Source organism: Gymnogyps californianus, chromosome 1, assembly GCF_018139145.2.
Source record: "Gymnogyps californianus isolate 813 chromosome 1, ASM1813914v2, whole genome shotgun sequence".
In the NCBI taxonomy this organism is placed as follows: Eukaryota; Metazoa; Chordata; class Aves; order Accipitriformes; family Cathartidae; genus Gymnogyps; species Gymnogyps californianus.
Genome location: NC_059471.1, coordinates 215236269 through 215380447, shown reverse-complemented (window position 1 = coordinate 215380447; position 144179 = coordinate 215236269). Strand labels below are relative to the sequence as shown.

General features: G+C 43.4%; 2 protein-coding genes across 5 annotated transcripts; one reads left to right on the top strand and one right to left on the bottom strand.

The window, feature by feature from the left end:
• The first annotated feature begins 7053 nt into the window (after positions 1-7053).
• Positions 7054-21534, top strand: PODXL (podocalyxin like). Of its 4 annotated transcripts, none has more exons than XM_050915015.1 (8): positions 7054-7917; positions 10239-10393; positions 11285-11350; positions 16899-17055; positions 17954-18012; positions 18116-18283; positions 19994-20050; positions 21319-21534. In XM_050915015.1, exons 1-8 carry the CDS (start codon positions 7116-7118, stop codon positions 21508-21510), a joined length of 1656 nt encoding a protein of 551 aa, XP_050770972.1. In that variant the 5' UTR covers positions 7054-7115; the 3' UTR covers positions 21511-21534. The 4 variants fall into 4 exon arrangements, with proteins under 4 accessions (XP_050770972.1, XP_050770971.1, XP_050770974.1 ...); XM_050915014.1 differs by having other exon boundaries at positions 21316-21534; XM_050915017.1 differs by lacking the exon at positions 19994-20050.
• Positions 21535-35370: 13836 nt separating this feature from the next.
• Positions 35371-132714, bottom strand: MKLN1 (muskelin 1). Its single transcript, XM_050893086.1, has 18 exons — positions 132623-132714; positions 117985-118054; positions 110566-110708; positions 109054-109142; positions 102782-102891; positions 98641-98833; positions 90991-91068; positions 89675-89740; positions 81298-81410; positions 65513-65725; positions 63492-63713; positions 61325-61454; positions 52675-52822; positions 51469-51583; positions 48107-48246; positions 45396-45498; positions 37430-37484; positions 35371-35685 (listed from the first exon to the last, which is right to left on the bottom strand). The coding sequence occupies exons 1-18, from the start codon at positions 132712-132714 to the stop codon at positions 35564-35566; spliced, it is 2202 nt and encodes a 733-aa protein (XP_050749043.1). The 3' UTR covers positions 35371-35563.
• Positions 132715-144179: the final 11465 nt, after the last annotated feature.

Genomic DNA, 144179 nt, shown 5'->3' with positions numbered 1-144179 from the left:
TTTGGCCTGGGTGAAACCATTTCATAATGTTGCTGGTGAGACTGGCAGCAAAGGGGTTGAGTGATGCCAGTTTGGAAGTGTATCTTCTGAGGTGGAGAGTGCCTCTTTGCAAGGGCAAAGGGTGGCGTGTGCGCTAACAGCATCCTTGTACCACATCCCTCACCGAAATCTCGGCAGGTAGCTAGGGAGGATGGTGCTGTTTGGATCCCATCTTTCCCTAAGCAGATGGACAGGGGAGAGCCTCTGCACAGGCAAAATCTAAAAACCCTGTGAGGTAACCATTTGCTCTGGTGGCCCAGCTTAATTCCCGGATAAATAATGCCGTTCTGTGATACTCTGCCAATTTGATCGCTCTCACAGTTTTAAAAGGAGGTGACAAATTTCCTGTCCTCTGCAGCGACTAGTCTCTGCTCCAGCTCAGACACGGCTGCATTGCAGCGGGTGGATAAAACCCTCCTTTTCTCCAGGAGCCTCTTGCGATGCAAAGAAAAGACCAGGAGCCTCCTCACTCACTTTGGCACACACTTTCCCCTAGCAAAGACCACCCCTGGAGCCTCAGCCCCCACTTTCCCTTTGACAAACTCAACCCGTTGCCCCTATTTAATCAGGAAAGGCTGCAAAAAAGGGGAGGAAAATAGGAACTTCCTCAGGCCTGGGTCACATCCCTTCCCCTTCCCTGGGTTGCTCGGGCTCCTTAGCTTTCTCATCCCGCCTTGGGAGGAGCAGGAGCCGGCTGGTGTAATGCTCAGAGCTGGGCTCAGCCTGCCAGCATGGGGTGTGTCACCCACCATTTCCTAAGTTATTCTTTTGGGTTTCCTTTTCTCACTATTAATAGATTTTCGGCCAATATCTGAGCTGTTTCAACAAGGTGGATGGGGAGGGGAGGTGTTACCAAAATAGGAAGCGGGAAGCTGTTGGACAGGGAATTAATCAGAGGAGCTGCGTGGAGAGGTGGTGGCTTCTGGTGGGCTGATGGGAGGAGGGACAGGACATGTCCTTTCGCTTTGCGTTTTGCACCGGTTTGCTTCTCTTTTTGTGCTCCAAGCCATGACCTTTCCAAACCAGCTGCTCCCCCCCAAGCATCTTCCCCAGCCTGCAAAATACCACACATCTACTGCAACGAGGTTACAACCACTTCATGGCCTGGTTAGTGGTGGTGCACAGCAGCTGAAAATTGTGGCCCTCAACTGATATTGCAAGGAGCTGCATTGGCATAAACCAACATGCTCTTCCTTTTACATTTCGGGTGGCTTTTCGCATCCCAGCAGCTCCTGACCAGAGCACTCCTACACCAGCCCTGTCCAGGAGCACCCACAGCAGTGGGGACCGACAGTGGCACTTCCAGCGTCCCAAATATTGCTCCCTGGGGGCTGAACAAGCCCATCTTGATAGCTAGCAATAAGGGAAAGTTCTCTCCCCTCCGGGGTTGTCCCCATCACGGGGACACTGTATCACAGGCACGGTCATGGGATACACATATCTGGAAATGAAATCATGTTTTTGCAGCAGACTCATTTCCTCCGGGCTGTTTGGCCACCGTGCACATGGATGCGTGCGTGGAGGGCTTGCATTCTCCTCCTGCGGGTCTACCCCGCACCCAGCACAGAAGTGCAAGGGTTTGGGGTTTTCTGAGTGATAGGTGCGAGAGGAAAGGTGCAGACCAAAGCATTAGACTCACTGCAACCAGTGCTGCCAGAATACACCAGTAGCTGCTATATTACTTTTATTTTCCTTAAAATGAGGAATTTATGACGGTCCAAAAAGTGAAATCAAATAAGTGGCCTTGCCCTGCCAAAATGCAGCCAGGAAGGTGAGGGGCAGGTAGTTTTTTCTGCCTTCTGGAAAATAGGGTGAGGGACTCCGGCTGAAATTCAAGTGAACTTTCTTTTGGAAAGGATCTCTTCCTGGTAAGGGGAGTGATAGCTTAGAAGACCTCTCCTCCATCCTCCTCCTCTCTCATAGCATGCATTAAATCCTTTTATCTCCGGGGCTCACGGCGTGAAAGGGTCATTTGTTTCCTGCAAAAAGATGTACTGTATCTTTTGTGAGTAATTTTCATGCTAAAGGGGCACCGAACGTAATCCTGTCCTGTCCGGGTGTTATTATCGCCAGTCTGTGGTTGCAGGGGTTTTCTCCTCCTTCAACCAGATCCTTTTCGTTTCTTCTGTTGAGGACAGTCATCAGGCAATATTGGCTACCAGCCCAGGCAAACAGGGGCTCCTTACCAGTTATTACCCCCGGGTCCGCTGCAGAGATTTGGCACGGGTGGCCAGGCAGGGAGGAAGAGATAAAAAATAGTTCTCCGGCGGTTGAAAGAGATATAGCACGTGTGGAAGGAAAATGGTGACTCCTGGGGTTGCGGTGCTCTCGCTTCTTGTTCTGTATTTGCTTCTGCTTTGGAATTAAGTATTTGCTAGGCTGCTGAAAATGAGAGCAATGAGTTTGCATAAGCCAGGCCTTCTGCGGGTGGTGAAGCTCCAAGACACCAAAAATGAAGTTTGTTTTTCCCCAGTCTGAATAAAATACATTTTTTCCCAATGCTGCAGTGAGACAGTCCCTGGACAAACAACTAATATTAAGCCCAGAGCAATAAAACTGCAGAAAGGTGTGCGGCCCCACGACTGCAGCAGCATCTGGCTACTCGTGCAACAGCGGTGAGAAAACAGTTTAATTTAATGCAACTGGAGAGAGAAGGTAAATTTCGCTGACAGATGGGTGCCCAAAAATCTGTGGGACAGGTGTGGGGATGGATAAGGGCGCTGATCCTCTGTGGAAGGAGGATCTCACCCAGCCGTAGCCGCGGCTGCTCTCCTCTGGCATGTTGTGGGTCTGGCCCACAGTGGTGCACGTTGCCTTGAAGAGTGTCAGGTTTGCAGCCTGCCTGGATTTCCTCTTCTCACGGCCATGTCTGTGGCTGCTGTTCACCACAGCCATTGCATTTCAGCCAGCAACAATAATTCTTCAAAATATTCTGCTTTGAGACAAGCCGGCCGCAGAAAAAGAAAGGGGGAAAGCAAAAATTTCACAGCAGCCCAGCTGAGCTGGGGTGGAGGTTAGTAAAGAAACGTCACCTTCAGATCAAGTTTGGGATGGGAGATCTTTCGCAAAGGGCTTCCCAGTGGTCCCATCCAGCCTGATACAGCAGGAGTGGGTTTGTAGGGAGGGAAGGGTGTGGTGAAGTGTTTTCTGGCTCATATATCATTTGTGTTGCCACTTGCCAAAGGGATGCAGGTCATTACCCACCAAAGGAGAGTGATTTCTATCTCTGTGGCACTTAGCATTGCCTGACCTCAGCCAGGCCCATGTAGTAGGATGGATAGCGTCCTACCTGTCCACGTAGTCAGCACCCGTTGAATGCATGCATGCATGCATCCATCCATCCACCTGTCCGTCCACGTGCATGGTGGCTCACCACTTCCAAGTAGGAGTGTGCTGCCTCCTCAAGTTGCTTTGAGCCCACTTGAATCACTGGGCCTGGCTTAACAATGAAGAATAAATTGATCTTTTAACACCTCTTGACCTTAGCAGGAGAGGAGCACTAGGAGTGGATGCGGAGATATGGAAAGATAAAATGCTAGTAAGCTTTGTGGGCATCAATTTGAGTCTTGGTTCTTCTCCCAGTTGTTTTTTTGAGTTGTGCCATCCTGTGTCTCTTGAAAGACGCCCTACTACCACCCCAGCCAGGGCAAGTCTGGAGGATCACACCAGCTTTCTCCATCAGCAGAGTAATGCCTTGCTTTGTGCTTTTTCCCCCAATTTTTGCTGAAAGTGGTAAAAATGTATCTGCAGCTCCCCACGGTGGGACGGGGAAGCACTGGGGCTGGGACACCGGTTTCCTGGCTTTAGGGTCCTACCTGGCCACCGAGGCTGGCCCAGAGCCAAAGCACGGACCTGCCGCTTTCTCTTTTGGATCAAGTTGAATTGAATTGTCTTTTCTACCTCTCCTTTGGTGCCTGTTTGCTTCCTGCCTCTCTGGGATGGAGCCGGGGCATGAAAAGGAAGTGAGAGCAGTGGGGGATTTCCTTCACCTTCCTTCCGACTCTTTCTTTATTTACATCTCTTTTGTATTGTTTCTAGCTTTAGAGGATTTTTTTTTTTTTTTTTTTTACCTCCCTTGTTGTCGAAACCCCTGTCAAACTTTTACAGCCCTATTTATGGGATAGACCCATTTTGTGGCTAACTGGATGCCTGGTCTCTCGCTTGGTGCAACCATCACTGAGGATTCAAGCCAGGCAAGTTGGTAACACAGCTAAGGAGGTGGCTAGATGAAAACTCCCTCCTATCTTTTGCAGCTGAGTTTCATTTGCTAGGTCCCGTGCCTGCGTTTTGCTTTCTTACCTCCTCTTCTCCTGCAGACAGTGGTCGGTCTATAGGAAATATCACTTACGTCCACAAAAGCTCTTTTCCTGCAGATGCAGTGGAGATGTTTTCTCGCAAGCCCTAAAATAATTCATGCTGCTGGTTTCAGTTAAACTCACATCTTCCTGGTGTTTTCAGAAATGGCTGCTCCCGGCAGCTGGTGAGGAAACAGGAATAGGAACCATGTTTCAGGAGGGGGTCTGCACTTCTTTTCTCCTGGCTCTGCATTTCCCCTGAAGTGGTCAGGCAGTTGGACTAGGTGATCGTTGTAGGTCCCTTCCGACTGAAAACTATTTTATTCTTCTTCTATTCTATTCTATTCCATTCCATTCTATTCCATTCCATTCCATTCCATTCCATTCCATTCCATTCCCTGTTTGGATGCCTATGCAGAGCCCAGCCATAGCCCCTCTGCCTCCTCGAAACTCACCCTGTCCCCAGGCAGCTCCCGTGGGACCCCAAACCTGTTGCAGCCTCCTCATCCCAAATCCCGCTCCCCAGGTCCTGTCTCAAACATATCTCCACCATGCCAGGTCCTGACGTGGTGCGGTTAGAATTCCCCAGCAGTATAAATCTCAGAAACTCGAGCTTTCTTCAGATCCTTGAAGCACAACCAGTGCTGATAAACAGGCTCTGTAAGAGAAAATACTTTGCCGGTATGCCAGCACTGAGGAACGAAGCCGATCTCTGGAGAGTAGCATTAGGATATGGCTAAAATCAAACCTTGGAAGTGTGACTCCTGTTTTGGAAGGTTGTAAATAATATACAAGTGCTTCATGGGGCAAAAAAATAGCCCTCTTCTGCACAGTCATCAAATGGAAGAACTCCCCCCCCCCCCAAGATCAGGTTGTTGTCTTGACTCCAGACAGATCCATGGATGAAGCGGCTCAGTGCAGCCCACGGTTCCTGAAAGGTGAAAAATTGGTCAAACCTTTCCTGGGACGAATTTGAGCAAGAGCCCAGAGCTGGTGGTTACCATGTGCAATGGGGGGAAATTATCTCCGTGGCAACTGATGGAGCTCCTGCAGTGATTACAAACAGAAAAATGGACCCAAGTTTTTATACCAGTCTAGTAGTGAATATACCACGTTTTAGCATTGCGGGATGTTGCAGAGCTCTCTGCTGTCGGAGAGCTCTCTTTTGTCAGGCAAGCTGTCCTTCAGCTGCATCCCTCACTGAGAAACAGCTTCATAACTTGAAAATTTAAAGTATTCTTCAGAAACCAGCTGCAGATCTCCTGATGTGTGATAATGTGAGATAACTGAGCAATGGACAACCCTCTTTGCTTTGAGACCGGGCTTTTTTCCCACTTAGGTAATGTCAGCTCTCACTGAAATCCTTCATGGATTTCCTCAAAAACAAATAAGCCATGATAAAAGCAGCATTTCTAGGTGATGTACAAATGCAGGGTAAAGACCACGGAAAAACACATGGGAATTTCATGGTTCGGGTGGTGGCGTTAGGGATTTGCATGGTACGTGTAGATGGAGCTCTTCGTTTTCCTGACTTGCTTCTTTTCCTAAATGCATCCTTTGATTTTTTTTTTAAGATTTTCTTTTGAAAGTGAACAGTGACTTTAAACTTTTTTATGTGACTTTCTCAGGCTTTTCAGAATAGTAAAATAATCAGCTAAACAAGTATGTGATTGTAGATTGGTGATAATGTTTGCAATGGGCAGCTGAACTGAACATCCTTAAAATTAAAATAATGCAGCTCTAAGTAAATGCTTTTGGTATTTACTTGCAATCTCTGTCCAGCGTTGACCTATTCTTTCAGAGCAAGTAGAATAAATATTGTTTCCACAGTTCACCCAAGTGGGAATTTCAGTGTGTACAAATTTTCATAGAATCATAGAATGAGAGAATGGTTTGGGTTGGAAGGGACCTTTGAAGATCATCTAGTTCAACCCCCCTGCCATGGGGAGGAACATCTTTCACTAGACCAGGCTGCTCAAAGCCCCAGTGCTTCCAATGATGGGGCATCCACAACTTCTCTGGGCAACCTGCTCCAGTGTCTCACCACCCTCAATGGTTTGACTCTGTGGATTCAAGTGCAAATGCCTATTTTATGATGTTTTTGTAGTAATTATCTGAGTTTGGGAGGGAAAAAAAAACCTAAGTTGAAATGTGAGCACTCACAGAAACAAAGCTTGAGCTTGCAAAAAGAATATAACTTTCAGAATGGTCAAAAGTGTCACCTTATTTATCTGAGGCTCCTCACCACTTCAGGGATGTGAGAGACCCTCATAACGGGGTTGGACAAACAGCACTTGGCACATCCCTTGGCTGCTCCCTTACAAGGGCTGGACGTACTTTATTTTGGGAATGACTTGCAGCATTCTGCACGGGAGCTGGTGCACCTCCCGTCCGAGGGAGACATGCCTTCTGGGAACCAGCAGGTCTTGCCCTCCTGCTCACCCTCCAACCCCTTTGAAGTCCTGTCAGTTTGACTTCTCCTCCTCTCCTCCTCCTCCTCTGCTCTGCTTTCTGCTTGACACAGTGATACCAGAACACGGCATTTGGTATGAGTTTAGAGAGCATGAGACAAGCCCTGAGTGAATGACTCATGGCTTCTGGTCAGCATTTATTTCTACAAATACCTGTTCTGGGTGGAAACCAAGGGTAGTTTCCTTAGTTCAAAGTTTATCTTGGCTTTTTTACTTTTCCCTAGGTGTCAGCTCTCAGAATGTTACAAAGACATCTCCTGCAAGCCCAGGAAAAAATGGGCAGAACATCACGACTACAGGCACTAGCAAGATGCAAGGGATCACCCATACAAGCAATCCAGGAAACCCATCATCCACCTCTGCGATGTCACCTGCCACAGTTCAAGAGACCACCCCCACAAACAACCCGGCAAGCCCACCGTCCACCCCTGTGATATCACCCACCACTGTTCAAGGGACCACCCGTACAAGTAACCCAGGAAACCCACAATCCACCCCTGCGACGTCACCTGCCACAGTTCAAGGGATCACCCTCACAAACAACCTGGGAAACCCACCACCCGCCCCCACGACATCACCCCACTCGTCTCAGCAGGTCAGCTCTTCAATCAGCTCCGGAACCTCAACAGCCGCCCCTGCTGCAACCTCCAGCGCCGCCCAGCAGACGACTAGCCCTCCAGCCAGCTTGGGAAGCTCAGCAGCCACCACTGCTGCCAATCCCATCCCCACTCATGTGAGCAGCCCTCCAGCCACCCCAGGAGGTTTAGGGACTGCTGTCACGTCCCCTCCCACCGTGGAAGCTCAGAGAAGCCAGCCTTCGCATCAGTTGACCAGCACCGCTGCAAGCACCGGAGTCCCAAGGAGCGATCTTCCCACTGGGCTCAAGGACTATGGTGTCTCTTCTCCCACATCTGTCACCAAGCAGCCTCACTCTTCTTCCAGTTCTCCAGTCCAGGGATTGGCCTCTTCCACCAGACCTGGAAGCATCGACACTTCTGTTACCTCTGTTAATGGATCCGTGTCCCCCACCACTAGTAAAGCGTCTCTGTCTTTACCACCCGGCAGCATCGACAAGGTCTCAGAGGCAGCCACCACGACGACTCCTGGAGCAGGTACCAGAAGATGACAACCTTGATTTCTCATGCTGGGAGGCCCTTTTGTGGTCTTTTCCTTTGGCTACCCTAAACACCTCCTGTCATTATGGGGTGTCATCACCTTGTCTCATTTTAGGACTTTCCAGCACAGTTGTCTCCATGACAACTGGGCGTTTAGGTCCCTGTTGTCATCAGTGGAGATCGAGTCAATGCAGTTAGTGAAATTCAAGGCACGAATCAACTGGCAAAGCGTAGACTTTGGCTTTTGGATGGACCAAACTGTGCTCGAAGCACCATCGACTGCAATGACTCAGTCTTCAGTGACTGCAAAAGGGAGCCAGCAGTGATGAGTTCGGAGGTGGAGACTGACATTGTAGAGCTGGTGAAACAGATTGACAGCACCCCGAATGCTGGCTGTAGAAGATCCCTAGTATGGCTGACAGCTTAGTGAAGGCTGTCTGGGCATGCACAGAAAATAAGCTTTAGATGACTAAGGAGATTTTGTGGCTAAACGCTGAGTCTACAACCTCTAAAGAGTCTAAGCAGTTAGGTAGGATATTCATCCTTGCTGCAGGGGTTTGGCTGCTGACTTCTGTCCAAGCAGCATTATAAGTGTCCACATGGTGTTTAGGATCTTGCTGAACACCATTAATATGTTTTCTCTAGACCTCTGGAGCTTTACGGAGTCATGTTAGTTCTTAAGTGTCCTGGTGAGGCACAGTTTAGGCTCCCCGTTGGCATTTTGTCTGGTAGCGTTTACGGGGAAGTAATCACACTGTGGGACTGTGAGGGCTCCATGGAGCCGTCCAGACTTGGGTGGGATTGTGGGTTCAGCTCACATCTGACCTTGCTCCCTGCTCTTCATGACTAGTTTATTGATTCCACTGAATAAAGTGGAATATTGATTCCACTGAATAAAAATCCACTGATTCCAATCTGAATAAAAGCTGTGATGACACTGAAGCCCTTCATTATCTTCCTCTGGAGAATGTTGTTCTCGATCCAATTTCCAGTTACCTGCAATACAGAAGCCACTCAAAGAAACATCTCCATCCCCCTCAGCCTTCCAGCTGTCAGCATCACTAAATGGGCCAAGGTCTCAATGCAAGACCGTCTTTGCTGGCTTCACCCAAGTCATGTTTTGAGCGTGTTAGCATGCATGAGGAGGTGAAATGGGTATCTTCATGTACGATTTTTCTTTCCCTTCCTGCTCCACAGGACTGTTCTCCATTAAAGGATGATATATGAAATTATGTTAATTCAAATTGGACCTCAAGCACTGAGCATGAAGAGGTCTAAAAAACCTTTACATTTAATAAATAGGTGAGAGAATGCAAGAGAAACAGATGGCTTTGAAATTAATGCTCTCCTGGAGCCTTCAGAATGTGTCTGGGAGAGAAACATCCCTCATCTTTTCTGTGGAAGAGGCAGGAGTCCCAAAAGCAAACAGGCTGTGAACAGGATGTGGCGTTTTAATTCCCTTTGTCACCATTTAAGGATCAGTTAGGAACCCAGGGATGGAGATCCATTTCTTCAAAAGGATTGGGGGAGGCAGGAAGCTGCTATGCTCCTTGCACTACTCCCATTGCACAAGAAACTGTAAGATGCTACAGACCCTAACAAAGGCATCTGAGATGATCTCAGGTATATCTGAGACACCTGCATGGGGCTGGTAGACATGGGGCATATGCCTTTCTGGAGTAGCAGGCAGGCAGGACACCCCAGGCTGCCTCCCATAGTACCAAGCACTACTTCTAAGCATGTCTTCTTAGGACATGTCTCCCTGGACTTCTTCCATAGCTGATGGAGACGCAGTCAACAGAGGTTATGGCATTTCATCCCCTCCTAACGGAGGCGGCTGCAGTTGTCAGCGGGATTGCACGATGACCTCCATTCACTGGGAGATCCTAGGTAGCCAGCTCAGATAGTCTACCTCTGTTGTAGAAACCTCCATGGAAGGCACCCCAGATAAAGTGAAATGAGGGCCATCCCATTTGCCCAGCAATACTCCTTTTTTAAGTGATTACCCAGCTACCAACGCACAGCCATCATAGCTTTTGGGTTCATCTCTCCAGAACAGTCTGATGCGTTTCGGCAGCAGAAAATAAAATCAGCAATAATATTTTTTCCGTATCAAAGTTAATTTAAAAAAAAAGAAAAAAATAAAAAAGGGGAAGCAAAAAAAGAAGCCTCTCGAAGATATGACACAGTGAGCTTCAAGGCAGGGCTAGAGCTGAAAACTTATTTTCAGCCGCTCACAAACGGAGCGGTGTCAGCTGTATCCTCTGTACTGTATCAGTGTCTGTCTGCTTGTTTTTTGGTGTATATTGGGGACCCAGACCAGAGCAGCCATGACGCCAGATCTGTGTCAACCAAACCTGCAAGTGCTGACCAGAGCCCTGCCAGTGCCCAGCCATCGGCCCCAGCCCCGGGGGACCAGACGGCGAGCAGCAGTCCTGGCCACCAGCACCCTAACGCTTCTTTCCAAAATGAGGTAATGATGCCTACGGGAAGGTGGGCACTTCGTAGTGGTGTCTATTAATATTTAGCTGGCATCCCGTGTACATGTAAATTCTGCAGCCCTTCTCGCCGGGCACGTTTGTGTCAGAGAGATCTGCCTTAGGAAAACACAAGGCAGCAAAATAATTCTAGATCAGAGAATCATAGAATCATAGAATCATAGAATCACAGAATCACAGAATCATAGAATCAGAATGGTTTGGGTTGGAAGGGACCTTTAAATGTCATCTAGTCGAACCCCTTTCTCCTGTAGCTTTCCAGTGAAGAGACACAGAGGATGCAGGTGAAGGAGATTATGGTCTGGGTGCTGAACACAGAAGAACTGAAGTTTGGGAAGAGGGAGGGAAGCATTATGGAGAGCAGAAGCTGCCTTGGGGTGGACTTGGACTTGATGAGAGGGCAAAGACACAATTCAGCGTAAAACATGCATGGATGATATTAGCAGAAAATGGTTTGGGAGCGTAGGGGGTCTCAAAACACAAGCCATGATAACTAAAGATCCCAGTGCTAGGAAGGAGGGCAGGGGATTCGTTTCTAGATGCTCGTCGTTTGTAGAGCAGGACTGCATCGTGGCCCACTGGCATGGACCTGCCTACTGCCCGAGCCAATTCCTGCTTTACCCCGTACGGCAAATCCTAAGCCTGGTTTGGGAAGTGCATTGGCAACCATGTCAGTTATCTATGAAAACCCTGTCCACACATAAAGGGTTGAGTGAAGGGCTCCCAGGCCTGTCTCATTTCCCTAAAATGGATCAGAGTTATGGTTGGGATGTCTCCTGGTTTGGGGCAGTTTGTTGTATCGGTGACTAACTGTCCTTCCAACCTATATCACCGACTTGAGAGTTGCTTTTCTTCTGTCTTTCCAGGTCATCTGTAAAGACCAGGTGCAAAATGATTGGCCCATCATGTATCTGAAAGAAGCTAAAACCTGTGTAAGTACCACCCTTGTGGACTTCTACGTAGGATTAGCTGTTGGAGGTTAGCGTTGCTGTTGGAGATCGGCTTTTAACCTGTCGTACTCTGAGCCTGGGAGCCTACAGAGATGAGAGTAATTTCATCAAAATAAGATGCAACCACTTTTGGGGTGTACAATGGTAAATGCAAACTCACATTCAGCAGTATCATCCGGTGGGGATACGGCAGGAGGAGAAGAGGCCCGTGTGGTCTTCTTCAAGTAGAAGGACCAGCTGAGCCTGCCCAGGTCTCAGAAAAAGAGCAATGGGAAATTTTAGAGGGTGAAATTTTCCCTCTGCAAAGGCTAACAGGAAAGCTTTTTGCCTTTGCAGAGGGGCCAGAAGTTCATCCCAAAACCCAAGGAAAAATGTGGAGTTCCTCCACAGTTGTTGCGTACTTGGTGAGATCTTGCAGCCTCACCGCTGGGGTAGGGTGGCATGTGACTGCAGAGCAACTGGGAAGCACAGCAGCCTGGAGTTTGGGACTCACTATGCTCCTCGATGCTATATCAGCTCTCATAGAACCCTAAAGTGAGAGCAAAAAACTCCATTTCATTTGTTTCACACCCTCTACAAGACCAGGGAGTAGTAAAATGTAGTGCCAAGGTTGGCGAAAGGCAAGCCCAGCCCAAGAATATACACCAAGACCCTTTCTTCTGGTGGGTGGGTACTGTCTGCTGGCTTTTCTGAGGGATACCCACCTTCAAAATGATTCTTGTGGAAACTATGAGTTTCCTGTCATAGGGAAGATGCAATATATTGATAACTTTTAAATAGACTGAAGTTTTAAGTTTATGACAAAGAGGAAGAGACAACACCACATGGCTGGTGAGATCTTGAGAGAGCAATTGTATCTATCTGAGCTGTGGGTAGGGCTCAGGGGTGGTTTTTGCCATCACAATGCTCCGGTTTCTGGATCTCAGCACTGCCAAGGCAGCGCAAGCATTGGGAAATTGGCACTTCGGGGACCTTTCACAGCTTATGCTGCACAGCATCAGGAATAGCTGCGCAGGTTTGTGAACCTCTGCTGTCCCGTTTGTAAAACAGGCTGACTCTTGACTTCACTGTACGGTGGTGAGACGCAAAATGAAGCCATGCTGTGTTCATAAAACCCCTTGAGATACATGCTGAGATGAGCACGATCATTCCTACTGACCACAGCGGCTCTTGAAATTCCCTGTGGCTTGGTGGTGGCCCTGCCTGGCAGCCCTGGAGAGGGCTTGGACCTCCCGATAGCACTCACCGTGCTCCTGGAGGAGGGGAAGCGCCTATCTGCTGCCATCTCATGGTCATCACCTTCCTACTTTGGCTGCTGCTGGGTGTAAATGCTCCTTGCCTGCACACCTGCAGAAATGCTGATGTTCTTAGCCGTGCTGCCCTTAACGCTGAGGAGGACTCCAAGGAGGGACTTTATTACCATGATGCCAGTGGCCCAGACGCCGCAGCAGGACGGCCTCTCCCGAGAGCATCCCCTGCTTTGTGCAATGTCTGAACCTGCAGCCGTGTCCACGCTGGGAAAGCTTCTCATCAAATTTTATACTGAATATATAAAAATATTTCATCAGATTGACAAAATCTAATTTTGGAGCCTAAGTGCCCGGGCGACTTCTGACTGTGCTGGTGTTTAATGCTTCCCTCCTCCTTCTGGGTGCAGTCATGCTCTGCACGGAGCCGCTGTCCTCCCCGTGGCTTCGCTGGAGCTGTGCCGGGAGGCTTTTTGGAAACGGGGATGGTAAGGCTGGGAATGCCGGTGCGCAGTGATGTGCCGGCGAGCTAAGGGGTGGGCGGACATCATGGCTCGGCATCATCCACCGCTCCTCTCTGCCCACTCCGCTGGGAGATGGCGCACTGGAGCTGGTGAGCCAGCGAGTCTGCCGCCCTATTTCCCTTAGATTCCTCTGGGCATAATAACGAGGCGAAGCATTGTTAGTACAAAATGCCAATTACGCTTCAAAACAGCTGCAGAAAGACTGCAAGGGTGCATCCTCCCATAGCATCGCTCTCCTTGGCTGCCAAAACACCTCCCACCCGCTTGCTCGTTAACTTTCCACTCGGCATATTCCTGAAAATTGCGACAAATATTATGCCTCCCAAGCCGAGCAGATAACAGAGAAATGGCACTATCTGGTTTCCCTGCTTTGTAGGCCCGGTAAACAAGTCTCTAGCCAAATCTTGACAGCAAAGTGAAAAAATCCTTTGCGTTTCACAACCCGTGGGAAAACAGGAAAGTGCGTGCTATAAGGAGAAGTGTTCCAGAAACGGCTCCAATCCTGGTCCGCAAGAACGAGCCAGAGTCGGGGCAGCATTGAGCTAAAAGCTCAGCTCCAGAAAGAAGCCGGGGAAGCATCGAGGGCAATGCGGGGACCCGGTGGTGGGGGACGTGTCCAGATCAGACATGGCAGGGAGAGGGCAATGCAGACCAGCTCACCCCGTGCATAGCTGGGCTCATGGGGCAGCACTGGCGATGCAGGGACCCCAGCAAAACGGTTGGGAATGAACCCAGGAAATTGCGGGCATTGCACCCTGCTGCACCTCAGTTTCTCCAGCTGCTCAAACTGTAAATCCTAAAAAAAGCCAAATATATGGTCGGTACCACTTTGTGGACCGAAGGTATTTTATGGGCTGGTTGGTTCCCAACATCCTTCCTCTTCAGGTGATTCTTTTAACCAGCGCTGAACAGTTTGGAGCATGTTCCCCTACCCTCCCTTTTGCCCTTTCTCCTTCCTTTGATTACAGCAGGATCTTAATGAGTTTCTTAAGGAGGCTTATTAGCTTGATGCCCTGCGTTCCATAGGATGACTTTCACAAGGTCCGGCTCACAAGTGTATCTTCAGTTGGGTTTTCATTGGCTGCTTGGGGTGCTCCAGCCTTGGGATGGATTGGTGGATGGATGGATGGATGGATGGGTGGGTGGATGGATGGATGGATGGATGGATGGATGGATGGATGGCTGCTGTGTTCCTCATCCCAACCCCAAAATGCGTTAGGCCAAGCGAGAGGTGACACTATCAGAGGTGGCTGGTGTCCCCCGAGCTGCGGTTGAGCCACACAACCCTGTGGCCACCTCCCAGGGGGGCCAGCGTTCCTCCTCCATTGTGTCCCCAGCTGGGACGCAGATGTGCCCAGCGAGCTGAGTCAGAGGACGCTGGGGAGCATCAGAGCCTGCTCCAGCCAGGGGATGCAAGCAAAAGCAACAGTAGGACCACCCAGACCGGCACCCAGGTGCCCGAGGGAATCTGCTGTGTGACACCCACCGGCCTGGGGACAGCAGGACGGTCCCTGGAGCAGGCGGAGGGACCCTGACACCGAGCAGGGTCGTGGTCCCCCTCGCCCCGTCCAGCTGGCGGGGGTGGTTTGTTGACTCAAGTGCTGTTACCTCATTCGAGGATGTTAGTTTTAGGTCCCTGCCAGTGTGGGAACCGGATTCGAGCTGCTCGGCAGCGCCTGTCAACTCCGGCCAAGGAATGCAAGCGGCTCCGGCGGCAGGAGGGGAGAGCTGCCGGGGCCGTGGCACCGCCGCCGGGGCATCCCTGCCGGCTGCAGCGGGCCTTACCGTGCCCCTCTCCAACCCTGGAAAGGGTAGATCCCACCAGTTCAGCCTCTAGAGGGGTTTAGGCACTGCTCACCGTCCAGCAGCAAAGCAGTTCGGTGCCCAGCTGGGTTTTAGCCTCGCAACTGATTTCCCTTCCCACCGAAAAAAAAAGCATTTTAAAGGTCTTTTTTTTTCCCCCCATGGGGTGGTAGGAGGAGAAGTGGGTTATTAAGAGCTGGGGGAAGGCAGAGCTGCGGCGAAACCTGGGGAAGGAGGATGCAGGGAGGCAGCAGAGAGGCTTTTCATGCCTCTGCGGAGCAGAAAATGCTGCACGGGCAGGGATTGATAAACTGCAGGACATTTAAAGCAGAGGAGCACAACCCAGCGTCCAAAGATGATAAAAACACCGCCCCGACCAAGACGTAACCTTCTCCTCCCTGTCCTGCTGGGGATGAGCTTTCTGGGGGATGCTGCCATGCCGAGCTCTCCTCTTGCTGCCGGTGGGTGGGCTGCCCTGGCACAGGGCTGTGGGCAGGTTTCCCATCCAGCTCTTTTCCCAGGGATGCAGCCGGGATGGTGCGGACTCAACAGAGGGGCCTGGGGGAAGTTTCTCCCTGTGCAAAGCGAAAGGACAGGCGAGGGCCAGCGGCGGTTCCCAGGGACGGCCGGGGCCTCATGAAGCTGAGCTAACCCTCACACTGTGCCTGGGACCGGTCTTCCGCCCCGGCAAGTGCATCCTGTCTCCACCGCCGCTTCCCCAAATATTTAGATAAGATGGGGTGAGATTAGGTGCCTTCCTCGGCCGAGCGGCTCCTGCCCTTGCGGTGGAGCAAGCGGGATGCTGCCGGCCATCGGTGCGAGCGGAACCTGGCGCGGATGGTGTTGCAGAGGGAGGGGAAGGTTTGGGGTGTTGGAGCAGGCAGGAGCAGAGCCTTTCCCAGCCAGGGCACGTGCTGCCTGGCTCCTCGTTTCAGCGTGCATGGAGGACTTTTGCACACAGGTCCCGTGCAGGCAAGACCTCGTGCACGTAGCATCTGTGCGCGGAGGACTTGTGCACACAGGGCTTGTGCATGCGTGACCTGTGCGTGCACAACCTGTGCACGTAGGAGCTGTATATACAGCATCTTTGCATATAGGACCTGTGCAGGCAGGACCTGTGCAGGCAGAAGCTGGGCCGGCAAGGTCTGTGCATGCAGGACCTGTGCAGGCAGGACCTGTGCGTGCAGGAGCTGTGCGTGTAGTGCCTGTGCCTGCAGCATCTCTGCATGTAGGACCTGTGCATGCAGGACCTGTGCACGCAGGATCTGTGCACACAGGATCTGTGCATACAGGATCTGTGCATGCAGGAGGGCGATCGTCTCAACCTTAGTGAGCTCCCAGCTGCTACGAAGCATCGAGCAGACGCAAAAAGCCTCAGGAACATCTCAGAGGGGACGTGGGCTCCATCCACCCCTCTGCCATCGCTCTGACGTTGTCCAGGCTAACCCCTCGAGGGATGCTCCAGTTTATCCAAAAGCAAAACACCTTCTCTTGCCTCTGCAGAGCCATGGGGAAGCTCTAGGGAGGACAGGGACTCATGCTGGTGGGGACGGAGGGTAGAAATGCGGGTGGTGGGAGGGCCACAGATGCCTGTGGGGGCACAGGGGGGCTGCACAGCCCTGTCCCACTCCGGTTGCGGCCCCTCGGCCTCCCCCGCCCCCCCCCCCCCCGCTTCCCTCGGGGACCTGCTATTCCTGTAACGTCAAAAGCTGCGGCTCTCAGATAAGGCCTGCACAGGGCCCTGGTGAGGAACGGCAGCCAAAAGCTCAGCTTCTTGTAAAGAAACTACTTTTAAACATTTCCTGTTCCCTGGGAGGGCTGGCGGCGGCCGGGCGGTGCAAAGGGATGGGGGAGGATGGGGATGGAGATGGCCACAGCATCCCTGGCGATGGGGCGGGATGCTCCTCGGAAATCCCCGGGTGGGGGGACAGTGCTGAGCCCTTGCTGTCACTGCAGGCTGAATGGAGGACTGCCAGCGTCAACATCTCCTTCTTCGAGAGCTTCTGCTCGACGGGCCAGCACGCTTTCAACGCCAGCAGGGAAACGTGCACGGTGATGCTGACCTCCAGCGAGCCCCGCTCCCAGCGCTGGGCCGTGCAGGCGGTCGTGCACCGTGAGTACAATCCCACCATCCTGCCCGGAGGGGGACAGGATGGGACCAGCATCGCGGACCCGGCACGGGGAATGCAGCCTGAGGCTTGGCAGAGCCCTCAGGTCTGCTAGAGCTTGGCCGAGGGGCTCCCTTCCTTGGGCTGCCCCATCTCAATGGCTCAGGAGAGGCACAGTGACCCCAGAAATGAGCTTTGCTTCCCAATGAATGCACCAGATCCCTCTCCCATCCATGATGAGTCAAGGCAGGGACCAGTCTCCAGGAGGAAAAATTCCTCCCAAGTGGTTAAAATCCAGTGCCCAGTTCAAATCCTTCCCCAAGGGACCACAGAGGGGAGTTTCTTGCCCACGTCGGAGCCCTTTGGGGAAACCCAGCTCAGCCTGGGGGTGCCCAAATGTTGCTTTAGCACCAGGGTGCTGGGAGGATGGAGACATCATGCTGCCCTAGCACGAGGGGGAGGAAGGACTGAGCTCCCTCCTCCTCCTCATCATCAGGGCAGGGGCTGGGTGAGGGGTCCAGCCTCCAGCACCCGACCATGGGCAGGGCAGCCAGGCCCTGGGGATTAATCCTGCACCGCTCCGGCATGGCCTGGAGCAGCCGGTTACAGCCCCTCACTGGTCTCACTTATAAATCGCCCACTGAAGTGGAGACCTTCACCAGGGCATGCACAGCCCGGGGCTGGGGGACAGTGGGGACTGGGGTCTCTGGGGCTGTCCCCCTTCCAGGAGAAGAGGTCCCGGCTCCTTGTCTGGCTGTGGAGGCACCTGCAAGGGTTGGTTTCATGCCCGCACATCTCCGTCCACCTCCTCCAGAAAGGGGGTCATCCCATTGACGGGGAGGTGGTGACACAACCTGCCCCCTCCACCAGCTTGTGCTCATTGCAACCTCTTTCTTCCCCCAGTCCCTTTGGACCCTGAAAAAGTCCTCCAGGAGCTGAAGGAGAAGGACAAGTTAGAGGAGGTAAGTGGGTCCCCGGTCACAGTGCAGCTTCCCAGCAGATGTCCCCCAAGGTGGGTGGCACAGAAAGCCCTCCTCGGGGCCTGACCCGTCCCTTCTGTGGCAGCTCGGCATCGTGAACATCACCTATGACAAAATGGAGAGGGAGATGATAATCAACGATGAGTTCAGCACGCCCCTGATCATCACCATCGTCACCCTGGCCGGCTCCCTGCTGCTGATCGCGGCCATCTACGGCTGCTGCCACCAGCGCTTCTCCCAAAAGAAGGACCAGGTAAGGCGGGAAGGGGGTGGGACAGGCACCCTGAGACCTTTTTGTCCCAGAGGCATCTTCAGGAGATGAAGATCATCAATGTTGCCACCTCTGCTGCTGGAGACATCCTGGCTTGCCCAGCGGGCACCACCCTTGCGTGTTGCTCAAGGGGTGCCCAAGTGCTGTGGGTGCTCCGGAGGGGCAGGAGCTGCTCTCTGGGAGTGTCGGGGTGGGGGGCAGCCAGGATGAAAACCAGGGAAATGAGGGGCTGGTGGTGGTGGGGTACGGCGACGAGCAGCACCCATCCCCACTGCCACCCAGGGCACAAGGCAGCTGAGCAGCACCCTTGGGTCATAATTTTGACAAGAAAGGCTTTCTCAACCCAAAACCCCCCTCTAAACCCATCTATACCCCCACACCCCCCCAAAAAAAAAATTTCTCAAAATACTTCTATGGGTAGGGGAGCAGGGTTGGGTGCCCAGCATCACCCCGATGCCTTCCCAGGGGTGCCAGGGGCTGCGGGGACACCACGGCTGGCTGCAGGGTGGGAGGACAGCAGGAAGACAGCCGCAGGAGGGCACGGATGCTGTACGCCGCACGGCTCGGCCTTTAGGAGAGCTGGGCCAGGGCCAAATTTCAGAGGAGCAGCAGCAGCAGGATTTAAGGAAGAACGGACATGGAAAAAAAAAAAAAATTAGTGTAATTTTTATCTCAGGAAGCAATTCTGGGTGATTTTAGCGTAGCATCCACCCATCCACTGGCTGTTCGCATGCCCTGCGGCACCGGCACGAAGAGCTCTGCCACGTACCCGAGGTTTGCATTGGCCCCTGCTGCTCTTGCTGAGGATTTAGCTCCAAAGAAGAGACAGCAACAGAAAGGGGAAAAAAAACCCAATGAGGCCAAATGATGCAATTAGGGTAAACCACCCTCCCGATGGAGAAGCAAACCCCTGCATCTTACTTCAAGTCGTTTTCCCCCAAACCAGCTCATCCTTCCCAGGGGGTCCCAACCTCTGCCCTCCGTGCCAGGAGCTGCACGAAGGCGAGGGATAAGGCAGCCTTTGCTTTAAATGCGTGCAGTCTAACGGAGATGAACACAGGAGGCAGGGAAGAGCAAACCAATGCCGGCGTCAGACTTGTTTTTACAAGGCTTGGTATTTCGGGAGGGAATGGGGGAGGATGCAAGACCTGGACAGATATTTGACCTCTGCTGTGGTCCCCTCGGAGCTTACGGGGTTTCGCAGCCAGGCCATCCCTCAGCTGAAATCTCCCTGGTCGAGGTGAAAAACATCCCAGCAGGGACAGGGAGCAGCATAACATTCTTGCCCGTATTGCTCAGAAAACAGGTAGAAATAGGGTATTTTTAGTGATGGGGATGCATGTCCCTCAAGCAATACGGTGCAGAGGAACAGGTACCAGCCCTGGCTGGGTGCTCTGGAGGTAAATACCCACCAGGGTAAGGTAGCGAAAGCAAAGCAAGGGGTGCACAGTTCCTCAGTATGGCTCTTGCTCAGAGCACGGGAAAAGTTCTTTTTCCAAAGAGTTACAATTGGTTTTTAGAAAATCAAACACATTTCTCCTTTCTGGATTTGTTTTTGGGTGGTTTCTTTTGTTCTCCTCCTGCTTCTTTTCCAAAAATGACTTGAAAGTTTTTTTTTTATTTTTATTTTTCTCCAACCCTCCCTCCCCCTCCTTTTAAACCCTGCTGTTGTTTTACGTTGGAAATAACCAGCACATCCACCCTGATCTCCCCGGGTTTGATGATGGACATGTGGCCCTGATCTTTAATGTGAGTTCCAACACAGGGATTGGAGGGGCGGGCACCGCATCCGTAACACCCCCAGCTCTCACCCCCAGTGCTTGGTAGGGTTCGGTAGCTTTTAACAGGACTAAAGCCTACTAAAGCCCAGCTTTAAAGACCCCTTCCCCTTGCTGCACGGCGGGGGGGGTGCCTTGCCATGGCGGGAGAAAGCGTTGCCCAAGCATCCGTCCATCTGGGGGCTGTACTAGCAACCCCACGGGGCGAAACAGCCCCTGCGAGAGCCCAGGTGCCTCCTCTGCTTTCCAGCATCCCGACATCCCTGCCCACATCCCCCCCCCCCGCCACGTGCGACCCAGGGGACCCCCAGCAGCGCCTTCGCAGCCCCCCCTGCTAGCGCCAAGCCCTGCGGTTTTGCTTCTCCATCCCTTTCCTTCTCCACGGATTCCCTCCCACGCCTGTCTCCTGACGTTTATTAGGAGCACTGAAATAGATCGAGCTGTAAATCCAGGCGGATTTAACGGGGGTGCCCACTGAGAGCCCTGCGCTCCCCAAAAAGGGCTGACCAAGGACCGCGGTTCCCCGATGAATCCCTCCGGGACAGGACAGGGACGAAAGAGCCGCCGTGGTAAATGCAAAATTAGGATGGGCTGGGGGTCTGCCAGGGGGTGAAGGACGAGGTCGGGGCCTGGAGCACAGCATACCAAAGGACCAGGGTGATACAGTGCTTGATTCATCTTTCCCTGCCTGGTTTCCACCGAGAGCTCCAGAATGAGGAGGGATGATGCCTATGGAGGGGCAGATAGGCCGGCAGCATCTGCAAGGTGGGAGCTGCCCCCGGGTCGAGGGGGAGAATAATAATAAAGCAGCTAAAAAGGGACAGGGGGGGCAGAAAGGGGAGGGGAAGAACAGGGTTGAGTGAGGGAGGCAGGAGTTGGGATGCAGGGGTGATGAGCGATGCTCAGCCTCGTCCCAAGGTCCCAGGGGGACCAAGCTGTGGCGGGGCTGAAGCTGGCAGCTGCTCCTGGAGGTTTTCCACGCGTCTCCGGCTGCTCTTTCCTCCTTCCCACCATTAGCAGAGTCTCTCTCTTGCCAGCTCCATGCTATCCCCTCGCTGCGCCGGCGCTGACTGCAGCCCCCAGCCTCAACCTCACAGTGAAAGTCTCTATATGTAGTTACATACATCTATACGGGGCAGTGGCCACAGCTGGCTGGGATATGACAGCCCCGAGGTGGCATGCACAGCATGGCCAAGCTGTTTTTCACCAGGGTTTCTGGGTTTTCTTTCTTCACAGCAGCGCCTGACCGAGGAGCTGCAGACGATGGAGAACGGCTACCACGATAACCCCACGCTGGAGGTGATGGAGACCTCCTCCGAAATGCAGGAGAAGAAGGTGAACCTCAACGGCGAGCTGGGGGACAGCTGGATCGTTCCTCTCGACACCCTCATGAAGGAGGACCTGGAGGAAGAGGAAGACACACATTTATAGGATACAGAACTCGATCAAGCAAAAAACGACCACCACCCCTGCAAAAAAAAAAAAACCCATAATCCCTACACACACACACGCACAACTCCAAAACAAGGCAAAATTCCCAACAAACCCCAGAAAATCCCTTAATGAACTAATCGTGGTCCCTCATGCCACCACATGGGGTGCAGGATGGAAGAGGAAGGGACACAAGAAGACACCTCCGGACTGCATCATCAACACAAGCTACCGTGGCGGCCGCATCCGGACAAGCATCCTCCATCACCCGCGGGTGCTCAGCAGGACCCATCACACCAGATTTGTCCAGCCGTGGGCGAACGGGGTGGCTTTGCTCCCAAAGAGCTGCTGGTGTCTCCTCCGAGCGTGTCCCCTCCCGCCCCACGTCTGACCACGCCAACCGCATCCTCCAGCTACCGAGCGAATCAAAAATAAAAAGAAAAAAATGTAAATAGGATGGGAGAGGGAGCACAACTCCCGACAGCAAACCAGCACCTGGCAATTAGAGCTAGAAAAATCCTCTGGCCCACGCAGTTTAGTCATCGCTCTGCCCTCCCTGACGTGAAACGCCCAGGTATCGAGCGGAAAAAAGCTGGAACAGCCTGTTCCTTTTTAATCCAGTTTCCAGCCTCTCCCCATAAACTGCCGGCTAAAACGCACAAGAGCCCCGCGTTGTGCCATAGGCAAACGAACGCATCCAGACCCGGCTGGACGGGAGGGATGCAGCAGTGCCAAGTGATGCTCAGTCCCGCGCCACCGGCAGCTGCACCGCAAAGGGCTGCGGGACTGATCCTGCACCCGGCTGGAGACCAGGAGAGGCGCAGCAGCTTCTTGTATTGATGCAAAGGGGAGAGAGAAGAAAAGGAGTAATTCCTTCCGTTCATTCCTCCTAGGAAGGGTATAATGAGACCAAGAGCGATGCGTGGTCACTAGCCCAGGCACAAAGTTTGGGGGGTTGCGTGGTGCGGGAGCCCAGCTCCAGCACAGACCGGCTCTGCCGCTGCATTTCCCTACGGAAGTGTTGATTGCCTTCCAGTAATTACGCAGCAGCATCTCACAGCCCACATCCATCCTCCCCCGAGACCGTGGGTTACGTGCACCGTGATGGTTTGTGATTTTTGTGGTCGTGTTTTCCTGCGTGAGCAGCAGAAGCGATAAAAGAGCAACAGAAGCATGAGCCAGGTAGCTTGGTGGTATTCAGGGTTTTCCATCGGTACAGCCCTTGGTGTTTCCTCCCCACAAGGTTTATAAGCTCAGTCCACACTCTCAAGCTCTTCTTCAAAAGCCAGTAAAATAACAGAGACCTGCAAAGAAACTTCCAGCTCAGCAGCGAAGCTGGGACTGAGCTTTGTCCTGCAGCCTTTGGCCTCTTGTCCAGGTCTCCCTTTGCCCTAAGTCTTTAGAGGGGAAAATAAAAACACACAGGAGCAGAAAGTGGCTGGACTGAGGCCATTTCTGGTTTTCTACTCCGCATCACAGCTCCTACACGGCTGTAAAAGGATGGGGAGAGTTTCACACCTTTGCTCTGGCTTCGGTGAAGCAGCTCAGCCCCGGCAGAGGCAGGGATCAGAGCGGGGCTCCATCCTCCAGCACATGGGGAGGAGAGGAGAGGACCAGAAGGTCACTTGGGCGAGTGCATCTCCCGACACATGAGGATGGCGGTGGTCCCAAGCCCTCTGCAAGCCAGAGGAGCTGCAGATTAAGAGCAATGCCCAAGCACGGCCCTTCCTCTCCCCTGCTTGCCATAAACCGTGCATTCATCAACGCACGGCGGGGTGATTTCCTTCAGGCTCTGCCAAGTCAAGTCAGCATGATGGGGATCCGGCTCCCATGGCTGCCCTGAACGAGGGGAAAAGCGGAGCCAAGCAATGGAAAGCTTGGAGAAACCCAGGTCGCGTCGGTCCTCAGCAGCACTCACGAAGGAGAGGGTCAGGGTGGTTTGCTCGGCCCCAGGACAGAAGCTGGCAGAAGATATGTCTTCTCAAGGGGACTGGCTCTTCTCCTTTCTCTCCTGCACCGAAGGCCAGAGTTTGAAGTGTTCAAACCTATATATTTTTGTATGTAAATATTCCTGCTATTCATTAGCAATGTATTCAGCACACTTCACTTACCTGTGCACGGCACTATGGGGAAGTAAGGGGGGGGATTTTAAAAAAAAAAAAAAAAAAAAAGAAAGAAAAAGCTAAAGGCCAGTCTGGTAGGGGATCAAAATTTGACACGAAGCAGGAAAACACCTCCCACTCAGATAACCCCGCACCACGGCTTTGTCCCCGCTCCGGCAGCATCAAGTTCAGCTCTTTAACGTTGCAGCAAGGCTCGAAGAACCGGTCTCGGCGTTTGCGGTTGCTTTCGTGAGCGCGTTTGCTTCCCAGTTGCCCCGAGAGATGAGCGGCTGGTCGGTGACCTCGCGTTTCTGTCCTTCGCGGAAAATAAATGCGGCGAAAACACGGAGGGCGGCAGCGAGGCTTTGGCCGCAGGGGCTGGCGTTGCCGTAAGGATGCCCCCGGCAGAGCATCTCCAGGCAGTCGGGTTTTGGCATGTGCCTAAAGATCCCCCTTCCCAGCGAAGAGATGCCAAAGTGCTTTAATGAATCAGGTCCAAAGACTTTCCAAGAGAACCCTACAAAAGATCAAGCAACCTTAAATCTTTCCGAGCAGAGACCAGTGAAGATATTAACTGCTCAGCAAGTGCTTATAGTGATTTATATTTGAATAGGAATTGTACATTTATTTATTTTTCCAGACACCGTATTTTTAAACCACTAATATTTTATAGTAGATTTTCCTTCCCCTATTTAAAGAACTATTTCCACGGAAAAAACAGTACGTTTTTTATGTTGAGAACATTCTTTTTGGAAAAAAAAAAAAATCAGGTAGGAAATGCAGTGATGAGCATCTTTGGCCTTAATCCTTCCCTTCGTAGACCGTAGCCATAATTGTTAGACCAAAAATAATTACAAAAAAAAAAATCTACCCAGGCATTTCCTCCCTCCCTGCCCCTCCTCCCTTCCCCACGCTCCTCTTCTCTCCCCCAAAACAGCTTTAACATCTGACACGTTGTACAAAGAGATTATTGCTCTTACCTTTTGGTGAGAGTTTTACAAGCAAGAGTCCTTGCAAGAGACTTTTCTATTTTCAGATTCGCAAGGAACATGTAAATATTTTCAGGACCATTTCTCTCCCGCTCCCAGTGCCATGACCCAACTGATGAGGTCGATACTGTGACTGTTGCCTACAGAAGACATACAGCAGAAGACGTAATCCATAAGGGACTGCAGAAGGAGAACCTATTTCCCAAGGCGGCTACCCACTGAATCTTGCACATATACTAGAGCTCTTACGTACTGTATAGCAGCATCTCTCATGGGGACAGGAGTCTGATTTACACTGGAATTTACTGAGGAACTGGATTGTAGAGATTATTCTTGCATTTTCCTACAAATATATTTTGAAAGCATCATGTATTTCTGTCAATAAACGTTCTTATGTAAAAGACTCGTTTCTTGGCTGAGTGACAAGGGGCGGGGGGAGCAGAGCTTGTGCTCAAGAGCCACAACTGGCCGTTACGTAGATGCTACAACTGGTGATGGTTTGAGCTTATTCGGAAACCCAGCCCGGGCTTTGCATGATCCTGCTAGCAAGAACACGTGAAAACACTGGACGAGCAGGAGCAAAACCAACCCAGACCCTCAGAGGTAGCCAGCCATGGAAGACTTTGTATTTTTCCCCGTGCAGGAGGAAGTACAATAGCGGTGGAAAACTTCTCTTAATTAAAAAAACAGAAAACTCGGAGGGGTGGGATGCCGAGTTGATGGGGGTGAGGGCAGCCCCACCGCGGCCAGAGCACCTCTTCGAACTATTGGTGCCTTTAGGCTCACGGAGGGAAGGGAGAGGGAGCTTGCCCTTATTTCTGCATTTCATCCTAACTTGCTCCTGGCCTGCAACCCCTCCTCACACTCGGGTCAGGCTGCGGAGGAGGGAATCAAACCTCACACCCCTAAGCCAAAACACCCCGACGAAGGAGGGCTGTCACACAAGGGCAACAGCAGGGTCAGCAGCAGCGTGGGCAGTTCAGCATCTCCATTTGCCTTTAAGTGCCCAAAATAAAACGTTTTGTTCCAGGTTAAGTTTCCACTTATGCAAAGGAAGGGGAGGGGGGACCAAAAAAAAAAAAAAAAAAAAAAGGAATCTGGTTCAATTCAGATATTAAAAATCAGTGGTTTGCATCAGCCTGTGTTCTAACTCTGTGTTCCTCCCCAATAAAAGTTCTTGCAACTACTAAGCACATGCTGGATTTATGGGATACCGACCCAGCCCATCGCTGATTGCAGGGAACAGGATATTTTCTCAGCTGTTCTGCAGTGCAGAGGGAGACGGCAGGCTCCTCCAGCAGGAACAGTGCCTGCCGCCCAGACAGAACGCACCGCCGGTTTCACAATTTCTGCACCACAACGAGACCTTCACAGCCGTTTTTCCATTCTCAGAAGCAAGCGATGTCAGAACGAACAGATCTTAAATAAACACCCTTGCTAGCATATACATTTTTATTAAGAAAAAAAATGAACAAAATACATTCTCTCCTTATGTACATTACATACAGCATAACTACATTTGTAGATATTCCTCGTATCACTCATTCCTTTATGTACAGCATGGGGCTTAGATATCAACCCAGAAATTACCAAAGATGATTTATGCCAAGGAAGAAGATTAACACTCCAGGCTGAACAAAGACCATTCGTTTATCTGTAAAGAAAAGGGCAGGATGGGGAATCCACCAGAGTCCAGGAACGACGCCTGTCACCACCACGGGCTCAACACAGGATTAGTCAAATATTTAACTTGCCTATTAAAACACGTGTGCAGTTCACAGCGCTCATCACCCCACGGACACTCCTGTCCAGCCCAGGGCTGTCTGCACCTCTCGGTTCAGCTCTCCTGTGGTCAGGTGTCCGAGACAACAACTGCAGGACAGACACCAAAGGGAATTTAGACGGACACCAGAGTCTGCGGGATTGCTGTAGAGATGCAAATGCTTCAAGTCGGATGCCAAAACAGAAAAAAGGGCCAAATTGTGGACAGGGGGTAGACACTCACAACTCCAAGTACTACAGAGGGATAACCAGCTTCTGGGGACCACACGAGGGTGTAGAGGACGAGATAACGAACACTGAAGGTCCAGACAAACAAACCATCACACGGTATAGTGCTACAGTAAGAGTAGAGGCAACAGCTCAAAGGAACAGCTTGAAAAAGCACCCCTAACCTAGTTGATGGTGTCCGCCAGCCAGCTTATCAGTGTTTAATCCCAAGCTACCCAGATCCCGTCTACGCTATCAACTCATCTATAAGAGAGGTTATTTCAGCAGTTTCAAAGTACAATGTTCAAAGGGAAAAGGTTTACCACGGCTCAATACTTCTAAAACGAGGCACGATGCATCTCAGCAGCTAAACATACAAGATGCACATCACCACCAGCCCACAAGGATGGGAACTGTCATCTCCCATTAACTGAGAAAGAGCCAAAGGGCTTTACCTTTCTGCCCCTAGGCAAAGTGGACTGCAAGGTTCGGGGCCTCCAAGACTCAAGACTCCCATAAACACATTTGTTTGTGTAATTAAACTCTTTTCTCTGGCTTACGATCTCCCCAGCATCCCCTCATTTCCTGCTGTGGAGGAGGGTATGCTGGAAGATGGAGCAGAAAATACAGCTTTAGTAAATAGTAACAGCTACCAATAACTAGGGGTTTGTTTTCTTTTCCACTACCTAGCACAGCAGCTTCTGAAGTGAAAAGTGTTTTGCACATCAAAACATCAATGGGAGGGAGAGAGGGGAGGAAGGATAGGAATGATGAGGGAGAGATGAAGGAAATACTCAGCCTCCACTGCTCGTTTGCCTTCTGAACTACTATGGCAGACGAGAGGGGAAAACAAGTCAGCGGCACAACAGTTATCTCCTCCATGGTTAGATAAAAGTCGTCTCCAGTACGGGAGTTCTCCGCACTGCTTGGGGAAGGAAATCAGGCTGTCACCTTTTGAATAGCACGTATTACTGCCGGGTAAGCAGAGGCAGAAGGATCAGCCGCTGGTCAGACTGGACTATTTGCAGTGAAGTCATTGACTTGCAACTAAGAAAGCACAGGTTGGTAAGAGCCATTTTCCCCTTTTAAGAGCCAAGTTTTTTGTCAAAAACCTCAGAAAAAAAAAAAAAATCACTTTTCAGCCTCGAAGTGGCTTCTTCAACGAACAGACCCTGTTCACACGCTGCAGCACTCTTCTATTTAGTGAAACACGAAGTAATTGATTGAATCCCTTGGGCAGCTAGTTACAGAGTCAGGATATTTAAAGTGTATTTTCTCATCATTGGGGAGAAAACCTGTCCCTTGCTAATTTGGGACGTGGAAAAGACTGCAACCACTGGAGCCACTGTTGTAGTCCAGCCTCCCCACCATCATATTAATTAAAAAGCAGCTCATCTCCCTTAATCTCACTAACAGCTCCCATCAGAAAGCTCAGAACATTTTTAGGTTTTAACAATCTCTTAAGACTGCCAGACCTGCTCTGATAGCCGATTGCGCTGCACAACCTCCGGTATGTTTGAATAGTGTTAAGCCCAGCTGGCTGCCTTGCAATTGCTGCAGAGGGACTAGGGAGAAGAAAAAAAAAAATTGTATTAGTCTCTCTAGTGTCTTTGGGGTGGAGAGGGCCAAAGCTCAAGGTGAAGCTCCAGGACTAGCAGATCCTGGTATTGCATCACTTCCATTTGAAAAAGAGCCAGAGAATCCAGCTCGCATGAAAAAATAAGCTCTTAAACAGCAGACCTACTTGTTAAGAGAGTCTTCAAAGCCCTTCCACAAAAGACAGACCACATCTTAAACACACACTCACGTGAGCCACCACTACATTATCCCCAAGCCTATTTCTCTTCCCATTCCCTCTGCCCTGCTACACCGCAGAAATAAACCAAACACCCCAACTACTAGCTGCTTGCCTCCACTGGTGAAAGATTTGGGATGATGAAAGCAAGTGGCAGAAACCTAGGACAACCTGAGGGTTGGTATCGTCACCTTTTTCTTCTGCCAAACAGCTATCACACTCCTGGGGCCACGCAAAATAAGCCCTGCTGAGACGGGAGGGAAGGCTTATCACAGCGCTGAACATTGGGTCACGGAGGGGCACAAGTAAATAGGTGCATGCTGCAGCGTGAGGCTGACAGCACGCCGTGCTGCTGCTGGGAAATCGGCTCCCACGCTTCCCTGTCCTTAGCCGGAGGAGGAACGGCCCCTGGGGAGAACAACGTAAATCACAAGGATCCTCCCTGACTGTTGCAGAGGCAGCGGTAAGGAGTTTTGCAAAGGAAGCAACTAGAGTGTGATGATGTGACATGGAGAAACTGATGCCTCAATAACCACCACACAGCTCTAACCTTCAGTTCTTCAGCAGCTACTCCATTAAACTTAGGGAAGTCTGAAGGCACAGCGTTTTAATAGCAGTGAACTGTCACAGAGGGAAAGAAAAAGTCCGAATAAATGGGGAAATAGCCAAGGGATCATGCTTTGACCATCGTGCTGGACAGCATATTTGCTAGTGATAGATTTTCCTTTCAAATTAGTAGCAAAACCAAAAGTCTAACCTGGCGGAGCCGGTTTTGAGCTATTTCCCTCACGTCACTTTTCCCAGGAATGAACTGCGATCCACGCTAGAGCCGAACGGAGTCAACTGATTTCTGACAGCACTGAAATGCTTACAGTCTCCAGGTCGTCAGTAAAAGCTGTGCTGACTTACAGCAAACAGCTGGAAGCCAAGGCAACATGTACCTTTGTCTGCACCAAGTATAAATTAAGATTTCAGGGTACTGAAGTGATACGCTGACAGCAGCTTAAGCAAGTCTGTGGCTGTAGATACTCGGAAGTAGAGCACTGAATTTGGGTCACAGCAAGTATCTGGAGTTCATCGCTAACAAATTGAGTTCAAGTATATGAAAACAAAGGAGACAGCAGCAATATGTTACCTTTAGGATCTGCGCTTGGGGAAGATGCTGCCTTGTAGACCTCTACACCTAAGCCATATAGCTGGCGTTATATACAGCCCATGCAACCACTGTCCTCTTCAGAGGTTTACATATATAACCAAAGCATACGTGGATAATCCAAAACTCCATCCAGTTCTTCGACCTCTGCCAGGAACGCCAGAAGTATACCTGCTGGCATCAGCTGTGACGTTTTCTTGGGGGACTCTCAAACGGCAATAAGCAGGTCATTAACTGGCTTCCACTCTAAAACCGCGTTTGGATCCATTGCCTACAGATAAAAGCATCTGGAGTCAATTTATCCAAGCGCTGAGCCATGTACTATTATAATGGTTCCAGTACAGTAAACCTACTTTTTCCACTCCAATTTTTCATTATAATAGAGGCTTTCAGTAAAACAGGGATTTTGGCTGTAAGTCATTACCACAACTTGAATAATTTCCAGCATAACCTTTTCCATGACAGGATATGATCAGGTCTACCATACCCATAGGCATTTAGATACACTAACAAGCTTCTGACAGCACATTTACATTTCAACAATATTTACAGCTTATAGACTACTACCAATCTATATCAAGAACAAGTCATATAGTTGTTCTTAAACTCTCCTTTCACAAAATAAGACCCGTCTCCAAATTATCTTGGGTACTTACTAAAATTGGCCAAGCTCATATATTTCTATGTATGTTTCTATAATCTTCCCCCTAATCAGAACAGCAATAACTTTTATTTTTTTTTAACTGGGCCCACCTCTGTTTCTGTCATAACTACAGCTATAAAATAACACAAGCACTTCCAGAGACACACATGAATTGCTTTTACTGTCAGGACTTCACTTGACAATAGCCAAACATTCCTTAACTCCAAGCCAACCACAACTAACAAGCTAAAATTCAAAGCATACACCGGGACTCAAGGTTTCACAAGACATTTTTTCACTTCTAAAAACAAAGGTACCAAATGGAAATGTATCTAATAATCTTTGCCATTTTCCCCAGAAGTGGTACAGCATTACATCAACAGAATTACCGCATGTACAGAGATGTAGGAGCATTCAAGTTTAAGGTTGCACAGAGCTAATTCACGCGAAAAGTTTCACTCGATAAGCTCTACAAAAGCATTTCCTTCTCAATTCTGAAATACAGGAGGCAGCAAGAGAATTAATAGTATTAGCATCACAGGTACCTGCCACCCTCCTGCATTTGAAACAAGCAGCATTAATGCTCATCTTTCTTACAGTAAGAGCAGCAAACAAGTTTCAAGTGTTTCTCAGAACACTGCTCTGAATTTATCACTCGTCGTCTGCGGCACTCACAAGCGCAGGTTTGCACAGCAAGGCAAGATCAGCGTACAACTTTGCGACAAAGAAAACTCCCTTCTAAAAATTTGCACACATCAGGAAAATGATTCAGAAAACAGCTGTTTCACAAAGCCCTATGGAAAACACTCTTCCAGAGTCATTACTCCGCTTTGGAAGGAGTCTCTTCTGGAAGAAGAAACAGCTGATGGAGACCCTGACACTCCTGGCTGCTGATTAAAGAAATACACAGATGAAGCTATCACAATCTCTTGCCACTAGCCCCATACCTCTGCAAAGAGCCTGCCCTCCTGCAAATAGGCAGGTCCAATTAATTTGCTTACTGACTCCTCAATCATTACATTTTCAGGCTAGGTTACTATTATCAGTGACCAAGAAGTTTCAGCAATTTAATTTAAGCCTGTCACTGCATCCTTACTCTAGTACAATCTTCATAAAGGGAAGCTTTATAGTATGCTCTTCAGGAAAGTTGCCTAATTTCACTCTAGTTGCCACCGCACAAGGCGAACACCTTAGAAAAGCCTTTCCAATTGGGTCTTCACAGACTGATTTTCCAAAATGAGAGTATGATTTTGCTAATTGATGTTCTGGTATCATCCAAGCCTCCAGCCTGGCCCCTGAGCAAGGGTGTACCTGTGTGCACACAGAGCCATCCTGGGCAAACAGAACCAAATCCCAGACATTTATTTACACAACTGAATAGGACTACCTCAACTACACATACAAGATGCTGTCCAGGGAAAGGGCAAACTAAACTTTTCCAAGACAAATTTCTCCTTCCTCATTATATTCAGCAAAAGGAAGAGATGCTTAAGAATAAATACATCACAAATGTTATCTTTAAAAGAGCCAGAAGAGAAAAACTACAACTAATTTCAATAACCGCTTTGCATCACCCTTCAGGTCTCCCCAGGATCAATATTAATTAATGGGATCCTCAAAAAAAAAGGGCAAGGTGGTAGCTATAGTCTCATCATTTTTAACATCATCATCTAAGCAGGTCCTTCCACCACCTGCCACATGAAAACATGTTGGGTCACACTGCGATAGCAGTACTTGCTTGGAGAAGTCATTTTGGGAGAACTCTTAAGGACTTCTGCCTCATGACTACTATGAGGGGTTGTATAAGACAAACATTAAGAAACTCACTTAATTCTGCCTAATCCAAGTGACCAAAAATCAAAACTGAAGGGCTTTATTTCTCTAGGAAAATGTACCACTTGATAGGAACAACTTTGCATAAAGAATAATTTCATGTTTTCCAAAGAGATGATCTACTGAATAATATTGTAAGGGCAACTATACTGAAGGCCAGTGTCAGTGAAGAACCAAACTCATGCATCTCAAAAGGTTTTTTAAAAAAAAGTTAAATCAGGACTGAAGTCTTGATGTCTGTATCAAGTTTATCCCACCCTGACTTCCTACAGCTTTAAAAAACATACCAGAACCTTGTAACTTTGGCTTTAAAGACCCCAGTCATCATAAATGAGTCCCTCTCTGACAAGTAATGATGCTTTCTTTTGCAATACCTTATTTACAAGTTAACACGATTTAGAGATAAACTACTGTCGTGCAAAGATTATGCAGCGTTAAACCCATACACAAAGTCACCTTATAATATAAGGTAACGGCAAATATAGTATGTTTGTCTTGTCTAAGCTAAAAAGCAGTCTCTGCTACAGCCTGCAAGCAATAAGGGTGAGCTTCGAAGACTTCTCACGTACAGCTTGTATATTTATAACATTGCATGCACTGGGCTGGGAAACATTTTCAGGTGGCTGTTTTCAGATCAGGTGGGTTTCTTTTCTGTTTGTACTTCAGTATTACTGTAATGATCACATCTAACGCTTTCCTGGAATATCACCAGGATCTTTAAAGATCTGCATGTAATTAAATTCAAACTCTCCCTGTAACTGCTTGTCAATAACAGGCTTATTTTGAAAGGAAATTTATACTTCACTGCTCAGAATTTTTAATTAGTTTTTAAATCAGGTAGTGTAGCATACACCAATGCAAAGAAATCATTTAATTTTGACTCCTAGCTTTAAGGACACAGAACCAGGAAAGACCCTTGGCAAAGCCACAAGAAACCTTCACTTTGGATTAACCTCTCTGGCCACAGGGTGCCTCTGCTGCTCAACAAATACTCGGAAGCTGAGCAAATAGTTTCTGCTGGTTAATCACCAGCTGTAATCCATAAACTGTACTCCTGCGAGCTGCAATCGATCTGCTCAGGATAAAGGTAGGTCAATATTTGATCATCCTGAAGTGCTCTCATTAGCTGGGATTGTCAGTCCTGCAGAAGCAATGTTCACCTCGTTCAGACAAATCATTCATTCACGCTATGCTACAAAAAGCTGAGCCAGGCTGTCAGGCTCCACATGCACCCCCGACGCAGAGGACAATGAGTTTCGATCGAATTTCTATAACACAAATCAAGCCTGACACGATGCACTGCTCAGCACCAACGCCATTCACAAAGCTTTTGGCATTCCTAAACCTCCGCTGCCTGCTCGCCGGGGCTCCTCAGTCTAGTTGTATCTTTTGGGTTCAGCCTCAACGTAGTCATTGAAGGTGTACATGTAAAAGTTGACGAACAGCTTGGCTGGTTAGAACACTGTCACAAAAAGCAATTAATCATCTGACTGAAGTTGGAGAGTACACAGGCAGCGAGATCAAGTGATAAGGGAGCACGACAGCACTGTAGTTTTAAGGACTAGAGAGCTGCAGCATTTTGGCTGGTTGCATTAAAAGTGCTCAATTCAATCTCAATGGAGACAACGCCTCAATCGGAATATTCCCCCAGTACAGCACCGCCGGTATCTACATTCGTACCATATAAGCTCTACTTTAATTAGTTAACAAAGCGTCAGCAAAGGTAGCACATCGTAAAGCCTAGCAGTGACGTAAAACTTTCCATGTCACTGGAAAAAAAAAAATGCAATGTTTCAAAGAAACAATTTAATCAGATTTCATCTACTGCACTATGTACTGAGTGGATTCCTTCACAGACATCTAATTTGCCATCCACTGAAGCATACAATGTCTAAACAGCCTCAAGTTACAGGTTGCTTAAAAACACTGTATTTGTATAGTCCTCCCTGAAGACAAAGCAAAGCCCAGCCTCTAACATACTGTTCCTTCCTAAGTGATTGAATGCTAGTATGAGTTTTTAAATTTATTTCTAACATACCAGGACTACAAAAGTCACACAAAGAACATGACAAAGAGGCAATACAATGCAATCAAAGCAAGCAGACACTCGAGCTCTGAAAAAGACACTTCACTAACTCTTTATTTCAAGAGTCCAAATCATCTTTGCACACACAAGACTTCCATCAAGTTCAACAGGAGTCATGTAGCCACAGTGGGTGCAGCAATGATACCCTACTGTCATGAACATTTCTGGACATAAAGCTTTGCAGTCTCATATAAATATTTACATCTGCCAGTTTGTACTGAATGCTCACTGACACCGAATGCGAAAAGTTTCTAATGCTGGGTATGCGTATCCTTCATTCCACTTCATAGTGCAGCACCAAGCCCTTACCTTTTTTATAAAGAAAGCTTTCAGCGAGGAAGAATATATTTTCTATACATATGCATGAGCTTGCTTTCAAAGAGATTTATGCTGAAAAGGCCTCCCTCACATTCAGATCTAGGTCTAAAATGCATTTAAAAGTGAATGAGCTGCACTATGTAGGAAGGAGACAGGCTGTTTGGAGCAATCCTCTTTACATTTACACATTGACAAACGCACACAGAAGCATAGGTGCATGTAAACGAAGACAATCTGCTTCAGAAACCCTACACCCAACCCAGAGTCAGGTTGCAGAGGTTGGGTGTGCGTGTGGTGGAAGACCCAGTTCTGCCGGGCTCGTGAGGACCTGCACGGTTTCTCATCAGAAGAGCACAGCAGGGAAAACAGAACAATCCCTGAAAAGGGGTCTGTGCAGGTGACGACTGCACTCCCGTTTTCCAATGGTTTCTCTGAGGTTCCCACTTGCCCATCAGGTTTAAGTGGAAGGCTCCAGAGAACAGAAGATAGTAACGTAGGTATTCAGGTTTAGATCGGGTATCAGATGCAATTAGACACTACTGTCAGCCCGATTCTGGGACAAGGAGACAGATAATTTGTAACACGTGCTCCCCTTCACATGACACTGCGATTACAAGACTCAAGACACATACATTACTATTACCTCAACGCGTGCCAGTGTCCTGCCGCCAAGTTATTCAGCTGCTGAGGATGGAGTTGTACCATAAAGCAATATATCATGACTAGCTACAAATGAGCAAAGAACAACCTCCCCCCCTTTCTCACGAAACCCAAAATAAAACCCCATCATCTTTAATTCCAGACAACCCACAAATCTCGATCTTCCCCTATAGGCAAAAACGATCACTGCGTGATTGGGTTTTATTTTTTTTTTCTTTCCCCCCGCCTTTTCATCTTACATTTGCTAACTCAAAATCCAAAGTCAGAAAAAATATATATATTTAGTCGGAAGTACGTCAGTTACATTTTATTAACCTACTCCAAGGGAAAAGCTTCAGGGATTCACCATACAAGTATAAAACCCCTTTCAAACACCTAGGGGTTACTATATTACTTCATCCAAGCAGTCAATCAATGCAGTAAAAAAATTAAAATACTGAAAATGGATGCTTTTCCCCTCTTCCACGTGTCCAGTGATCGCTCCGTTACAGCGTGATGAGGTCCACCAGGTTGCCTTTAGGAGGGGTCATGTTGTCTGGAAAGAAGTTGACTAGTGTATCAAACAGCTGAGTTCTCTGCGCATAGGTGTGGTCAACATCTGAAAATCCTGAGGGAGGAAGAAAAGGGGAAAGCAAGTCAGCGCTCACTACTTTAAACGCTCAGTTTAGCTGTGGAATATGCCAGTTGTCCATTTTGGACAGATGTTAACTGTTTGCCACTTCTGCCTGAACTAACAAGGCTGCCAGCTCTCCGTCCCACTACTATGAGCATATACACGCAGAGATCACGTCACCGCAAGCCAACGCTGCAATCAAAATGCCATAAAAAGTAGTAAGCAAACGGCTGTCAAGCTCCTTGACAGTCCTGAAGAAATGGGGGAAGCAAGAGTCCTCAGGGGACTGCTCTGATGTCCCAGAAAACAAAATCTGGGTAGCTATTTTTATTTGGTGCCTCATTTCTTCTGTCCTCAGACTTTCCTCATTATCTTCGCTACTGTCTTAACCAGAACTAGTACTTGTATTGCTTGCAGTTTTTCTTGAGACAAGCTCTGCTGATGGTAGGAGTCCCAAGTCAGAGCTGCTATTTAATCCCTGGACTTGCACCGAGGACCCAGGCTGCATCTTGGCACAAGGCTGCTTTGCAAACTAGTTTTGTGAAGTGCTGCCTCCCAACAGGGGAGGGTTTAGTCTGTGGCAGAAGCATTGTTTATCCAAATCCCCATACTTAAACCATCAACAGCAAGAACAATAGAGCGGGCATACAACAATTTCCTCTGCTTTGTATTACTTCAATCACTGGTATCTCAAAGGAATGCTTTTTAATTCAGTGAACTCACCCTTCAGTTAATCAAAGTCAACCAAGTTAATCAAATCAAGGAGGGCTTGGTTTTTTTTTTTATTTTAAAAGCACCACTTGATATATGTATCCTCCTATCTGTTAAAGCCAACCTCTGAATAAAGTATTGTATTGTGTCCAGAACTAATTCATCTTTTAGAACACTTAAAACTAGGGGAAAAAAAAGGCAACTTTCTGAAACTTGGGTTTTCTTCCTTTAAAAAATTCATCTTATAGCATCAACTAGATAACATCTTCCAAACCACACAAGCTCAGCAGAGCTTCCTCATCCAGCAGGGCAGATAGTGCAGTGGGCTTTTTCCTTCCCTCAATTCCTTAGATTAGGAATTGTGCGTTCATCAAAAACTGAAGTCATCCATGCTCCTACAGTAACTTGAGGACAACACATCATTACAAGAATGTAAATTATGCCTATAGCCTTCCTATAGCTTGCCCAGGATTACTCTCTCAACTGTTTAAAAGAGTTAACGGGACAGAATAGTGAAACAAATTATGGCTTTGGCTCAGACCTCCTGTTTCCAGCCCTACACGCCACTGTTTTCTTCGCTCTTGACATTCTGCCCAAAGAACTAGTTTTGCAAAGAACAGAGCGAACCAAACTACTCCAGGAATTGCAGTTATCACAGCAAACAGAGCTGTAGCCATGCTGTGAGATTCCAAAGTGACATGACAGGAGGTGCTTTATTCTGAGCAAAGCTTCTGTTTATTTGGGTAACAGTGAAGCATCAGATGTAATAAAAGACACAAAATGATCCCGGGAGGCATGGGTTTAAAACCACTGGTGACAGATGTTTTAAATATGGGCTCGAGGCATTGGACACTGGTCGTTATAAATAATCTCTCAAATGTTTATGTAGTGGCACTTCGCATATTCAAACCAAAAAGGGCCTACAACATTCGTATGAACTATAACGTTTGATATAAAAACCAGTAGAAACGAACTAATTATCGGAGGGAACATACTTAGTATAATTCTTCTGATACACAATACTCACCAAGAGTGGTGAAATCCGAGCCAGACTTAAATAATGCTGAGGCAAGAAGCTGAAACTGCAGAAGAGGAGGTGGAGGGACAAAGAAAGTAAAAAACAAAAGTGTTATTAACTGCACAGGAAAAAACCCAAAAGATTCATAGAAGTCCAAGTGGCTTTAGAGTTGCTGGGTTTTCTTTGCACAATCCTTAGAACTACTGTGCCATACATACGAATAACAGCAGCAGACACTTTCATATGAGCAATACAATTTGTCGCCTTGGCAGAGCAAGTTGGGTGGTTTTTCCTAGAATTAGAGCAACGTTGATGCAGTGAAAGGTACTTGACTGGGAGCCCTAAAACCTGATTTTTTTATATACATTTTTTGCCTCTCTGGCAGATATCACAGCACAGAAGTAAGGTAGAGACTCTTCCACACAACAACATTCCCAGGGATGAAATTGGTACAGTCTCAGCAAGCTAGGATTAGATGGCACGAAAACAGGGTAACTGCTGCCGTGCAGCATGAACTTCTTGAACACAGAGAAAGCTTTAAATGGCAACAACCTTTCTGAACTGCCAGAGAAGCTCGTATCACAAGTTTAAAGCAATATCCTTTTAACTAAAAAAAAAGTTCTTTGCTTGGGAACATCAGAATCATGAGTAAAAACGTTTTAAGTAACACATTCATGGTTTTATTCTCCCTTAATGTCTTACTGATAGACAGCGAACACAGTATCTTCCTCTGCCCCCGGCTGCTCTTTTCAGTTACCCACGTTGCAGCAAAGCTTAGTGCTTTGTCATGTTTCCTTAAAGAATTAGCCGATCCCTTAAAGGCTTGTAATCTTGTGTCTCCTGTCTGTGTGTCTTTACAGCACACAGCCCGAAGGAAAGAAGGGGGAAAAAAAACAAAACAAAACAGAAGAGAAGCAAATATGTTCTGGGAAGGAGTGGGAAGAACAGCCAGGAATTACATATCCATCAGTTTAATTTCATTTTCAAGAAAAAAGGGGAACACAGACAATCTGCAGGCATCTAGGAGTGGAGGTGACTAGTAGCAGCCAATGTGGATTTGGCAACAACAAGTTGTATCACATCAATCTGATTTCTTCTACAACAAGGCAGCAGGCCCTACGGATCGGACTTGGCAATAGACATTGTCCATTTTGACTTTCATAGGACTTCTGATGCTTTTATATGATACTTAAGGCAAATTATTGAGGCATCACCTAGATTAAGCTAACAGGGAATGGCAAATAGGCCAAATAACTTTACTGTGGGTAGCCATCAATGGTTTGACATCAAAATGGAGCCATGAATCAGAAATGATTCATCTGAGCCCCAGGGTCAGCATCATGCTGGGTTTTCAATGATAACCTGCTTGACAGAACAGGACACGTTCACCGAGTCCACAGACCTTACACCACGCTCAGACAGACTGCCAGCATGGTAGCAGACAGGCTTCAGACTGTTCTTCCATTTCATCCAGCTTATAACGATGGATCAAGGTGCAATTTACTAGGGCCAAGTGCAAATCAACATAAACAGAAAAAATCAGCTATACAAAACAGGTTGGGGTACACAGGCTCTGTAAAAATGCATTTAGGAATTATAATACAGCAGTATCACCCTATCGCAAAAATGATAGATGCTTAGAAAATGCATGAAAAGGAGTAGGATCTTCAAATAAATCAAGTACTCCTGCTGTTATCAAGGCTCGTAAGTCTCATCTACAAGAAGGTAACCACTTTTGGATGCCCTGTATCAATTAGCAACATATGAGGAAAGCACTAGAAAAAAATCAAGTGGTCTGAAAATCAAGCTCTATAAAGGAAGTTCAAAGGAGTCAGGGTTGCAGAGCCTCCACAGAAGAATGTCCAAGGACGAAACTGCAGAGAGTCACAAATGTAGAAGGCCGCTACAAAAAGGTAAATCTACAACTAAGTGCAAGAAGCCACAAAAACACTTCAGCGAGATCAGTTTCAACATGCCATCAAGAAAAAAAACAGTCTAAAATAAGGACTGTATTGCGCCAGAACAAGTTTGCATCGTTTGGGGAGGCTATCATGTGAAGCCAGCACTGGAGGTATTTAAGAACAGGTTAGAAAGATACAGGATTGATAAACTGCAGAACAGGGGGAAGAGGTTGATTAAGTACCCTCTTGAGTGCGAGGTCTGGTTATATGAAATCAAAAAGGATTGCAATGCTACACGTGTATTTCACTGCTAGCGTAACTTGTAAGAGTTGCTTGGCTCCAAATCAGCAACGTACTTCAACAGATGCCCAGCACAAACAGCTCCAAAAGCTCCAATAAAACTGGTGGCTAAATCTGTGCTGCTTCTGATAGCAAATGCCATGTCCTGGCCATCTTTCCCTCCTACACAATTGCCTTACGGGCCTGCTGCCAACTGCCTGGTAGCACATGAAGCCGGCTATGCCGGGACAAAGCGGATGCCACATGCTTCAAGGGGTTCCCTTGCCTCCCTCAGCAACGCCGGCAGCCATCCTGCTGTAAAGAGAAAGCAAGCCATGCTTGAGGCTGGGTCTCAGGATGCCCAGCTAAGAGACCATATAAGCAGGATCCAGCCAGTAACTCGCTGAACTGAGACCAAAAATCCGTTGAAGAGACCCTCTGCCAAGTATTCCAGCCTCATCTGCACTAGGCACGATGGATTTTCACGGCTACGAGTTTCTTTCCAGCTTTGTGGGGAAGGGGTATCTTGTCTCCTTCACTGATGACACTGCACTTCAGTTAACCTTGAGATTTGTTGTTTGTTTGTTTTGAAATTATATTTTATGTATCATCTCACATTTAAAAAGCACTTTCTGACAGAAAAGTCAAGCACGTAAGTTAAGAACATCAGATACGGACAGCACTGAGCCTAAGCTGGTTCACTCTGCATTTGCATTACAATGCCAGCTAACAGTATGACGTTCTCCCAAAGGACCCCTACTTTTTTTCCAGTGCATAGGACGGTTACTGCTTACTCAAGATCAGATCTCCTACACACCGTTCACAGCATATATCCAATACAGTATTTTCTTCATGAAGTGCAAACTCTGCTCTAAAGGAGGAATTAATTCCTTCATCAGTTTTTCTATCATATTAATTATCACAACAGACAGCACTTCAAATTCTGATTAATTTTTGGTCCCCTATTTGAAACTATCAGAACCTGATTTTTCAAAATACATAGTATTATGCAGCAGCTTCTGAATTCACTTGCAGCCAGAAGAGCAAAGCCCTCAAGCAAATCACACCTCAGATCTCTCCCATCAGGCACCAGAATGAAAGACCCAATTAATGACCATCTAGGAAAAACTATTTGCTTAACATTACATAGCAAGTCTGTTAGAGAGGCAGGACCAGAATTCAATTATCCAGCAGAAGGATCCAACTGCTTTAATCACACCACCACCCATTTTCTTCCGACGATCCCTCTGGTTCACTGGCTTCATCCATTCCAAATTAAGCCTCCATTCAAAAGACAACAGTTCCCTTCATTACACAATTAACTTCTCTCTCGGAGATCCAACCCACCTTCTGAACTGAGGCAGGGATTCCTTAGTGATGTACCTGAGTTATGTATCTGGTTAACTACTATAAGGTTATATTAGTTATATATATAACTAATGCACCAGATGTATCTGGCTAACTAATATAAGGTTAACTAATATAATCAACAACATTCAGAGAGGTCAAATTAAGACTACATGGGTAATATTAATTCTGGTGTTTTCCATCTTATAACCTTCATGTTTCCAACATTATTGTTCTTTTATCAGTTGCGTGTACTTCATCTAGGTTTCTACCTACAGCATAAAAGCAATTCTGCCATGTGGCAACCACTGCAAGTTTTAGTATATTTGCCACGCACCTCTGCCTTTTGCACAAATGAAATGGTTAACACTACGGGGGAAATGAGTAACTCCTGTTTGGGATACCCGGCAGGTTGTATGAATCAGACGTAATTCCTCCTCTGTAATGTCTGTACGGCGAGTGCTCAGATCACAGTGTCAAACAGTTTCTCAGCTTTGACCAGTTCTGTTGGGATGGTGCCTCGTAGCGTAGGCTCAAAGAAGCAAAGAGAGGCTCAAATTCTTTGAGGACGGAGCCGTCACTAGCTGAAGTTGGGAAGGCTGAACGCTGTTTTTGTAAAGGCTCCTTGGCTCCAAAGCCTCTGCTCCTGCAGCACTCAGACTCTGAGGCTTTACAAAGAATCACAGCAGGACACGAAGAAGAGAAGCATGCTTTTCTTAGCTCCTTCCTAGAACTATTTTTCCCATTTGGGCTTCAGTTTTCCCAGAAATATCAGTCTAATGCAGACTCAAACAATACTTTTGGGCCCCGCTGGCTTTATCTGGCAAATTTATTAAGACAAGGTCTTAAGAATGGAAAGTATGAAGCAGCCTTGAACAGGGGCATCCAGCCTCAGTCTACAAGCTAGTCAGGCTTCAAACTGGCCTCCACGTTCTTGCTCTTTCTCCTACCATGCTCCAAGAAAAACATACAAAGTGCAAGTAAAACTTGCAGTATCTGTTTTACAGCGATCACGGGATCGAGCTTCACCAGTAGTTGAATCTCAATGTACAAAATCATCTTACTCTCCTTGACTCGGACAGTGCTGGCCATTTTTTGTAGCGTCTTGTTTTCTTCTATAGCCCACTAAGCAGCAGCAAAGTTCTCAGTAGGATTACTCCAGTGTTCAAGGAACAATACCTTTAGCCTTGTACATGATCTATTGATGTTTTTGTGCTTTAATAGCACCTGCTTTTTCCTTGACATAAGTACAAAACTTGGAATTCATTTTGATCTTCTATTTTGACCATCCTTTTATCTTTAAAAGCCTCTAGGTGTAAACTACCACCAAATGCACATTTGTGTATATGAAACAGAAGAACACTCATGCCACCAGGAATTTTTCCACCAACAAATGCCAGTCTCTTAATACAACTTTAATCTCTCCATGAACTAGAATACATGGACAAACTTCCATGTGCTCTGGGGATGTGCCCTCCTTTACATACAGTGTCAGAGCTATTAATCTACAGCCAGTAAAAAAAAAAAAAGGATTCACTGATTGGAAAACACTGAACTAACTGAAGAGGTTTAAGCAATTTCAAGCAGAATCACAGTTAGAGAACTGGATCTGCATTTGTGGGCAACAGCAGAGACAGAGCTGGCATACAGCCTGTGGCTACTAAAACAAGCACCCATGCAATACCTGTTACTTGCAGGCATCTACTTCACTTTAGAATAGTAAAAAAGGAAATAAAACTATAATCCTATTAACACCCTAAAATTCACAACAAAGGAATGAAAATCTGGGGCTATGTTCCTACTATCAATCATTCATGCTACTTTAAACAAAATTGGTTACTAACACCAAAGTGAGTTTCGAGAACAGTCTGTTTATTTTCTTTGGCATCCAACTGAAAACAGCTGAAGAGACTTGCCTAACTAAGTTGGAAGAAATTACTTCTATTCTAAAGCAAGTAAGCCTTACCTCAAAGTGAAATTCTGCTTGTAATGTTATATAACACTACCCATATCTCAATCCATAAAACACGAAACCATATAGACCAGTCTCCAAGAGAACTGTAGCACAAAGTTGGGGATAAACCTATTTAGCTTGGTCCTTCCCAAATTTAACAGTTGCCCTAGAAAGAGGAAAAAGAACAGGCAGAAACCAATTCCCTTAAGATTTGCCACACTAAGAAGCCTTACAACATTCAATGGCTGCAGCCAGCACGGAGCAAGCCGATCAGATATATAGCCTCTGATATTAATTAAGACGATCTCAACTACAAATAAAGACAGAGTAGGTAGGTGTCTGGGCTGAGATACACAAACTGGTGCTTGAAATTTGATACGGAATCCAAAAAGCCTGCGTCAGTCCTTTGGAAAGCATAAGAGCTATTTGAAGATGTAATGCCAGAGCAAAAAGCCAACTCAATGTGATAACCGGAAGGTAAATTGACGTCAACTGGAAATACACCCAGTCAGTACCAGTGCAGTAGCTGGCTCTGTGCCATATACCTGGCAGATCTGTTTCAGTGTAAAAAGCTTTGGAAGTTAAAGCTTTTTGACCAGCACAATTTAAAAACAAACAAACAAACCCAAACAAAACAAAAAAACCCTAAAAAACCCAAACAAAAACCAAACAAAAAAGCCTCCCAGAAATTATCAAATTATTTTAGGAGACCACTGGAACAGAAGCTTTAATTCTGCTGAATGGTCTGTGTTGATCCGACAGACCAGCACAACGGACAGAAGCTACTGAATTTTGTTCGGATCGGGCATCAGGCCTGCAGAGAAAGAATTCACAATATATTCACTCAGCTGGATTGAGCTACCTAAGCTCATACGCTAGATCATTAATGTGCAGAACACTAGTATGCTCTATGAAAAGGAATATTTTTTTTAAAAAAAAACATTTTATTCTATTTCTACCTTGTACGATAAAGCTACTACTTTTCCCCAAAATCTCAGAGGAGCCCATGCAGTCAGGTAAATTCTTCATTCTTACAAGGTGGACAAGTTAAATACTACACACTGAACTGGGAAAATCAAATGTAGACTATTAAAGGATTTCCTGTGCCAGATGTGCACAATGTGCAGCCTTTATGGCAGTTCCTTGTTGTGTGTTACAGGTTATTACAGGTTCAAACAGGAAGAGGAAAGTGCTACCACACCGGGAAGACGGGGCATAATTGGGCTGAGCCCCCTTGACGCATGCTGCGGGGGGGGGGGGGGGGGGGGAAGAATCTCCTTTTCTACCTGAAGAAAAGCACGATTATCTGTTATTTGTCTTTCCTATGCTAGAAATGGCTAGAAAGGATGTGAAACTACTTGATATGGGACAATTTAAATGAGAAACTGTCCAACAGAGAACTTGCAGGCACAGCACTTAAATGTTTTATTGGATCAGATGTTTATAAAGGCTAACCAGAATTTATGACAAATGTGATTGGTTCCAAGATCCTAATATGAGTAAATATTTTTTCCTTAATTCTTCTAACCCTGCAATTCTATACTGTGCATATGCAAGAAGCATATTCTCCCCCAAAAGCTTTTAGTGTCTGTATAATGATCTTTTCTTTATCTAAAGTAACAAGTTAAAACCACCAGATTAAGTGATTTAATCCAGAGACTCCGCATGGAGTAACAGCGCCCATTCTCCTATTGCGATTTTATAAAAGGAGCTGTCGAATCACCTCCAAAGTCATTAACACAAGAAGAGAGTAAGAACCATGGTCTCCTCTTCCTCATCTACCCGTCAGGAGTTGAACGCTTGTACGTGTAGCTGGCTGCCCCAAGTTCCACGTGGAAATTAACGGCAGAGTCAAATCAACCACCTTATCTGACACTTCTCACTATTTCTTTAATCCTTTTTGTAAAGCGACACGTACAGCAGTAATGGAATCAAAACAGGAAATGGGAACAAATTCCTGGAACAAATAAAAGAACATGCCTACTGGATAATATTCAAAAGGCAGAGGAAATAAGGTTTTAAGGTTAGCAGGCAATGTATATACACAATCTACTTCCAGAAATACTTATCATCTAGAGAAAAACCTCTTTCCCTCCTCCAGAGCTATTTAATATGGACAAGCCAAAAGGTAGCGTGAATAAGAGTTTCTATTCACTTTCTACCGCACAACCAACTACAGACTCGTGACATTTCAGAGAGTTTACATTTCAATTAAAGGTCCCAAAATACACACCAGTACGCTGGAATTAAAACAAAGGCCTAGTCTTTACTATTATGAGTACAAAAGCTATTTTATCTAGAACTGCAGTTGTAAAATGACTGTTTCTAAAGCAGTATGACCTTTAGTGCAGAGAAATATACGATATAGCAAAGTGCCATGCACCTGTAGAGCTTTTTCAAGCTGAATAAAAACAAGGTTTAAGAGGCTCAAAACTTTCACATGAGAACACAGTTTCATTTCTTTATAACTAAGACAAAGATCGCTCATCGTTACCTCTTTTGTCTCCTCAGGGTCTGAGTGATCCACAGTTACATACAAATCATTCTGCAGGTACTTCAGTGCACTAAGAGGGTCAGTCTGAGCTTTTTCTTCAAACCTGCAAAGAAGAGACAGAAAACTTGAGCACAGCCATCTCCTTCAGGACTAAGTACTACTATTTCTACAAAGAGCAAAACTCGTCTAACAAAACCTTCAGCCCAACATTTCCAAACACCACAATGTTAGTGGCAGCTCAGGCTCGTATTTGCTGCAGTACATGCTTTCAAGCCAGACTGAAACACGGAGAAGGGTTTTTTGGGAGTATAAGGGAGTTACAAGGGCAAAGTGTTACATTCTTACTAAAAATATTCAAAAGCATATGTACAGCAACTTCTTGATACATAAATATGAAACATTCATTTTCCACAAAGTATGAGTAGCAGCTCACATGAGGAGCACAGTTCAGACACAGGCAAGCCTTGAGCACTTCAGTCCCAGGGATATTTACATTCCTGACTGCGCAGAAGCGTAACTGGAAGTACAGGGATGGAGAACGCTCCCTGCTTCTGCCAGACAACAGAAAAAGGGACAATGGGGGTGAAAACCCCCAGATTCAATGAATACTGCGCCTTAACATTCCACCTTTGGAAAGAGCACATGTACGTAAAAATCCTGTGCACCACCACCATTATTTTCTCACTTTCTTTTAACAAACAGAAACTGTAACTTCTGTGAATTCCCTGAAAAAGTTAATATAGCCCTCAGAAAATGATTCTGAGCTCAGCATCCTCAGCGAGCAGAGCTACTTCCCTGCAGCACTGTTAGGTGCATAAGCCTAGAAAGGATGAGGTTTAAAATTATTTATCTTTTTCTCCTATGACTTATCCACTGAGTGCAGTATTGCACTCTGTTCACCTTCTGAATCACCAATACACAGTATTAAGCCTTCCCAGGAAAACAGCTCAGACAATTCTGGATTCCAGAGATGAGGACCCTAAAAAACCATGTTCTCAGTTACTTAACTGCCTTGTATCAACGGCCTTACAGGAACGCAAGATATTTTATTCAAAATACATTTCAGTTACCTTTAACAGGGTACAGCTTGTCAAACTGAAAGAAGTCACACTGAATAGATTTAATCATATTGTTATTTTTTTTATTTGGCTATTTATACCATAGTAGACATCTGTAGCCCAAATTTTGAAATTGTCGAAAGATGCAAGTCATTTAGCCAGTGCATGGAGCACAAAGACTATGTCTGTTACCTGATGTACACGACATTTTGGTAATTAAGCATGATTTCTTCCAAACATTCACATAGATGTTCTTAGATGATATTGCCATGGTCCAGAGAGCTGAAGTACCTTAAATAAGTGGAACCATTGACACCTTGCTCTTCTATGCCTGGCCAGCTTGGCTCCACTATGGCTGACTGGTACTAAACAAGTTAATAGGCCAAACAGGACTCCAGCTGATGCAGTGGATTTGCTGTGTACGCAAGCCAAGTACTTGTTCTGGTACCTAGAGCTTGAGGGAGTGCAGATAATGGGCAGCCAAGTGACTCCACAGCAGTTCAGCTCCAGCCCCGAGAGGCACACGAACTCCAGCAAAGCACCCATCATACCAGTCCCTGGCTGCTCACGTTGGCCTCCCTCATATGGACCCCAATAAATGGGAGCGTGGTGCATAAACCCCAAACTTCTGCCAGACAATATGCAGCAACATTTCCTTTGAGTGCAATTTAAGCAAGTAAAAACAAGTAATCCAGAGGTGTCTCTGGAGGCTGTACAGCTGCATTTGCATACAACCACATATGGGTTTAATAAGCCTCCCAGATTACTGGGCAAGACCTTTATTCATGCTTGTAGGTATTCACATCTACTGCGTGGCTCATCTGCAAAAGGCCTCATCCAGCCACAGTGATTGTGAGTTGAGTGTAGCAATTTGCTTGCTGCCTCAGAAGTAAAATACCATCAGTAAAAACTGACCTCCAACTCTTGGCAGAACCTGATAACAAAGTATTCTCACCAAGAACGGAGAAAGAGCTATTTATTGGCTTCAAATAATTTGCTGGGTCTTGAAAGGCTGTCTTGCTGCTGCAATTTCTTGCCTAAGGCAATACCATAAGCTTGATTTTGAAAAGCTGCTGCCCTAAATAGCAAATATAAGGCAGCTCTGAAACATCCAGAGTGCAAGAAGCATCACAGTGTAGCTGAATTCTGCATAAGTGAGATCTTTCAAGTGATTCTGAATGAGAAACTCTGATGACCTCACCACAGTTGAGTCTCAGATGTGCAGAGGCATCCAGCCCCCAGACTTCATTAGCATCCTTGCGAGCTGTTACTATCTCCTAGCACAGTGTTTCAGAAACATACTCTGTTTCCTTGGGAGGTGACAGTACCAAAACACATGTTGATGAGCAGCAGAGTGAAAAGGGAATCTAAAAATTCCCCACAACTCCCCACATAATAGCCAGATTTTTCTAGTTTTAGAATAACATAGTAAAGCCAGAATGAAGTTAATTTTGTAGTTTAGCCCTGCCCCACTGCTTTTTATTATTAAAATAATTTTTAAAAAATTAAAAATAATCAAGAAACCTGCAGACCACCATATAACCAACGAAGTGACGTTTCCCAAACCAGTTTACAAGATATTCAAGTTTTAGCAACTTTAAAAAAAAAAACACTTTGGAAAAGAAAATTGCAAACCACTTTTTGTTTCTATACCTGTGCTTTCTTATGAGGTATTTGCAGTGTCTTAGCAGGTATTCCTTTGAAGGTCGACAGAGCTTCAGAGACCAGAAATCATCTAATCTCATCTTTGGAGAGCAGGACTTTCCAGGATTCCCTCCAAATAAGTAATGAACCTAAGCAAATGAGAGGCAGATCAAAAAGTTGATTGTTTGTGTACACCCTTTAAACAAAGACTATTGACTACGTCAGCATCTTTGGAGAGGTTTATTCTGGAGGAAGAAAACTCTGCCTTTTGGACAAGCTGCTCCATCTTATTATTAGCCTTACTTTGTCCCCTAGGAGATGAAGAAAGTTCTCTTAAACTGCTTACGTTTTAAGATAATAAAAAAAGCTGCACTGTTAGAACCTCCCTCTAGCAGATTCCTGAGATACTATAAACAAACATCCACAAACCATGCAATCTCTTTCTTTAGGAAAAGCCTATGAGTATGATAAATCCTTAAGCACGTAAGATATGAGCAGAAAAGAAGGACCTGCACCAACTCTTTTTGCCCTGTTCAAAATACTTGATGCAAACAATACTCAAACTGATGGATTACCAACCTCTTCTCCAATCTTGTCCTCAAAGACTCCAAATTCTCATTGTCATGAGAAAGGTTAAATTAAGGAACCTGTATTAAGCCTTTCTCTAATTTGGGAATGAGCAGATTACACCCATATAATTGTGAAAAGACTCCAGCAATCACTGTTCTCTTTGAAGAAGAAACATTTACACTTGTGTCCTGGTTTCAGCTGGGATAGAGTTAATTTTCTTCTTAGTAGCTGGTACAGTGTGTTTTGGATTTAGTGTGAGAATACTGTTGATAACACACTGATGTTTTAGTTGTTGCTAAGTAGCGCTTATCCTAAGTTAAGGACTTTTCAGTTTCCCATGCTCTGCCAGCAAGCAGGTGTGCAAGAGCTGGGAGGGAGCACGGCCGGGCAGCTGACCCGAACTAGCCAAAGGGATATTCCATACCATGGAACGTCATGCCCAGTATATAAACTGGGGGGAATTGGCCGGGAGGGGCGGATCGCTGCTCGGGCATTGGTCAGCGGGTGGTGAGCAACTGCATTGTGCATCGCTTGTCTTTTCTTGGGTCTAATTTCTCTCTTTTTGTTATATTCCTTTTCATTACAATTATTATTGTTGTTATTATATTTGTATTATTATTATTACATTTTAGTTATTAAACTCTTATCTCAACCCACAAGTTTTACTTTTTTCACTGATCCTCCTCCCCATCCCACTGGGAGGGGGAGGAGCGAGCAAGCAGCTGCGTGGGCTTAGTTGCTGGCTGGGGTTAAACCACAACAGCTTGTTAGAAAGACTCAGAAAAAAAGGGACTTTGTAGACTAACGCTCTGGCTCCGGTCAGAGCACTGTTGTTGAAGCTGCACTACTAAAGCACCACAGTTCAGACAAGCAGCCTTTCCCTCGAGTCAGCGAAGACCATTATCTTCCCAAAGACAAGGGCCACTGACAAAGTGAGTGGGAAGTCCTAAAGATGCTCAAAGTAAAGTGACAACAAGCCCAGCCCAGCATGATCCTGGGAGACTACCAACAGGCCTGTGTCCCCACATGTCCCATAAGCTCTACAGAGCCTTAATTTGACTTGCAGAGAAAAATACTTCTATGGTCTCTGGAAGGGCAGATTTGTCTCACGTCAATACAGCAGCCTAGCTGCAAAAGACTCAATACACTACCTTGGCAGAAAGGAAAAAGCTAACTGATAGTGTAACACAAAAAGCCAAAACTGTAATGTTCAGGAGAATGAGGAAGAAAACACCAATCTTATCTAGAATCAGAAGTCACAACCATTACTGTGATTGTCTTCAAAAAGGGTTCGAGCAATCCTGATATGCCCATCATGGATATATTAAATATACCTGTACACAAAATTCATTTTTTGTTCACAGTAGCTCAAATGAAGTGGTCTAACAGCCATTCTGATAGTTTCAGGATACAACACCTTTGAAATGCAAGGGTAGACTTACAGAGAGGCAAATCTCAAGAAAAGTGGAAGTGTTAAAAAAGGACTGTTTATTTCTTCACCTTTTTTTTCTTCACATCATTTGGTATTTCAGACTCTGAACTGTTGATATTAAACATGCCACAAAGGGTCTTCAAATACTGAGGTTCAAGAAGTCCAACAGGCTACCTTTCTCCACAGCTTTAAAAATAATCACTCAAAACAATGTATTTTTCATCCCACTGATGTAGGCTCTCCTTATTTATATCAAAGGAGTTTAGAAAGGTCATCTGACAGAGGTTTCTAAAAATAAGACTCTTCAAAACAAGCACATCAAATACCTCTTCAGATAAAGCTGGGCAACTGCCATGATTTAGCAACCTTCGCAATAACTTTTAAAATACTACTCTAATCTCATGGTACTTTACACTTAGAAGTAAACCATTAAAGGCAGACCAGTATTTACAGTCTATCATTAAAGCCCGTGAAGATGACAAACAATACAAGTTCTCCATACAGAAGTTGCACCTATTCCTCTTTAAAATCCCCCTTATCCCCAAACTTTTGGTCTAGTTGGGTTTCCCAAATTTGATTAACATCCCATGGAATGATTAGACTAAAGTATATTTGTCTTTTTCAGTTCAGACTGGTTCAGACTAAAAAGAAATTCTAGAAAAAGTTTATTTTAATTGCAAAATATCCGTGAAAGGCTAAGTTAGAGTGTCACAGTAATTTAAGTTCATAGGTTAATGAAGTTATGGTAACCTAATCCATGGGTTTGTGCTTTATTGTTAATATGCACAAAGCCCTCAGTTTACTGAGCAGTCATGTACACTATAAACAATTTTAAGTCTATTTAAGCATGAACATGTCCACTGAAGTCAGACAGTGCTAAAGAATGACAGTTGCTTCTGACATGCACGGCAAAGGCACCTCTGTTAGAGCAGATCTGTAACAGTGATTCGTTCATTCAAACACACTTTCTCCTAGAAATGTTGGTAACTATCTGTGACCATTTAGTCATTAACAGGTTGTGAGATTAAGTTCCTGAGGACAATGAACAAGCCTCAAGTGTTCTCAAGTACGAGAACAGCTAGGAGCTAGCCGCTTGACAGCTTTGTAGAGTTTTAATATATCCCATTGCCTGCATTTTGATTTCATCTAGGAGCTATCATGTCTCCTTCACACTGACATAAGAGTAGTCTTAACACCTTATTTCAAAAGATGATAATAAGTTAAATCAAAGTTACCCACCACATTAACCCAAACATTAACACTATACAAAAAGCTATATTCATTGTACCACCTTCGAAGACGCAACTACACCTTAAGAGCAATAAGATTAAAAAAAAAAATCACCGTATATGCATCTGGACTCTCATACCTTGTGCAACTCATCGTACACCAGCTGATGGGCAAACCTTGGGCAGGGCTCCTCTTCCTGAAGGCTTTTACCTGGATTCTCTTTTGCTGCTTGGTCATTCTTATAGACACAAGACCTGAAATACAAGGCAGTAAGTAATGATTAGTAGTACCTACAGGAAGTAGAAAAAGTTACTGAAAGGCTATAAGGTACAAATGATGTCAATTTGAACTGCTTGGCATGTAACACCAAAGACTTTCTTACTTCTTTATATATTGTCCTCTATTATCCCATCCCCATTCTTAGCTCTACAAAGAAACTCATCCTACAATCAGAGAAGGTCATCTTGGCTGAATACAGTCCTCAATCACAAGCCAAACAGGAAAAAATTCTGGAAAATTTTATGTCATGAGATTTGGAGGTATCTTTACATGTTGCACTGTTTGCTAGCACAATTGTCAGCATGAAGTATTTTTCATTATGGAGAATACCATCTTGGACGCAGTAGAGCTATAGGCCACAGACTATAGCAAAGCTAGTATTTCAATCACTGATTTCCAAGCAGACTTAAGTTGTAACTGAAAATCCATTTTTAAGAAACAACATTCACATCTTTCACAGTGATTGGCCCCACATTAGAAGAGACCCTGAATATAAAAACGCTGCCAGCTCTGGAAAGGGACAGTGGCAACCAGCTACCTAATACAATACAGCAAATAGACAAGGAGATATTTTCTCAGAATACTGGATCTAGCAGCTACCTGAAGTACCACTGCATGCAGCCTGGAAAGAGCTGATAGATCTAGCATGAAGACTTCTCCATCACCGTTCATACAGCAGACCAGTTTCCTTACTTTCTAATAACTAGTACCATGTACACTGCTATTAACAACTTACATTTGACTGAATTTGCTGCACTGATGAATCCTGGCCTTGAACATTTCCTACAGGAAAAAATTCTTACAATGGCTCACTTCCCTTCATCCCCTCCACCTGCCTCCAATAAAGAAGTTCACATGATTTCTCTCCCTCATTTGGCTTATTGCCATGGTGTCTCTAAAGACAATGGGAAAAAGAGGTGCCTCAAGGGAACTCAGTTGTCTTCAATATTACCATTCCATGGTTGTAAGAGGTTATAGAGTTACCTGGGAGACAGGATCGTGTAGGATTGCTTTCTAAAGAAAGTCAGTGTAGATGTTAGAAATAGCACTCCTTTCATCGACTTACCAGCTATTCCTCACAATGTCATAAATCCAGAAGGAATTCCTTACATTCTCTTCCCGCTTCTCCTTGTCTTTACTGAGCCCTGACAAGACATGGATTTCATTCAGTTCTGGATCAATGGTAGCCCTCTGAGTGAAACCTGTCATTGGAACTGACAATGACCAAAAAAAAAAAGTTACACACTGAAAACAACGGAGGATACAGGAAAGGATCCAAGCATCAGAAAAATGCATTTCCTTCCCCCTGCAATTCAGCAGATTTTCTAATATCCGTGGTACAAGCATGAGATTTCACATAACTACCTCTTCAGTATTCTGGGATAAAGAGCATCTTAAGTATAACTTCACTCCCCAGTTTCCCCATTTTCTTCCTTTTTAATTACTTTCATCTCTTCATCTTTCATATAAAACCAAGCCCAATGGGCTGAGCAATCCCAAGCTGGTATTTTCTATGACCCCTCCGGCACAGCCATCTCGCTATTTAGCACAACTTAAAACTGAAATGGCACATCTCAAAATAGGAGGCACGCAGAAGTCGCCAAGCAAACAATTTGCTTCTTGCACATGCCCTCCAAAGCAGGGCAAGAGGGAGAAGAGGAAGAAACATCGTCCAGAGGCTGACTTCTTCCCTGCTAAAGACAAATCCAATGCAAATTCTCTTCTTCCCTTCCTATTTGTGACTCACGGAAGCACAAAAACCATTCTGAGAGCTGCTGTTTCCTAGGGAAAGGTATGGACAGAGCTATTTGGGAGACTACCAGCTCCGAAATGAGAATTAAACTGCCTTAAGATAGAGCTAGATGACCCTTGCAGATAAGAGTGGAGTGATTTTGTTATTATCTCATCCGTAAAAGGAAGCATTGATTCCAAAAAGCTTAATTGCAAAAGCTGGGAAACTCAAAAAAATTCAAGATGAACTCAAGATTACATAGCTCACAACCTTGCCTTGCTTCCTTTAGGACAAAGATATCAAGGAAGGTTTTTGTATTTTCTAAATACAATTAGAATAATTGTAATAAATTGTGGTGTAATTACCAAGCTATTCTTCTGTTCCACCTTCAGATTTAGAAATATGATGAAATACTGAGGATTCCAGCAGTTTTCATCATAATTCCCCGAAAAAAGGTCAGCAAATTTGTTTGGCAGTCCTTTTTGTTTGTTGTATAATTCCCCATTTCCTGTTTCCCTAGGCAACCATCCTTCCAAAATGTATTTGTGAAGGGCACGTGATCTTTGTTTACAGATCCTGTTTGTCTCATTTCTCTTTCTGGGTCAGTTTACAAAGGCTGGTAAAGGTTCCTGGCCTTCGATCAAGATTTTGGCATGAAAAATTCTCAGAACTCTTGTATTTTGCAAATTCTTCCCTGCAATTAACTGTGAACTGCACACATGGCCTAGTAAACAAGCCCTACACTAATAAACCATTTAATATTGCTGTTTAAGAACACCCAAAACGGTATTTTGCAAGCCCATTCTGTAATAGGTTTCGGTCTCGTACTTCACTCTTCGCATTTGGTAGGCCAGGAAAGTAATAAACATCCATTAAAAAATTCTGAGCAGCATTTGGTTTTCTACAGTTTCAGCCCCTACTGAAATGTTTAGCAAAGCCAAAAACCCCAAATAATTCTTAAAAAAAAAAAAGCTTAATTCTTACATAAACTTAAGTAGAAACTGAAATATATTCAGATAATTCTTTCTCAGAGTCCTGTTGACAAAATCCTTGCTTATGGTTTTACAGAAAAGCAGGAGGCTGAGCCTTTGGAGCCTTCACCAGCGTAAGGCTGCCTATTTTGACCTCCAATTCTGCCATGAAGTTTCAAAGGAAAATTAATCCAGTTTATAAGCAAACATGTGGCAGAGCAGAGAAGAAAAGCAGGGAACAATGCTGGCACAACAACAACTACATACCTTGTTTTAGCTGCAAACCACAAGGAAGTTTTTAAATAAGACTAATGAGTACTGTGAAAGTCACCCAATAAGGAAATTGAGAACAAAAAGACAATTATAGACTAAATACCATTAATTTTTTGAAAACTACCATGTAATGTGTTTGCTTGCATAGTCAGGGACTAAACCATTGACCCAAAAGGATTAAATTCAAGGCATATTTGAGACATTTCTGGCAGGAGAGCCATCTAAATTTGATCAGCAATGCTAATGTACATGGAAAATGTCTTTGCAACCCTATCTGCTGCTTTGAACGTTCGAGACCATGCCGGGTTTTAGAAAAAAAGCATGCAAATCTTCAGAGCATTAATATCTCAGGCTCATTGAAATGAAAATTATTATAATCATGAGGAATACGGTTGCTATATTACCACTGATACAGAAAGCGTATGAAACTTGTCTATGGAAGTCCCATCCCTCCTCCTGAAATGTTGTTAAATAAATGAATTTTGTATCTAGTTTATGCTCGATTTCCTGAAGCTGAAATTATTATTGAAATAATGAAGAAGGGAAAAGCCACCAAAGTTCAGTGCCTCTGCTTTTTTACTCTTGATAATAAGAATAGGATTTATCCACAGCGACTGCAATCAAAACCAAATTCAAGTCAAGTAATTTCAGGCTTCCCTCAGTTGTAAATCAATCTCTTCTTCAGACTGTTTGAAATGCAGAATGTCTAGAAAAATAATGTATCAGAAAATATATATCCCTACATTTAGTAAGGGTCTAAGATGAGGAGCAACTTACATAAACTCTTTGACCTATCTAAGCAACTATGTCGAAACCATATTTAAGTAGTGCCTTAGGCTAGACAAAGTTGACAAAAGGTTCCTCCTTTTGCAGAGGAAGACCGAACTAGAAAGTTAGACGTAATACGATTAACACAAGACAACACAAATTTGGTCAACAAGTCCCTGAAAATAAATAGAAAATAAGGCAAGCTACTACACAGTAAGAGGGAGATGCTGTGATATTTTAAACACAACAGAAATGTCAAAAAGATGTTTACCGAGGGAGTCTGATCCTTGCCAGAGCAAAAGGGCTACATAAAATCCTCAGGACTGACAAACGCTTCCACTAGGGGGTAAGAGAGCTTCATCATTTGCAAGCGCAGCGGACTTGCAGTAAATGCTGGATATAATTCAAACGGTTGCGGTCAGCATATTAGAGGGGGACACGGGCTGTAAACTTGTGAAAAGTACTTGTGATATTTAGCTAACAAGATGTACATTGGGAAGGAAATTTAAATTCTGCATGGGAGATAAAATTGAACCTGTGACAGTAACTGATTGCTTAGGATATTTTTTTTTTTTTTAATTTTAAGACTCAGAGTAAAAAGTCATAAACAACAAGCGGTGAGAATCAGACACCGTAATGCCAGTGCACTGCAAGAACTATTATTTGCAATGTACTAGATCCAAGGGGTGCATAAAGTGGTAAGAATGGTTCCGTGGAAGTTCCCTCGCTCTTCCACTTCTTTGCATAAATGTAGATGTAAATCAGCTTTGGAGCAAATGTCCACCGATTTCACACCATTCAGAGTGCCTCTCAGGCCCGGCGATCGCTCAGGTCAGCTGTGGGCAGACAGCTCGAAGGCCATGAAGCAGCGACTGAGGACTTAGCCCTGGTTGTTTTGAACACGGCACTGGCCTATCCCTATGCGATATTAACTTGGCTGCTATGACAATGCAGTACTGATTGAAAAGGAAAAGCTGTAGAGAGAAATTACTAAACGTAATGCAATCCCAAAAAGTCTAGTAGATGGTGAATGCTTTTCTTGTGCCACTGCACTTTTTTCCCCTGTAATCTCATTAACCAGAAGGGCAGTAACTAATTGAAAATAAGAGCTCTGAATCCTCTCTCCAGAACTTAACATTTTCATTTATTTTTATGTAGCAAAAATGAAAAGCTCATGGCCTCAATATTTGAAAACAATATTCTGCCACACAGGCCTTGAGTTAGCAGCCAGTTACATAAACAAGTAGCAATTCCTGAGAAAGCTTCGATAAGATGCTGTGTAACCCTGTACAATATAATTTCCATTGAAATGTAGCGCATGGGAAAAGCTTTTCTACAGACGTGACACGTAATCATGAAACAGGTATGTTCCCACTACCACAGTCCCTACTTACAGGCATTTATTTGATCATAGTGATCATTTCAGCAAGCCAAATATTTTTTGGCTTGTATGTGCAAACAGCTACAGTTGTTTCAAGCGCAATGTTGGCTGCTGCCAGTATCTAAGCAAGAAAACAGAGCTTTTACACAGAGGCAGAGTTTGCAAAGCAGGAAACTGGAGTTCACAGACGTGGTTCTCATAGTACTAGACAGAAGTTTGGAAACTAAATCTCATTCCTCACATTTGAGGGGATACTATAGCATGTTTTTAAACATGCTTTGAAACACAGCATTGGCAAAACAATGATATAAAACTTGTAGTCTACAGACCACTTCTGAAGGATTTGTGAAGGATAATTAAGGGAAGCAAGTTCATTGACTGCCTTTTAGTGCCACCTAAATTACGAAACCCTCAGAACACGTTACTGCTAATGCCACTACAAGTGACTCGCAAGTATCCTCTCTCCTTGTGATACCTCATGATTAAAAAATCGGAGAAAGCTACATCACATGGATATTGCTGTTCACCAGAACCTGGCACCTCCCTGATAGATTAATTTTAAAAAAGCGGTAGGTCAGCAAATTACTCCATACCACTACTTGTAATCCATATAAAACTGAAGTAGCACCTCCCCTGAACTTTAATGGAGCAAACCTTGATGAGTGATAGAGACAGCGTACAGGCCAGCTGTTGACACAGCAAGATAATGATTATCCCCTTGGATTTTTCATGATGAGACTGTGTTTGGCAGTCAGCCAAGGAGCAGCTAAGGAGATCATTCGAACAGTTTGGTTGTCATGTTGAAAAAGCAACAACCCAATGCCCAACACTCAGTTCTCTCCCAAGCAACATGAGATTTTGGAAAAAGCAGGTCAGTTAGTGAACTTGAACGGATTCACAGTCAGAGGAGATTATTTTGAGATTGGTTCAGAGAAGCATCTCACAAGATGAAGAGCATATAAGGTCCCTCACAAAACAAAGTGCTTCCATGGCAAGAGACACGCTGGCCGCTGGCAAGATAGACCTTAAACTGAACAAAGGCAAAACATGTCAGGTGTCACAAACAGATGATCAAAATGGGATATTCAGACTGTTTGTCTGAGTTGGACCCTGGCCATGTTGAGCTAGCTGTGCTATCTATTTTGATTAATGTTTTTCTGACTTCGTCTTGTTTTAAATCGGGATTTCCTGGCCTGGGCTGTATCGCCTCTGTCCGTGGTACTTATCCATGAAACCTCCCGTCTGTCAGGTGCACAGTTCTGTATCTGGAAGGAGCATCTGCCCCAGCAAGAGACATGGGATCTTCACTGGTAGTGAAAAAAAATACTTGCAGTTTGCCCATAAGAACTACTTCACCATTAAAAGGAGCCACAAGAACGTTTAAGGCTTGTTCGCATTTGACTTTGGAAGTTACTGGATACCAAGGGATATAAGATGATCTTGATCCTCTTGCAGAAGGAAATTCTCCCTCTGACCAACAGCTCTGACACACCATCTGAGTCAGGGCCAAAAAGGATTATCACAGGAACCTTGACCACAAGTGTTCCCATTAGCTCCCTTAGACCTGAAATGACTGCCCGTGATTAGTCATGGATTGTGTGCTAAGTCAGTCAGGCAAGCTGTCAGTATCGCCTTTTGAAGACATCTGATACTGGTGGCATCTCTAGACTACGTGTATGCTTCAGAGATACACTCTGTCATATGCATGTTGGGTTTGGGGTTTTTTTTGTGTGTGTGTGTGTGTGTTGTTGTGGGTTTTTTTAAAAGTAATTACAAGTATACAACTGCTCTAAAAGGGTATGTCCATCAACATACACATTTCTGCCTCTCCTCCAACCACAGGCTCTATTGAACTGTACTACGCTTACTCCAATTTGTACCACTACTGCCTTTCTTCACATCCGACTCATTATCAAAGTTGCATTGTTTTCCTCAGTCCCATTTTGTCCATTCTCTAGCTGAACTACCAAATTTCTTGCTCCTAACAGTTATCATGCAGCAGAAAGATAACCATCCTTAATGGCCTAATTTCACTGTAGTGCCCTTCTTTGACAGCAAAGAGAAAGCACCAGATTTTTTGATGCAATGAGCTGGAGAAAGCACCCATGCTCACTGGCAAATGGCATTTGCCAGACACAGAGAGCTGCAAGGCTTACCTATGGTTCAAAGCAGATTGAGTCCCGAGACATTTTTAGTAGGCAAAGCTGTGTGCACACCCATCTTTTAGAAAGTGCACCTTGATCAAATTTGAACTTTTCCCAGGAATGAAAAAAGCATGTTCGAACTTGCTAAAATTATTGTCTTTTACTCCAAATTAAGAAAATTTAAGTGATACTTATCACCCAATATTCTCAAACACGTCACCTATACAAGGAACTGGTTCCAGGATCAACAAAGGCACAACTAAGAGCAAAGAAACACTAAACAGCATAAATATCTCATCCAGAAGATCAGAGCAGCACAACCAACATAACCTTACCACAGTTTTCTAGCATTGCAACAACTCTGTATTACTGATAGTCCTTAACTATCCGTTTTACTACTTTTTAAAAAATCTTCTCACTATTCTAATGGAAATTTTGAACAAATGCACAATTAAGTTCTTTTAGAAAGGATAAAAATCAAAATAGCTCAACTAAGAATAGAACTGAATGCCACATGCGAGCCAGGAACAAAACGTAATCATGGGACTTTATAGGAACATTTAGGTCAGGCATCCTCAACTTGACTCATCACATCGAGCAGCTTAAAACTTCACAGCGACCAGTCAGGGAATCACTTTGTTCATACAGATCAAAATGGTATATCACTACCTAACAAGAGCACAATAAAAACTTGCTTTTTTGGGTGAAAACAGTGCTGTCAACATTTGCTGTCTGAATGTAACAAGCATTTTGTTCTCTTCCTGTTAAAATGCAAATAATCCTAGCATTTTCTTTCAAAAGCAAGGGAAACGTTCAAATCTGTTTGTTTACTTTCTACACACAGGAGAACAGTAAACTGAAAATCTACTCATGAATTATTTCCAATGAGTCATTTTCTTACAAAGTCTACTATTCACCACTTTGGGGCCTGTGGGAATGGAGAGGAGGGCTAAATATTATAGTCTCATTTGCTTAACCAAACCTTGCAGTTACTGTACTTGCTAAGAAGCAGAGCTCAGCAGCTTCTCCAGCCATAAGACAAGCTCGGTATCTTTAAATCTGAAGCAGACACAGGTGTCAGCTTAAAGCCACATGTTTTAAAGCTTCTGGTTATAAAGAAATGTAGTTTTAAAAAAGCAAAATGGCAGAATGCTAGCAATTTCGGGGGGGGGGGGGGGAATCAATTCTTTAAAAGCTCTCAGGACAACAAACGGTGCGTGGGTGTGTGTAGAGCAGCATCAGGCAACATGCAAGCACCTTAATAAAGGAGATTGTCAACAATACAAGCTGGTTCTTTCTTGGAAGCACTCAAGTAAATAAATGACTCCAGAGAATAAGAGCTTGGGTACTCTTCTCCCTCATTGGCATAACTAGATTAATGAGCAAACAGTAACTCATAACCATCAATAATTCACTTCAAAAGTTCAGCAAATTACTTGCTAAAAATTAAGCCTGATCAAAATAAGGAGGGCAGCCTAAATTCAAGATAAATTAGCTTCCTTGGATTTTGGCAACTGGAAGAGAAAACAAGATTGGGACTAAATATACATAATATGAGAAATATTCATAACTTCTGTGCTAGAGTAGTACGCAGTACAACACATTTCAACTTCTGAGCTGTATGCTGAAAATCAGGATATTTGCAACAGGAAAATGACGTGCTTATACATGCAGAAATCCTTTTTGGAAAAAAGAACATTCTTCTCTATGTCATCCGAGGAGAAAAGGTATAAAATCAGTTCTTTATGGTTATGTTACAATGCCTTTTGGGTGTTTTTAAAGGTTTCTGTTATACAGAACTATGCCTGGTGTATATAGCTCCAGTGGTATGAACCAAACAGGACTGAAGCCTTGCTCCCTCCTCCTACCCTTTTTTGCCCCTCCCTGATAATTTAATACAAGAATAACAGGACAACAGGTCTCATCTTTCTAGTCAGCTCCTGCCAGGCAACATAACCTCTGTCCCTCTACTCCAATTCTCGGTCTCTAAGCATCCTACCTGCCTTTCTGCATCTCAAACCAAGCAGATTATTTCTATTTTATGGCATCTTTCACTTGATGAAAAGTAGAAAAAAAGAAAAAATTGCTTTCTCATTTCCTGGTTTAAAGAAAATTTTTTTTCAGCCTTTTTTTTTGTCTTTGCTGCAGTTTCAAAGGAGATATTTTTAGTTCTTATTTTGCTGAAATTTTTTTCTTTTGAGGTGCTATATGGTTTCATGCATCAATTATTTGTATTGTGCTGAAGATGGTGAGTGTCAAATGACAGGAAGGACAAAAGAGTTGGCATAAGTTTAGCCTATATACTGTGGAGTTTACTTGGGTATGTAGGGCTAGTCAAGGATGTTAACCTGATGCCACAGGACATTGAAGCTGGCCTTTCACCTACTTAACAATATATTTTGCATCTGCACCAACGGGAAGAAATTAATATGTAGTTATATTCTTACCCATCCCTGAATCTTTCTTAGTGCCATCTGATATGATGTCCACATGATCGCTGTCTACATCATAACTGAAGAAGTCATTCAAGTAAGTCTTCGATCTCTGGCCACCAAACACATATAAGCAGCGATTTTTCTAGAATGGAAAAAAAAGTATGTCTTTACAAAGCTCAAGAAAGTACGTTGGCCAACTATGACCACTAACAGATCCATTAACGAATCAAAGAGTAACAGATATGTTTCTCCTAAGTTTAAAATCATGCCTTAACTATCAGGTCTGCCAGTCTTAATTTGGTAAGTATGTTTTACTGTCATCTCCACAAAGATTCACAGGGAACAATTACGCAGAACAGTGTATTATTCTCAAACTCAATAAAAACTTAAGAATTCTTGATTGGATTCTTGATCTTCTTGATTCTTGAGTTTATGATTTCTCAGTTTCAAGAGCTAAACCATTAAGGGCTCACAGCTTCTCCACCCCAAAAAGCCTCTTACAAATGCAATTTTAAAGACTTCTTTTTCATGATCCATATGAGACCACAAACCTGGATCCACCAGAGTTTCAGCTCCACAGTGACTAGGCAGATTTTACATAGTTAACTGTTGTAGCCCTGCCTGATCAAGCTATAACTTCAGAACACTAAAACAGCAATTCATTTTTCAAGTTTAATATTAAAGAATTAACAGTCTCCATGTATAAAACCCATTAGATCATAACTTCACTGTTAAAAAAAAAAAACCAAAAACCAAAAAAAAACCCAAACAAAACCCTGGGACAAAAGACAGACTGTAAGAGAAACCTTCCAGGTACCAGCACATTACTAAACTCAGAACAGGCAAATGGTAAGCCGCAAGCCAAGAGTAACAGGTTTATTACTTCTTTCAAGTTTGCCAAGTGGAAAGTCCGTACGAGGCAGATTATTTTTCTTTCAAATGGTTGAGTAAACAGCAAAGGACCTAAACTTCCATGACCTGTGCTTACAGAAACCTGTATTCTTGCGTTTACCACAGACATATACTTGAAAAATCCTCAGGTACCTGTGCAGAATTTTGTGTGGCAATATGTTTTTCACCAGATTTTAGAGAGCCATTCAAAAAAAAATAAAATTGAAAGCTCTGAAAGCACAGTATTCACTACAAAAATTCTGATCTTTCATTTGAAAGGCAAAGAGAAATATACTCAGTAAATTGTTCAAACTGGTCAGCTTTGAATTGGTGGTATCAGTATACATTTGAATGCCACAATATTAATTTTAATTCTCTTCCTCCCCACCCCCAAGTCAGAGCTTAATATCAGCAGAACTCTACAAACTCCACTTACTACCACTAAGAAGCTGCCATGTAAATTCAGTGCAGAACTGCCACTGCACCACACCTACCTATGCAAGCATCCCTACTTGATGCTAATCCCCTCTGTACTGTGCTATTCCACTGAAAACACCTACGTGGAAAGCTAGTCCAGAACATATGACACTAACCATCCTCCCTTTACCACCCTCACCCTGCAGTTCCCATATTCTACACTTAAGCAAACACGTGGTTGACGAGCACAACTGGAAAGGCAATAGAGGGTGTTTTTTAATACCCAATACTAAATAAAATGCTATACGCACCGTGCCCCCCCATCCCTCTGCTCTTCCATCAGGCTCTGGATGAAGTGCCCATAATCCCAGCTGTGCCCAGCTGTTAACAGCTGCTCAAGACAACAAGCAGTAGCTGGGTGCTCAGCACAAAGGAGTATGAGGCCTGTGCATCGATACACTCCCAGTAAACCCCTGCACTAGTCAAGTTTACCATTCCAGCAACTACACAGGGTATCCACTAGGCCAGAAGCTTCTAAGTTGCTCTACCAACTTTAAAAGAAAAACTCTTTAGATCAAATTGAACCATAGCCTTTGGGTATATTTACCATTATTCAATTAAAATCAACTATTTAAAATTCATCTTGCTTTTTACTTGAAATTTATTCAGTTAAAGTCATGAAAGCTCCAAGACTTGAATTAATACCACCTGCACTTACCAAAGAAGCATCAAAATGTCCGCGAACATAAAATCAAGTGAGACAACACACCACTCGGGAGATTAAAGAGCTTCAAACTTGCAAGAAAAATCAAAACCAGATGTTCTCCTTAATGTCAGGCATCATAAATCAAAGTATGGTGTGGATACTTACAGAATGGAACAACATACAGTGTCCTATTCGGGATTGGATATCCTCAGGTCCAGCATTACAGGAATCCTCTCTCAAAAGTTTCCATGTCTGACACTGGCAGTCAAAAGCAAACAATCCACTGAACTGCGGTTCACTGGCTCTGCTGTCATCAACGCTGCCGTTGCAGGTCAGAATTCTGCCTCCAAAGGTATATATCATGTGTTTTTCAGAATCCATACACATCTGTAAGAACAAGAGAAGTAGTTTTAAGCCAGCACATTAAGACCTGAACACTCTAAGATTTAAGATTAAACATCCCTCCCCTGCAAGTGATACCTAGTAAATTCAACAGTACTCTGCACATCTCCTGAACCTCTAATAAACAGAAAAGAACACACGTGTCTTCACGGTTGACAGGTATTAATCTCAGAAGATTAATTAATTTAAAATGCGAGTCTAATTTCAATTAAGAAAAAAAAAGACTGTATGTACCCTTCATCACCTAAAAAACTCGCCTCTAGCTGCTGATTACAGGGAAAAACATGTTAGTCTTTCGCCAGGATCTGTAGCCAATTCTGCCAGAAAGTTAACAGAATATCACCTTTGACAATGGCTATGCAAGGGAAGAATTCAAAATCACTGCTAATTTACTGACCACCACTCAATCGATCCAAAAATCAGCCTGTGATTTGCTACTCAGATTCCATCCCAAGCATACATTTACTGTTACCCCCATTACCTCAACATAAAGTAGGGGCATAACCTGGCCAAGCATTTTTGATGACACTGCAGCAGAAATACGTTTATCCCCAAAACCTGAATTTAGGTTATGGCACACAAGAGATGCACCGCAGTACAAATCAAACAAAACTCCCTGACTCCAGGTGATGTTTTCAGACACAGCACAACACAGAGGGTTACAAAACATTGGGGTGGGGGGGGTAGGAGGGACCAAAACAGACAAGATTACAGTAAGATAGAGATGCTACTCAGCAAAGCCTACACAAAACACTTCTAGTGCAGCACATTTTTGTGAAGGTTAAACAAAAACCGCTATCGCAGTAGGTACTGAGGGAGAGAAGAAGAGCAGCTGCAGATTGATAAAGAATTCAGGGAGGACATTCCTTCCTAAGAGACAGCAAGGAAAAAAGAAACAATTTCAGAAGCAGGCAAACAAGGCACCCAGAGTAGCCTTGCCAGCTGACAATTTACTTTTGCCTTTTCCCCAACACCTGGAAGACTGGTATTCGTTATTAATAGAACAGAAAGACTGATTGCCTTTTGTTCTGCAGATAACACATATCTTTAATTTTCGGTGTCAGCAGAAACGTGTATTATGCTGGCAAACAGCAGCTTTAGTTACAGAACAGCTAGTACCAATAAAAGCAGTTCTTGGGCTGCTTTAAAAATGAGTACTGATGTGCTGTTTCTTGCACTCATGCTTTATAAAAATCAATTAAGAACAAAATACCTTTTTCAAGTACACAAAAGCCATTAAACACACAATATAAGTAAAAAAGTATTCAGTTTGAACACGTGGACAGGTGTGGCTTTTTCAAAGATTAGTAGCCACTCTTCTAAGGTGTTTCAATCCTTACAAAGCAAGCACGTTCTACAAATTTTAAAAGATAACTAATTTTGAAAGAATCCTGATGGCCTCATTTCAGCAGCTTGCTTATAGTATTCTTCCAAAGGTACCATACACAGCTTTGCAAGTTGTTCCCCAACGCCCTCTGACTAGGCAGATCTGCAAACCCAGCTCAATGAGACTGATTAAAAGCAGATGAACTGTGCTTTGAGCTTTAATAAAATGTGTCTTAATAAAACGAATTTGCTTGCAAAGGTCTGTATGATTCTTCTGACTTGATTTGATTAGAATACCAGTAGTCAGTGGCATTAGACAGCAAGGCTATTAGAATTTAACTGCAGATCACAGCCTTCCTCGTCACTGCTACGTTACCAGCACTTCTAAATTGCAGGCTACAACCAAAATCGATTCACAAACATTGAGAACTTGCACTACGAGTCTCAGTGTAGCTGACCTGATGATCAAACACCAGCTTTGGACCTCCATCCGCTGCAGTGTCTTCACTGAGTAACATCCATGTGTTTGTGTCGATGTCATAGCGATAGAAGTCACTTTTCAGAGATTTGCTGTTCCTCACGGAGGAATCCAGATAGCGTCCCAGCGTGTAGATCTGCCTTCGTTGAATGTCAATGCACATCTTGTGACAAGATCTGGCACTAGGACCACTCTAATGAAGAAAACGACCACAAAAATAAAGAGAATAATGTATTTAATATTGCTCCGGGTAGGTCACTGCACACTCACTAAGGGCAAGTAAATACTATCAGCAACTGGAAATCCTTTGAGAATTCAAGAAAATCTGCTTGTAATCAGACAAATACAGGATTAATATGTAAGTATTTATATAACAGGACATTCTATAACTTCTTTGTCCTTTAGAAAGACACCAGCAGAAACCTTAACACATTTTTTACAACAAACTTATGACTTGAAGCCTTTTTGTAAGATTCTTAGAAAACAGACTGTTTCCTCCCAAAGTGATTCTCAGAGGAGTGTGAAAGCTACTTGATCTTTTAAAAAAACAGAAGTTGATGCACATGAGAGGCAAATTAAGATGTCACAGCCTATAAATAACTACATAGGAAGAAGATTAAGAAGTGCTCTATTACAAGAGCCTCTGTTTTATTAATAGGCTGTTTTCTAACAGATCATACCCAGACACTCCCACAAGCCATCATATCCCGTAACGGGTCTTTGAAGGTAACAAAAGCACTCCCTGTCCTTCACAAATAGATATGGCCATTCCGGCCTCCAACTCCAAGAAAGTTTCCCACGGTAAGCAAAACTGCTTGAGTTATGATCTTCAAGAGAAACACAGAGGGCCCCTGTCCAATTATTATGTGCTTATCCATCCAGGAGCGCTCAGCTTAAATCACGGAGTAATTTATTCAATGGCATTACAACGATGCTACGCATTACTGGGCAGTATCCTTTCTGCTTCCCAAATCTAATTTTGAGAGCCTTCGTACACTCATCTTGAAGCATGAGTGATACTTCTGTACTCCAAAATACTAGAAATCAAGATGTGCAAAGCCTTATTTGCAAAACATCAGACGAAAGAAAAAGAAAAAACTGGCATCATGCTTATAGATAAATTCTATAGCTTATTTAGCCTTAGTTTGTATAATTTTGGCACTTTATAAATGAGGATGCCAGAACAAGGCTGGCTAGCTAACTTTGAGAGTCTGGAAACCAACATGAAAACTGGTAAGATTTCAAGTGACAAAAAAAGGTAAGAGGTACAGAAGACTGAAGTATGAAAGAAAAAGAACTATTAAAATCTATTGAAAAACAGAGATTATGCAATTAGGCAAAGACGTAACATAAATCACCATTTATTACAAAACTTACAGTTAATGGAAAGTAGTCATGCCACACCAAATAATCAGCACAATATTTGCTCCAAGTGCTACTAAATACTGCCTTTACAGAAAACAAATCTTCATAATTGTACCATTTCATGTAAAAAATTATACTGAAATTATTACTGAAACTTAAAATACAGTGATGGAATAAATTTCACTAAGCTGGATAAAATATGAAAGGAAACATTACATTTTTGTAGCCAAAACTTTACTACTTATGTTATAGAATTCAGTTTCTTGATTAAAGAACAGTTACAGGAAACTGTTTACAGTAAGTCAAACGGCAATCTGAAGAGGTGAACTGAATTGTTCATATTCTGTAAATATGAAGCATTATGTTAGCAATGATTACAGCTTTGAGGATTAGTTACTTCATGGTAATTAAGATAATTTTCTTTTCTGAAACAAATACTGATAGAAGTGAAACATTAGCATGAAATCCTGAAATGCAGCATAAGTTCATTCATTGCCTTTGGTCACATGGAAGAAGTTGACAGAGAAGGCAGCAACATACTTAATCCTGTTCCTAGAAAATACAAATCAGTATCTTCCAAAGGACCCTGTTCCAAACACAAAGGGTAGTTTCTTTGCATGAACAGTACCGATTTGAGTATTCACAAAGGTTGCCCCGATTCACAAGAAAGTAACCCCAGTAGACAAAGTCCATCTCTAGTTACGTAGCTGGGACACTTAAGGATATGCCATTGTTCCCCTGCCAAAGAGCACATATTTGCCTTGGCACAGCTGCCTTGTAGATGAAATGTTAAGACCTACCTGTGCTTCCTGACTTTCCCCTCTTTGTCAGGTCATTGCAGTTTTTTAATTGAACCTGCTGATTTAAGTATCTTCTACCACTCCCTCGCCGCTATATGCTCTATGGGCATAAATCCTACTAAATTTGCTCAAATAACATCTTTGGCATTTTCAGGAATAAATCTCCAATTTATCAATTTCCAGACCTGCCTTGCCTTGAAGAAAAGCTGCATCTTCAACTGAAATTTGTCTAAGTACAGACATGAGTCTAAGACACTTAGCACCTACACTACCAGTTTCAAGCCATTGGCATCAACAGCACAGGTACTACACTGGCTAAGTATACAACATACAAATTTCAACTCCTACGACTATGTTAAAATGAGAAAAGAATTCAGGAAAAATATCTTCATTCTTGAGATATGTATTGGTCACATCTCACACAGTAATATCTACCTTTTTATAGAGCTACTAAAGGTTTTAAGTTTGACCATTTCATCTACACAGGCACAGAAACTTCATCACCTCAAGTTCACTTAAGAACTTTAAGTTCACCAACTTGCAGAGCCTGCCGTAGTATGAACTATCTCTTGTAATAAAGAAAACTTCATCCAATTCGTAATCTTTTCTCAAAGAAAACTGGAGTTATTCCTGCATATCACTTACAAGATCAGATGGAACCTGCCAAAAGTTTCCAATTCAGTCTACATGTTTACCAATATGAGTAAATAACTCCATTAAACAGTGGTACACATTGGTTTGACATTTGAGACAGAAGAGAGGAAAGACCTAAATCTGTGTTCAATTGCAAGCTACTCAATTTGACCATGGGAGTCCTTGTAGTATGTATAGTCTTCAAAGGGGGACACAAAGTCCATTTAGAAAGACAGATATGGGCAGACACTGAAAATGAATAAAACACTTCAAGGCACATGTGGTTAAGTGAATCAAGAGCCCGTGGGCGGTTGCGAATGTTCATCCAAAGACGTGTACTTCATGCGGTTACAATAGCAAGCCTGTTGTTCAGACAAAGAACACACTGCCACAACTTGTCATGGAGAAAGTGACCCAGCAAATTCAAATGGGAAAGAGTTTGTTGATTCCAGAAGCGTTCAAAGAACTTGACCCCTCATAAGCAACAAGTGAGAAAAATTGACCATGAGACACATGACTCCCTTTAACCTACGGCTGAAGAGATCAAGCATGGTTAGAGGGCAGGAGAACAACCTTTTGGCCCCTCCTGCCAGGTTGTAGGCTGGTTGATGATCCATGAGTTAATGTCCCAGGGTGAGTGGATTTTACTAGAGATCTCTATACCCTTATTCAAATTTGGGCCTTATCATGAAAGATGAACTGCAGACACACAAAAAGTATCTATTGTACTTGCTACTTCTCTAAACATACTGCCATTCCCAAACATATTTGCAGCTAATAAAGACAGTTTCACCTGCACACTGATAAGCACAAGAGAAGATTAAACAAGCCCAAGTTTTCTCGAGCAGAGAAGACGGCAAATAACAGTTTTGACCGGTTTCCATTTATCTGCTTCTGTAGTTATCTGAACTCACAACAAGTCAATGCAAGACTTCTCATTAAGTACTCGTTCTTTAGATCCAGTTTCATCGAACTGTCTTCAACGTTGTTCGCATGTGGGATCTACATTTTTGCAGATGAAGCTTCAAGAACTGATTGACTGATTTAGCAGAGGTATTACTTCCCAAACAGAGAGCACCTTAGTTAAAACAGACTCCAGTAAGTCACATCCAGCAACAGCGCCCAAACGATCCGAACAAACACTGGCTTTGGGGACTCCTTCCAATTCTCATCAGGAAGCTCCTGGCACACACACCACAGAAACCACACGTGAAAGAAGCTTGTGACTAGGCTAAGTTCTTATTCAGATGGCAAGCAATGTGTTACACTGCTTTGGCCAGTCCCTCCGCTTATGCCAAGGCTGCGGTGGAAATAGTAAAGCATTAGCATATCACATTTCTAACCTACAGGACACCAAACAATACCAAAGATTACTAAGCATGGGCACTGTTCGGTTTCTGTGGAACTCAATAAGTGCCCACACGGAGCTAAGACTAACCTGAACAAAATGGCTCTCTGCCACCCAGCACCATTGTACAATTAGCACAGCATAATAATGGCTAAGACAGATTAAACAGTATGTGCCATGGCCCCGTTTTAAAGTGCTACAAAATACGAAGCTTCTATGCCCTACTCTAATAACCTTCCTCAAATGGGTTGGTCTTGATGCAACTCCTCCAGTCTCTAAACTACAGATAAATGCCCTGATGAGGGTGAGATGGTAGGGAAAGGAAGAGAGTACGTATAGCTAGGAGTACCTAAGACAGGCTTTCGATCCTTTAAGCGCCCAGGAGCGACCAAGGCCAAATAGGATTTTTTGGTTTCGTCAGTGCTACACGAAATTCAATTGTGCAACGCCAAGTGAATACACAGTATACTTTATGAAAAGCCTTCTCAACATGCTAAGCCACTTTATAAAATCTAATTAGAGCTTTCTTCATTTAACTTGCAAATGCTGAAAGCAATTATCCCACTTAAGGACTAACTTACAAAACGTTTTCAAAAAGCAACACAACAGCACCGAGAGACAACACTGCCTCCTTAGAATAATTGATTTGTTCCTATACAGGAGAGAAAGCATTGGGACTCAACTCCTTAGGGTAGGGTCTGCTCAAATAACTATTTATGCCAGAATCAGCATGCATCATCTTAGCAACAGCATCCTGGCATGCTCCGCTAAGGCACAAAGATGATAGCTTTCATTTTTTGTTTTGTTTTTAAATAAGTGTCCTACGAACCCACTTTAATGTGAACAGGACTGTAGGAAGCCAGTTCCACTCCCCATCCTACCCCCCAAACAAAAACTGGGGGAGCTTGGCTTCTTTTGGTTATCATAACCTTTTGCAAATAAAGGGTTTTCAGTTGCAAGAAAATCTGTTTTATTCAGACTGATCCAGCTGAAAAACCTCAGGAGCAAGCCTGGACCCTGTTCAAGAGTCAGGGAAATAAAAACAAAGAACAGCTGACTAATTCTCCCTTCTTGGTGCTGTAAAAGACTGAATGGAATGTGAACACTGCCTCCAGTATAAAGTTCAAAAATAAGCGTCATGAGGTAAATGCTCTTGTCCTAAAGCAAACTAGGACGAGGACATAAAAAGACACAAACAACCTACTTTGTTTCCAGTTCTCAGAGCAGGCTGTCATGCAACAAATAGTCCCTCCTGCCTACACACAACTGCAGAGATTAATTGCTCTCATTTCCCAGAGTATAATTCATTTCCTCCTCCACCCCACCCCCACCCCAAAAAAAAGGGAAAGTTCTCCACAATCTTGAAAATGAAAGGAAATGCATATTATTCCTGGCATTCACTCAAGTCTATATGCTTTTTAAGATTAGAGCTCGTTAGTGCTTTATCAATGTCAGTCTTCAGCTAATTCGTACTCCCAAAATGTTTAAGCTAAGCTATGGCTTAAAACGATTTGCTTTACTCTAGACGAGTACTAAATTCAGCAAGAGAAACAACTAAAGCCATACACAAAATAAAACACTTTCATCCCATACAAGTTGCTCACAGAAGGCATTTTAAGTTTCTCATAACCGAGGGGTGCCAGAAACCTAACAAAAGAATTTATTCTATAGTTTTTTACAGTAGCATAGGGCATTTGTATTGCCCATCAGCCCAAAACACAAAGCAAAACAAGCAGAGGCTGATGTATTGCTTCTAATGCCCATGCGATCACCGACCACGTGCCAGGACCGCCAAGTCACGAGAGAGAGCAGAGTCTTGCACGTTCAGGCACACAACAGGAGCATCACCACAGCACTCGTGGCCAGAGCAGCCCAGCATAGGCACACGGCTAGGGGTGTGCGCCGTCTATAAGGGTTTCTTCAGTGTGCAACACCCTCCCATAAATGGCATATCCCAGCTACTGTTTCCTATTCTGTATGATGGCAGAAATCAGTGCTACACGAGTTATTTGATGTCCAAGACTTGACAGCTCTAGCACTAGACTTAAAAACCTTTGAACGTCACACAGGGAAGACGCAGAAAAGGATTAAACTGGGATCTCTAATGTTTCTAGGAGCACAAGATGGAAGTCTACCTCCAAAAAACACATTCTGGATGCTGAACGTACACTCCATTCATTCAATTACTCTGCAAGTTTGCCTTAAGTAAAGGCTTAAAGCAGCATACGAAGCTAACAGTTACGCTAGGTCAGCAGCCACACACTTCCACTCTAAGATATTCTTGCCACTATTTATGGAAGGTAACAGATATTCCAACTTACTGTTACAGCTGCTGTACCAGCTATAAAGAATATTCTTTGAGAGTATGCAATTTAAATACACTCTGCCAATAAATATTTTGGGAAGCCTATTAAATAGATCAGAACCTGGCTAAGAATTACAACGCTCAAAACTCCCCAGGACCAGTACTGGAAAGCCATGGGTCTACACAATTTTTCACACAAAACAGTTAAATGTCTTACAACAAATATTAGGTTTGGATATCAAAAAGTTTCTGACAAGTATTTGCAAATAATTAACTATTAATAAGTCTAGCCATAGCTAAGACAAGGAAGATATCCTTCGGTCAAGCAGTTGACATAGTATTTGAGCTATGGCTAATCTGCTTACAAGTACTCTCCTATAGCAATGCAACTAAATAGATTTAGTTGCAAAGTCCTTTCTGGGCAGCTGACTCGGACATGATGGAGCAGATTAAAGTCAGAGGCAGCTTTTAGCACACAGTTTTGATCCATCTCTTTAAGGTGGGAAAACAAAAAAATTAAAACAGGATGAAGCGCTTTTTTTCCCTTCCTAAAAGCATGCACACATTTGGGATAGTCCTAATTTCTCACCGTTGATACTTCATGGCCTCAAGCTGAGCCTTTCTCAAAGACACTTTCCCTGCTTAGACTAGACGTAAAAACCAAATGGCCCGGTGTTCTATTTTTGAAAGACGGTTCAATGAGCTTGTAAGTCAAATGATTAAGCTCAGAGATCATACGACATGATCCTTATGACAGCAGTGGTCTGGATTTGATGATTCATGAGTGGCCCATCCCTTCCAGTCCTGCATGAGACTTGACTCAGACTGTTTGCTCCATCCTTCAGGGATCAGTGCAGGTTCATCACAGCACAGAGGAACACAGACTCAGCGCAGCCCATGAACATTGATAGGAAAAGGAATAGATGCTTAATGTTCTATTCCCATGATATTACCTGCTAAAAATTAGTCTCTCAGCAGGCCTGCTTGCAGAAACAACTAATTCTAGAGTACTTGCATAAAGGAATGAACTAGCACATGATCTATTGGCTTCTGATGAACCCTGATTAACGCACCTCTGAAGAAATAAAGCGTGCCCTATGAACTGACTCGCAAACTTTCCAAAGCACCAATATTCCGCTTTTGACAGCTGTGCTGCATGAGTTTACCTACAGTGCAGAAAAAACTTTGGCAACCGAAGCCTGCATTACTGCCAGTGCAGGGAGCCACATTCCTGGGTCATTTCTGAGCTATGTGCTCTCACACCAAGGTATCTTCAAGGCCTTCCAGCAATGCATAACATTGTGGATCTCATGTTGCAGTAAACCAAGGCATCCTAGGACCAACAGAATTTCTAGGCAAGCAAGGAGAATAGTGGAAAGGAGGGAAAAAAATAAATCAGAGCTTTAAGCATGCAAACAGCGTGAAATAATTCTTTCATTTATGTGAAGCAGGTTGCAGGAACGTGTATGAAGGTCTTGTCTAGGCTTTAGTTTACAGTCAAAAATAAGTCATCCAGCCTACGTGATTCAGCTTACAAATGCCAACAAGAGAAGCACTAAAGTAATACCCTAGTACAAGACTACCTTGAAGCAAAAGTATATCAATACTGTGCTATTTCTAACAAAAGGCACAATTTACCTGCAAACCGAGCGCTACTCACGCTGATGAAATGTGAATAAAATCATAGCTTCTTAAATTACAAGTAAATTGTTGCTTTGGTACACATCAACTGCTCAGCTTTGCTTTCAGTAACACTGATGAAATACAACAGACGACCCACCACAGAACCAGAGCTTTCACCAGCTCTGAGAGATGGGCCCTCAGGACATCACCCTCATGTGCCGAATTTAACTAAGCCCATTAACAATTGCAGGATGTTGAATGAGGTCATTTTTGCATGCATCGTAAGTTCACGTTGTCCCCTCATTACCAGTAACAATGGCTAGTGAAGGTCCAGCCAAGAGCGATTTTTCCATAGATGCGAACTATTCAGCTCAGCTACAGTCACACTTGCAGACCAACAGGCTAGCAGCTGAAAAAAATTTAACTAGTCATTTATGGACTGTTTAGCCACAAAGATGAGGACACAGCAAGGCTAGAATTTCTAAAGTTGTTGGTTTTTTTTTTTTAATTAACTGTCCTTGAAAAGCTGGTGATAAACACGAAATTCTAAGTCTAAATACTTTGACAGCCACAGGCTCTCAGATGTTTCTGAGAAAGTGAAGACAGTCTTAAACAGATGACAAAGGAGTAGTTTGTACCCAGTGATGTTAGAAGGTCATAAAAGTGGCTGTATAATTTTTCCCCTCAGGCTAACCCATGGCTATGAGATTGCCATCTCAGGGATACAGATACTAAGTACAGTTTAATGCAGGCTTCTTCTGTTAGCTATCACAGCAACATGGCAAGAAAAAAAAAAATATATACATCAGAACAGAATATTTTCGGCACTGAAAAAAACAGAACTGTGGAGACTGTCATGTCTTCTTTTGAACTGAGTGACAGATGAGGAAAGATGTAGCTTCTGAATTTTTTGTTTATATCACCTTTCAGCTACTGTCAGAACATAATTTAGTTATCCAGCTGCAGGAACCGCATCAGTTACCACTAGAAGTGCAGCACATAGCATAGTGTCTGCTGTGTCATAGTTTCAAAAAAAGGCACCTCCAATTTTGCAATAATCTACACAGAGGAAAATCAGCCAAGAAACAGCGCAAGTATTTTCACTGGAGGTCTGTGAAGCACCATGCTAACCCCTTCTCTCCCATATATTAAGAAGTATAATGCACGGCAGCAAGCACGTGTGGAGGAGCTTTTAAAGACAGAGCACTGAAAACAAAGCATGCATGGGGCAACACAAGGACTAGAACAACACAGCAGTTCCTGAATCCCAGTATCAATAAAACCTCCATCACATACCTGCGCTGGAAAATTCACGGACTAAGTCCTATTAAACATACTAAGCTTCTTCAGGTCTGAGAACTCAACATATCAATGCACTATCCATTCTGCCAGTATATGCTCTCAAGACAGTCCAGAAAGCTTAAGTGCTAATTACCTCCAAAACCTGGTGGCAGAAATACATTATTAGCAGCAAGGTCCACAAAAACTTACTACATTTTCAAGCACGTAATTATCCAGACAATTTAGCTAAGGATTTGTCTATGATACTACTTCAGAATGCTTCTCCTATGTTACCATATTGGGATAACTGATATTTCTTTAGGGATTTCTGTATTTGTACAGCTTGAGGAGTGTTAATGTAACGGCAGTCTTTCACAGTCTAGCTGAAATAAGAGACTACTCTACTCCCAAGGCAAAGTTGACTGGTGTGTGAAGCTACTTTCACGTTGCTGGCAAGAGAATAAGCTTTCCTCCCACCTTCTACCCCCACATACTCTCCCTGTTTCTTTAAAATCCTTTTTCCCCATCCATTCAGTGTGAAATGCAGGGTGCCAGGATTCCACCTGGCTCTTGTCTTACAGGCGTGTATTGCTGTGTCTTTAAAACCCGAAAGGATATAAATCAGCATTCCTTATACCAATATCCGTCACTTCACTAAATCCTTACCTGGAAATTCTGTAATACTTTAAGCAGTTGAATAACGTGTCATCTTCCCTGAGATGCATTCACAGTCACCCTAGCGCGTCTCTGCGTACTGCCTCATTTGCAATTTACAGGGAACTGGATGATGCAATAACTTCCTAATGAAGTCATATAAGTAAAATAAAGCTGCATTCCAGATGAGAGATCAGAGCAGTAAACTCATCATAAGCTAGAGCTGAAGTGGTGATTTTTATCGGAACGTAAACACCACAAATCAACTATGCATGATGCATTACTTCAAGGTGTAAAAGTAGTTTACAAGCTACACCGTTTGCAACTGAAGACTTTATGATGGTTTGGAAATCCACGTATAATCTGAAGACTGGCACACACAAGCTCCAGGACTGCCAAAGTTTTGCAGCCTTCAGAACATCGTGCATAATGCGTTTATTTAAGTACTCCCTTCTCTATGAGACTGACTTCAACATGAATGTGTGGAGGAAAGGGACCCTCCACACATTGAAACATCTGGTGTTAGGAATAACTGAAGTTTGGCTGGTTTTCCGCACTTTTTTCATGCTGGAAGCAAGAACTACAGGCACCTAGTGATGGAACGGAGTAACTTAAGACCCAGAGATGTTTTAAAATATGGATGATCTTTTCTTTAAAAAAAAGGTCAAAGTTAAAAAAGACAAATAAACAAGGGTTAAGAGGACAGAGCTCCTTAGGCACACAAGGTAGCATAAGCAAATAAGTTACCTTTAAAAGCTGAAAACCTTTTCAAAACAGTTCATTTAAAAAAAACCAAACAAACAAACAAAACAAACCCACAAGGTACTCCTCTCTCAACAGGGTCTTTTTGTTTTAGGCTGCCTAAGTGGAAATCACTGGAGAAGTTAGTCAGGCATATCTGAAAGTCTCTCTCTAACATTTTGGAGACAGAATACTGGCTAGAACATTTTAAAACCATTATGCTACTAAGCAGGGAGGAAAATAAAACATTAGCATGCGATATTTAGGATCAGCCTAGAATACTTTTCATTTGGTTCACTTCAGCATCTGCCTTCTTTGTCTCTACTTTTGTAGGCATTTACACTATTTAGGAAGTTGGCTCAGAGGTGTATCTGCAGTATCCAAGTTTCTATTGCAGGCTTTTGGGGACAGCTGCTTTCTCCCTATGTGCTTTTGTGGCAGCAGGCATCTCGTACAACTGAGCATCTGTACAACTGGAATTACTCAGAAGTAGGACATGGCAGATTCAGTATATTAGATCTCAAGTCCTTAAACATGACAGTATTTGAAACAAAAAAACCCTCAAGTTACTTATAGCATCTTCCAAACTGTATCACCATCTGTGGGAAGGAGTCAATATTTGTGACTAGTTCAGTTTCTACACTTAAAACAGCACAGGGTAAAAGCTTTACATAGATGAAGCTTACATTTTTCTGCATCACACCCCAGAAAAAAAAAATAAAAGACTCATATGTGTCACAAACACTTACAAATACATAAAATGCTTGTGTGGTAATATGATGTTGGAAGCTTTGGGTAAATTCATCCATGTCAACAAACGTAAAGAAATTCATGCAGACACCGTAGCAAATTTAACTGGAAGTACAATAGCAGATGAAATTCACCCTGGCTCTCACTATTGTGAGATCCTTCTACACTTGTCAGCTTTTACTTTCAGTATCCTGGAAGAGCACTTGGTGTTAGCAGCAAACTGTCACCTTACAATACAACGATTTTCTAGATCATTTTGAACCTACTGAACAGCAGGCCCTTGTTGACCTACACTTTCCTTCATTGTGAGAAACAACTTATCCTCTCAACCAGTTAACCCATGACAAGACCTTCACTTCTACCTTTGGCAAGAAACACTTTAAAAGTTTTTGAGAAACACGGTGTCACCTAAACCTAACCCATTTACACAATTTCCACATCCTTCACAGAGCTGATCTGTGAGCAGGATTTCCCTCTAAAAAAAGCCAGAATGAGAATGAGTCAACATACCATATTTACAAATACGCACCACAGAAGCTACCAATTTGTGTAGTAACACACTGTTTGAAGGGAGATCCTGTATCTCTTCTCATGTCTCTAGGAAATACTGAAAAAAGGTACAGGAATACTAGTGACATACAAAATATGCCAACTATCACGCTTCTTTATTCTCATTTATCAGATCTCCAGAGGCATCAACATCCCTCAGCATTTTGATCCTATTTAAAAAAACCACATAACCATCAATTTATACCAAGCGAAGTCTTTCCTACTGTTCACTTAAACTGTCCTCCTGTACTGAATTTCACTAAATTAGCCTTCAAAAGAGAAAGTTGCTGCTTGGAAACTAGAAATATTAGACATCAAAACACACACATTATGTTTCTCTATTAATTGACACTGGCCTAGGATCAAAATGCCCAAGGAATGACGAGGTCTGTTTTTTCAAAACTATTTATTCCCAAATCCTGGGAAGGTCTACTGATCTACAACCACTAGTAAACCCTGGAGACAATGGCATTTGTCAGAACATTCCACTTGGTTCAGGGTAAAAACCCTTAGAGGCTCTTAGACTAAACGTGTTTTGGCTGTGCCTCATGCCAACTGATTCGTAGAGCTGTTGCATACTCGAGCGCTCCAAGAGTAGACAGGAGGACAGGAGTTGCGGGTACAGTTGAGAGGTCATGAGCTGCTCCATAGTGCATCCTCTTGGAAGGATGCAGGCTTGGAGGAGGATGATTTGACAAGGACTGCAGGAGCCTTGCCAGATCCCTACACTGAACAGATGATGGGGAAGTTCTAATTCAGGTCTGTTTGTCCATCAGCAGCTGTGGTACTTAACACTGGAGGTTCAGCCCAGCACTGCAAGCAGGTCCTCTAGACCCTCTTTTTAAGACTGTAAGTGATCAGCTACTCCAGCAGCACTGTGAGCATTTTTTCCTGACGTAAAAAGGGCTGTGGAAAATTAGCTTTGGTAGTCTAACTGTTAAAAATCACAAATGCAACTTCAGGTGACAAAGAGCCATTTCTCCAGCTCACTGGCAAATTCTGAAAAACAGCAGCAACAAAGTTTACTAAAAAGGTCACACAACCTTTTCATAATGCATTGCAACAGAAGCTACCAGTACCTTTATCCCAAAAGCGTTAATTGTGTGTTACCCCTACAACAACACTGGATAAGACGCAACTTTTACCATATTCCACTCTTGTCCAAACTTAATTATTGAGTCGCTAATTTAACCACTGTCACTGATTAATTAGAACAAAAGAGCTAGAAGCAGAACCAGCACAATACAACACAAAAACAAGACTAAGTTCTACTGGAATCTACTCTGAATTTTTTTTTTTTAAATTCCATGTCAAGAGACATTTCCTTTTAGCAAATTGTTTGTGAACAGTTGATGTCCCTATTAGAGAAACATCTGGAGTCTTTGTTTTTTCATTTACTTCTCAACATTTGAGACTGACCTTTTCATTTCTAAATCAGGTTTTATCCAGATCTCGGGGGGGTGGGGGGTGGGCACGGATCAAAAAACCTGCTAGTTTGCAAGTACAGCAGCCGCCAGTTCACTGTACCTCAGTAAGTCACCAAAACCCTGGACTACGCCTCGGCAGGCCTTCTGAATTCCACTGCAGACTATATCCACGCAGAGCGTCCTTCTAGAACTCCATTTCTAGCGCCACACGTGTTTCTTTGCACTTTTCTCTAAGTACGTCTCTTCTTCAAAATTCCCCATGCACTCACCTCATTCTCCATCTTTTTTAAATTCTCCTATCTTGCCTCCTCTCAGCCCAAGACCCTTCCCATCTTCCATTTGAATTTCCTGACCTTCCATTGCATCCTGTAATTTTTTTTCCTCCAAAATCCCTTTTATAGCCACTTTATTGTATTACCTCACAACTCTTCTACTGTGTCTCCTCCACAGCCCCCCTTTGCATATCCCTTCTTTCTCCCATCCCAGCGTTACCCTGCTAGAGTCAGGCATGAAGAACTTGAAGAGAAAACATATGCTGCTCCTGGCACTGCTGATGCCTTGCATCCCAGCCAGGCCTCCCAAGCTTTACAGAAGCTCAACTGGATGCGGCAGGATTCCAGCAAGAAAGGAAATTAATCCCTTAAACACCAGAACTACCCACACTGGTTTGTGCAGGAAGAAAACACGGTAACCCCTTTTTGACAGGAAGGCCCTATTTCACTGCATCCTAAGCTAGACAAATGTACACACTAAGCAGCTACAAAGCAAGAAGAAAAGTGAATGAAGAGACAATTAGAATTGCTGTGCCTTCTTTTCTATCGCTGTTCTTCACTTTCCCAACCTCCTTATAAAGGGAGGCAAAGAAAAGGAAGGTCTAGCTGTTTATCATACAGTCGATAAAAGAGATGAGTCCCAATTTCCCCTTGGTATTACATCATGCACCCCCTTCCTTATCTTAAGGAGGTTGGGAAAAAGAGTGAGAAAAAAATAGTAAAACCCATGGTTCAAGACAAACAGAATCAACACAAGCCCAGCCTACAGGACTGGACCCTGGAAGACTAAATCCAGCTTCAGCATCATATCAGTAAACATACGAGTAGCCATGAGCAGCGATGAAAAGACTAAGAGTAAAAAAAACAACTTACAATAAGAGTAAAAAAAAACAATTTACAACGATATAAAATGTAAGGACAATTTCACCTTTATACAGCTCTATTATGATAGAAACTGGAATATCATGTTCAGTTTTGTTATTGCCCATTTTGTAAAGGATGTTAGAAATACTAAGTGCATGACATGCACAGAGATTTGAAGGCTACGGGAAGTGCCTTACTGTGAGATGGTTTTTTCAGCTCAGGCTATTTGCCCTACTTGATTACAACCTCTAAACACCTTTGCCAGGAAAAAATGGCAATATTAAAGTGTTATTTAATCTGGTACGGAAGCTCATAAAATAAGCTATGACAAGAAACTGGAAAAATACAAATGGGAAATAAGACTTTTTTACACTTTTTTCAAATAGTTGAGGAAATCAGCTCCTGAATTTGTCAAAAAAAATGGTGGAATCTCAAACTTTTCATACCTTCAGGAAGAGGCTGCATGAATTTCCTGAAGTTATGCTCGGACAAACAAGCAATGAACTCAAAACACAATAACCACATGGAACTTTAAACTTCACAGTATACAGTAAAATGAATTACACAAGCCAAAGGTCTTGGACTTTTTTTTTTGTTACCTCTTATAACCCAAGCTACATTCATTTCAGAGGTTTCATACGTCAAATACTGAGCAAAACAGGCCAAGGAAAATGGCTCAAATGAATACCACGAAAGCTCTCGGGATTGTGTGGCCTCTGGCAGTTACCCCTGTCCTCTAGATTTCTGTCTGCTAGTTGTCCATTCCTGTTCATTTTTGACAGAAACTAAAAAAATAAACAATTTGTTTCTGAAGCTCAACACCAGCATCAGGTCTGAAATGTTTGTTAGCAAGTCTGGTTGTTCAGTCCTATCAAATTATTTAACTCATGTTCTACTCACTGAACTGATTTTTCGCCAATCAGTCTGCTCTTGAGAAATAAACCTTTCCCCTCCAGTAACCTTAACACTTCAAATTCACATCCATCTCACATTTTCCCAATGTAAGCATTTCAAAAGTCTTCAGAACTTGAAGGTCTGAATTTTTGTGGCTCTCACTGCACGCTATACATCAATACAAGCAGTTCAGAAGCATGACATTTTTCTGTGCAACAATTCAGATGTTATTAACAATACGGACATTTGCAGAACCTACCTCTTTCTCGGTGTCCCTGGATATACAGGTCCACTGGTTTTCCTTCACACTGTATGCCCAGAAGTCAGCCAGATCCTGAGTTCCATCCCAGCCACCAAACAAATAAACAGTTTCTATTAAAAAAAAAGGAAGAACATGTTAATTTTATTTTTAAAAGAGAATGCCTTTAAACAGGCTAATACCTACAGAACACCTGTGACAAACAGACAGACAATCAGAAGAGAAATTGAAACCGATTCTTACTTAAAGCACCACTACTCTTCGAATGGAACCAGTCACCAAGACCAAGAAATGTGGTTTGGTTTAGTAATGGAAGTTTTTAAGATTGATAGACAGCCAATTCTCAAGGAGTCATTTTCTATTTCTACATTTACATAAGAGGCAGTCAAATCCGCAGCCTTCTGATTAAAATTCAAGAAAGACAAATGAACAATAGCCAACATTTTGGATACTGTGCATTTTAGTCTATCAATGACATCTCAGCTTGTACCCTCTTTGGCGCAAGTTCTATAGATGAGAAAGACTTCTGAGATAGCAGCAGCAAAGGTTTTCTGTTTAGTCCAACCCTTAGAAAGAAAAGTGTACTTCAACAATGAAATCCTCTTCAAGGGAAATGCCTTGCATAAAGTAACTTACCTGATGCCACAAAAGCAAGTAAGTAGAAGAGTTACAGATTTAAGTCAGTGTTTCAGGCCTATCTTCAGAGTGTGTCACCTTAAACGCACAACTGCTCCGTGCACAGCAAGTTCGAAGGCTTCTCAGACTCACTGGTAAAACTAGATGAAGCTTCCAAACATGGGAAGCATTTAAGGAAGAAGTCTCTGTTCTGACATGGAGAGATAACTAAGCTGCTCCCGTTATAGAAACATCACTATCTGGTCTCAAATGCTAAAAATACTTCATTTTTAGACTGCTTTAAAACACAACACAAAGCCAAGTCCAAGAAGAACAAGCCACCGAAGACTCGCAGAGCTTTGAAAAACTCCTTTAAAATCCACAAACCAGTTCTATTATGGAGGTAATGGCCAATTTTTAATCCAACACCAATTAAAGAGCAGACTTAGAAGCGCGATTATAAAATGGGAATAGTCCCTGACCCTTACCTACCATCAGGATAGTGGTCATCACCATGGAAAGGTTACCCTGGTTCATTAACTTTAATTACCCTTCCTCCTGGACTCAGGGCTCCCAGTGTTCCCTGCAAAGAGCAGGTCCCTTTGTGCGCATAAATTCTCACAGCTCACAAAACCCACATTACCACAACAGCTTCATTGATAGCCGAGAAAAATAAAAGATTTGGCACCAGCTAAGTATCCTATTGGGGCCTTGCCAAAACGTCATGCCTGCCTGTAAAGGCTTTGTTGTCTCAGATGAAATTTAATAGCAAACCTGAATGAATCTGATGAAAACTCAGAGTTTGAAAGTTACCTAAATCAAGCTGACAGAATTAAATGGCATGTAAGCACTGAAGGAGGAGTACGATCATACAGCTAGTGCAAACTGTGAGCATCCCCGGAGTCCAAGAGCAACAGTAATAACAGAAGTGCACGTGAACAGTGTGCCAAACTTATTGTTTATCTTGATGTAAAACTGTAGCTCAGATGAAAGAAAGGCTCCATCACTATCTAGACTCAGAATGACTATCATTTTTAGGTCTTATGACTTATTACAGAACTACATACATATTTTTATAGGAAGTTCCTGTATTTTTAAAGGAACATTTCTTAATGCATAAATGCATCTGTTGCTGGTAATGTCAAGAATATAATTTTTCATAGTTCTTCTAAAGTTTGCAATTGTTCTCCCATGGTATAAGGAAAAATTAGTTGTTTGGTGGGTTTTGGGTTTGGTTTTTTTTTTTTTTTTCCTTTTAAAAAAGTCAAACTTCACTCTGTTCCCCAACCGGTATCACACCTTCTGCTCTATTTGTCAATTCAGATTTTGTGGGGAGGGTTACTTTTTCACCCTGCATGCAGAGATCCAACCAGGACAGACCCAGGATGCACGTCCAGCACTCCCAGGCATTGCCACCTAAACAACATACCAGCAAATATTCAAAGAGAGCAGACACAGGGAAGAGACCACAAACTTCCAGGCAGCAGGAGTGGGGAAGCTTGAAGGGAGCACAGCAGTCTCACATCAATATAACTACTTCTACTGTAGCAGCACTAGGGAACTCAAGATGCAAGCAGGATGTCTTGCTCTGGCAGAGGGAAGCATTCTTCCTCTGTATCCGAGCAATATGTAACGCAGCAACATTGATGCTGCTTTATTAAAGTAAGCCTCTATTCTGCTTTAGGGACAGAGCAGAACAATTTTCAAACCTACCTGCAAGGCAACAAGAAAAACATGAAAGTGGTTATATTTACCCAAAGCTTTTACCAGCTACATTTAGGAAGTCAAATTTCTCCTCCAGCATCTTAACCTTATCTCCTCTACATTTATTTTTGAATACAAATTCAACACTTTGAATTAAATATGTTCTGTGGATATTTCTAAACTGCTTGCTCAGTCAAAAACGTTTCTATAATGTCTGAATTCTTTTCTTCCCTTACTCTCTGGAAGACTAGAAGGTGCCAGAGCACTCCTCAAATTATTAGAGAATGTACATTCTCAAAAATTAACATATTTCCTGTCAACCTCTCCTTAAGTTCTATTTTTCAGAAGAGTGTGCAAAGCAGCCTTCTCGAATCCCTGTTAAATACCAAAAATCCTGAGGTAGTTTGTCTAGGTTCACATATGTTCTCCAAGTCAGCTTTTCTAACTTCTGTTAACTCCATCTTCTCTGTGTGGTGAAATCCTTGACGGGATTCTGGTACAGCAGGTCCTCCTCATCCGATCAGGACATTACGTGGCAAATTGCTAAAGCCACGCTGATAAAAGATGCTTCGTATGCCTGAACATCCCTATTTTTACCTTCTAATAAATAGACACAAAGAATACATTCCAATCCTGGTGACATATTTAACTAAACACTTTGGTCAAATGGTATTTTCAAGTCTCTGCTAGAACAGTTCTCCGTAGAAAATGAAAGAATTATGGACCTAAAACACCTCTGCAAATCATCCAGTCCATCAGTCATCTCCCAAACCCTTCACAGTAGGGCTAACTTCAGCAACAGACCAGGTTGCACAGGGCAGTATTCAGTTACACTTTGAATATCTCCAAAGATGGATATTTCAGACTGTCTGGACCCCTGCTCCAATGACTGCTCATTTTCATTACGATTTTTTTTTCCCCCTAATATCTAACTAAAGTTTCCCTTACTGCAATGGGAAGTCCATTGCCCTTTATTCTATTCTTCTGCACCCCCCAAAATGAGTCTGGCTATCTTCTCCATGCTCTCCCACCAGCTAGTTGAAGACAGCTCTAAGATCCTCCCACGAGCCTTTTCTTCTGCAAGCTGAACAAAACCAGCTCCCTAAGCATCTCCTCATACATCATGTGCTCCAGCCCCTGACCACCTTGGTGACCCTTCACTGGGCTTACTTTCAGATTGTCACCATCCTTACTGTACCAGAGAGCCCAAAGTGGGCACAGTACTCCAGATGTGGCCTCAAGTACCAAACAGAGGAACATCATCCCTCCCCTTAACCTGCTGGCCGTACTTCTGCTAATATGGCCTAGCAGGAGGTTGGCCTTCATCATCACAAGGACACATTGCTGACACATTCAGCTGTCTCCCACCTTGCAAATCTTCTTTCTGTGCACACCTATCATCTATACCATTGCACACAGCTGTTACATCCCAGGTTCAGGACTCTGCATTTGTCTTGGCTGAACCTCACAAGGCTCTTCCTGCAGCCCACCAGCGTCCCTTTGACTCACAGCCCTATTCTGTAGTTCATCAGCCACTGCACTCCCATCTGCTACCACCTCAAACTTGCTGAGGGTGTATTTGAGAATCAGTGTCCCTAGAACTAAGAAGGACTCGTCTCAGAATTAAAAAAATCTAGGCATAAGACATCTCAAAAGCCTTCTACGAAAGGACGTCACTTCCCTATGTAGTAACCACAGATTTAGTTATCTGCAAGCAGCATTGTCCATTTTGTAAGGAGCACTTAGAGCACAACTATAAAGCCAGACCTTAAATTTTCTTGAAGTATCACACCACTCAGTTTCTGAATCACAGTTCAGTGTAGATGGTGGCTGGATGTAAGTTTTTTCAGGCTAGGCCTGGTCTGGGTAGGCATACAGTCTTCCTCTCAAATGTGAAAGCACCATGAAGTTGAGTAACCTCCAGGATTCAGCAGCTGTTTGTGTTTCAGAGCTTAGAAGCCATCTGTGTTTTGTTTCAGAGATCTCTTCATCTTGTACACAAGTCCTGTCTTTAAGTATCTTATGGATAGCAGTGTTTTCCTCAGGCAAAACAGCATCCTTCATGTCTGCTGCTCTCACTTCATCTTTTTCATCTTTCCATGCTGCTTTTGAATCAGCCTCGTCATTTCCACTGCGTTGCCCGCATATACTATGGGCACACTCTGCCCACTGCTCTGAATCGCCCACTGTTCCTAACCTACAGATTTGTTCTCACTTATCTAATAGAATGAAGTAAGCACAATTCCTTCCTACAAAAGGAAAAGCAAAATAATGTACAACCAAAACTACAGAGTAGTTTCACTTCAGTGAGTGAAGAGGTAACACATCAATAAAGACCGTTTCACTAATATTTTCCTTCAAAAAATGTTTCACTTGCCAAAGAGAAGAGAAATCCAGACCAAAAAAAAATCATCCTGATTGCTTAGCTATTATTTCTAAAACAGGCTCGTCAGAAAACTTCAGAAGGCTTTATCTAAATGAAATAAGAGATGAATGTTTAAACAAACAGGATATATCACAAAAGATTCTTTTTTTTTTTTAATAGAATGATTTCTATGTAGTCTGTAATTCTGTTACCAAAATAAATTATATGGCTTTATTGACTGCACTGTCGTTCACATAAAATTGTGTCTGCCCTATAAGAGTAGAGGACATCAATTCCACCTTAACTATGGAATTACAAACCAAATCTCCAAAACACAGTACACATACTCCTCTAAGGTACAGACGTTATTCCTTAAAACTTGAATTTGGCAATCCACTTACCCATTCCCACTTTCTTCCACAATAAGCATTGGTATTTCGAAATGCATGCCATATCTGAATTCTAAAGAGGCCTGAGAGGGCATAATCAAAGTTATATTAACCAAGGTACCAGTGCCAGATGCCTACATCCTCATCCAAAACTGCATTAGGGCTTAATGCATCTGGGAACACAGTGCTATATACAAGCCTGCATTTTACTGCTTGAATATTTCACCAGGGCCTACACAAATAGCAGCATAGCTTTTCACGACTGATATTCAGCGCACTTAACACAGCATGTTCTTGTGTAGTTTTGGGGTTGTTTTCACTTTTGGTGTTGTTTTCACTTTTGGTGTTTTGGGGATACTTTTGTTTTAATCTATGCACCTGGGTTGTGACTACCCAAATACTTCCCCTTCCTTGTAGAAAAGGGCAGAAAACCCTCCAGTCTCCCAAATGGAGAACTACATAAGACATGCACCTTGCAGGAAAAAGCACAAATAACAAAAGCCTTCTGTTTTCATTTAAAGTCTAAAGCTTTAAAGTATGTAACAGTGGTTTCTAACTATAACCAGGAGTGCCTCTTAATAAACGTTTCTGCATATGCATACCAAAACCAACTTCCTAATTCTGCCATCCAGAGTCATTCCAGTTTGAGTGTTAATATGATTAAAATCATGGAAAACATTGTGAGAATCAGTAACTCGCAATTTTTTTTTTTATATAGGAAGATATCAGGCTGCATTCTCAGTTCTGCATCCCAAAATGCCTGCACTTTCATTTCAAACTGCTTTAAGAGTTTTTCAAAGCACAAAGAACACTACACTTATTCTAAGACAGCTGCAGCAGGTATTAAGAGCGTGAACATCAGATGGAAATGAGCTACAGCACGAGTTACTGGTTGCCAGCAGATGCCAGAATTCCTCTTTCAGCCTACCCTAATTGGAAGATAAAACATGGTAAAAGGCAGTTTAGACCAAGTTAAACTATATTTTACCTGAAACTCAGAGCATAAACAGAATCTCAGTGACTCAACACACTATCAGTAACTTGAGATCTAGCTCAACTGCTCACCAACCTGTATCCTCTATCCTAACACTAACACATGTGCATCCAGCAGGCTCAGTACTATTACAAAACCTATTAAAAATAAACTTATATTTTTGTAGTCAGTAATAACTGGTTAATATTTCCTTGAGGTTAATAAAAAACAGAACCATTTATAGTTCAGTTATAGCTACAGCAGGTCTGGACATCAGATATTAAAATTTGCTTCCAACACCTATTCTATGCGATATGAAATTTCAGAACCTCCTTATATGTATGATTTTGGTGTTTCATTTCATTTCTAAAAGATTAAAGTTGAAGAAAATATTCATTTTTGAAAAGGACCTCACCCCTCTAACAAAGAGTGCAAAGTGAGCTTATTTTTCTTCAGTTGCCAAAGACTTCTGGAAAAAAAAAAAAGTGTGGGGGTAAGGAAGGGAGGATGTCTTTGAAGGAAAGAGTATGCCGCTGCTCCTTTTTCCATTAACACTAGATTTGCTCAAGGTTAGCCAGGGAGCTTTACAGCTCCAGTCTGTAAAACACATCCTGACATAACTGGCTAAATTCTCACAGTCTCATTAAACACTACCTATATTCAAAAGGAAGACTCAAGCAATCAGTAACAGCTGGTTTTAAGAATAACAGCACCAAGAACTTCCCCTGGCCTGTTCATGAGCCAAATTAAATGGCAAAACTGATAATCTCAAAAACATTTAGGCTTTTACAAGCCTCAGTGGGCCTGGAAGCAAAACTAAGAGCAACTTCCCAAATATCCCACAGAAAAACTTTCTGAAGGTATCCGGCCACCACTGGCTAGAGCTGCAGCAAGAAAGGACTAGCATGACAGAGGGAGATCCAGGTGTCCCCCACTGGGACTCTACCTCCGTAGGTGCTCTCCAGCCAGTTTCGTGAAAGTAAAAAAAAAAAAGATATCGATGCTTTTTACTGCCTTGTTAAAGTAGAGTGAAAACGTAAGTCAAAGGCAGAGATAATAAGCTTACTAGGACTGAAGAAAATCAACAGGAATGGAAACCAAGACTCACACTACCATGAACATATTATTTTCAGGAGGTCTAAAGGACTATCATTTCCAACTTGACAAGCCTCGTGTTTCTTCAGCGCGCTTGTGAAACAGTCACTGTCTACTTTTTCGCCGAGGCCACTAGGGAGCGTTCACAGCTTCTTTTGTAGGCAGACACCAGCAACCCTCCAGCAGCATTTTATTCTAATGAATCTCAAACCTCTTCGACCAAAAAAAAAAAGTTTGCTTTCATATACAAAATAACTCGAGTGCTTCCTCCAGAGCAGTAACTACACTCTGAGTAAAAGCCAAAGACTGCAGCTACTGCTGCATTTTTGCTTGTTCACTATGACTTAGCAAATTACTCTTGAAGGTACTATCCTGTCACATGCTTCAGTCCCCGTCCATATGACCACAACAGATATGGCCATGGTAATTTTTTGCCAACTCCCTCAATGCCACCCTATATTCCTCTCTGCTACTCACACCCCAGTCTTGTTTCCCCTTCCCTAAGAACAATCCTTTTACTCATACAAATCATTTCCTTAGCAAAGATGCAGGCAGATGCATTCCTTATTTTAGTAAGGAATGACACACCACAGAAATCTGATTAAATAAAAGCAAGACAAAGATATAGAAAATTATGGAGAACAACAATCACTGGAACTATTACTTATACCCCTCCCCTTTCTTTTCTCTGCGGGGTCTCTGAAACAGAGGCTGAACCATTCTTTGAACTGCTATAGGAAAAGTTTTTGTAAAAAAAGTCTAACAAGTTATATTTAATAGGAATTTCTTGCACACTGTGGAAATTAGAAGCCGCTCCAACCAAAACACAAGGATGTTTCAACACATCAGATCTATTGCTTGAGCACTATTCCAAAGAGCGTATTATGGAGCAGATAAGGGAAATCATCATCCCTAATTTCTCTTCTCTTGTTTAAGCTCCTGCTCAAAGAGGGTAGGAGGGACAAAAAATTAAAAACAATTGTTCTTGGTTTCTTAGTCAAGACAAGATGACTAAGGCGTAACAGAGAACTAATAGGGAAGAAGGGGGGTAGGAAAGGCAGTTGGAGTACAGTTCCAGAGAGAAAGCAGAGTATTTAATCCAACTATTTGAAAGTGCAATTTTTTCCTCAAAACCTGAAGTTAAGACAGTCTCTGAAGAAAAACATATTTGCACATTTATCTGAAAGATATCTGATTAAATAATTAAGTTAGTTAAGAAATTTAACAACTACTCACCTGTCTGAACATCTATAACCATCTGATGGCCACCCCTCATCCCTGGTCGGCTGTCTTCCCCATCACCTTTAAAAAAAGAGGGAGGGGAGAGTCTTCCGTTATAATATTTTTAAACCAAAGAAAGATACAGCCTCACGTATGGCCTAAATACCATACAGAAGCAGAGCAACTTAGTAACTCACCATTCTTTAAACATTAGCACAACACTTTTTCCAGGTAGCATCCTTCTGTGCATTATAAAACTGTACAGAGTTTTATATTGAATTATCTGGTGACTGATAGTACAGATAGCTAAAGTGAATACAGTACTCTACTGCAAATCTGAGAGCCTTGGAAAGGAGCTTGAGAGTTCCTGAAGCATGCAGGTCCACACAAATGAGGTCTGAGCTATCTTTGCAGCTCTCCAGCGGTAAGGACGCAGACACCCTTTTGCTCCCCTTCCATCTCTCCCCACCTGAGAGCTGCCTGAAGGCTGAGCAGTGAGAACAGATACTCAAATGACAGGGCAATGTACCCACGGGATGGAAGCAAAGAGGTAATGGTATAGATATAGCATAGCTAGCTTTGCACCGATTACTTATTCTCACATATAAGGGAATTCCAACTGTCCAATTAAAGCAGCTTTCCAACCACTTTAGATATCTTAAGCATTCAGGACAGGTGTCATCTATGGGAAGCAACATCAGAAAGATAACCCGCGTTCTGCTGGAAGAGAAATCTGCTTGTATTCATAGATAACCCTTCCCAAGAGCTTTGGGTACGGTGCTCCACATTTGGCGATTGTCACCTTGAATCCTACATTTGCTGCATGACAGTGATTTTTGTACTTTGTAGCCAAGGCTGCCTCTACGAGCATCCTCTCAAGGCAGAAAGCAATGGAAAAAGATTCTACAGTTTAGATCTACTGTATAGCAGACCAAGACTTCAAAAGATGCATCTCAAATTTAAAATACTCCCTGTTAAGATAATGTATTTATTTGCCCCTCCTTGCTGTACATTTAAGTTGACTCCATGCGTTAAATCCAGTCATACAGGTAACTGCTCTCATGCTTAACCTATGAGATTTGTTTCTGAACTGATTAGCTATCCTTGAAGTTACAGCTAGTGTTCCTGTAGTGTTCCTTACTCAACCAGAGGTTTCTGGGAGCCTGTTAGCACTGACTTTGCAGACAAATGCAAATTTTTCATAGATGAAACCACTCCCTAGAACAACTGTCCTGGAGGAGGCTTTCTTGCATCATTTTCTTGCTCAATATCCTCAAAGGAACAAGATAGAACTGGCAGTATATGAGCTATATCTTAAGAAATGTCCTTACCTTTGGTGCTTTTGGGGATGATCTGCCCCCAGCGAGGTTTGTATTCTTGTTGACTGATATACTGATTGAATAAGCCATCTGCAAAACAAAAAATTGGCTGTATGAAATGTTTATACTTCCATTATAGCAAAATCACTTTTAATGCAGGTAACTTCAGCCTAACTCAATCCAGTATGCTACTCCAAAGCCTTCATTTTAAGTAAATTCTATATATATGTCAGTTAGTTTGTTAAACTTGTTAATGAACTAAATGTGTAAGCACTAAAATAAAAAGAATACTCATTACTAGATCAATCAAGAATTACCCAGTTTGCCTGCCAGATCATGCCAACTGTCTATAAATCTCCAGTGTGGTGTATTTAAGAACAGAATCCCTCCCCCTTATTTAAGCAAAAGGAAAGTTGCCAGTGCGTGTAAAATTCAACCATTTTAGTACATGTTAAGTTAAAACTAGGTCAGGCATCATCTCTGGAGCTTCATCTAAGAAGAAAAGGGAAGAAAAGCAGATTGTTTAAATGCTACGATATGGGACGACCAAGCACTGGAGGAAAAACAAAATAATAGTTTACATTCTCTTCAGAGAGTTAAGCAAGAAGAGAAACAGAAGACGCATTAGGTCACTGGCCAGATATGCCAACTGCAGCATTTCTGTAAGAAGCATTAACTCCAGCACCCCATCCAAGCTCCCCTTGGGCCTTCTTCTCTCCCTCTGTACACCTACCACATTTCATCTCTTCAGGGTCAAGAGGTCAGTTCCTAATTCTGGTTACCTGTTATCAGTCTATCACATAAACGTTAATTTTTTGAAAAAGAGATTCATAACACCCGTGCTCTCTGGGACCGCTCTTCAGTCTGGGAAGGGCTTAGCAAGCGTTTGGGGAACTTGTTGCTGTTGTTCTTCAAATGTCTCCTCTAAAAAACCTACCTTACCTTCTGCAGGCACAACGAACTATTAGACCGCTAACGGCCAGCCTCTTGACCACTGCTCACCTGGCTATATCCCACCCGTCACCCCACCACCTCAAGACACAAGCTCTTCATGACAAGCATTTGTTCCGCATTTATGCATTACCTGAAAAAAAAATGGGAGTTCAGACACCTGGTTTACATCATTAGTACAGTGATAACTACCACAGGCAGACTGAGAACTCGAACGATAGATTTATACGGTTTTGTATTGAAACAGTACATTGCACGTACACCGCTCAGATGGAGGATGCATTCAGGGGTCCTTAAGCACGAAATACCCAACAGCTATGCTCTTTGGTAGAATGGTACCCAGCAAACTTGCTCAGGAATCAGCTTTACATTCTCCAGCAGAGAAAGGAAAAAATGAAATTACTAAGTTGCATCTAATACTTTTTAGTTCTTCCGACCCCAGTAATTGTGGCTTTGAGGTAAGAATTTAACAGATTAGGAATGCCTCCATTTATTTATAGAAAATCCCTTGGTAGGAATATAGACAAAAAAGAATAATCCTTACTGCACGCATCCCTATTTATTTACAAAAAGGTAAAAATCTTTGTCAAGCACGACACAATGTTCAGAGAATATTTTGAAGCATTTCCTGGCATCCTGTAGTTTGTCGTGACTGCAATCCAGGTTTTAATTAAAACCCAAGCCAGCAAGTACTTCCTGGGAGAAGATGAATGCTTTATTTTCCTATTAGATGGTCTCTAAATAAGGGCACTCGAGCTCCTGAAAGGTGCTGAACTTGGTCTTAAAATACAAAACTGCTTTCAACTTTCATAAACTCAGCTCTGCAAGTTTTTCAAATTAAATACTCTGTGAAAGCAGGGCAGATTTTACTTTCACCTGTCTTAGAGCCAAAAACATCAGCTCTCTCCTAGCATTAGGTAATTGAGGAAAGCCAAAAGTTTGCTCAACGTATGTAGAAAAGTGGTTTATTTTGGTTTTAAGAGTAGGGTTCCTAACTCCCACTTCTTCAGCATTTATGAAGTTGGGACAAGACGTGGGAGGCTTTAAGCTTGAGATTTCATGAATTCTGATTCAGAAAAGCCAGCTTCCAACAGAACAAAAAGCATGCGCTGTAAGAAATCCCATACTGACTCAGGCAGATTTTTCTAGCCACAAACCTAGACAGAAATCCAGCTTTTTGGTTATCATTAGAGCATTCGGTCTTCAAGACAGAACGCAAAACCATATTTATTCCTACGGCAGTCAATAGATAATTGGACATAAATAGCTCAAGAGGATGAATTACATCACATACGATCTGAAAGGGTGATTTAACCTCTCTCCCATGCTCAACACCCACAGGCTGCACTTGTCAAGATATGACACTTCTCCCCTACTGTGCCTTCAGCCTCTTTTAATAATGCTTCTTGTCCTCCATGGGACATTGGTTTGGAAATACTCCAGCTTGCTTCCCAGAAATGTTTCTTTATGCTGGGAGCAGTTCCACATTCATTCTACTTGTACGGCAAACCAGCAGCAGCTTGTTTTGGAAGCTGAATCACCACCTGTCTGACACCACCAGGGAAAGAAAGGAGGATTTCTAGGTGGATTCTGTATCCGATGCCAGACCTATTCTAACGCACTCCTTATGTTTCTTGCCAGGATAGCATTGCTGACCAAAAGGTCTCCAAAGCTTCTGCGAGGCACTGAAGATCAGATCTAGGCCTGCTCGGGTTTGTCAGCGGTTTCCAACGAATCAATAGTTTAAAATAAATTTCAAGACTCCTGTAGAAAAAAAAGTGTTAAGTGCAAGTTTTTAAAGGAAGTCTTTTCCTTCACTCCGGAGGCCTCTCATTTCAATGTCCATGTTTACTCTCTAAAATTACAGCCAAAGCCAGTACTTTTGTTTTGTACTATTTTCAAGCCCTTCACAGCAAGTTGTGACGCATTTTGGATGTAACAACATGAAGTTCACAGCAGTTAAAGCTTAGTAAATTCTACCTCCCTGATAACCGAAACCTTTATTTTGTCAGCCAATTACAGGTTACCTGGAAAGGATTAGGACAAACATTGCAGACAAAAATATTTAACTTGCTGAAGCCAATCAGGAACAAGTTGTATTAAGTTTCCTTTTAGACAACACACATCTCTAGATAGGATTACTAAAATCTATTCACTTCACTGCCAGTGGCTGAAAAAACTTCAGAATAGCATTTAGCCCATAATTTCTGGGTGTTGGGGTTTAAGATTTTTCTTCAACCAAAGAAGAATACCCAAAACGCTGAAACAGATTGAGGCGTTTGTAGTCACAAAAATCCTTCTAAAAAAAAGCTGAAGCAGAAAACAAAGATGACACCAGATAAAAATCCAGCCATTACTTGACAATTTCCTCAAGACGTGGGAGCAACAAGAAAACACACAAATTTTTTCCAGCCTCAAAGCTGTAATATTCTCTTTCACTTTCTTCTTAACAAAAATGAAACAAGGTTTGCTTTCAAATCCCTACAAGATACGCTTCTTCTACACAAACCCTACCATCTACTTACCATAGGCTTTGGATCCCTAGCAAGCCTCTCCCCTCCATATATCCCAGTACTACAGAGCAGCAAGCCAGCATCCATACTTTCTCAGAACCGAATCCAAACATATTTGACGGTAAAATTAAGGTACACGTGTCTGTCTAGAGCTTCCAGGAGAATACAACTGTTCCTGTGCATCCCGAGTTTTGGGAGACATTCGAGCCTGCAGGCCATGCATCACAACTTCTTGTTTGTCGTACGGGGCCGACATGTCAACAGATAAACACATATCACATACTGACACGAGAACTGCCAGAAGGAACACCTCGGTCCCCAGAATACTAATAGGAAACCAGCAGATCTTCAATCCATTTCAAGCTGCTTTCTATGTCTACAGTAGCTGCAAACAGTTCAACTAAGTAATTTGCACTCCGCATACTCTCTGTAGGAATATTAAGCAGATTTTTTCTTCAATAATATAAGCCGTCTGAAAGCTATAGGAATGAATCCAAATGTGAAGCATTTGAACCAAGTCTGTGAACCAGCTGAGATTTAGGGAACCTTTTATTTTTGAGAGGAAGTCAGGCAGCTGCCAGAGTTTCCATTTGCCCATTTTCTAAGTGTAATGCACAAGTCAAAAGAATCTGCGGGAAAAGTGTGGCTGCCTGCCACTGAGCTCTCAAAAGAAATCATCTGGTGATGTGAGGTGGAAGACAGCGTTCATCATTAGCAATGCAAAAGAACAAGAGTTAGCTCTGCTAGCACTAATTCTTGACCACCTACTCTTTTTCTACATGACTAAGTCTATGGAAATAGCCTGCGAGAGATGCATCGCATTTCACGTTTTAAATACCTACCACTGCAAATATTAGCCTCTACAGAAGACATTTTAGGCTGAACTGAGTGTGCAGTATCTCTGTCAACCTCATTGCACTTCTGTTTGTTCCTTTAAGGCAATGAACTCTCAGATCAGCAAGAGGTCAGAAGTTCACATATTCATGTCCAGTCTGTTACAGAACAGTTCGCTCTTTGACCGATTTCAGGGATAATTTAAGGATCTGTATATCTCAATTAACTCTACACTTCAACTACACTACACGGACCATACACAGGACTAAAGTTAATCTGCTTTTATTTGGAAAAACAACACATCAGAGAGGAGCTCAGTCATAAGAACACCCACACCTTAGAGACTAAGCAGCAAGCTATGGAGACTTCACAACAAAGCTGCTAAGAAAGTAAAATGGTAAAATGCCGGGTGCTAACGAGCCTCTTTCAAACAGAGGAGCTTAAGAGAGATGCAGAACTGAGTAAGGACAGGTAACTGTGGAGGACCACAGGGAGCAGATGGCAGCAATACTATAGGAGAACATGTTGAATGCTGAAGTCATGTATTCCCATCCTACCAAGAAGGATCCAGCTGTTAAATACCAGCTACACTCAACACCTTGACTTGACTGTCATCTTGTACAACTCCGGACAAACTATTCCAGCTGCAGTTTCAGGTTTTTTGTGGCTACAAGAGGTTTGTCCTATCCTCTCCTCCATCGTAGCCCGATCAGCTCCCTGACCTGGTTTGCCATGTGGCAGCACGAGCACCAGTGCCAGCAAACGAGGGGCCAGGGGACACACTGTCCTGAGTAAGGGCAGGATTGACCCAGTTAGTAAAAACCCCAGTTGTGTCAGCTTAAAGCAAATATGGAATAGAGCCTCAGTGTCTCGGGATAGATAGCACTTCTCTCTGAAGGGTGCTGGGAGGCGACAGAGCTTTAAATGGGTACAAAAACTGAAGACAGCATGAAGAATTGCAGAAGGATGGGGGAAGGAAGGTTAATGTATTCAAAGACAAGCAAAATCATTAAGGATGAGCAACGGAGCAACGGGAGATGCGTACACTGACATTTAACTTTAGCTAGCCAGGTGCTGGATTAAAAGGAAGCAATATTAACATCCTCATGCATATTACTCTGTCCCTCAGCAGCAGTGACAAAACTTAATGATGCTACTTGAAGACTCTCCTGCTAAGTTATCCACAGTCTGTTACTAGAAATACTTGCTTCTGTACTTGCTGGAACCAAAAAGAAGGACTGATAAAACAAGCTACAGCATATTTCTCTAGTTTGCTTAAGTGATGCTGAGTTCTTCAGCCTCCAAAAAGGGACATGATTACAAGAACCAGGGAAGCAGGATTATTCACATCAAATCTGACAAGAAAGAAGTGTCTGTTGTCAGACAGTACAATACAAGACCTACAGTTTTCTACCAGGTGAGTCCTTTGCCAGTACTTCCACACCTGGAAAAGCTGAGCACTGCAGACAGCAACCCCACTCACAACACACAAGGGGAAACAGAAACACCACCTCAGCTCAAGTCCTAGGGGAAAACTGCTGGATAGAATAAACACAGTACGTTAAATATTACGCAGTAAAAGAAATTAACATATAACAGCTCAAAAAACAAGGCCACAAACATTCTCTTCATTAGTGCCCAAAAAAAAAAAAAGTCCATTTTTGAGGGAACTTTTTCAGCACATTCTAGACTTCTAGTGAAATTCCATTCAAGAAATAGTTTCTACTACAGCCTGCAATGAAGTGGAAAGAGGACGGCCTCTAGGCACTGACGAGATTAAGCCACAGCCAAGGCAGCAAACCAATGCATTGATAAAATCATCACCATCAGCATATAGTACTCCTCTGGCTCTCAGCAGATCCTGCCTCATATTGGTGGGCTCATCAGCTCCCCCCAGGCACTCATGTCTTTGAGAAACACTGCAAAGGCAGTAACAGCCAGCCACAGCTCCCTGCTGCTTCTTCATCCTGCAACCCTCCCTTGCCCTTAAGATTCAGGAGGAAGCTGCCAGTTGCAAAATGCCCCTGCATTGCAGGAAGCTGTTCATGCTCCCATCTCAGCCAACAACACTACATTGTCTCAGGAGGGCAGGCACTCAGGAGGGCAAGGATGAACGCTGGCAATTCTGTCTCAATGCTTGTAGCTGCTCAGGGAGCTCAGCACAGGGCAGAGCTCAGCTGTTCTATCTACATACTTGAGAAACCTTCAGCCAAAACCCGTAGAAAGCCGTTTACTGCAGTTTTTGATGACCTGTTGCAATAAGCTCCCTAACATTGTGCTTAGTTGAACAGCTTATTCACAAAAAGACAGCGGATTTTCATGGAAGACAAACCTTGATTTTAAAACTATCATTTCTATCGTATCCTGAGAACCACTTCCAACTTTAGTAGTACAAACCACACTGATGGAGTCAAGCAGGTATGCCGGCATCTATCCAAAAGGTATTACAAAATGATTGATTAGCCCAGAATTAGAAGAAACATCTCTGGTGCCAGACATCCATGAAATTGGTCCACTAAGCCCCTAACTCTACCGGCATCAGACACAAGGTTCTCTTCTTATGCCAGTACAAGTTTCCCATAAAGAGTGACTGCACATAGTCAAAAAGCACTACACCCACAGCCAAAGGCACCTCTGTTTTATCCGATTGTGATCCAAAACGACTGCACAGGTCTTGGGAGACACTTCAGTGCAATAGCCCAACTCTTCTTGTATCCTATTCCATCCACAGAAAGTACATCTCCCCCATTTTAGGAGTTGAGAGCTGCGCTTCTAAGTCGAAAGTTTCCAAGTAAAATATTAATAGCAGTTACAATGAAACTGGCTGCCAACGTCCTGTTCTACAAGGGAAAACAAGCTCTGCCTCCAGTCACTGCGACTTCTACACCATTCTCCAAGGACTACCTTCCCCATAAGCAAAGAGAGCATTCTCATTCAAATACAGCTGAAAACTTCTGCTGGAACACCAACTAGGTGGTAAGCTCTAACCATAAACCATGACACAGATCACTACTGAGAACTCAAGTTTTATGCTTCCCTGCTCACCACTCCAGTGACTCTTCTGATAGTTAAGCCCACCTTCAGCTGGCCAGCCACTTACATGAAGAACTTATCTTTACCCACTCAGGTGCACAACTCTGGGGAAAAGAGACTCCAAAAGTAGCAGTGATAAGAGATTTCATGACTGAATTTTTAGCCTTCATCATACGCATACTCACAAGTCCAAAAGCTGACAGTACACCACACTAGATATAAAATAGCACACAGACTAGCCAATTCTACCGCTAAGTACGTTAACATTCAAAGCAGTAACATTTCAATGCTTTTTTTTAATTAATATAGCAGACCCCTCCGATTCGCTTACCATTCACAGCTTTTTCTATCAGTTCTTCACAAGCATCAAAGTCTCCCTTCAATACCAGTTTGTCATGCAGGTCTGTCAACATAGGGTGCTCCAGAGCAATCTTGGTTTTCTTCTGCAGCGACTCAAAAGCTTCAGTGTAGTTGTGCTGACGAAAATGCTTTAGGCAAAGGCGAATGGCTTCCTGTTCACGGTACTACTGGAACACAAGAAAACCTATGAGACATGTAGATTTTTCTTTTACCAGCACTGCTGGGAACTACCTGTGAACCTGCCTGGAGACAGAAGCAGGATCTCTTATACACGCTGCACATAAATTGCTCACGAACTTACAGAGGAACGCTATATGAAAGACATTACAAGCTGTGCAGGCATTTACTTTCCAACAGTATAGAAATTACACAACTTGGTATCATCCAATTTAATCAGCATACAAGAAGAGAGTGCACAGTGTCCCAGATCTCTGGAGTGACCATTATTTCCCCCCCATCTGCTTGGCCCTGCTGTTTGAGGCCTACACGAAGTACAGAGCAGGAAAAAGCCTTTGCTATCAGCGTTACATAATTTGATTGTATGACTCTTATATAACAAAATAATTTAGAAGAGTAAGTAGGTCAAAGCTTTTCTAGAAGCAGAAGAAAAAAAAAAACCACGAGAACAGGAATACTTGCAGTGACCACCACTCCTGCAACGGAAAGGCAGAAGGCAGGGCTGACCCCAAATCCCGTGGGTTCACGAGGGTTTCGGATCAACGGCAGCAAGGATTTACGTACATGCCAAAGTTTTACCTTCAAAATATACCCATGCATCTTGAAGCAGAACCCCTGCTTTCATACCGCAGATGAGCCAAAGCTGCCCATTTCCCACTCAGCTGTGGGAAGGGGTGAGAAAGGCTAGAGAAACCCACGCTGGGTCAAACATCCAGGCACAAAAACGTCAGGGAAGAGTAAACTCCACATAAGAGCTACAGCTTGTGCTGCTAACCTACCAAATTATCCACTGCGTTTTCAAAGCTGCTAACAATATGCATAAGTAACACAGACTTTTAAGTTGATAAGTAGCAGAACTACTTATTTTAAACAGACTCTTCAAACCTAAATTCTAAGGCATTAAAAAAAAAAATCTGAATTTCCATCTTTAACACACATCTACTGTGGTAAAAAGCAAATGTAACTTTAAGCATCTATAAGACTGATCAAATTACAGACAAAAGATTTTACTCCTAAATGGACACCACTGCTAAAAGTGAAGTTTATGGTATTTAAATGAATAGAATCTTTCTGAAAACCTGGAACTAACACTGACATGCAACAAAAATCAGTGCTCTCAAAAGAATGGCTCTATAGCAAGAATCTCATAAACTGAAGCAGCTAAAAAGAAACACGGCCATGTGATATATTTTTAGTTCTTAATCCATCAGTATTTCACAGCTGCAAATAGCCAGAACTACGCATTTTTAGAAAATCAGTTCCCAGCCCACATGAAAAAGGCCAAGGACATGTACCGATAAAAATGCAAGACTGTGGCAAAGGAACACTAAAGCTAAAACAGAGTTTTACAGCACAACTGGGAAAAACCCACAATTTTTTTTTCTCTTTCTTTCTAAGAGATACCTAAAACACTGTCTTTAAGCAAGTGTTCACCTACATCAGTGAAGGCCAAAACCACATTAGATTCTTTGTTGCTCAAAGGGATAGCAAGCAAAAGGATAGTTGCACAGTAATAACCAGCTTCTGCACTTTCAGCTCCTCTAATTTAGACATTAGACAGAATTCAGTCTTGGTGTATTTCCATTGAGCCTCTCATGACTGATAGACTTGGCTTTTAGAACATGAAATGACTGTTGGATGCAGGTTGGCCACTCGATGCAACATAAAAGTTTGTATTTAAGTGACACCATAGTAGTACTTCAGAAGTTAAAAGTAAAAACATTTTTTTATGCAAAAAGGTGTATTAAAAAATATATAAAAGGCTCCTTTTTAAATGCTATCATACAGGTTTAAAGAGATGACAACCCAAATAATAGCTTTGATCTGAAGCTGCAAATAATTCCTATGGTTAAAACCGTAACAAGAGCACGAGACTAAGACATTAACACTGTCAAATACACTATTAGAATTAAAAATATTTAAGTGTTCATTATCAAAACCAAAAGTGATAGCCGTCGATAAACTGCCACTTCTCAATCGCTAAAGTATGCCCACTCTTCAGTAAAAGCAAAGCGCTAAGGCTTTCAGGAAGCAGTAGGCTGAGCTGGACAGCAAGGAGAAAGCAGTAGGGAGGGAACTGAGGAGCCTGCTTGCTGCTTTGAGTCCTCATCTATTACCCCCAACTCCACTCCCTTCAGGAAAGGGAGGTTTTGTTGGTTGAAGCACACGCAACAAAAAGGATGGGCAACTTTGTTTAGAACCTTCTTCTCATCTGATGTCTTGGGCAGTAAAGAATTATTAGATTTCAAAGCCTTTGAGACTTCCAAGAACATGCATGAAAATATTCACACCATCTCAAAGAACTGGAAGAAACAGGTCAACCTTTCTGCCTTTCCCCAAATATGGGTCAACACATATCCTCCTACGTGGATCCGGCAACAGTGGCCCCTCAGGACTGAGAGAGAGGAGAACATCAGTGAGACATGCACTCATCACCAAAAACTTGACAACTGATCCTAGCAGAGCCCAAACAATCATGACTAAGTCTCTGCCTTGCTGCTTTAGGGCTCTAAGCTTTAGAAGAACAATGCTGGCACCCCTTGAAGAAGCTGTCGCTACATACATGCTGACCATGAAAAATGTCGATTCCACGGGATAAGATGGAACAAAACAGATGCTGACATCATCATCAGATGGCTCCTGACCAAAAAAAATAAAAATCAGAGCTTCCTGGTTGCAGCAACTGGTCAAAAATGCCAGAGACACCACCATGTGCAGAGGCAGCAGAAAGAAGCACAGAAAATCATCAGCAGCCTCTGTCAACTGGACATCAGTAATCAGCAGACTAATGACAACAATACCACTTTAATCATAAAGCAGCTACAGACAACTTCCACTGCGACTGTTAGTGCTGTTTTTAAATCCTCCATGAAGAAGCTTGTGATGTTGGTATAAACACATATGAGCCAGATAGCACGGCCACAAAGTTTCTTTACCATACTGGCAGCACCATAAACTGGTGAGGGAGTCTCAGTACTACCATGCACAATCTTTATCCCCTTTAAGTTTTTCCTTCTGGAAGCAGAGATATGCTGCTCCACTACTCAGTCTTATTCAGCTGGGAAGGATGTCTTCTCTGCAACACAATATGAATTTCATTAATTGTTCCAGAAGATCTATGCATAAAAAGCAGCAACAAAATGAATTCTCGTTGTCAACGTGCACTTCCCTCCCACAGGAGAGGCACCTGTTTAAATACAGTTTATACAAATAATGTTTAGAACCGTTTGAACTTTCTTGTCTATCAAAGTGACAACTGGCATAAATCATCTCACAGTCCAGTGGCATCAGCTCCCCTCTGTTCCAGAGTATTCAGCAAAAAGACAGTAAGAGGGAAACATGAGACGCGCAAGGAGCTGCAACAGCAAAGACACCAACATGGATTCTCTTTAAAACAAGCTCATTTTTATACCCTGTAACAAAAGCTGCATATGTAACCCAAAAGGCTCTAGGCTCACATGTAGCTCTACAGAAGGACTGGTATGGTAAAAGAATGACTAATCAAAAGGCAAGAAGAGGGAGAAATGGAATCTGGTTTTGTTAAGATTCATTTCCCTTCCAATACAAATACTATTTTACTAACATTGTCCCCTTTGACTCAGTGTTCCTTTCTTTTATGTTTTTCTTGTGATGTCTACCTAGCAGCTTTTTTTTTTGTAGGGTTGTTTTTTTTTTTGTGGTGGTGGTGGTTTTGGGTTTTTTGGGGTGTTTTGTTGGTTTTTTTTTTTTTTAAAGAGAACAAGCAGATACAATTCAAAAAGATTCACTTAGAGTCAAAGTCAGCCATGTGGTTTGAGTTTTAACTATGCGTGTTTGTTGTTTTAATAGCTGATATTCAAGGAATGAAAAGGTCACGTAATTCCAGTAAGAGAAGTTTCACAAGATTCTGAGACTACAAATCTTCAAACAAACAGGCATCTAAAATGCAGGCCTACCTTGCTGTACCAGTTGAGGCACGGCTGGACCACATCTGGATCATCAATGCCATTAAGTTCAACATACCAGATACTAAAATTGAAGCTAGGTCCCCAGGATAAGAGTGGAACTGGAGAAGAAAGGAAAAGGAGAAAAAGGATGCATAAACATCTAACAACCACTGCATTAGTCTCATCAGGCTATACACAGTACTATTTCAACAGAATGCTTTTAAAGGTTACACAAAATTCAGTATTTCTGATTTGGCATAAGTTCTAGTTCGTTTAAGTAAGCTTAGGAAAATTACCAAATATGTCATGTTAAAGTTGTCATTTAAAGCAACCTGTGCCGAGCAACATTAACACAGCAGATCATTACAAAGCAGAAGCTTGCTTTAAGCAAAGAGCAAAAATACTATCATTTACGACAGCTCAAAGAGGCAACAAGCTTTGACATGGATGGGAAACACGAGCGTACTAGCAACAGTATTTGCTCCTCATAGTACATTTATTTCCACATTTGTCAGCAACAATTATTTTCCCTAATGGTGAAGACAAGAAGCTTGGGTATTTTAACTTTTACAAAATTAGTAACGTCTGCAAGTTGTGGAGGAGGGAGGGAGGGAGGGAAAACTGTCAGTTCCCAATTTAAAAACTGTATTTAATTTTATTTTTTTTTTTTTAAAGCTTAAAATCTGTGCAGCTTTTTGGCTAACACTGTTTTATTTGCGTATTGGAACAAACATACTTAAAATATTAAATGACCCGTGAAACACACTGCAGCCTCTCATCTAAGGCTTCTCTACCACTCCGTGTTAACATCTATGGTCTTGCATTGATCTATTAACCTGCAGGTTAAGATTTGGTTACGCTTTTTGAAGCAACTCCAACTCCCAGAAAACTTTTATGTGAACACTGACTCCTTACAACTACTGTGAAATCCAGTGGTTTCATTTCAAATACTTTTGTTTCCTTTTTATTTGACCGTAACTGATAAACAGGAAAAGATAGTATTAGAGATGAATGAGTAGCTACCAACAGCATGGAGTCCACTACTTCCTCCCTTCCACAGAAACTATTTTTGCCACAGAGAAATTGCTTGTCTTTCAAACCACTATGAAATACCACTGAGATTAACTTGTTGAACTAAGGGTTTTCTGACCTACTCCTTGAGGAAATAAAAACCAAACTTTGTCTTAAAGTTGTTCCTGAGCTCTTAAAGGTTCTTAAGTATTTATACTTCAAACAAGCTACACCTATTTTCTGCAATGTCTTTGGGCACAAAGCATATGTTCAAACACATGATTTTCTAAATTTTAAAGGGTGTTTCTACAAACCTATTGCTAAAGACTCATGACAACTTCTGGGAACAGTCATCAAGAAAAGAGATTTTTAGAAAAGATCCAAAGAAACTTTGAATATGCGATTCTTAACTGATTTTAATATCCATAAGTAGGTACTATATATGTTACAGTTCTCAAATCATCCTGTTCAAATAGTGTCTTTCTACTTGACTGTTCAGCATACAAAGCGAGATGCTTTCAGAGCAGTTCCTAGTAGGTGCATGTTTGTGGACACAGGAGAGAAGTGAACTGGTCAGAAAAACCAAGATTCACCTGTCTTCCGTCCACATTGCATATGCTCTGCCCAAGAAACTTCTTTCTTGCTTAGTTTTGTCCTCTGCACAAGATGAGCGCTGCCAATATGGTACCTTAATACCATAAAACATTACTACTTCTAAATCCAAGCCCACAGATAAGTTTAATCCTGGATATCCCACATATTAAGGCAGCAGACTGACAAAATACCACATGTAAGGGTAACACCTTTGATCTGTCTTCAGACCTGAACACACAGACCAAGACCAAACTGAAGTTAAATTTAGTATTTGCTCAGCTATAAAGAATCAAAGTCTATCCATCAGCTTATGGCACTGAAACACTGAACCAAACCACAGACCACCTCAAATGGACCAAGACCATAAACTTCCTGATGGTGAACCTGAGGCCAATTTCGTAACACTGAGTTTACTGGGTGAAAAACCATATCCAAGTATTACCACCTTCTCACCTCATTCCAGAAAAACTGTAGAGGTATTCGCCTCTACTTCTTGTCAGCAGTTCTTCTGAGAACTTACATGAACTTCTCACAGAAAAATTTAACAATTCACCCTCTTATCTTGGTAGTCAACTACAGCAGGAAAGCTGTTATTCAGATGTGCATAAGAATCCTGGGTAGCTATCAACACAAAAAATGCAAAGCCATCAACTTGCTAACACTTCCCCTCCCCCTAGTTAACTCAGACCTTTCAACAGCCTTGTTTACAAGAAGGAAACAAAACACCAGAAATGGTGATTTTTAACATCAACATTTTCATGGTGCAATCATCTACTTAAAGGAAAGCACAGACGTTAAGTTGTATAGGGAATGCAAAGTAAATGCTTCCCCAGTGCTGCAGAGGCAGAGAAAACTGATGCTGATCTTTTTAAACTGCTCCATAGGAGTAGGAAAAGAAACAAAGCAGAAGGGTAGAAACTGTACAGTGCTTTCTATTCCAGTTAGGAAAGATCAAGTGTCCCGTCGGATCATCTCCCCATTTTTAAAACCTCTTGCCCGGCTCCCAGGATACACGAAGGAGACACCTTTCATCGTTTCCTCTGCCCTCTCCTTTCTGAGGCCTCCATAGGTATGCTTAGCTCTTTAGACAAATCTCCTTTTAGAGCAGCCACGATCTAACTTAGACGTGGAAGGAGACACTCAGTGCAGCAAGGAAGTAGCAACAGTCACACGAACAGCAATAAGCATTACTTGTCAGTGCGACATACAAATCTCATTTTTATTTTTGCACAAAGTTTGAAGGTACCAGCAGTCTAGGATCCTGGGTGCCACTCTGTTTCTTTTCTCACATCTCCCAACAGCTGGTTTTTATTTGTCCTCCCTTCACCCACTTCAGATTTCACACGGCAGCCTAGGTAGACCCAAACCTACTAGAGCCTCTGCAAGAGCTGAGAAATGTCCCCCTCTAAAAGTCAATACTCTATCCTGCAATACAGTTGAAGAGGCCACACCTTAAGCTACCCACTCTTTGCTACATTGCTTTTATCCCTACACACACACACCTTTGAGGTGGAAACATACTACGATTAAAGGTGTTGAATCTGAAGCCTAAAGCTATAGCATTCCTCCAGTTTTTACCATAAAGCCACCTCAGCATGTTTTTTTTGCTGCATGTACTACAGCAATCCATCCTGAAACACATATAACTGTTCAGACCAGTCGAACTGTCACTCCACAGTGAGAGGTGCCCAGCAGAGGGAAAAAATAATAATTAAAAAAAAAAATCAATATCCCTTTAACAGAAGCGGAAGGTATTTAGGTCACTTAAACAGTTCTTTACCCACACAAGGATGATTTTAGGGGATATTTCTCAATAATCGGAAGCTATGCCTAGACAAGGACTGCAACCCTGTATACTAGAGAGGACAGTACCAGAGGCATTAAACATAGTGCAATAATTTCAAATACCTCTGTCAAGCTAATTTCCGTGTCCCTCATCAACAGGCAGTAGACACACAAACAGCATATGTTTGTAAAAAAGCAGGAAACATCCATAAAGTAAGTATTGCTCATTTCTATTACACCAAAGCTTAAAAATCTTGAAGCCTAGTTAGTAACTCCCATGCTAGTAACAAACTGGCATGAGAATTACACCCGGCATTTCTTCAAGCTCTCTCATGGCAATCAGTCTTTACAACACCTTCCGCTTTCAAGGATACAGTACAAAAAAAATCTCTGCTTGGAGTAACCACAAAAACAGAGCCAGAAACAAAGCTCACAGACATTAAAAAGATAACTCTTTGATATTTTGTCCGGACATATATCTTCTTCCCCCTCCCAAGTTCTTTAATGAGGTGCTACATGAAATGTAAAAATTACTTGTCAAGTAGGTCAAAAGCCTGCACAACTGGGCATTTCAGCGCTAAGGAACTGAGGTTGAACTAATTAAATTAAAAGAAGCGCAAGTCTTTTCTTGACAAAAGGAGAGAGAAGTTATTTTTTCTGTTTTCTATGAGTCTGAAACTTCCTCTAATACGTGAGCAATGGCAGTTGTAGGAAGTATCTTCCCCTCTCACAGATCTACCCATGTCATGTTCCTCCTGCCCTGTCCCCCCACATAAACCTCACTGTTGTTATTAACAGTGGTGTATAGGTCAGTATGCTGATCTGCAGAATTATAAAGCAAATGCCTGATGCAAGTCGCTGCCGAACTAACTAATGCCTTCCCCAAATACGCAAACCTCACTGATAGCAGTAACTTCTGCAGTGTCAGTCTCTTAAGAGTCCAAAAGGGCAGATTTTGGCCTCGTGTTTTCTGGCAGCATTACAAGTAACACAGCACGGTATTTCGAATTTTGAGTTACTTTGGCTAGCAGCTTGGAAATTTTAACAAACTGAAAACATATTCAAGCTGTGAATCTGAAAAATAACAGAATTTCGTAACATCATTTTGCAGTTGTTTCACAGCAAAAAACACTCTCACAACTTCATAAACAAAATGACGCTAGCCATCAACTAGAGGTTTTAATAGGTTTTGGTGAAAAGATCACTTTAATTTCTGTCCTAGCATAGAAATTTCTTCCTAGAAGACAGCTTCAAGAAACAAAAGGCTATAGACATAGCTAAAAAGGAAAACTCATCTCAAACCGTAACTAGCGGGCAAGAGACAAGTTAAATACAAATCTAATATTAATGTATATGACACAGAATGCTTATTGCTACAGGAGGAAGCCATCCCAACAAAACAAGCTACATAACTATTAATACTATTCACGTCATGCCAGAGCAAAAATCCGGGAAGTAGAAATCAACCAGCATTTCACTTTCCTAACAAGTTTCAACTTACTGCTACACTTCATGACATCAGAACACATTTTGCTGGAACACAATTTACACATCCAGAGAAGTAACTAGTAATCTTTCCATTCACCCCTTTAGCCCTCCAGTAACTACTTGCTGGTTTTTTAGCCACTAAAAAATAACATTTCCCAAAAACCTAATGTAGGAAGCTTCAGACCACATTAAAAAAAAAAAAAAAAAAAAAATCAATTTAACTTTCCTGATGTAGTCAACCTTTAACTATTCCTCTGCTCCTCTTGAGGTTTCCTAAAGCCAAGTGTTACAGATGCTTCCAAAAGTAGCAGCCAAAAACAAACCCAATGAACAACCAATTTCTCTACTTCTCCAAGAATGGGAAACACCACCGTTTATGGCACATAAATGATTACTTGATTCCCAGCCTGAAGCTTTCAATTCCTCAGGCAAACATGAGAGGAGATTCAGAAAGCTGTGTAGGAAACACTAGAGCAAAGGGCTCGGAGGGGAGCCCCTACACAGCCGCTATCATCCAAGTCTTGGCAAAGGAATTACCCAACACTTCAAAACACTCCTAAATTAGTCAACAGGATCTCATTTTTCAGCAACTACCTCCTTGCTCTATTTTTAACCTTAAACAGGTAGTTTAAAACCAGTCATTCTTTTACTGTCTCAGTAGGTAGGAAGGGGAAGATAAATTTACTAAGCTACAAAAAGCTGAAAGGCTCTAAATTCTTGGATTAAACCCAACCAGTATCACTGATGGCCACTGTAAGAAACTTGTTCTCTCTGGCCTGCATGAAGCAAGGAAGAGAGATCCTCACCTGCTCCCATCACAAGTCACAGTAACCGGCCTTCGTTAGCACCCCCTTTAGCAAGCTTCACCACAGAAACAAGACTAGACACCATGGGGTATAATTCTTCTTTGCCCCTGGATGTCAGCTTTAGCCAGAGATGAGACATAATGATTAGAGTATCAGGAAGAGAACAAGGAAGGTTTCTGCTGTTGCTTTATGTGTTGCAAGCATGTTTGAGAACGAAAGACTTCAACCTTTTTCAAACTCCAGGGTTGTCAACGCTGAAATTTTTACCAGTATTTAGCTTAATGATTTTTTTTAAATCTCTACATAGCAATTTATAGTAGGATAGTAAGCAGCTTCTCCAGCAATTAGTTGACTCAGCAACTGTATTTCTGAAAATTACTGTATTTTGCTTTCATTCCCCAGGATTTAAATTATGAAGCTATTATTTCTTCGTAACAGGACTTCACTGTGTTCCAATCTAACCAGCCTAAAAGATCATGAAATGGAACAGCTATTGTGGATACTTTGCCTGAGTACAATGAAGTCACAAGTGCCAAGACTGGCACAAGTATAAGAAGAGATTATTTTCTACTCAGAATGCTGAAAAAATGCATTTACCTATCTTAATGAATCGACAGGGGAACATCTGTTCATCAATTTTATGCTTCAAGGTGAATGTTTCTTTGTTATAATCATTCTTTAAGCCACTGTGGGAAAAAATAAATAAGGTTACTAAATCTTACCTTGTATTTTAGGACTAGCTAATAAACGCAATCTAGGTCATGCCTGAAATGCGAAGCTTGTTTCATATTACTGTGAATCATAAGTACGCAGGCTGGACCAATGCCTAGACTGCTATCCACCATCTTGTATCTCCCTGGGAGGCAGCACTGGCTAGTGGTTTCAGGAGGGAACTGACATCGGATCGATGCTGCTTGTCTGCGCCTGTAACCCTGTGACTTCAGCAAGCGATCTGCCTGAACCGCACTTTTCCGTTTTCAAGAGGGAGATGGACCAGCTCTCAGAATTATCACACTGCCAAAGTGCCTTGTGATCCATTTATGGGCATTACTTCATAAAAATATCAAATATTTAGTACAATTTATCAAAAATCTGAAGTCCATTTTTACTGAAGATGCAAGTACAAGCCCCAAGACAAGGATTTTCATTAAACTTCAGTACAAGTGAAATGACATTAGATATCAATAATTACTATGCTACTAAGACCTCTTCCCCCTTAATTCTAGCAGCAATAAAGTCAAATTGCAAGACTAGTCTGTCTGAAGAGGGCAAAAGGGTGGGAATGGTTGTGGCTAGTTTCTGCATGGTCTTGAAGGATACCTGCAACAAAGAACTCCCCATGTTTCTCCACGGCTATTCTGCTTGACTACAGATGATGTACAGCCATACATTCCCCAGAGGTGGACTTTCCTTCAGTAGGCCTCCAAAAATAGACTAGTTCTTGCTACTCATTTCTCTTGTACTCCTAGATATTTAAATATCATTTCCCTTTCTGAAACAGAAGTCTCCTTAAAAGGCCCTTGCAAATTTACATTAGCAACTACTCGGAAGCTCTGGATAGCCTGAATAGCCAAAAGGCTCTTTCTTTAGTCCCTATCAGTACAACTACCAAATCAAACTAAACAAAGGAAAACACAGATTTTTCCATTTGCTTATTTGATTTATTTACCCATTTGAAGAAAGGCAGAGCAGCTGACCAGTGCACACCCATACAGCTGCAACAAGGTTCTTGACATAGGCAGGTTACTCGGGCTTTTAAAAGCTACTTTAAGTTACCCACACCTGGGGAATCATTTCTCTTGTGCCTCAAGCACACAGAAGAAAGGAATCACAATCCAGCAACATTGCACCCTGCTCTCAGCTCTTCCAAATCTCCAAGAGTTCACTCTCCACAGATCCTCTGTGGTTATAGCAGAGTAAGGAAGGCTTCCTGGAGCAAGTGTTGGGGTTGCTGCTCTCTGACCTGACCATAAACATGAGGGCAGCTAATTGCAGGATCACAACCACAGCTCTGTTACACTGTTAGCCATGTGTCTGCTTGGGAGTGAAGGGGAAGAGCATTTTGGTCCAGCCTTTATGATTACCATAGCTGATGAAATCACATCTTACCTGGATAAGAGATCTGTCATGTTTTCCTCATTCATCCCACCAAAGACTTTAAACTTCTTTAAATTGCAGACATGCGTTTTCTCATATTTTCCAAATGTGATACTCTGGACTATGGCAGGTCTTTCAAGTTTCAGAATCAAATACTGCAGAAGAGAGAACAGTGAATTTTAATATTAAAGCCAAGACTGCAAAACACACTAAGGGAGAAGCATTACAGCCTTCAAAAATTCAGTTTACAAAGCCAGAGAATGAAAGTTAAGATGATCCCTCCCCATTATTATATTTTCTCCTTTGTTCCTGGAATGAAGCAAAGGTTTTTTAGGAATATTATTTTAAAAGCAGTTTATCCAGGAAAAAGATTTGGTTGAACTACCTATTCCTAGCATTTCTATTCAGGGCTTACATACATTCCTTCAAGTTGGATGCAAGACTTCCTGAAATCTGGCAAATAGGCTCAAACTACGGAGAATGATGATTCAAACGCCCACTACAGCCTGAAATGAAACCTAAACTGAATACACAATTACATAAATACAGTATGTTCCACATGCTAAGAGAACATCAAATTACTTTTCCTCTCTGGGCTGACACTATTTAACCACTGAACACAGACTAAGTTTGATGTATGGCTAACGTAGGAATCAACTGCTTATTAACCACACCAAATAAAACCAAGCCACTTAACTGACAATAAAGGGGCTTTATACATAAAACGATGAAAATGTTCTCCCTTGTGAACATTTGCTCCCCTTCTTACACAGATGTGTGTCCCCCCCAGTGTATGAATAGCCAGATTATTTATATTCAGGCTGCAGCTACCAGCTTCACCAGCACTGCTGGAGGAAAAGGTCTGTTCCACTGGAAAAGCATATGCAGAGAAGGGCTTGCACCATTCATCAGGGACCATTGAGCACCAAGTTCATTTAACCTTCTCCTACAAAACAGGTCTTGGAGGGAGTCTGGAGACATCCTGTTTTGCAGAATATGTCAAGTTTTATACCTGAAAACAATGTGTTTAATTCTCTTCCCTAACTTCTCAGAAATAAGCAGTACACAACAGAGAAATGAGACAGAGTGCAGAATCACAATTACTCATCATGCTGGATTTTGTTACAAAACCCTGTGATCAAGGCTACAGTACAAGCAGATCAGTAAGGCGTTGTAGGACACCTCCCACTGCAGGCATTGCTGGTGGCCCTTTCCTCCAAGCAGCACTGCCAAACCACACATGACAAGGTATTCTGAGTCTTTCATCGACATCAAGTAAAGTATTTGCATGCATGAGGCTGCTTTCTACGGTTCCCAAGTAGAGATTAGTTATCTCCCCATAAAGTGCATGGGCATCGCTCTGCTTGTGCTAAACAGCTCCATCAGTAGGACAGTCTTACTCTAGAAGCATATCTTTTGGGTGAAAAGCAGAACAAATTTTCCCATCCATTTAGTTCTCAGTCTTTCTGTCATGGCCCTGTAAAGCAACTAATTGTCAATCTAGGAGCAGTACTGACATCCTTCTAGAGAGCATCAGGATAAACGTGTGATCTCAATGGCTAGTTCTCGCTACATTTATAAAAAGCTTAGCTTAAAATACTTGTACATATAGCAGTTACAGATGATAATGCAGACTGGATAGGTACCTAATAGAATAAGGAAGATTTACTGCCAAAGATGTTTCCAGCAACTCAAAATTTTTCAGAATGAAGAAAATAAATCCGTATCAGCACTGCTAGGGTACAACAGAAGAATGCTTTGGCGCTTTTCCAGATTTTTTTTTGATGAAAAATTTCTAGTTTTGTGAAGAACACCATCCACCTAAATGTCAGAACCCACTGTTAGTTTAACTAGCAGTAAGCCATGCTTTTGTCTCAAAGTACTTCCCAAACTTCAGAAAAAACAAAGCTCTATACAGAAAACAGATTTTCTAAAGCAGAGAAAAGGCATGAGCAAAAGGATGGTCCTGTAATGAGCAAGGCAGTACTTGATACATGGCACAGCCTCCTGCCAAAATTCCCATGCAGAACAGACAGTACACAACAACATCTAAGAACTCCTCCTACACCATCGTATCTTCCCTGCAGATTTCTCCCGAAGTTGAAAAAGCGAAGCTAGCACTACCAGTATCAGCAACTGCAATTCTTAATCTTGCTGGAATCACAAACCTAATGCTTGGGTCATGAAGACATACTTTCTCAAGTACCACACAAGATTTGCAAAAGCTTGGCACAAACGTCATCCTGCATTATTCAATTCTTACCCTAAATTAAGGGAGAGAAAACGAGGACTGTAGTTAAATCCTTTATTTTGGCATACATGCCTACAAGGCAGCAAGGCATGGCAACTACTCCACAGGGCTAGCAGTGATTACTTAAATGTACAGATAGAGAAGGAACTCTGCAGCCCTCCTTCCTGCTTCCACACATCCCACCACCTGCTGAGTCAGGCAGACGTTACAGAAAATACAAGCACAAAAGCTAAACACAACCTTTTTATGAATTTATCTGGTGACTGATATGGAAACAAAAGACAGGTTTGCTTTAAAGCCCGTGGCCCAATACCTGTACCTATGTATGCATTTTTATATTTTTTAATACATATACACACACACATATATATACAAAAAAAGACATACATACTTTGTGTTTTTATATACAAACACACACACTGCTGCCACTGTGGGTACCGGCTACAAATCTCACTGATGTTGAAAAAAATACACTGCCTCAAGAGCTGCAAACAGCTGGCTGCATGGGTATTTTTGGACTCCTACCAGGATTTTAGATGTGACAGACTATTCTCTATAGCTTTGAAAGACGTGATAGGAGTGTACGTAAGATCAAGTCATTTATTCAACCTGAAGAAAACAAGTCTATTAGATTTCAGACAAATATATATACCAAGATATCTGACTCTTTTCCGTCCTATTGCTCTAAGCAACCGCAGTACATTTAACGTCCAAGTATTCACGAAGTATTCCAAAAATCCGAATTATAAACTGAAGTGTTTGTTCATTAGAAGCATGGCACACAGACACTAATTGGCATAACTGCACAAAAACCTCAGCCTAATTGTTAAGCCTCAAATTACAACACTTACAAAAAAGATGCTACAAAACTTTAGAAGAGTAAAACTTCTGGTTTATGATTAAACACATTTGTAAGTGAAGATGCACAAAGAGCAGAGTAAGTCATGTATGGCACTTCAGCACCTCAACAGCTTGTTATGGTACACCCAAAAAAAAAAAAAAAAAAAAAGGCAAATCCAGCCCTGTCACACTGGGAGCTGCAGCGAATTCCAAACTTTTTTGAAGCTCTGGTCTGTGCCACCATTTGATGACAACCATATGCATGCTTCTGCATCACACAACTGAGTGTAAATTTTATTAATGTACTTTAAATTAGTTCCTGATACAATCTACACAGCAGGATGGAAATCAAGAGAGGAAAACTGGTCTTCTCAGATGCAAAACTGAAACCAATTGTTTGGACAGTGCCACTAACTTTATACATATGCTCTTTAACTGTTCAAAATTTACATCTCCACATCAAATACGCTGGACCAGATTCCAAACTGCACTACACAAGCTGCCTGTGCAATTAGAGTCACATTGTATTTTACTAATTTATTTCTCTTTAACCATTTCTGCTCAAGCATTTTTTATTAGGCAATAGTGAGACTTGTATTGCATGTGAAAATAAAAACACAAAATAAGAGGGGCTGCCCTTGTCCACTACACAAACCTACCTACTGCTTTTGCAATTAAGCTTGCGGCTAAATAAAAATCTATCCTTTTGTTCTACACATCATTAATCAAGCCACTCAGGGGAATTAAATGTTCTTCTGCATACAGTCTTCCAAGTCAGACCACCACTGGAGCCACCAGGATGAGCATTTACGGCAGGGCCATGGTCTTCAGCATTACAAGCCTTATTGCTTCACACTTCCTATGTAAGCCTAGGACTAGTTTAAAAATAGAACGATCAGCCCTCTTCTGCCTGAATAGGTTACTACATAACAGGTTTGTTATTGAATATGTAATTTCTGGGTCATTCTATTTCAAGACTCAAGAAAGATATCTAGTTTAATAAACAGAAAAACAGCTGTCATATGTATTTCCTTTCACTGGCACTCATTCATAACCAACTGGTGACTTTCATGGCCACAAGAATTATTTAACTCTACCATACCCATAAAGCTAGGAAAACCCTTTACTAAATATAGTCACATGGCAGCATTTCACATGTCTAGACTTCCACTTTCATTTTCTTTCCCTCTTCATAAAGGTTTAATATGGACTCCAGCACTTTTACAGCAAAGCATGGATCTTCATTGAGCTACTGAACACATTCTCAGATTTTTACCTATGTTCTTCTGATTCATGCTCATCCTAGCAAGAGGAACGCTCTGAAAGAAAAGGTGCCTGGAGAGGTTTTGTTTCACTCAACAAGGGAAGGGAATAAATCAATGTTTAGGGACTCACTGATATTTTTACCTCTAAGCCAGCACAGCACCACCACCTCAGCAGGGAATTACTAAACCCTTACATTAAGGTGAGGCCCTCTGATGAGACAAACACTAGCAATTAGGGCTGCAGAGCTTATTAAAATATCTCATGGCATGTTCCAGTCAGCATGACTGACATTAGTCCTTGTGTTGTGTCTTAGCCCTAGTTTCAGCTAACCAAGTTGGAAACAAGGAAAGCTTTATTTTACCGGAGCTTTAGTTCACTTCCTGTCCCAGACTATTATGGCCGCCCACACATTTTAACAAGTGCGTCACCGCAAAAGCGACCAATTTTTAAATGAAGTGATGCCAACACACAAGCCATAAAATGCTTTGCAACTTCGTTTTCTGTCGGATACATGATGTTTATTCTGGGGGTTAAAAGTCATGTGTATATATCATCATTTTTTGAAATATGAAATACCCAAATTCTAACATAAAGCAACTAATTTCCCCCCAACTTTTCTCCTCACCACACTTATAATTCGGTCACCCACTATTTCAACTGAAGTTTTCCAAGTTAAGAATCCGCCTTATGAACTTCAGCCGTCCGCAAGAACAAGGAAGCAGAAAACCTGTATAAAAGTTTTACCTGCATTAAAACGTAGCAGTCTTTCAATAAGCAAGGTGCAAGAACTAGCTATTTTCAGCAAAATTCAACCAAATCTGAAGTTCTTTTGTCAAATATGAGACAACACAATTTGGAACTGTTTCTCTCTATACACACAGAAATAACAAAAACTGCATTCTTTGCACACAGGCCTCTTCTGCAAATTTTAATTCCCTGTCCTCTCTTTCCAGTTAATTTTTCAACAGAGAAGTTACACTGTAAAAAATGCTTTACATGAATAATTAAACACTCAACTTAGAAGCATGAGAATTAGCTAAAGTACATATTAGAGACACTGCAAATACATCATCTGTCTCAGTGCTCAGGATCGGGCTTGCTGAATACTTGACCAACTACGCAGCATTCTATATTTTCACTATTGGTTACAGAGACTCAAAGAGGAATGCAGTAGGATGGCCTTTTCTACTTAGGCAGCCAGGTTTTCTGTTGGTTTTGTCTTTAAATAACACAGAATAAAACTGAAATACTGTCTTGCCAATCTCGGTTGCCACTACGAAGACTAACTTTTTGCAAGTCAGATCAAAGGACCTCAAATCTGGATACCTCATATATAGATCAATATGAGCAGGCGCAATAGATCGATATGAGCTAGATCAATCGATATATGATAATGTTAATTCATCTCTCTCCTATCAAAAAGTTTGGTTTAAATGACTTGCTTAGCATGCGGGATTCAGTAGTTCTGCAACAGTATCTTCATTCAGGCCATGATCAATACACACAAAATTATTGGAAAACATCTCTTTAACAAGCTCATGCGGTTGGTACAGAAGTCTACCACTCTAATTATTCCCTGCTTAATCTACGTGCCTGAATGTAACTTGTACCACTGCTTGTCAGCTTTAAGCATAGGTTGGGAATATTCTAAAGCATCCAGTTACAATAGATGTATTCCCATTCCAGAATCAGGTTTTTAAAAGCACAAAATATTCAGGATGGCTCAGAAAATGAAAGAGCAACTTTTAGCAACAACTAAGAGCACCTCAGGTGAAAAACCCCATCCAAAGCTATACCACAAGCCAACCTTGCCTTGTGAACAAGAGAGCCCTAAGAAAAACACATGCTTCCTGCATGAAAGGAAGTAAAGGATGGCACAGACTGGGATATAATACATGCTCTGTACCCATTACCCTGCAATTGATAGTTCCTAGACAGACTAAAACTGCTTCAGGCTATGGATTAAATTCCTATGCTGTTTATCAAGAGAGATATATATATATATATGTAAAAAAATCAAATTAAAAGAGCAGTAGATGCACAGAGGCATCAAGAGGATCAAAATTATTAGTCTTCACAAGCAGGTTTATGAAACATGTTAATGGAATAAACAGGATAGTTTTCCCTCTCCTCCTAAAAAAACACTTTTACAGATACAACAGTATAGAACACTTCATCATGAAAATCAAGATGAAAGCTTTTCAGCCGGATGAGATGACCTGCTGCTATACAGAGCCACCAGTCTAGACTACAGATTTTTAACACACCTTCAAAGCAAAGTAGCAAGGTTTACCTAGACAAAAATTCTGAGACTTAACTCATGAAGAATTAAATAAGTAGATAAGCAGCAGAACTTTGCATGAGAGATACTGTGCAACACACGCTGCTGTGCATCAGTGTTTTAAACAAAAGAATTTAAAACAACCAGCGTAAGAGATACAGAAGCTGATCAAACAGTACCAGAGTAATAAGGTATAGATCTAGCATAAAGAGAAGGATAACACATTTACTGGAGAAAAAAAATTAAGTAAAATGATATGCGTATTTTTTCTGGATAATCTAACAATCTAATTAATAGTGAAAAAGCAAATTAGATGCTAAAATCAATACAAATCTTATTTTAATAAGCTACTTAACCAGCAGAAGAGGTGCCATTCATGTCTCTTTAAACAGAGTCTACATTTCTAAATGTGGTATTAGGGGAAACAAACACAAGCTCCTTAGATCTAGGATTCAAGGCCAGCAATCTACAACAGTTTCCAGTAGTGCTGACAAAGGGGGACCTGCATGCCTCATTAGCAGCTTAATCTAACCATAAGGTTAGATTATTTCCAGTATGACCACGATTGTCAAGGATGAAACGTGAAACTCCCCCTGCAAAAAAGCATTTCTTGAAACATCACAAATAAATTGCTGGAAATGTAAATACGTAATGTACCAACAACCTGCATTTTACTGAGAGAAGGTAGCCTGTAAAGGCTGTCAATAGTAGCAGCCTACATTTAAAATAAAAACTCCAGTAAATATTAAGTTGTACAACACGGCTATACAGTTGCAGAGATTCAGATGCTTACCTGGGGAGGATAATTGCTTTCTGAAGACCATCTTGAGGACTGATCATTGGGCTTATCCACCAAGATATTCCTAAAAAATGAGAAGCCAGAAGTAATTTAAGTGACAGCCACGTTGTATTTTACATCTCCAATAAGATCTGTCATACATGCAGATCAGTAACATTCTCATGCAACTACCTAAATCACTAGGCAGAGATTAACGTTCCCCCCCCTTTTATTAAAAATTTTCTACATCGCTATTTCACAGGACCCATCAAAATACGCCTCCAAGCCTTGTGGTTGTGAAATGGAGCTCCAAGTTGCGAAATAAAAAACAAAAATCCAAATTGTGAAATAAATGTAAAACAGATGAATTTACGTAGGCCCAAGTCCGCAACAAAGTGGAAAAAACGGTCTCATTCACCTCAATGGGGTAAGAACTTTTCAATAAGGTTAAAATGATGAGCAGTAAAACAGTTAGCAAGCCAAAAACTGTCCTTTACTAGACAGGCAGTACTGGAATGGAGAGAGCGAGCTGCTAATCTACTTAAGCTTTCTTGGAGTATAGAAGATGACCATGTAACTCATGCCAAATTTTAACAAGTATTTTTCATATGAGCTACAAGCCTAGAACAACACACAAGAAAGCAGAAGTGCAACTCTTCAACCAGCAAAATTACCTCCGAGTTGCTTTCTTAGAGTTTGGAATAGCACAGCATTTAGGTAATTAACATAAATTCAGAATAGGTTTTTTGGCTAAAGTGAAACAGATTCATCATGATAGTCACATGAGGGATCTGCCTTCCCCTCTCCTACAACCATGCGGAAAAGCTCACCTCCCAGATTGAATTAAAAACTAAAAAAAACCATCCCAAAAATACATATAATTATTGGCGAGGTAACGATGCACCACCTGCTGGACAGGGCTTACGAGCTCTACCACGTCCAACTAACGAACTCGCCAGCTCGTAAAACTTATGTAAAAAGGAGGAAGCAGTCATCAAAAGGCTTATGCCATCTCCATCTGCTGTGTAGGAGGAAAAGAACACGAGCATCTGGATTACTACAAAGGACTGGAGGAAAAAGCACTCATATAAAAGCTCAGAAGGGAAAGAGGTTAAGTCAGAGGTTGAGCATTAACAGACATAGAAATTAGCTCGCTCTTTCCACATTGGGCAGACCAAAATCACCACAGTAGCAACGGTATCCAAGCAGTCCTGCGTCGTGACAAGGGAGACAGCAAGGAGCTAGACTAGGGTGGCCTCTTAAAATACATACATTTTAGAGAGCTGGCCTAGTGGCTGTCCATCTGCAGGCTTTACAAGAGACGTCATGATTTTTACACAGCATAGGAACAAGACTCAGATTCCCTCTCCCTTTAACTAGTTTCCATCATAGCACGGCATTTATTAACACAACGATGCCAGTGCCAGCCCAGGCCTGCAGCTGGTTTATTCACGCATCCCCAATGGGGAAAACGCATTTGAACAGCATACGGACACGCACAGCCCTCTTGCTCTAACTCCATCAAAATAGGAAACATCAAGCCATTGGTCTGCATAATTAAACATCCAACTAAGTACATCTAGTTTGCAGCGCAAAGATGCTCAACTCCAAGAGAAAACCTAGCCCCCATCTTTAATTACAACAGGGACAAAACGAACCAACCAAACCAAAGGGGAGAATTTGGGAACTGACGAGACACAGATTTCTAATAAAAGTTGCCAGTCTCAAAGCTAAGTCACCACTAGAAACCAAAACACACTTGTTTTGAGAAGAATCATGCCTGCAGTCTCCTACACCATGCCACAGGCAAGGCAAAAGCATATTTATTGATTTCTGAATATCTTTTAACATCTGGAGACAGAAAAAACTGCTAAACTTGAAGGAAATACGTATCTTATATTAAATACTCAAGGGACATGAAGGCAGATAAAACCAGATAACACTGTATGGCTTTTCTCCTTTATGGAACTTTATCCTAGCATGCAAGACGACAATTTACCCTACAGAATAAATTTTATTTATGATGCCATTACATTTGTTTAAACATTAGACAATAAGCTCTTCATACGTTGAGCAACATTTGCAGGAACTGGCACTGTTACGTGGTCAGATAATACCCTGCTGGAAAGAGGCATTTTATAACCAGGACAGATCCCAAAGATCATATTTTTAGAAGTAGATTTGTTTACTTCTCCAGGTCAAAGATCAGTTTGCCACAACCAAAGAGGACCTCAATCAGTACAACTAGACAAGATAAAAATCATTCTGCAGAGAGAGAGAAAAGGGACAGGCACCTCACACAAAATTAAGGCTAAAAAGAAATTTAAAAGATAAAGATAGCAGTGTCAATGGAGTTATAAATATGTTTAAAAATACACGGGTTATTAATTTATTAAGATTAAACAAACATTGAAGACAGAAGTCCATACGTACAAAGTCAATTTACCGTAATGGTTTAGGAAAATTTATGGGCTTGGAGGAATTCAAGCATTCCAGTAGTCATGAGACAGTAAGAAACAAACAAATGTATATCCTAATGACAGATGCCTTTTTCCATGTAAAGCCTTTTTTCTGGACATCACAAAACTCTTACACAGTACCTGGAGGCAGGCTTTTCAGATATGACACCTAGCTTAAAATCTGAGAAACTTTAGAAGTAAAAATTCCATTAACTCGATGACTTTCCATGTAATTTCCACAAGGCATTAAAAAAAGGTATTTGTAAGCCCTTGAGCTACCGCAAGTACCAGATAGTTTTACGCAAGCTTTTCCTGTGAAAAAAAGCAGCCCATTAAATGCGGTTTGAGAAAACTCATAATCATAAACTGTAGATACAAGATCTAGTCTAGCATAAATCTACAACACTGCCAAGAGGGACCATGCCACCCACTCACGCCTGATCCTCCCCCTCCCTACACCAGCAGCTATAATAAAGATTAGCATAAATAACTTCTTTAGTCAGATCAGTTCTCCAATTCAGCTTACTACTAGTGCCAGCATAAAAGGAGAAAAAAAGATGAGCAGCTGGATCCGGACTAGGCGTTCATACTGGAGTGAACTCCCAATACCACTCTCCCACTGCCAAGTAACTACTAAAAAAAAAATTAGATGTCATGGTACCTCTGCTACTTTGTGGGCAATCCTACCCCACACTAAAAGCTAAGCAGAAGGAGCTACTTTATTTGCACCACAAACAAACACATGTCCAGCGGCAGTACTGGTGTGCCTTAAATTCATAACCTAGCTTCCTTCGCGGCTATTAGCATCTAAGCCTTTATTGCAAGTGTTCCCATCGCTAAATAAGAGAAGTGGATCGTTCTGGCTGCTTTGCGTAGAAAGTCCTCTTGGCAGAACACAGTGGAAGTTTCTTTTTATTACCCATGCAGACGCTGGTCTTGCAACTGCTGGAAGTAGATAATTTTTCCTTTTACCAACCCAGAAACCGTCATATCCGTTGTACCAACTGCTGGCTGATCTCTGCTGGAATTACAGAGATGGCCCCACGCTTGGTATTACCAGACAACTTCTCTGTGCAAAAAGCTCTGTGGTTTCAGGCATGACAATCACTAAGGGAGAGTTTTTCTTTGCTTCGTAGGGGACGAAGGGAGAAATAAGATGACTTTGCAGAATATACTGCAAATTAGGTTTAAGGCTGCTATAATTTGCATCTAACCCAAATATTTTCATGAAGCTGCTATTAAAGAAATCCATGACTTTAGGAACAAGTCCTTAAGAATAAACAAATCCAAAACACTAGCTTTGCTTGGCACATTCAAATTGCTCTTCAGAGAGCAGCTGTGCAGAAAAGGGCACACGCGTCTCCAAGAGGAATTGGAACTCAGATACTGCTCTTCTAGAAAACCGCTGAGGTACCAAGCCATCAAACTGCAAAAAGCATTTGGAGTGCTACAAAAACACAGTCTGACTGAAAATGGACAAAGCTCTTTCTTCAGGGTTGTCCATGTGACAATTTTTTCATTTTTTTCCTACAACCACCTCAAAACAGACTAGCAAGAATAGAGCCTCTAGAATACACGGAGTAAAATTTCCACTAAGTCCACTTTACAGAAGACTGTAAGATGAGGTGGGCCAACTGTTTCAAACATGTGGAGCCAACACATCAGCCAGCACAAAGCATCAACGGAGATACTCTTGCCCAGCCTAGACACTGGAATGTACACACAGTCTTAACCAAGAAAAACAGAAGAAAAAAAAAAAAAACACTGCCACCCCACCATCAAAAAACCCTATTCCGTCAATCTGGAAAGAAGTAGAGAAATTTTTCTCCTGCAACTCCCAGAAACTCAGTGCAGCTAATGCTGATTTCAAACTACCTGGCTGCGATGTCTAAAAAGCTGTATGTACCTATGGCTCTCCCCTAAAGCAGTTCAAAAAAAAAAGCTTTTTAGATTTTGTTATAAAGTTTCTCTCTTTTCTACTGGAAAAGTTCTCTGCTTAAAATGGCATAAGGACGTGAAGACATGAAAATTTCTTGGTTGAAACACAGTAAAACATGCACAATTATCATGCAGCATGCAGATACATTCAGGAAACAAGTTTTTTTGGGTTTGGGTGTTGCTTTTTGGTTTTGCATTTTTTAAAACACAGGACTTCTTAATCCCACTGCTAAGAAGTACAGGAGGACCTCTTGCATAGTAAAACAAAGTTTGAGTTAAATATGTACGCAAGTGTGCAATTTTAAATACTATACTGTTGTGAGATTCGCCAACGTACTGCTCAAATTTGCTTCCATCTCCTCAGCAGCAGTTTCACACAAACATCCAGTATATTATACATTTACTTCTGTCAAAAGTAAAATAGCTAAGCAAGTACAGCATACAAAAACAAACTGATGAATTTAGAAATCACCTTACAGAAATAGACTTATCAGAACACAGCTGACTATACTAGACAACAAAACAGGTATCACTTAACTGTGGCCTAGAAATAGTTCCATTAAAACCACTTTCTCAGTTATTTCTTTCAATGAACGGTTTACTTTTTTCCTAAAGCTGCCTCTCATCACTGCCAGCCCTATGATATGCATCGGCCTTTACTAAAAAACAAACTGCTCCTTAAACACAAAATGACACTGTTGCAGACATTTCCAGTAACGCAAGTTAGAAAGGACTCATTTTCACTGCCCCCATCTAGTTAAGACTTCTGTAAACACTGATGAATCAAAAATACCTTGTTTCCTCCTGACACGCCAGGAATTAAATGTTACCAATAGTGACTAAAACTGCAGCAGTATAGTGAATTCCCAGCAAGTTATCAGAGCCTGGTAAATAACTTCTATTCCAGTGACACTCAACAACCCTAAATCGCAGATTAAACTTTTGACTGTATCATAGCACTGCGCAACCCAAATCCTTAGCTACAAGAACTCCCAGCTCCAGGTTGGTAATATCAGTATTAGCACAGCAGAAAAACAAATTGGAGAAAAAATAAAATAAAGTCAAGCCTATTCGTGTATGTTGGTAAGCACAGTAACTTCACACATCGCAGATTACCAGCCTAATTGTTCCAATGTTTAGGGATTATAGTTTAGATGCAATTTAACTGGTAAGCGATGCTGAACCTTTAAACTTACGAATTATCAAGGTTTGTTCTCTCCCCACACTAGCTTTGGTTTTAAATTTAAGAATTGTTAGATCACTGAAAAAACAGATCTTTTCCATGTACTTAAAGTCTATCTACTTTTTGAAAAGAAAATAACTTAAAATGCTGATGAAATCAGCAATTATAAAGACTGCTTCACCTGATCATCTTAGTGAACCGATATTAGTGAATATAAGATTATCTGGAACCCTTTCTTTTACCCATTTCTTTTCATACTCAGTGTTCATTTCGACATGTCTAGGCCACAAGGATATTTGAAATCCAGCCTTTTAAGTGATCCACAAAGTACTAAAGCAACGTGGCGTGCATGCAACCTAGCCTACGTGAGGTTCCAGGAGGTTCTCTGAGCCAAAATAAATCCCTGGCTTGATAAAAAGACCAAGAATAGGATGAACTCTACCCTTCGATATTCAAGCAAAAAGACGAAGATATTAGATTCTTCAGCTCACTGGATTTGTAGCCAATAAATAAAATACTGTAGTAAAATTTGCCAGAGTTTAAGACATCACCAGCCGCAGCCACTTTATAACAAAGTTCAGTTTTCATTTTAAAAAAATCTCACTTCTTGCTGGAAAAAGTTTAGACAGTGTGCGAACCCAGGGATTTCTACTGCCAGCAATCACCAGAAAAGCCACTGAACTTAGACTTCCCAAATCTTCCACAACACTGGTGGTGTAGCGCACTTCAGTACTGCATTGCTCTCATTTCTAATTTCCAAAAGCATTTTCTTGGAAAGGGGACAGACCCTTTAAAAAAAGATTAGAGGAAAGCAATGTCTAGCACAGTTCTATGTAAATCCTCTATGCTGTATTTTGGAAGCATCACAAACTTGATGGAGTACTTTTGTTTGACTAGCACACACATGGAAAAATTTTACGAAGGCCAGGAAGTACATTTAGGTCTTCCATGATTTCACAGCATTGCAACAATGCTCTTACATGCCACAATATTAGTAATATTTCCACTCGACAGAGGAATCCACAAAAACAGACTAAGTGATTACATGTAAAGATATAAATTCTTAATGTAAGCCATAAACACATCTTTAATATTCATCAGCGCTGTAACTTCACACTCAGTAAAAAGCTCACCCAAAAAATGCATGCCTGTAAAAGAATTCAAAGCAGACTACGTTCAACAAGACAGACTGAAGCCCCCTCATGCCCAAACAAGCGTCAGCTATGGAGCTTTTTCACCAAAACTATGGAAAATGCCTCCTGATTCCAGGTGGGACAGCCTTCACCGTGTTAGCTTTCCTTTCAAAATTAAGGTTCTCACACTAACAACGCAACTCTACTCAGGGAATCCAGAAGACAAAATATTGACCTGGGAAAATAAAGAAATATCAGCCTGTCATTAAGTACTGGTTATTTGGGGAATTGCATTACAAGGCAGAAACATCTGCCCCTGGAGCTACATTATGGAATAATTCCTTATTTTGGGGCAATATAAATAATTCATGCTAAAGGGTACACCAGTTCCCAAGCCAACATTACTTTCATATTTGGCAGTTTCCAAACCCTGTACCAGAAAGCAGGTTTTTTAGGAGACAAGGTGTGAAAGTCAGCAATAGCATGTCGTCATGAAAGAGCAGAGTGGGAACTCATTCAGCAATTCCTTACTCACAGGTCAATTTACCTAATCCAAATTTTTTTCTTCCATTTTAACACTCTGTGTTAAGAGCATCTCTTTACTAATACAACTTTCAAATGTAGAATAGGCTAGCAAATTGGAATTTAAACAGTTATCATAAGAGCCAAATGCTGCTTAAAGGAAGTACCTACAGAAAAGCATTCAAGAAAAACACAGGGAATGTCCTAAGCAGAGTTTCAGTGTTTTTCAGGCACCTTCCCAGAGCTTGAGAGTGACATTATGAACCCAGCAGTGAGTCTGGGGAGAAAAGGCAGAGAGGACTGAGGAAAACACAGCCAAACTCAAAATGACCAGTGCGCAATTTTTCTCCATTATCAAGATCACGTCATTTTCCAGGAACTGCAGAACACAGCAGCAGAGGAAGAGCAAGCACTATCAACCAGTTTGCTTTTGCAGTTTAAATTCAGACATGCAGGCTGCTATCCTCAACTTAAATATATGGTTGTGCTCCTTGATTTAAATTGATCCAGGAAATAATTTCTCAAAGATTATGCACACTGAGTTTCAAGTAATGACTAAAATAGCAACTACCTAAGGTAACAAACCACTCTACATCTTCAGCGCTTCCTCCTCCCCTTCCAGTAACTAGTATATTATTGAATTCGGACCCAGCTGAACTTACAGTCCACTGTTCCTACAAAATTCAACAGGCAGTAGTCAAAAAAGCAAAACTACATTTGGTTTTAGAAGTTTATATTAACATGCAATTAAAGTAAGTCAAGCACTGCCTTGCTTTGGAAGTTTGGAACACGTTGACCTCTAGATAACTGACTGAATCAATGCTGCACACACCACTTAACCTCAACAAAAAAATCATGATCACATCATAAAATCAATGGTGGCGATAAACCTAACCGTGCATTCTTAACAGCGATCTGCTAAAAAGATGATGAATGTGCAGAATAAGAAACTATATTCTTTGCCATGAAAAAAAGAAATCAAACAGACTGTACATGCTGTCTGAGCAATAACAACAGTTATCCTAAGGAAAACGTGCTCTGAAATAGTTTTTTAGTCTTTAAGCAAGTAATCAGTAATCAGGAGCTAGAAAACCTTTATTAAGCTTGCAGGACATAAAGCCACATACAGAACAAATAATCCATAATCTGATGATGTTAACACCTCCTATGAAAATTTTACATTCTTAATGTTCCCCAAAAACGCCATCCCAGAAGATGTTGAACATCAGAGTAATACAGGTTCTGCCAGGTTGGTCACACCAGGGAACCAGAGCAATTAGCATTTCACCTTCATCCTTCTGCCAGTGAATAAAACTCTGTCTACTCTCTTAAATAATGGCTATATTTTAACTGGAGCTTAAAGAAATTTCTTCTCATACTACAGCATTTGTGCTTTTATGTGGGAAGCAAGAGCTATCAGACTTCTGATGCCAATGTAAGGAATAAACAACTTCATAATTTTGTGATTTTTTTCACTACCTCTGCCTCTCTGACCTTATTCTTTCTTCCAACTTCACCTTATCAGACACTAGAGAAGCACCTAATACTTATGTATTCAATCTGTAGGCAACTTTATTTCCTACAGAAATATTTTGCTTTTTAAGTACTGAATTACAGCTTTCAGAGGAAAATCCTAGGCTACAGAAGTGATGTAAGCAAGGGGGAAAATGCCTATCAGAACATGAGATTGTCTAGAAACATCCAGAAAATCCACACAAACAAGTGGGGGGAAAAAAATATTTTCCACTGGACACTGAAAAGGACGAGAAGCGGAACTGAGAATATTTCTATACACAGGGTTCACTGGAGGGGAACAGAGTCGGTCAGCTTGCTTCATCAGCCAGTGTTTGCATTCCCAGCTCTTTTTAGCAAAAAAGTGTTGATCAATATTGCAAAGATATCACAAGCACGTAACTACAGGTAGCCAGCAGGTGTGCCTGTTCATCTTCCCATAGCTAAAGGTAAAGCAATTAGAACAAGCAAAGTGAATTGGCTACATTAAAATACTCAATTAAAGCTATAAATGCTGACAACTTAAGTGGAAAAAACTACATTTGCGCTTATACGTGGAAAAAAAACCCCAAATTCGCAGTTCTACATCTAGAATGGAAATAATGACTGCTATGTAATGAAAGTTATTTAAGAAACCATGAGAAATAAGCAGTATCATTAAGACTTCCAGCATATGGACGATGAGCACAGTTCACCCTGCCAGAAAAGCTCTAAAGCACACTTCACTAGTCCACTGGTTTGGACTGGTTTAGTTAGCTTTAAGCTGCTGAGACCTCAACAGAAGGTATCTTCACCTTGTCAAGGAAACAGAGCTCGGTATCAGAAAACGGAACAGAAAAACCAAACCTTTTCATTACTCATGACTGATCTCAACTTGAACATGAGATTCTTCAAGACCTGGATGCATCTGTAACAAAATTTATGAACCTATAAGGTACAGATCTGAATCACTGGTTTCATGTGGTAGGAGGAGAAACTGAGAATCACATTTCACTAGCCACAAATACATGTTTTTTCCTGTTACAGAAATCTCAGAGAACAGGGTAGCTGGAATTCAGGTTATTTTCCAGTTCTGTTTTGGTTTTTTTTTTTAATCCTTATGGACTTTACCCCAAAAAGTTTGTTACACATGTTCTCAGTACCTTCTTACTAATGCTTTGCAATACCTTAGATTTGAAAACACAGGAGAGTACTTCTCTGTTTCAGAGTAAACACAATACAGCACTAGATGTTTGGTTTGACTGAGCAGGAACTTACTGTCACATCCTCTTAACTAAAAAGCAAAAAAAATTTGCATTCTCACTTTGGAATTCTACAAGTCAGTCATACTTTACTATCAAAGTATCTTTCACTTAGTTTATTTCCCCTGGTTTGATGGAAACACAGAAAACCAGCAAAAACGCACACAGTTATTTTAATTGTATTGTAACAGATCAGCTGCATCTTTCTCTGTTCCAGTATGCTTTCTAGGAAAGAGACAACAGAGCCATCCAGCCTTCAGCATTTGATGCAGTACCATACAAGGTGTCAAACTGGAAAAGATCGGAATTATCAGAATAACTGAAGTCCACAGTGAAATCGATAAAAATGGGTTGCAATGAAAAAGCGACTACCAATTAGGAGGAGGTTGCTAATGGCATTTAATTATCAGCTACGAAACCAATCTTATTTTATATTCTTAATAATGACCTCAGCACAAGAAATAATTGAACAAAATACCAATAAAAATCCTGAAGTCAAATTTAGGAAATATACTGATCTTTCTCTACAGAGATACCATACAGGAAAACCTGAATGACTCTGAAGATCTGAGCAATAGAAATGAGATGAAACTTCCTCACAAAGGTACATGACTAGCATAACACAGTAAAAAGCTCTTGTTAGTCTCTGAAGTGGGATTTCAGCCGTATAAAACAGTGACAGAAGGACCTGAGTGCATTAGCCAACTACAAGATATCATCAGTCACGAGTCTGATGCAACCATTAGAAACCATGGTCCTAGGATACAGTAATTTAGCATTTAGCAATAGAAAAGGGTACATGACTGCCATCGCACAGAGCACAATACTTCACCTCTTATTCACCTCAGCAGGCAGTTCAAACTGGAGCAGGTACAAGAACAGGCTATTAAAAAAATCAGGATATGAAGTGCTTCTCTCAGAATGCAGAGCAATAGCTTTTGGTTCTCTTCCTTACCAAAAAAAATCAAGTTTGAACAAGGATTACATTAGCTTCTATAAACTGTTTATTCCCTCCTTGTCCAAAAAAAGAAGTGACTGAGCTCATCACTTTCTGCAGAAGGCCAGAGGAAAGAGGGGAATAAAGTCCAGGTCTCTCTCTCTCTCAGCATATGTCAAAAGACACGAGGACTCGTTTGTGTAGCTCGTGTGAAGTGACTGTTGGTGGTGGGGAAATCCCTAGGCCGGTCCCTTGCGAGACATTCTATCAGGGAGCAGCCTCCCACGTGGCTCCATTCCTTCGGGGAGGAACCGCGGAGAGGCAAGGAAGGGATCCGATGGAGGAGTCTCAGGCGATGTGCTGGGTTGAACATTTTCCAAGTTGGACAAGCTGAAGCCTCTCAACGCACTGTTGCCTCTGCACAGGCAGAGTGTCTCTGGAAACACCAGATGTTTCAAGAACAAATTTCCTCTTGGATCCATTTTCTTTCCAAAGGCACAACCTCCCCTACAACGCAGACTGAACTAGACACTATTACCAGACCAATTCTTTCACTTCTACCAACAGAGTTTTTAAAATAAATATCCAAGTCAGTCTTCCTGCTGGTAGCTACAAGCCAACAGAGGACAAATCCAGCAGTTTGAAAAACAGTAGAACTATTCTTTGGCAGACTTGAGAAGAATAATCTTCTTTTAATGTTTGGAAAGGTCTTTGCAAACATGCAGGTAGCTGCAGCACTGGTAAAACAGCCAGAAACTGGATCCAGCACTAACTAATCCCCTAGTATCACCACCAAATACAACAGGAAAGACGCTGGCATTCACCAGAATAAACTTCTCTGTCATTGAAAGAAAACTGGTATTTTTCAATAGACTACTGATCATAAACTAGAATATGACCAGAAAGGTCTTTGAAAAACACTTTTGTTTTTTTTTAATTAAAAAGAGCAGTTATCAGGTGATTTCAGTGTTCTGAAAAGTTTCAGTATCAGTTCAGCATCACATAAGCAGATGCGATGTAAGTTACTAGACATCCAATTTCTTCCCTGGACAGCGGTGATGAAAGTTTTCTATTTCATAGCTTTGTTTTACATTTAAAACCATACAACTACTTAAAAAGTGTGTTTCAATCATACTCAGCTGACAAAGAACATGGGTAATCTACTCTGTTCCTCTTCCACAAGCACTTTGCTTGCAATACCGCAGCTCCCAACGACAAGCGACATTATTAAATAGTGTATTCCTACATACATTATGGCAGAGTCTCTCTTCTACTTCAAGGTTAAAGTGGTTTCTTCCTAGTTACGCTAGCAAACTTATTTAAACTACAGTATAACCAGAATTCCCAATATCCTTCCAGAAAAGCATCATTCTGTTCCGCATATTAAATACTAAGACAACTTTTAGCTCTGTGTATTCATCCCGCAGTATGCTATGTTCCTGTCCCAGCAATTTTAAAGTTTTCCATCTTCACCCCATCCCCAAAAAAACACCCTCCCATATGTTTCTTTGCAAATTTTCCCCTTTCGAGAATCAAACCTTAAATCGCAGATCAAAACCTCCCCTTTCCATTTCAGATTGCATTTAAGCTCTCTCCCAGAACATGGAAATCAAAAGTTAGCAGGCAGCAAGTAAAAACCAAAACTTTCACAGAAGACAGCACACAAGCGTTAGGACCAGCATCCCTCAGACCAAGGTCAGCACGTCAGACAATAACCCCATTGCTGGGATTATCGAACACTGCTTAAAAGCCATCAAAATTGGTTTTACTGATGATAAGCACATTTAAATATCATCTTAAAAATACAGCCGAATGCAAGGTCATGCATTTGTAAGACACCAGCCCTAGTATAGGAAAGGGAATTGTATCACGGAAGGCAATGACATTAAGGACTTTGGGCAGCACTGCAGATACCACGTGAACATTAATTCCTGACACGAGTCTGTAGCAAAAAGGACTAACAGGAGCCTTGGAAAGGAATATCAAGGAGAAAGACGGTATTATCTTTTTATATCGCATCAGGGAGATCAATAATGGACTGTCACTCTTCTATTCAGGGACCAACACTTTAATATGATGTTGAAAGCCAGAAATGCTGATAGAAATAACTACAAGCATGATCACAGACCTGAAACAAACACCTTAAAGTCAAGTCTTTTTAACAAGAAATGTAAAGGGATTACTTAATTATCACCAAAGATTATCAGTTAGAAAAGAATCTAGTTCTTTTTAATATCTAACAAAGCAAATATACAGAAAGATACAACAACTAGGAGTTTAGCCAGAAAAACTTTTTTTTTTTAAAGGTTCACTTCATTTTGGAAAGTGGAGATAATTCATGACGTTAATAATTAACAAATAAGGCAACCCCGTCACTTGTTGATAGGGTCTGACTTAAAGATATTCCAATCAAAGGTTATTAAATTCAGCACAATCAATGATTAGACAAGACTCTACAGCCTGCAATGACTAAGGTGTCCAAGCGGTGTAATCCCAACAGTCCTCCTGACCTCCAACACTGAAGCTAACTTATCGAAAAGGTGTATCAAAAATAGCACACTTACACCACCTTACAGTCACTCCAAATTTTACTTTCAGTAACTGGAGGAATTTAACAGGCCATAGCTGGACTGCCATACAGCCAAGTCTCCCATTCAGGATGGGTTCACATTAGTACAGCACCACAAGCTGACGACTGTAAAACACAGCTCCAGTCTCCTTTTGCCAAACCCCAAATTCCTAAAAGCAGGACGCGAGGGCCGCAGATGACCCCCTTCCCCCAAAACCACACACAACGGGTGACAGGAGCCCAGCGAGCCTCCAGTGTTTCAGAGGTCAGGGGCAAGAGAGGAAGCCCGGTTGCCAAAAAACACAGTGCCCACAGGCACCTGACATACCCAAACCCGCAGGGCAGGGGGAGGAAGGTTTACTTACCCTTCTCCCCACTTAACCTGGTGACTAGCCTTTCCCACACACAGTGCCCATTTTTCCCCCCAAATCTGGGGCCAGCTTCTCCTTCTTACATGTACCCCTCCCTTGCCCGTACCTGGTGATCGCACACACCACACACCCCCCCCCATGCACGCTGCCCTCCCCTCTCAAGCCTGCTGCTCAACCCCCCCTCCTACCTGACTCCAGCCTGGCAGCCAGGCTCTCCCCACCTACTCACCCCCCCCCCCCAACCTGCATCCCAGACCCTCCACCCCACACAAAGCACCCCCCCCCCAAATCTGTTCATCAACCACTCCCCCAAACACACCCCACCCCACTCCCAGCGCTTGGTGCTCCACCCACCTCCCCAAGCCCCCTCCCAGCCCTGCTGAGCACCCCCTCCCCCCCCAGCCCCCTAAATCCTGCTGAGCACCCCCTCCCATACACACAGCCCCCCCCCAACCCCTGCTAGCCAGCCCCTCCCCCCCACACAGCCCTCTCCCCCCCCCCCAGCCTGGCGGCCGGGCCTCCCCTCACCAGCCCCTCACCAGCCCCTCACCAGCCTGGGGCTCAGGCCAGCCCGGGCCGCCCCAGCACCCACACCCACACCCACACCCCCTCCGCCGGCGGCGGCCAGGCCCGCGCCCCCCGCAGCGGCCGCCACCGCAGCGCCGCCCGCCGCGGCCTCCCCGCGCAGGCCACGGCAAGGGCCCGAGGCGGGCCCGGCAGCCTGGGACGGCGCGGGGCGGCCCGGGACCGGGGCTGAGGCCGGGGCCGAGGCCGAGGCCGGGACTCACTCGGGCAGGTAGGTGGAGGAGAAGCTGCTCCAGCGGTGCAGGGTGTACCCCAGCACCCGGCTCTCGGGGCCCGCCGGCCCCGCCGCCGCCATCTTGTTGTCAGCAGCGGCAGCCGCGGCCCCGGCAGCGACCGCGGGGGGCGGGGCCGCGCTCTTAAAGGGGCCGCGCGGGCGGGGAGCGGCGGCGTCTGTGGGGCGCGGCGCGGGCCGTGGGGCTCCCGTGGGGTGTGGGGCCTAGAGGGTGGCACCCCCTGGAGCTGGGGGGAGATGTGCCGTGGGGCTGCATTGGGCTGTGGGGCTCAGGGAGATGCCCCGTGGAGCTGGTGTGGGGCTCAGGGGGATTGCCCCGTGGGGCTGAGGTGGGCTGTGGGGCTCAGGGAGACACCCCATGGGGCTGAGGTGGGGCTCAGGGGGATGCCCCGTGGGGCTGAGATGAGCTGTGGGGCTCAGGCAGACGCCCCATGGAGGTGCTGTGGGGTTCAGGGGGATGCCCTGTGGGGCTGAGGTGGGCTGTGGGGCTCAGGCAGACGCCCCATGGAGCTGCTGTGGGGCTCAGGGGGATGCCCCGTGGGGCTGAGGTGGGCTGTGGGGTTCAGGGGGAAGCACTGTGGGACTGGAGTGGGGTGTTGATTGCCAAAGGGAACATCTCCTTTCCTGGCCCCACGGCGGCTGCGGCCACGGGTGGGTGCTTGGGAAAGGGATCTAGGAAAACCCAGTGGGATTTGATCCCCCACTGGCTCCTGCACCAGTCCCTGCCACGGGTAGCACAGTTATCCTCCCTTGCTCCATTCTATCAGCCGAATATTTGACCGTGTATTCTTGCACTTCTCAAGAAGCTTGTTCTGACACTTCTGCCAATTTTTAAATGCTGGGTGGGTTTTACTTTTTCCAAGAAGGAGTTAAAGCTATTAAAGTCACCATAAATAACAGTAAATAGATAAACAAAAGTAAATAACAAGTAAAATGAAAATGCGGATGATCGAGTGGTGCCCAGATTTAGCGTTTGACCAACAGTCTCATTTGAAAGCAATTGCAAATTGAGTGCTGGGTGCCAGAATTAATCAGGGTTTCTTTCCTTGGGTCATTTTTTCAGTCCATACAACAGCTCGTCTACGTGCTTCATGGAGAGGCAACCTGGAGGTCCGGGCTGTGGGAAGGAACCCGGGTGGTTTCCCATGTCTTGTGCGCTGTTGTATTTAAAAACTTTTTTTTTTTCTTCTGCTGTGGATTTTAGGAAATAACTTGTATTTAATCATAGAATACCAGGTTGGAAGGGACCTCAAGGATCATCTGATCCAACCTTCCTTGGCAAAAGCACGGTCTTAGACAAGATGGCCCAGCACCCAGTCCAGCTGAACCTTAAAAGTGTCCAATGTTGGGGAATCCTCTGCTTCCCTGGGGAGATTATTCCAATCGCTGATTGTTCTCATTGTGAAAAATTTTCCTGTTGTGTCCGATCTGAATCTCCCCAGGAGTAACTTGTACCCATTACCCCTTGTCTTTTCCACGTGACTCCTTGTAAAAAGGGAGTCTCCATCATCTTTGTAGCCACCCTTTTAATACTGGAACATGGTGATAAGGTCTCCCCAAAGCCTTCTTTTCTCAAGGCTGAACAAAGCCAGTTCTCCCAGCCTTTCCTCATATGGCAGGCTTCCCAGTCCTTTGATCATCTTTGTGGCCCTTCTCTGGGCCCTCTCCAGCCTGTCCACATCTTTTTTGCATAGCGGGGACCAAAACTGGACACAGTATTCCAGGTGCGGCCTGACAAGCACTGAGTAGAGCGGGATAATGAGTTCTTTATCTCTGCTGGCGATGCCCTTGTTGATGCAACCCAGCATCCTGTTGGCTTGCTTTGCCGCAGCAGCCCGCTGTTCGCTCATACTGAGCTTGTTGTCCACCAGGAGCCCCAGGTCCCTTTCCGGGTAGATCCCAGCGTGTGCTGCACTCCTGGATTAAGTTTTCCCAGGTGCAAGACCTTACATTTGTCTTTGTTGAACTTCGTAATGTTCTTGTTAGCCCGCTCTTCCAGCCTATCCAGGTCTTCCCGCAGGGTGGCTCTCCCTTCCAAAGTGTCCACCTCCCCACTCAGTTTGGTATCATCGGGAAACTTCATCAGGGTGCGCTTGATCCCATCATCCAGATCACTTATGATGATATTAAACAGATATTAAAATATTAATCATTTCCTCCTTTGCAGTTGATGCTGCTGAATAATTCGCCGGCAGCACTGGTACCTCTCTGGGTCTGCGGTGCCATGCTCAGTTTCGAGGGAAGCTCCTGTCGGGATCTCCAGACCTGCACCAGGTTGTTTTTCAGTGCGTTGACCCACTGCGTGGCTGCGTGCCAGGAGGCTGGCTCTGAAACCCCAAACACCTACGGGACCAGCACGTAAGTTGGATATACTTCGACACGTTTCTCTAGCTGAGGTTGTTGTAGGATTTTTCCTGGAGAAGGGAGATATTTTCACCCAGAGCCCCCACCAAAGCAAGGGGAAGGCTTGAGACATCCCTGGGGCAGCCCTGGGCTGCTTGAGAAAGCAGAGGAGATATTTCAAGACCAGGTGAAAAAAAAAGCCAAACAGATAAACAGCTGTCTGTTGGAAATGACAGATTGGGGAGATATTATCAGGCAGGACAGCAAGATGCCTGGCTAGACTAAATTAGCACGAGGATTTTTTTTTTTCCCCCCTTTATTTTAGGAAAGCGAGTGAGAATGTGGCAGCAAAATCTGCCTGCGGATGAAAAACTCATTCAGCAGCCTTGAAGGCTGAACGTCAACTGGGTATTTTAAAAGCAAGGGGGAGCAGCAAGCGCTTCATCTCAAGACCCCTTCCCAGGAGGGGAGTTTGCAGCGTTTTCACTGATATCAAAGCCACATGGCTCTGCAACAGCGCAACAAAGTCCGTGCACGAGGCGCAAATATCCACACCTCCCTTCCACTGCTGCACTAATGAGGCTTTTTGAAGTTTGTGGCCTTCCCGTGGCATTTCAGACTTCACTTATCCAAACTTCTGCCTGCGGGCATCTCCCTCCCAAAATTACCGCAGGAGGGTATTAAAAGAAATAGTTTACTAAAGATCTCGCTAATAATATACTCCCAACCCCAGAGGAAGAGACGCTACCTTCAGCGTTTGGAGCCTCGCTAACAACCAGCCCAGGAGGAGCGATGCCATGTAAAACCTGTGACCTTCAAATATGAAATTTAGGGGATTGTGAGCGAGCGGTGGGTGACAGCCCCGCAGCAGCCGGGAGGAGGAGGAGGAGGGAGAGCCAGCAGCCCCCTGCTCGCCGCTGCACAATGCAAACCACCCCAGGAGTTTCTCTGCTCAGTATCCTGTTACCACTTGAATCAAGACCTGGATGCCGAGGCAGCTTATTTTTAGCACATTTTGGACTTAAAGTGAAGCGAATGCTGATGAAAAACGCAGTACTGACAGCCTTGGAAAATCTTTATTCATCTGCAGCATAGGCAGCAGGGAAGGCTGTGAGGAAGCAAAGCAATTCCGAGCTGCAAACTGAGTCCCTCGGTTTCTTGGGCTCAGCCTGCCCAGCGCTGTGCAGTTACTGGTAGTCGCTGGGAGAGGGTTTTTCCACACTCTGAGTGGACCAAGCACAGTGGGGAGGAGCGTGATGTGCCGGGGAGCGACATGCTGCAGATTTGGACAGCCTGGAGCCTCCAGCTGAGCTCTCTGCATCCCGATCAGGGCGGCTGCCGGAGCTCAACTACGGTGGCGGTGGGGCCATAAAAATGGGACAGACTCGGAAAACATGAGTATCTGAACCCCGCTCTGCTAGTCCAGGGCCACGCTGCGTTTGCTGCGCTAATGCAATGCCGGATCCGTGCAACCTGGGGGGTCCAAAGGCACCAACGCTGCCCGTGCTGCCTTCGGCAGCGACTCAGACCCGCTGCTTTAGGGAAAAACCCCAAAGAGGGCACTTAAGACGCAAATACCGTGCAGAACAGTCCTTCCTTGGGACCTTGCTGAAACCCTCCAGCACGACTTGGTGCCTGCCGGACCTGAGCTGGCCGGGGAGATCTGTGCTGCCTGTGGCTGGCTGCTTTGTGAGGATGGGGCCACGGAGGGGAAGCGAGAGCTTTCCTAGCGGCAAAAATGGGTCCCTTTGGAGTTCAGGGCACAGCCTGCCGGAGAGCCAGGAGGTCCCTGGACGGGTGCCTTGGACAGTAGCTGGAGTTGCTGGGAGAGGCCAGGGTGACCACAAGAGATGTCCCCCGCATCTCTTTGCCAGGAGGATGCGCGCACGGCGTTCACAAGCTTGTCGTCAGTAAGCTTGAAATCCAACCACGAGCAGCTCGGGGATTTGACAATTGTTTGTGTCTGCCTTGAGACGAATATCTCATCCCCCCCCGTCACAAACTTGCTCCTCTACTGCGCGTGTGTTTCGAGTTTCCTCATGCAAAACCTGCGTGGGTGTTTGGGTATGTAATGAGCACATAGTTCAGGATGAAAACAAGTTGCGTGGAAGAGCCAAGTAACGCCAAAAAAATGAAAGCAATACAAACAACAACATGGCACACGGCCATACCAGCTAGATCGTGGGCCAGCCGGATCTCACGTACTCCCCGGAGCTGCAGAGCCGATCAGCTGTTGGAAAAAGAGACCTTTAAAGACAAGTGAGAGGAAATAGCATTGGCAGCGCAGGCCACAGCATGTTTCCTTCCAAAGCAGGACAGAGCCAAGGACATTAGGCAGAGCTGTAACATTTGGGGTCTCGTTGCTCAGCCGTGAAGTAAGGTGAAAACCTCAAGTGGGCTGCAGTTGTGTAAACGCCTATTGTTTTCTGAGCGGAAGCGAAGCGCTGGCCTGATGGGGTATTGTCGTACCAGATTTTGGCGATGCTCGCTCACCTAACTGAGCTCCCTCTGCAAAGCCAGGGCTTCGTTTTAACTCAGTACGTTGTGCAGAGGGAATAAACCCGCCTGCCTGCGCTGGACCCAGGCTGGAGAGCATCTTCCCAAGCCAAACACGTGCTCCCTCCCATAGCGTCTTCAAATAAAATTACCTCTAACCTGTGGGCAAGGCTGGAGCGGGACTAGAGGCAATTCCAAAAAACTCTCCAAACTGGCCTCATTCATCATCATCTCTCATTTTGATGACACGATGGGGAAAAAAGTGGCAAAGCTGATTAAGAGACCCATTTTCTGCGGGGCCTCAATGCATTTCCACACTGAAAAGGGGTAAGAGCAGGCCTCAAAGACAGGTTACTTCATTTTTTCCCCCATTTGGGGAGAGGGATCATCTGTGCCTCCTTACAACGTAGTAAAACAATACCTCCTTCAATATAATAAAATAGCTCTCCTGATCTAGACCCTGATCCAAGCATCTGCTCCGAGGCCACGCGCTTAAATATCTGCTTGAGTCCTCTTCACCACCTCTTGCAGCATCCGTCCTTTGGTTAAAGGCTTAAATCAGTGAAAGAGCTCACTGGCAATCCAGAAGAATGAAAGGGGCCTGAAATACCAGCACCTCTGTACGCACATTGGCATAATTCTTTGCATAAAAGCCAGCTTTAAAAGGCTTGCTTTACAAAGCACAAGCATGCATTTTTTTTCAAATCAAGGTCAGTAACTCGGCTTCATTCACGAGTCTCCAGCTGCAAAACAACATGCCCCAGACAATGGAGGAGAGTGTATCTGAGTCAGAAGATGCCTTTTAAGGGATGCAAGTGGCTCCAAGCCACACTGAGGAAAGAAGATCTCCTTGGTACCCTTGCGTGCTCGGCCCCGTCTGAACTGAAACAGGGCACCCGAGGGCAGGAAAAGCTGGTGAGATGGGAACGGCGGCACAAGTGAGATGGGAACGGCGGCACAAATCGTACTCACACCCTCCGTGCTACGGTAAAATGCGCTTTTCCGATGACACCCCCGTGCCACCCTCTCCGTGCCCACCAGCGTGATGCGCCTCCGCGCTCAGCTCCGCTCCATAATTCAGCGGGCGCTCGTAGGAAGCAGACGAGATGCTCGCAGCTGCCCCGCGGGCTAAAAATACTTGCTTGTCTCTTCCCTTCAGGCAGGTGCGCTCATCCTGGGCAGGGCTGCTCCCATGGGGATACGCTTGCACCCCAGGCATGCGCTGCTCCCATGGGGATGCGCTTGCACCCCAGGCATGCGCTGCTGATGGCGCGCTGCCGTTCGGCGCTTCTCCCTTTTCTACGTGGAGCGCTTGGGTGTGGTGATTATTTCTCTGAATCACCCAAAGATGATGTTCTGTCCTGTGTTTCGGATGCAAAATGTGCCTTGGAATTCAATAGTTGCTATAGTGCCATAATTACACATTTTACGGAGTACTTAGTCACAATGGCTAGAGCTCTTGTTATTAGGTTTGGACTCCGTCTGTTGCTTTATTTTAAAGGCCTTTCTGCTAAACACTTTCCCTCTACGTTAAAAATAGTTTATTTCAGCATTTGCTCCCTCCAAAGATAGCCCCAATTCGCGGTTGCGATGGAGCACTGGTCACCAAATTGATAGTAGGAAGGATGGGGCTTGCAGCCTGCTTTCCGTCGCGGTGCTCCAAGATGCACATGAAAGTTGGCTTAAATGACGCCAGCAAAACATTTCCCAGGATCCAGGAGCTCCTGAGCACTGATCCTGGCAGCACTGCTGTCTGCGGTTTGGAGACGACTCACGCTGTCTGCTTGGGGCATCCGCACCTTCCCAGGTGCTCCCCTTCCCCTTGGCAGTACGGAGAAGGTGGGCTCCTTGAGTGCTCTTCCTAGAAGACGATTCAGCCCACCTCAATGGGACACGTCTTGGGCGAGGATGAATCACTCTCCCAAGGTCTTTTATGCCAACTCTAGAAGAAGCTCAGCTTTAGTGCAGACGGCTGAGATGGGTAAGACAAGCCCCACGCTCGACGTTGCTCCTCCAAACAGCAGGGAAGCTCTCTACCCTACACAGTAGGATTGGCCTTTCCCCTGTTAACCTCTTTTTGTGCCCGGGTTTCCCCATCTGGAGAATGGAGCTAAATACTTAATTGCCTACTTTCTAAGGAGTCAGGCAGGATAATTAGCTAATGTTTGGGTAATTCGTCATAGGGTAGGAGTGCTAAGTAGTATTGCTGTCAGCAGCACAGTGGGAAGTGAAGGACTCAATCTTGTTTTTCAATCAGAAATGTCACGGTCTCCCCTAAGTTCATTGTCCCCATTGACTAGTCTGCTGAGGGCGGGGGACTTGTGCAAAGTGTTTAAAGGAAGAGGGTGCCAGGGACAGCGGAGAGCTGTTTGCGATCCAAGAGAAGAGCTGTGAGAATAACTGGGTGGATTTTGGAAAGAGAAAACTGCCAATGAAGACAAAAGCAGGGAACATGCCTGGGACAGCACAGAAAGGGCGTACGTCTGTAACTGTAGCGTAACTATTCAATAGCAACATCCTCTGAGTAACAAAAGTGCATCAGGAAAACCTTTCTTGCACTGCATTTATTGCATGCATGCAGCACAGTGGGAAGCATGATACAGAGACCCAGCTAACTCCCTCTGGGGACTGGAGTAGGCTCAACCTAAAAGAGATTTCACATCTTTAATTTTTATTATTCTGCAAATTACGTTGTGGATGAACTTCAAGCCCTTCTCATGTCCGCTGATCATAATTGATGAGATTTCAATCGTGCCTCCTTGAGGTTAAACATCTGAGAGACACTTTGGTTAATAGTTTGCCTTTCAGAGCAGTGCATTAGCTCTCTTGTGCTCCTGTCTGCTTAATTTAGAGCGAGTGGTCGAGAGTGGTGCAATTAAGGAAGGAATCTTGGGCTGAAGCTCTTGACGCTTTCAAATGACCAGCAGACCCTTCAGCGCTGGCTTGTTTTTACAGTAGCTGGAACAACACATTCCATTACTCACTACTAATTATGCTCTGGATTTGCAAACAAAGGTTTCTAACCTCTTCTTGTTGTGTATGAAAATTATTAAACCGTCAGTGCTGTCCCAGTGCCCTCCTGGTAGCGCCGCTGTGATCTGCTGTCCCACCTCTGCAAGCCTGGCTCGCTTGCCTTCCGGCCAATCCAGGGAAACACATTCTCCCTCTGCCTCTTTTCTAAACGAGCCAACGTTTCTCACGCTCTCTGTTTATTTTCTCGTCCTGAAGACACTCTCATGCTTTGATCCATGCAAAAAGATGACTTTTCCAGTGAGGTTGCTGGGCTCTCCTGGTTTCCTGTTGAGTGTCCAGCCACAGGCCACGGAGAGATGCTGCCAACTCCCTTCTCTTTTCCCCAGCGGTGGTTAGCCAGCTGCAGAGCGTCTCAGCAGCTTCTGCCAACTGCTCTACACCCTGTATGTGTGTCTCGCTTGGGATGCTTGGGATCTCCGCAGCCAGGAGCCGGGAGAGGAGGAACTCGGATAACCTGGAACTGATCCTCTCCACCACTTGCATTCCCCGATCTTTGCAGAGCGGTCCATAAGGAGGAGTGATGCCTGACCTCCGGAAAAGGAGAGCATCCTTTCACTTGCCACGCCTGATGAAATGAAAACCCACGGACACGCTGCCGTGGTGCATTGCCCACTGTAAGACAGCCACGTGCCAAATCCACCGCCCCATCCCGGTGCTCCCTGCAGAGGGGTTGTGCCCGGTCTCTGAAGTCTCGGAAAGGCTGCTTTATCCTAGAGAATCACTTCCTGTTGTGTCTATTCCTAGTTTGGTACTAACTAGGTGGAAATATTGGCAGCGGTTCTGGGAAGGGCAGGGCTCGGGGAAGGATATACCTATTCATCAAGATCACCCTCCATGCCATGGCTAGATGCTCCACTTAAGACCCTCTTTGGCACTCAGGCTCAAGTGGAAAATAAGTGGGACCCACTGCTCCCATGACGAGGGATGAATTTTCCCTCCACCAAAGAAAAAAATATTATGTGAAAGAATAAGCATCTTCTTTCAGTGCAGGTCATTTGGTGAGTCTCAAGTTGCATTTTTTTTCTCCAGAGGTTGCCCCAGCAGCAAATCCACCCAAACGGCCTCCTCTGTACTGTCCAGAGCCCGACTCTAAGGGCTGCCCCCCCCGAAAGGCTGTTTGGGGGGCCTGGGGGGGTGACACACGGGACAGAACTGTTTTTTTCCTATAGATCCAGGAGTTTTCAGTCCATTGCAGGGCAGCGTTTCCATTTTCTGGGGAGACAGGAGAGCCACATACCCAGCAGGAGGCTTCGTTTCTCACCACGCTCAGCTTCTCCCGCCCCGTAGGAAGCAATTTCCCAGGAGCCACAGATGGGCATGGACTGGTGCCTGAGCCCATTCAGACACTGCTAGTCTCCGCGGTTACACGGTGTTGCAATCTGCTTCCTGGGAAGAGGAGGGAGACAACGGTCCTGTGACTGCTGAAGGCTTGGGATGGACTCGTGCTTACGGGCAGTCATCTTTGTGGGCTTGGCAGCCAGAGCTCAGAGGTTTGTGGCTGCGTGAGTGCCATCCGTGCTGCTTTCCTGACCTGCTCCCGTATCCATGGACTGGCTGTGGGGCTCAGGGGCCTTCCCACATAGCTGAGAATGAGGGGTCCTGCTCCAGATGTGCCAGAGGGGAAGGATAACCTACCCAAAGCCAGAGGAGAAGAGAGACAGGAGAATGACCCAAGTCACCATGTCCTTCAACATGGGCACCTGGAAAAGCCTGGTCCAGAGAGTATCAGCCCAACACGTGCTGGAATAAAACAAGCTCCGTCCCAACCCCATCCAGCACGGGTTTTTTCTTGCTGGTTTAGGCTGGGACACAAGACGACATTCAGATCGTGTCCTGAAGTGGTGCTGCATGCCACAAGCCAAGCAGATCCCAGTTTCTCCTGGTCCTGGGTGCAACAGGATGGACACCCCAAAAGGCAGCTTGCCCTTATCCAGTCTGGACACCTAGAAAGGGACTTTGCTTCCCGCACAGGTCATCCCGCATTACCTGCTGATGTATTCATGTTTGTCCAGACTTACATGCAGGAAATTCAAGGTCCTTGGTCGCTGCAGGGAGAGCAGGAGTTTGCTTTGCGTAAGCCTCAGCCCTTTTTTGTGGGCACTTTGTTCCTGGGATTTGTCTCAGTGGGGCCTAAGGCTGCCTGTGCCATTCTGCAAGGTGAGGCTGTCAGCCTGTGGGAGCCCTCCAGCTCCCCCTCTTATCTTCCCCAAGACCCTTATTTCTGCCCCTTTGCCATGAATCTGGTCATCTTTGTCAAAGATGGGGAATATGGCTCCATGCAAAACTGGAAGAAGCTTGAGGTTGTGCCATAACCTTACCAGCTAGACCCCTACACGTGCCCCAAAGCTGTGGCTTTACTCACAGTTCTCAACTCCCTGCTTGCCCTGGATGTCTGGGGAGCGCCTACCACCCATGCCTGCTGTGGAGCCCTAAAAATGAGCCCAGAGGAGGCAGAACAGCCCTGTCTCCTCTGGCAGGACAGCAGCAGCAGAAATGGCTCTCTCCGGGAATACACAGCTCCGAGGATAAAAATAACTCATTCTGGAAATGGAAAAGGGCAAAGCAAGTGAAGAAGAAAGCATGAGTCAAGCCAGGGTTGCACAGGAAAAGGGAAGGTGTGGGGAAGAGCAACAACAAAACACTGAGCCAGGGGATCGATGCTACAGAACAGTTAAAGGAGGGCGAAGGGTTTGCAAAAATAACAGCCCAAGAAGTACCAGAGAGACAAGTCTGTCTCCAGAGGATGAGGGCTAGAAGACGTAAACCTGCTCTGCCTGACATCTCCTGGGCAAGGCTGGAGGGAATGGCCACAAAAAGCACGTCCCCAGGGGTGCTCTGGACCTCATGCAAGGCTTTCCCCCACAGCACCAGCCCCACCGAGCTCCTCCACCCCGAGCACCTGCCCCAGCTCCCCATGCGGCTCCTTCGCTGCCGACCCCACGGCCATGAAGAAGGGTTTCCTCCTCCTGAGCTGGCTGAGTTGCCGACGTCCAGCCAACGGAGAAAGTGGCTGGGTGACATCAGGAACCGATGGAGATCACGGCAGACTGGAGGTGCCAAACCTGCCCACGGTGACTGCTGGGGTGTCTCATGTCAAGAGTGATTCAAGCCACCCACTGCTCCTGCCCGCTTAGACCTTGGCTTCCCCTGCTGCCAGCAAGAAGCAGTCACGTCTCGCTGTGTAGGCATCTAGAGTACATGACTGAACGCGAAACCAGCTAGCGATTAAAAAGAAGGTGATTCCAAGAAAATGCTTGCATGTATTAGGCAAGGACAGCATGTACTCCAGACTGCTGACAGAGGAAAAGAAGCAACAGCGGTGACCTTTTTTAAGTGATGGAAAACCAGGGAGATGATAGCTGGGAACTTGGAAAAGAGGTCAGGAAATGGAAAGAAGAGCAATCTTGGAAATTTTTGCCTGGCAATTCTGACTTCGGTCCCGAATGCAGCAAGGGGAAAGACAGGGCGCGACATAAATCTGACCATCTAAAGGATCATGGAATAACAAAAGTTGAGTCGTGGCGCTATCAAGAATACGTAGATGGAGAGATTTCTTATCGGTCTACAAAATGAGTGGATGTGGGAACACTGTAAGGCAATGTATCAACTCATTTGTGAAGAATTTGATGCAGTGTCTAACAAAGCCCTTTTTTTAA

Coding starts and splice junctions, on each gene's coding strand:
- PODXL (XM_050915014.1), top strand. CDS start 7,116: ATGCAAGGGATCACCCATACAAGCAATCCAGGAAACCCATCATCCACC. Junction 7,918..10,238: donor CACGACGACTCCTGGAGCAG/GTACCAGAAGAT, acceptor TTGGGGACCCAG/ACCAGAGCAGCCATGACGCC. Junction 18,013..18,115: donor AGAAGGACAAGTTAGAGGAG/GTAAGTGGGTCC, acceptor CTTCTGTGGCAG/CTCGGCATCGTGAACATCAC.
- MKLN1 (XM_050893086.1), bottom strand. CDS start 132,714: ATGGCGGCGGCGGGGCCGGCGGGCCCCGAGAGCCGGGTGCTGGGGTAC. Junction 89,741..90,990: donor CATCCCCAAAAGCACCAAAG/GTAAGGACATTT, acceptor CTTTTTTTAAAG/GTGATGGGGAAGACAGCCGA. Junction 45,499..48,106: donor TACCTCATAAGAAAGCACAG/GTATAGAAACAA, acceptor TCTTCTTTGCAG/GTTTGAAGAAAAAGCTCAGA.